Source organism: Quercus robur, chromosome 10 (genome assembly GCF_932294415.1).
Source record: "Quercus robur chromosome 10, dhQueRobu3.1, whole genome shotgun sequence".
Taxonomy (NCBI): Eukaryota; Viridiplantae; Streptophyta; class Magnoliopsida; order Fagales; family Fagaceae; genus Quercus; species Quercus robur.
The window spans coordinates 1,010,029-1,154,207 of NC_065543.1; the positions used below are offsets into that span (position 1 = coordinate 1,010,029).

The 144,179-nt window shown below is 36.9% G+C and overlaps 3 protein-coding genes across 31 annotated transcripts; all 3 read left to right on the forward strand.

Moving 5' to 3' along the window:
• Window positions 1–3,778: 3,778 nt before the first annotated feature.
• On the forward strand, window positions 3,779–96,660 carry LOC126701828 (inositol 1,3,4-trisphosphate 5/6-kinase 4-like). 13 transcript variants are annotated; one of them, XM_050400236.1, is made up of 14 exons: window positions 70,042–70,056; window positions 70,159–70,254; window positions 88,062–88,097; window positions 88,487–88,685; window positions 89,330–89,356; window positions 89,568–89,671; window positions 91,207–91,275; window positions 91,744–91,946; window positions 93,035–93,188; window positions 93,481–93,594; window positions 94,343–94,405; window positions 94,681–94,826; window positions 94,933–95,089; window positions 96,041–96,660. In XM_050400236.1, exons 4-14 carry the CDS (start codon window positions 88,577–88,579, stop codon window positions 96,176–96,178), a joined length of 1,284 nt encoding a protein of 427 aa, XP_050256193.1. In that variant the 5' UTR covers window positions 70,042–70,056; window positions 70,159–70,254; window positions 88,062–88,097; window positions 88,487–88,576; the 3' UTR covers window positions 96,179–96,660. The 13 variants fall into 13 exon arrangements, with proteins under 13 accessions (XP_050256186.1, XP_050256191.1, XP_050256190.1 ...); XM_050400229.1 differs by lacking the exons at window positions 70,042–70,056; window positions 70,159–70,254 and adding an exon at window positions 3,779–3,818; XM_050400231.1 differs by lacking the exon at window positions 70,042–70,056 and having other exon boundaries at window positions 88,557–88,685.
• Window positions 57,326–88,099, forward strand: LOC126701823 (putative disease resistance protein RGA3). 8 transcript variants are annotated; one of them, XM_050400209.1, is made up of 9 exons: window positions 57,326–57,429; window positions 64,418–64,728; window positions 65,098–68,303; window positions 69,193–69,303; window positions 71,145–71,180; window positions 71,568–71,749; window positions 72,251–72,277; window positions 72,486–72,580; window positions 74,100–74,126. In XM_050400209.1, exons 2-4 carry the CDS (start codon window positions 64,429–64,431, stop codon window positions 69,227–69,229), a joined length of 3,543 nt encoding a protein of 1,180 aa, XP_050256166.1. In that variant the 5' UTR covers window positions 57,326–57,429; window positions 64,418–64,428; the 3' UTR covers window positions 69,230–69,303; window positions 71,145–71,180; window positions 71,568–71,749; window positions 72,251–72,277; window positions 72,486–72,580; window positions 74,100–74,126. The 8 variants fall into 8 exon arrangements, with proteins under 8 accessions (XP_050256166.1, XP_050256165.1, XP_050256168.1 ...); XM_050400208.1 differs by having other exon boundaries at window positions 71,622–71,749; XM_050400211.1 differs by lacking the exon at window positions 72,486–72,580 and having other exon boundaries at window positions 71,622–71,749; window positions 74,100–74,149.
• Window positions 96,661–98,551: 1,891 nt separating the features above from the next.
• LOC126701842 (la-related protein 6B-like) lies at window positions 98,552–104,773 on the forward strand. 10 transcript variants are annotated; one of them, XR_007647511.1, is made up of 4 exons: window positions 98,552–99,358; window positions 101,789–101,992; window positions 103,840–103,947; window positions 104,491–104,773. XR_007647511.1 is itself a non-coding variant. In XM_050400248.1 (2 exons), the coding sequence occupies exons 1-2, from the start codon at window positions 98,756–98,758 to the stop codon at window positions 101,924–101,926; spliced, it is 741 nt and encodes a 246-aa protein (XP_050256205.1). In that variant the 5' UTR covers window positions 98,552–98,755; the 3' UTR covers window positions 101,927–102,267. The 10 variants fall into 10 exon arrangements, 5 of the variants coding, with proteins under 5 accessions (XP_050256205.1, XP_050256206.1, XP_050256207.1 ...); XR_007647510.1 differs by lacking the exons at window positions 103,840–103,947; window positions 104,491–104,773 and adding exons at window positions 102,395–102,515; window positions 102,712–103,598; XR_007647512.1 differs by having other exon boundaries at window positions 103,840–104,773.
• The last annotated feature ends 39,406 nt before the right edge of the window (window positions 104,774–144,179 follow it).

Sequence of the window (144,179 nt, forward strand, 5' to 3'; positions counted from 1 at the left end):
TCGGTACAAGGGGAGAAAGGGAATAACACAAGGATCTTTGGACAGCGTTCGAGGACAAAAGTCCTACAACCCATTCCAATGGAGGTCTTAGCTGGTCAAGCCAGGCCTGCCCGTACAAGAATTTCCATGGACGCCACGATCAAACCGTCCACCTGTGCCCAAGGTCATGCCATTCAAGCCCACTCTCTACAAATCATATTGTTGGGGCCCATTGCATACGAGCCCAACGTTACTCTTGGGCTGTTAAACAAATCGTGTCCCTACAGTTGTAATAACATAATTAATCACAATATTAATTTTTTTTTTTAAACTTAGCAAATGATTTAATCACAAGATACACTTACCCAAAAAAAAAAAAAAATTCTCAATATATTGTAATAAAATTAATCACAATATTTAGTACTAAATATTCCCAATAATTACTCATAATATTAATTTTTTAAAAAAAAAACTAGCAAATAATCACAATATACTAACAAATAAACTAATCACAATATACTAACAAATAAATTAATCACAATATTTACACTAAAAAAAAAAAAAACAAAAATTTTCCTAATATGTTCTAATTTTTTCTTTAAAAAAAAAAAAAAAAAAAAAAAAAACCTAGCAAATAACCACAATATTAACTAACAAAAAATATTCCCAATATTGTAAAAACATTACCTGTGAGAGAGTGTTGTGTTAAGATTATTGTGTGAGAGTTGAGGAAAGTTGTGAGTGAGAGTGAAGAGGGGTGTGAGCTGTAGAGAGGGTATGAGAGCTGAGCTGAAGAGACTGAGTGAGACGGAAAAGGGGCAAAAAAGGTCGCAGCTGGGACCCACATGCGACACGTGGAGGGGTGGTGGCCATTAATAGAAAATCGACTCCAGTAGAGTCGATTTCCTTTAGTAGAAATCGAGTCTAATTTACTTGGTTTACATCCACGTGCTACAATGTTGTAGTGGAACCACACAGGAAATCGAGTCCACTGGACTCAATTTCTATAAGCACAACTCGACTGGACTCGATTTTCATAAGTGGAACTCGAGTCCGGTAGACTCGATTTCCATACCCGTACACGTGGACAGTCCACGTCAGCTATTGGCGCAACAGGAAAAGCGGTTGTTAGATAGCAAAATCGACCCTAACGTGTGAAAGTTCAAATATGTGTAAAAACACCCTTGAATGTTTAGACCCCCAAATTACAACTTAACCAATTCAAGCATTATGTCAAACAACTAGTGTGCGGAAAATTAACATAAGCTATAAATAGAATTGGAAATCAATCTAAGCCAAATATAAAAGACATCCACAGCTGAAAATAAGGCAAAGATAAAAGGGAAGGAAGATGCAAACACAAAGACAACACGCGATGTGTTATCGAAGAGGAAACCGAAGCCCTCGGCGTAAAACCTCTCTGCCGCCCTCCAAGCGGTAATCAATCCACTAGAAAATACAGTTGGGATACATGGACAGCAAAAGACCCTCCAAGCCTAATCTACCTAGTGCACCTAAGCCCTCCAAGCTTCTTGCTCCAACGAGGTTGCGCCGAACCTTTTTCTTTTCTAGCTTCCTGGATTCCGCTACTAGACCATAGCATCAACCAATGTAGATTGGTTCCTTCCTAACTGCTTCCCAGAAATCCAAACAGCCCACTCACAATGATGAATATGGTGAGAACAAGGTTTGGTAAAATGCCTCTCAAGGATTTGACAATGGAGAGGAAGAGAGTTGAGGAATTTGACGAGACTCTAATGTATAGATTGTTGGTGAATCAATCTTGTTTTTCTTTAGGGTTTCTCTCTCAAAATTCTCTCTGGAAGCTCTCTTAAAATCGTGGGTAAAAGGGGTATTTATACTAGAGTGAAAGAGGAATGTGAAATGTCAGGTTTTACAAAACAGGGGTCGCTCGCGGCTTGACCTCGCGACTTGACTGAGTCGCGAGTTCCAGTCGCGAGATAACCGTATGGCCAGTTGTCCTGTTTTGTCCTATAGTGCTCCAACCGGCATGACTGTTCACCTTCCGGCATGCGTGGCACGTGTGCTGCGTTTGGCGGCTTGCAGCCGCGAGTCACCCGCGAGGCCAAGCCGCGAGTCTCTGTTTTCTTGCACACTCTTGAGCAAACTTCACTCTATCTCACTCACTACCCTTACAACAAACCCACCTAAATACAGGGTTACTAAAAGCTAAAATACAAGCAAATTTGGCACGGAATAAAGCCAATTAGATGGTTGAATAAATTCAACCTTACAACGTGCTCGAATTGTTAGATAGCAAAATTGTTTTAAAGGTTTGCTAACTAACAAAATAGTTTGATTTTTATGGTTATTTCTGAAAAAAAATGCCTTGGCTAACTAATAAAATAATTTGGCTTTTATAGTTATTTAAAAAAAAAATCCAATGTGCAAAGGTTTCAACTTTAAAAACTTAAAAAAAAGCGGATTTTTTTATAAAATAACTATAAAACCCAAACTATGTTATTAGTTAGGCAAGTTTTGAAACAAATTTGGTTTCTAACAAATCGAGTCCAGAGGACTCGATTTTGGGGAGTTGAGCTGGACAAGCTGTGCACGTAGGCCTGGAAATCGAGTTCATTGGACTCGGTTTTTGTACATAGAAATCGAGTCTGCTGGACTGGATTTTTATTCGTAGAAATCGAGTCTACTGGACTCGGTTTTTGTTCAAACACAGACACCATGCATGAAACTTAACCCTTGTTTTACTCTCCACAAAACAGAGCATACCGCTTAACCCCTGTTTTACTCTCCACAAAACAAAGCATACCGAATCACAAGCATCAGGATATTATCTATTGTAATCACTGTTAAAACTATTCAAATAGCTAGGAAGTCCCTCTAGTTTGGTGTAAAGTTTCATGTCATGTTCAGATAGCAAACAAAAGTCTAACATCATCACTGTACTTTGAAAGCTTTGTGTACTATAATATTTTCCAAAGTAATGTTTAGTCTTAGAGCTTTGTAACTGATTTTGTCTTTCTTGAAACTTTTGAGGATAAACTTTCTGTAGTTATGATTTTGTTCAAGTTTTGATGAATAGTGAACCAAATGAATAGTTACCATGTCAATTTTTTCTTCAAAAGAGCTGGCGGCTACTGGTGAGAAAGAGTGGTATTTCTACTGCCCATGGGACAGGAAATATAGGAATAGTGCACGACCAAACCGAGTGACTGGAGCTGGGTTCTGGAAGGCCACTGGGACTGACCGGCCTATGGCACAAAGAGGTTTGCTTTGTTTTGTGGAGAGCAAACAGGGGTTAAGTTATTTCATGGTGTTTGAACAATAACCGAGTCCAGCAGACTCGATTTCCATGAACAAAAACCGAGTCCAGAAAACTCAATTTCTATGAACAAAAATCGAGTCCAGCAGACTCGATTTCCATGTACAAAAACCGAGTCCAATGAACTCGATTTCCAGGCCTACGTGCACAGCTTGTCCAGCTCAGCTCCCCAAAATCGAGTCCTCTGGACTCGATTTGTTAGAAACCAAATTTGTTTCAAAACTTGCCTAACTAATAACATAGTTTGGGTTTTATAGTTATTTTATAAAAAAAATCCAAAAAAAGCTTCCAGAAAAGAGAAACCTGCAGTTGATTCCCTCTTTAGCATTACCTTTTCCTTTTTGTTTAAACGTTTCTCTTTCTCTGCAACAAAACCAAAACACAAACACATACACAGAGATAGATGGGCGTTGCAGGAGGAGTGATATTGGACAAGTCAGTAGTGTTAGCATCTAACTCTCCTCAACACGAAAACCCATCCTTGCAACCTGGTGCTGACTCTCTCCTCCGCATGCTCCGCCATTCCAAAATCCCTACGGTATTTCTCTCTTTCTCTCTCTCTTCTTCAACTTCATTGTTCTTTGCCCAATATTTTATTACAACCCCGTTCTGGGTTTTCTTTGATTTGAGGTGTACAAACTTTTTTTATGGTCAATTACTCAACCTTTATGTATTTATAATGAAAGTTCAAATATGTGTATAAACACCCCTTGAACGTTTAGACCCCCAATATACAAATTAACCAATTCAAGCTTTATGTCATACAACTAGTGTGCGTAAAATGAACATAAGCTATAATATAGAATTGGATAAACTATCTAAGCCAAATTAAAATCACAACCCACAGCAGATAATAAAAGGCAAAGATAAAAGGGAAGGAAGATGCAAACACAAAGACAACACGCGATGTGTTATCGAAGAGGAAACCGAAACCCTCGGCGTAAAACCTCTCCGCCGCCCTCCAAGCGATAAACAATTCACTAGAAAATGTAGTTGGGATACATGGACAGCAATAGACCCTCCAAGCCTAATTTACCCAGTGCACCTAAGCCCTCCAAGCTTCTTGGTCCAACGAGGTTGCGCCGAACCTTTTTCTTTTCTAGCTTCCCGGATTCCGCTACTAGACCATAGCATCAACCAATGTAGATTGGTTCCTTCCTAACTGCTTCCCAGCAAACCAAATAGCCCTCTCACAGTGATGAATATGGTGAGAACAAGGTTTTGGTAAAATGCCTCTCAAGGATTTGACAATGGAGAGGAAGAGAGTTGAGGAATTTGAAGAGACTCTAATGTATAGATTATTGGTGAATCAATCTTGTTTTTCTTTAGGGTTTCTCTCTCAAAATTCAATCTGGAAGCTCTCATACATTTGTGGGTATAAAGGGTATTTATACTGGAGTGAGAGAGGAAAGTGAAACGTTAGGTTTTACAAAACAGGGGTGGCTCGCGGCTTGGCCTCGCGACTTGACTAAGTCGCGAGATCCAGTCGCGAGATAATCGTATGCCCAGTTGTCCTGTTTTTTCCTGTAGTGCTCCAGCTAGCATGACTGTTCACCTTCTGGCACGCTTGGCACGTGTGCTGCGTTTGGCGGCTTGAAGCCGCGAGTCACCCGCGAGAGCAAGCCGCGAGTCTCTGTTTTCTTGCATACTCTTGAGCAATCAACACTCTATCTCACTCACTACCCTTACATCAAACCCACCTAAATATAGGGTTACTAAATGCTGAAATACAAGCAAATTTGGCACGGAATAAAGCCAATTAAATGGTTGATTAAATTCAACCTTACATATAACTACAAATTGTGTTCTGGGTATCTTTTATTTTGTCAATCAAATGGTTCTGATTATCCTCATGAATTGATTATAAGTGTTTTATTGCTTGCATGCTTACAATAACAACCACCACCACCACCACCCAGACTTAGTTCCAAATTTTAGGGTTGGCCATGGATCCTTTGTAGTTGATCCATTCATAATAAAGTGTCTAAATTTTCTGCTGGCTTTCAATCTCTCTCATTTTCTTGAATATTATACTCTTTTGATAAATTTGTTTAAATTCTATTGATGAGTTTTTTTTTTTTTTTTTTCCTTTGATTTCGTATTAATAAAAATTTAGTATAAACATATTTTTATTCTTAAAAGAAAAATAGTAGATCAATAAAGGGGAAAGTCTAAATCTTTTCATGTGTTTTTCCTGCCATTAATGCAACTTAAACTGTGTTCTTTTCCTCATAAGAGTTTGTTTTGAATCCTTGACTTAGAGAGGATAACATAGAAAATTTACTCTCTAAGAAATGGATGTCTTATATGCCATGCATTTCTAAAAGTATTAAGTCCTATTGACCAACATGCTTCGCCTTATTTTTGCGGGGGATTTCTTATGACTTGGGGCTCTCAGATGATAAGGTAGTTTTTCTTGTGCTACTCATATAACATCGAACTTTTTTTCCTGATAGATATAAATATATCAATATAATGTAAATTTATTGTCATTCTCATTTATTTGAGATCCATAACACACTCAAAAGTGAGTTTCTAATCTTATCATTGTTCAAAAAAATTTTAAAATTTTTATTTTGAATTACATGTTGAACTCTGTTCCCAATTTCATAAGTATCGTTATTTATTCGGTTACAAATTTTATTCCATTTTGTTAGCGTTAAGTATTAAGATGCTAATTACTTGTAATGTCCTTTTACTGGTTCAGGACACTACTGAAATTCGGACAGAATTTCTTTAATCCTGATCGAAAAGCTGTTAATGTATTTGTATTTTCTTCTTATAGGTGAGTCTTCTTAAAAGGCTGGCAACGCTTTACTCGTTTGATTGTTTTATCTTGAATACATCTTCTGTAGATGATGCTAAAAATGAGATTATGCTAGCTTGGGGTGACACTGGAGGCAGTATTTTGTACGTAGTTTCTGACAAGAAGAAGGAATTCTTTCCTAAACTAAGCAATTGCGGTTGGCTGATCGTTGTTCTCAGTGAGTACCACAAAACCTATTTTTCCCCAATGATGAAAGCCTCAGAGTTTTGTTTGGCTTGGGATATATAAGAGTATAAGACTGGATTTTCTGGAAAGTATTATCTTTTTATACTACTTTAGGTGTCTCAAACTGAATATTGAGCTCAGCTCTCTTTGGAATGTGTCTAGAGCTTTGTCTAACATAAAAGAATACAACCATCTAGTAAATTCCGATTACCTTGGTGTGAGATCTTTGGGATCTTATTTAGAAAAAAATATGCAATTTAGGAGAAGTTTTTGGTTTTATGATGGATGCATAAATTGGGTTAGAGACTGCAGTGGCCTTGATAGCTACAAATGACAATGGTACAGGAGTGTCCTATTCTGGAAATCAGTTATCTTGATGGGATGACAGTGACCTATAAATTTTTTAACTTCTTTGGACCTTGTAATATGTTTTTCTTGTGTCTACCAGAAAGAAAACTGCAAACATCTAATTGGCTTGATGTTCTATTGCAGGATCTCTTGGGCAAGAATCAGCAGATGGTGCGCACTTCCCTCTTCTGTGTTCATACTGCATAGGGTGCTATTTTTAGGCATAATTATATTTTGAGCCTAGTCATTTTCTGTCTTTCATATTCATCTTGCTATGTATGTGTGCTTTTTACTTGGTCAGAATTTGATAGTCTCTCTTGACTGCATAACCAATTAAAGTTAAACTCGTTGCTTAGTCTATTTGGTCATTTGCTTACAGTTACTGAAGGTGGCAGTGCATGTGAAAACTCAAGCATGATTTTTATGAACAAGCTAGAAGAGTTGCCTTCAACCATATGCCACATAAATAGAAAGGTTTCAAAAGTAACTTTGCCCCTTTATCACTGTTCCAATTATGGAAGATCTTATTTGTTTATTTATTAATTTTTATTTTTAATGTTTAAAAATAACTTGTAGAAACAGATAAGTCAGATTTTTTAAGAATAGGTGTTTATATCATTGTTCTTGAAGGGTGTAGGTTTTTGTTATTATAAATGTCTTGGGGCCTTAGCTTTATATTATTGTCCAAAGATACTTCTTGTAGGGAGAGATGGGCGATAAGTCTTAAGTTTTATTTAGTAGATTGGGTAAAAAATGTTCATCAATAAAGGAGGGAGGTTTGGGGGTCCATAAATTGAGTACTTTTAGTTTTAATAAAGCCTTATAGGACCATGGAGGTGGTCAGTGGTGAGCTTGGGAGAGAGTATTAGAGCAGGGCAGAACTCCTTTCCAATCATCTGAATTTTCTTGCTGGGGATGGTTCTCATGTTCATTTTGGTATCACCTATGGTGTAGAGATTCTCCTTTTAAAAAGACCTCTTTCCAGATCTGTTTGTTGAGATTGGCAGTGGGTAAGGAAGCTTCAATGGCTTCTTATTGGTCAATGAAGATTACAGAAGTATTCGGTGTTGGAATCCTCAGTTTTCTTAGTTGTTCTAGGACTGGGAACTAGAGTCTATGGACAATCTCTTTAATTTGTTGTATTCTATTTTTTGTCTAGTCAAGAATAGGAACAGTTAGTACAGAGATTGATTTAATATGGAAATTTTAAAATTCATTCGAATTATGATACTCTAAGAGGGTCTATCTAAGTGCAATTTCTGTGGAGACGCATATGGGTGTTAAGGTGCCTTGGGTAAAGTTGCTTACCTTGGGTAAAATTTAGACTTTGGACAATCTTCAGAAATGAAGTATTATGCTTGTTAGTTGGTGTTGTATGTGCAAGAATAGTGGGGAGTCAATTGAACATCTTTTACTCCATTATTCTTGGCATAAGATATTTGATATTTTGTATTTGCATTATTAGGAGTAATTTGTGTTTTACCAAAAACTGTGCAACAGATTTTGGAATGCTGGCAAGGAAGATGCATCATTGTAACGGATGTAAGATACAAAAGCAATTCTACTTATCAAAAAAAAAGAAACAAAAGAAATTCTTTTTTTTTGATAGGGAATAAGAATATTATTAAACAAACTTTAACACTAACGAAAGCAAATACAAGGTGTTTATGATGGTGAACACAAGGAAATGCAACAAACAAACAAACAACATCAAACAACAAGAAAAAACTTAAAGTGCACAACTAAGAGAAGAAATAAATTCCAAGATAGTAGCACAATCCGAGAAGCCCCAACACTTAGACCAATCAAATAAGGTTTTCTGGCATAGAGCTTGTAATTGAACCAAAGATTTCTCAGTATTCTCAAAAGAGTGCCAGTTTCTTTCCGTCCAAACAATCCACATCAAACAGCCAGGAACCATACATGTAAACCCACAGAGCTTGGCATGACTCATTGGATCCCAAAAATCTGATACATGTAAACCCACAGTGAGTGAGCTACAGGACAATGGAGGAGGAGATGATCCACAGTTTCCTCATTACGATGGCACATACAACACCGATTCACCAAAATGCGCCCCCTAAGCATAAGATTATCCAATGTAAGGATCTGCCCATGAACCGCTATCCAAACAAAAAATGCCACCCTCTTAGGAATCTTAACTTTCCAAACGCCCTTCCATGGAAAATTGGAGGCAGATGCACCCCGAATGTTATTGTAATAGGACCAAGTATCAAACTTGTCATTCCCATTGAGACACCAATGAGAAGTGTCACTCCCAACACCCCTAGGGATTCGAGATTGAATGAACTTAAGGAAAGAGAAGGCAGCCTCTAACTCCCTTTCATGAAAATCCCTGTAAAATCTCACATTCCAAAATCTATCATTTCCACCCTCCCGGTAGCATAATACATCAGAAATGCAAGCATCCTTGTCATTAGAACACATATACAACTGAGGATAGAGCATTTTAAGTGTGTTCTCTCCAACCCACTTATCATGCCAAAAAAGGATACGAGTGCCATCACCTACCACTAGGGCCACATGTTTGGAGAAACTCTCCCATCCATCATGAATACCACGCCACAGACCACATCCGTGGGCCCTTCTACATGCTTTAGTAGTCCACCCCCTTGACCCTCTCCATATTTAGTTGCAATAACCCTCCTCCAAAGGTGAGTGCCTTCTCTTCCAAACCTCCATAACCATTTCCTTAACAGGGCTTTATTAAAGTGCACTAACTTCCTGATCCCCAAACCACCTAGTTCTAATGGTAAACACACCTTCTCCCAAGCCACCAAAGGATACTTGAAACACTGCTATGTGTAATGTTACGGTGGCCACTTTGGAAAAAAAGAATTAAGAACTTTTAATAGTGCCAGGCACCCTAATCATGTTATTGAACAATTTTTTTAAAACCCCTGTATGATTGGATGACTAATCTAGGTAGTGTCCCTTCATCCTCTTTTCTAGACCTTATAGATCTTCTGAATCTTAGATCCTAATTTTTTTTAGGAGTATTTCATTGCACACATTGTATTCAAACATTCTCCTCTCTTGAATATAATTGTTTTACTTTAAAAAAAAATAACTTCAGAATTTGATTGCTACAAGTATCATTCACGTATGACTACCTTTTTTTATTAATAAGTACACCTGTGGGTACCTTCTTTTGTTACACACATTTATCACTCTTTTTATTTATTTATATGTTTTGCATTGCAAGCAGGCAATTGGTAACAGTGTCGTGATTGTTGGATATGTTATGAAACCTTCTCGTGAAGAAGATTTTGCTAAGGTGAGCCCTATATGAATAAATGTAGGTATTTTTAGTGGGGAAAAAAGACAAGAAATAAAACTTTGTGAGTTTTTTTCCCCTCATATGATACCATATACATGCACGAAGTTAACACAAAATTGCAAATGTCCCTGATCAAGGTGTCATGTTAAGGTGATATTGTAAACAAACAGAATTTGGTATGTGGTATTGTATGCTTCAAAGCGGTTGACTCCAGTCCATTGTTTTTTTTTTCCATGAAAGAAATGTATTGGATTCAGTAGTTTTAAGAAATATGATATATCGGAATGTATTATCATCTGATCACATGGCTTTGGCCCAAGGGATCTTGTTTGATTCGATTTAATGAATGTTACTGGCACTTTGGGCGGTCGTATATGCAGTTATGCACCTGATAAATTTTAGTTTTCTAGTTGTACTATTTGGATTCATGCAATTAGAAACTTATAAGTTGTCCTGGTTTTTGCAGAGGGGTGCATTTCCTTTGTATCCTACTCAGAATGGGTTGATATTCATGCCCCTCGCCTTTGAGCTTCCTTTATCACCTCAATTACAAGAGGTTGACATAGTTCTCCATAAAGCAACTGATGAAATTATATCCATTGAATTGAAGAGCAGTACAAACTTCTCTAATAGAATAGTTTGCACCTGCGGCATGCGGGACGTACAAAGGTGACTTTTCAGGTCCATAAAACTATATGTTTCGCGATCTGGTATGAACTGGGTAACCAAAGAAAAAATGAACATGCCAGTGCTAGTTTTTGTGTTTTATGTTTAGCCTCACATGAAGCTCTATCATTTATTTTTTTGATGGAATTGTTTTGTGATTATGCCAACATGAATCTTGTCAAGCTTTGGTCTTGGCCAAAGTCAAATGTTCGCCTTGTTAATGAACCCAATAAAAATACAAGGCAAAAATGCAAAACTGACCCTTTAACTTTCACATTTTTTCATTTCAGTCCTCTAACTTTCAGTTTTGTTAATTCAGTCCTCTAATTTTCAATTTTTGTCAATGCAGGATTCCGTTACAACTCAATTAGTGGCTGCCGTTAAAACTCCTAAAACGACGCCGTTTTGCCTTTTTTTTTTTTTTGGAATTAAAAAAAAAAGAAAAATTAAAAAAAAAGAAAAAAAAGAAAGAGAAACTTCCCCTGACCAAAAAGAAATCAAAACCAAAGTGCAAAAAACATTAAAATCAAGAAACTAAGGCAAACCCTAAAAGTTCAAATAGTGTATAAAACACCCTTGAACGTTTAGACCTCTAATTACAAAATAATCAATTCAAGCTTAATGACAAACAACTAGTGTGCGGAAAATGAACACAAGCTATAAACAGAATTGGTAAACAATCTAAGCCAATTAAAATCACATCCACAGCAGAAAATAAAAGGCAAAGATTAGGGGAAGGAAGAAGCAAACACAAGGACAACACAACGATGTGTTATCGAAGAGGAAACCGAAGCCCTCGGCCTAAAACCTCTTCGTCACCCTCCAAGCGGTAAGTAATCTACTAAAAAATGTAGTTGGGATACATGAACAGCAATAGACCCTCCAAGTCTAATCTACCCAGTGTACCTAAGCCCTCCAAGCTTCTTGCTCCAACGAGGTTGGCCGAACCTATTTCTTTTCTAGCTTCCCGGATTCCACTACTTGACCATAGCATCAACTAATGTAAATTGGTTCCTTCCTAACTGCTTCCCAGAACACCAAACAACCCTCTCACAGTAATGGATATGGTGAGAAAAGGTTTTGGTAAAAGGCCTCTCAAGGATTTAACAATGAAAAGGAAGAGAGTTGAGGAATTTGAAGAGTCTCTTATGTGAAGATTGTGGATGAATCAATCTTGTTTTACTCTAGGGTTTCTCTCTCAAAATTATCTCTGGAAGCTCTCTTTCTTTCGTGGGTATAAGGGGTATTTATACTGGGGTGAGAATGGAATGTGAAGAGTCAGGTTTTTCAAAACAGAGCTGGCTTGCGGCTTGGCCCCGCGGCTTGATTGAGTCACAAGATCCAGCCGCGAGATAACAGAACGACCAGTTGTCCTATGTAGTGCTCCAGCTAGCATGATGCTTCAACTTCTGGCATGTCTGGCACGTGTGCATCTTCTGGTGGCTTGAAGCCGTGAGTAACCCACGAGACCTAGTCGCGAGTCTCTGTTTTTCTTGCACAATCTTAAGCATTTCAACACACTATCTCACTCACGACCCTTACAACAATCCCACCTAAATACAGGATTACTAATTGTTGAAATACAAGCACATTTGGCATGGAATAAAGCCAACAAGATGGTTGATTAAATTCAACCTTACAATCTCCCCCTTTGGCTATTCCGTGACAAAACCCTAAAACAGACTCTAGACTTAATATGTGAGTTGGGAACAGTTGAGCACAACTCACTTACACCTAACTCTAGAAACTGTGATGCTCTTGAATCATATGAACATGAATCTCCTGAAACACAACAATACACCATAATCATTGTATGCAGAAAAGTATGAAATGCATATGAAGCAGGCAAGATGTGATCAAGCAAATATGGAGTTAAGAAACAGACCATGGCTTGATCAAACAAGCAATCATTACAAGGTAGTGACCACAATGCTCATTCACACTTAGAATGAACACTTGAACATACAAGCTAACAAGAACAATGCAAGTTACTTGTATGCCCAACACTCAACCAATGCATAATACACTAAGTATATGCATCTAGGAACAATCCTACAAGGGTACAAGAGTGACAGTACTTAATAAGAAAATGCATGACATTTAGTTAGAAGTACTGATTTAACAAAGTATAAAGGCTGCATAAAGCATGGTACAGACCATAAAGCCTACGGATAAAGAAAACAAACCTTAAAAGCTTACAAAAGCAACATGGGTACAAACCACATTATATACTTAAAAACATTAATAATATATATATATATATATATATATATATATATATAAAGTAAACCAAGTAAACAAGATAAACACAGTTTTTGACTGCTCCCCCTCAAATTAGTACTCCCCCTCAAGGGCTGCTCCAAAAGAAACTTCTCCCCCTTTTTTACAGGAATGGCCAAAGGGTCACTACCCATGATGTGTGGTGAAACTGTCAAATTTTGCTGATAGAACATCAAGCTGGTCCTGCATGGCTGCTATCTTCTCAGACTGCTCGGTCTGGACCTCTCTGATTCCATCAAGTCTTTTCAAAATGACCTGAAATGCATCTGGAGGTATATCTGAAGAAGTTGATGCTCTAGTCCTCTTGCCACTCCTTCTGGGTGTTGAAGTTGATGCCTGACTTACTGCCTCTGCCTCAGTCTCCATTGGGATACCCTCTCCTTCATCACCTTCATCTTCTTCACTTGGAAGACGAACACTTATCCTCTTGAAGGTTTGCTTGTTAATTGCTGAAGGTGTAGACATGGGACTGATGTCTCGAGGAATTGCAACACCCTTCTTTCTAAAAATCCTCATGAGTAGGCTAGGAAAGATCAGTTTAGGCCTAGAAGTGGTTCTAGTCTCATCCACAATAGTATCAAATATGTGGGAGCTGATATCAATGAATGCCTTTTCCTTGAGCTCCATCAGAAAAATAGCTTTGGCATTGTTAATTGTAGTCAACTTCTTTATAGGATACAGTTTAAACATCATGATAATAGTGAGACACCTCATGTCCACTGGAAAGGTTGTGGTATTAAGGCATTTCCCTTCTGTCTGTCCACCAATCCTCTGCTGTACAATTTCTATAGAAAGCATCCTATCCTTATAGTTGATGAACTCATGATCTTCTAACCCCTCAAGACCTAGCACATCATCAATGTGATGTGCATCTAAGGTAAATTCTGTTCCTCTAACCCAGCAGCTCAACTCTTCTTCCTTTATCACAATTGGAGTAAAACTCCCTAATCAGGGGTTCACACACAATTGGTAAATCACTCAGCAGCTTGTCCCATCCTCTCCCCTCAAAACAACTAGGGATAAAGGTGTTTCTCAAGTCCTCCAAATCCACAAACCTTTCTTGTATGACTCCTGCCTTTAAGAAAAAATTCTTATATCTCTCAAAATGGGAAACAGACCTAAACAGATTAGGGTCCATTTTCATTCTCTTATCTGCTTTCTTGGCAGGTGTTTTCTTCTTTGGGGATGAAGGAGTCATATGTAAACAAGCAGAAAAGGCCACAACAACAAAGTACAGTACATGTGTAAAACAAATCAGTACTTTGTTAGTGTCATAAAGAGATGAGTGTAGAGCAACAAGGCCAAAGATGGCTGTATAAAGGAAAAGCCTCAAAACTTAAACCAACAACTCAAAAGAGTGTACCCATTGGTAGATACTCAAGAACAACCAACAATCTGCAGAAGAGTTCTAATGCTACAGAGTATAATATCACCCAAATGACAAACATATGTCAATGAGACATATTTTGATGAGAATGAGATGACACAAAATACTTAAGACAGAAGCACACATACAATCTACAACCACAAAATCAAATCAACAAAACCTAACAAACAAAACCCAAACATTTTGAAACAACACACTAAAATAAGATCAAACAAGATGGGTATAAGTCAGTCAACAAACCCTAAGCTAAGAGAAAGACAATGATAAAGAACAAATCTAGCAACCTAAACAAGTTCATAAAAACCAAGAGTCTCAACTAGCTAAGCACAGATAGAGAACAATACCGAAACACTAACCCAATGCAAATCAGAATATCAACACATATAATCAAGAGGGAAAAGCTCAAAAACAAGAAATACAGAGTGTGAGAATGAAAACCCATACCTTTTTCTTGAGGATTTTGAGTTGAGATGAAGCAAAAATAGAGTTCGAAGAGGGTGACACGGAGTGTTTCGGAAAGAGACAGTTGAGAGAGAAAGTGAATAGTCACAAAATTTTGAGGGAAAACTAAATTTTTTTAAAAAAAAACTGCCCTCACTATGCAAAACACGCGTTTTTCGCGGCTGAGCTAAGTCGCCAGATAGTCGCCAGATACACCCGCCATAACACTTCAAGCCAAAAGTTTTGAAAAATTTGCTAAGTGTTTTTCGCAACTGAAAGTCTCACTCGCGAGGGAGTCGCGAGCTAAGCCTCGAAAATCTCTGTGTACCCCTCACGACTGGACCTTCCACTCGTGAACAAGTCGCCAAAACTGACTCGTGAGCTCGCGACTGTGGCATGCGACTTGACTTACCCGCGACTGAGGCGCCAAAACAGGGCAACACTGTTTTTGAAATTTTCAGTTTTTGAAGAACAAAATACTTTCCAAAAACAACTAAAACACTCAAAAATCTTTTTGAGTTTGAATCAACAAAGATTGAGCATGTGAAAACACATTTTATCAAGTACAATCACACAAATGAATATGGCATTCATTGAACATAAACTTGCGTGTTGTGTGTGGGTATCAACAATGAGATAGTCCTTAGTCTAATGTGAAACTTCAATGATCAATTCAACCAAGGCATACACAATTAGTACTAGATCATATGACCCATCTCAATTATAGAAGTATGCATATATGACCTCCCACAAGACTTGATTACATAATTTGGAGCTTTACATTTGACTCCACTTTCAATCATAACATTTGATCTTTTTTATCCTTTTGAGACAATCATCTCTCATTGTGAGAGTGATATTTGATATTTCACCTTGATGAGATAGCCTCTGGCTTTTTGAATAATCATTCACTTTTTTCTTTTTTTTTTGTCGCTTTCCTTTTTTCCTAGTCGAATACTAGTATGTGCGACAGGCTTTTGCAGCTCAATATCTCTTTTCATTTGGAGATTTACATTTGGTGAGCTCTTTTTGGCAAAAACAAAATTAAGGAGTGAGAAGATATATAGGCACAAGTTTATGCATGTCTCAAGATCAACATAACCATTCACTAATCATTCATGACAAGTTTGAAGATCTATTTACAACAGTCACATAGATTTCAAGATTTTTTCTACAGTGATAAGAGTGCAAAGGAACAAGCTACACTCGTAAATGCACAAAGCCATTAGCACAAAGGTACAAGACAAAACAAGTTTTGAGACAAAAACTCAACAATGTCGATCAAACTTTTTGACACAAAAGAAGGAAAAGATTGATCAAAAGCAACATTTAAAAAAAATTTAAATGATAGAACGCAAAAACAAACAAACAAATTTCAACCCACACAATAGATAAGCAAACAATCAAACAAAGTCACAAAGCATAGGAAGTATTGATGTATGGACATGTTGTAATTCTTATGCATGAGTACCATTTTTCACCCACACGTCACTTGCGTTTGGGGTGATTTCCTTATAGGATTGGGTACGAGAGTTAGGGCTTTCAAACCTTCGTGCGAAGCTTTCCAAGCAGTTTGTGAAAGCACCAATCATCTTTATCACGTCCATCATTTCGGGATCACCACTTTGATCTCTTAATGGTTCACCAGCCCAATTTCTCCTGTCATTTCTAGGTCCTCGTGACCTTGGAGCAGTTGCATTATTCATGGCTCTCAGCTTTTGACAATTTGGCCGAGTATGCCCTTGAAGTTCGCAGTGATGACACACATAGTTCGATCTAGGACCTCTTTGTGATTGTGGACGAGAGTTGGCTCGGGATTCAAACCTGCCCACAGATTGATTACGGGGGTTGTTCACCATCCGTTGGTTCTCCACATTCCTCTTCTCCTCTATCTTGGGCTTCTCAGCAGTAGGGCCAATTTCAACTGACTCTTTGGCCTTTATAAACTTCACTTCTTTAGTGATATTGTCAGATAAGCTACTCCCTCTGGTATATCCCAACCCGGATTTGTCTGAAAAGTTCTTTTGAGATGAAATAACATCATCTAGCTTCTTGGTGGTGACCCTCTCTATCTTAGCATTTGCTTGCACAACCTCTTACTCAAGAAATCTCACTTTTATGTAGGCTTCTGACAGCTCATCATTCAGTGTTTCTATCTCACATTTGGCCTCCTTATAGCGAATTAGGAGACTTTTATAGTCCTTCACTGCCTTCTTCATCTTTCTCACAGCTGCCTTAACCACCCTTGTGTACTCACCCGACTTCTCCAGGAGTGAGTTATAATTCTCTTGAAGATTGGCTGTGCTTTCATCTTCTTCAGCATCTGATTCTTTAACAACTCCCAATGATTCTTCATCACTATATTCTCCAAGTTCTCGTACAAGCAAATTCAACTCGTTTGAAGACTCAACATGGGCAATTGTCATAAATGCAGAATAATTTCCTTCTCCGTCACAACTTTCCTCAGAATCTGAGTTGGATGAATCCGAGTCACTCAGTGTCGTGGCATACACCTTGCCTTTCGATTTCAAATAATTCGGACATTCTTTCTTAAAGTGTCCATGTCCGTTGCATTCAAAACAAGTGACACCTTGTGTAGATTGGGATTCTTTTCCATCTTTCATTTTGAATTCCCTTTTCTCCCTTCTTGAACTTTGGAATTTCCCTTTATCACCAAATTTTCCATTATTCCTGAATTTCAAGAATTTTCGGAAATTTTTCACAAGGAATGCAACATTTTTGTCAACCACATCTTCATCCGATGAGTCATGGACTTCCAATTTTTCATTAATGGTCTTAAGAGCAAGAGATTTGCTCTTCCGTTGATTGGGCAACGACATTTCATAAGTCTGAAGAGAACCAATCAGCTCTTGGATTTTGATGTCATCAAGATCCTTGCTCTCTTCAATCGCTGTCACTTTGGCACGAAAACTTTCCGGCAATGATCGAAGGATCTTTCTTACTATTTTAGAATCCTCCGTTGTCTCTCCCAAATTGAACTTGCTGACAACCACCTCATTTAGCTTGCTATAGAAAGAGTCAAAGGACTCATCCTCACTCATTTTGAGCTCCTCAAACCGAGTGGTCAACATCTGCAGCTTGGTATCTTTCATTTTCTTCGTGCTTTCGTAGGTGGTCTCCAATATCTCCCATGCTTCTTTGGTAACGGTAATGTGAGAAATCCTATGAAACTCATCTGGAGACAGACCACAGAAAATTGCATTAAGTGCTTTACTGTTAGCATTAGATGCGGTGAGTGCTGCCTTATCCCATGTGGATTTGGCTTCCTCAGGCCTGGTCCAACCTATATCAACAGTATCCCAAATTGATTCATCAATGGAACACAAAAATGCTCTCATGCGAACCTTCCAAAAAGCATAATTACTACCATCAAAATATAGAGGTGCATTTAGGGATTGAGACCGATACATCTCAATAGGGGGTCAAGGATTACACTATGGTAATGAAACCACTAAAAGTGTACCCGCTCTGATACCAATTGAAAGTTCAAATAGTGTATAAAATACCCTTGAACGTTTAGACCCCCAATTACAAAATAACCAATTCAAGCTTAATGACAAACAACTAGTGTGCGGAAAATGAATACAAGCTATAAACAGAATTGGTAAACAATCTAAGCTAATTAAAATCACATCCACAATAGAAAATAAAAGGCAAAGATTAGGGGAAGGAAGAAGCAAATACAAGGACAACACAACGATGTGTTATCGAAGAGGAAACCAAAGCCCTCGGCGTAAAACCTCTCCGCCGCCCTCCAAGCAGTAAGTAATTCACTAGAAAATGTAGTTGAGATATATGAGCAGTAATAGACCCTCCAAGCTTAATCTACCCAGTGTACCTAAGCCCTCCAAGCTTCTTGCTCCAACAAGGTTGCGCCGAACCTATTTCTTTTCTAGCTTCCCGGATTCCGCTACTTGACCATTGCATCAACCAATGTAAATTGGTTCCTTCCTAACTGCTTCCCAGAATACCAAACAGCCATCTCACAGTAATGGATATGGTGAGAAAAGGTTTTGGTAAAAGGCCTCTCAAGAATTTAACAATGGAGAGGAAGAGAGTTGAGGAATTTGAAGAGTCTCTTATGTGAAGATTGTGGATGAATCAATCTTGTTTTACTCTAGGGTTTCTCTCTCAAAATTATCTCTGGAAGCTCTCTTTCTTTCGTGGGTATAAGAGGTATTTATACTGGGGTGAGAATGGAATGTGAAGAGTCAGGTTTTTCAAAACAGGGCTAGCTCACGGCTTGGCCTCGCGGCTTGACTGAGTCACGAGATCTAGCTACGAGATAACAGAACGGCCAGTTGTCCTATTTTGTCTTGTAGTGCTCCAACTAGTATGACGCTTCAACTTTTGGCATGCCTAGCATGTGTGTATCTTCTGGCGGCTTCAAGCCACGAGTAACCCGCGAGATCCAGTCGCGAGTCTCTATTTTTCTTGCACAATCTTGAGCATTTCAACACACTATCTCATTCACTACCCTTACAATAATCCCACCTAAATACAGGGTTACTAATTGCTGAAATACAAGCAAATTTGGCACGGAATAAAGCCAACAAGATGGTTGATTAAATTCAACCTTACAAACCCATATGAATTTATGGTGGGAGGAGAAGGAACTCGGTCAAATGTTGGCAAACCCAGATGAACGATATCATGCAACGGTGGCCATATCCACCAATCTTTGCAAGACAGAGAGAGCAACGTCAGAAACCCAAACCATCGCCCACCACTGTCCTCCATGCAAGAGAGGGGGGATGATCTGTGCAAGAGAGCTTTGGAGCAAGATTCAAATGAATAGTACACTTCGTACATTCATTTCTTTATGATTGTAGATTCTGAAAATAACATTTGTTTTTGTAATTTATCATTGTCTTTCAGTCTTCTGTTGAATATTGTTTTTGGTTTTCTACATCTTCTTTTAGATGGGTTTCTGCTGGAGTATTTAAGGATTTATATTGTGGGTTGGAAAATTAAAAACATTTAAGGCTTTCTTCTGGTATAAGTGCTTTTGTTTAAAAGAAACCTTGATCTGTTTTTCATTTTTTTTTTTTTTTAATATTATGCACTGTCACTGGAGTTCGGTGATGGGGTTCTGAATTGGTTTTTTTTTTTTACTTTAAATTCTGAAATTTATTATAAAAAATTTAAAAAAAAAAAAAAAACGACGTCGTTTTGGCTCATTTAACGGCAGCCCCTAACTGAGTTCTAACGGAGTCCTGCATTGACAAAAATTGAAAGTTAGAAGACTGAATTGACAAAACTTAAAGTTAAAGGACTGAAATGAAAAAAATATGAAAGTTAGATGGTCAGTTTTGCATTTTTGCCAAAATACAATGATAATTTGTAAGTCCATATATTCTTCTGACTCATCAAAATGCATCCAAAATGCGTGGAAACCTCACTTAATTTATGAACTATAAATATTCAAAACATTTTTCCCCGTAATTTGTTATAATAAAAATTCTCATACTATAAGTTGAATCAATATAGTTGATTTTAGTGTTAAAAACTAAAAATTCCTACAGATAGACATGCATGTAAATGTACAGTATACGTATGTAAGCAGGTATTAACAAGTGATAATCTTGTAACGATTTGTAGATCCATAGGTTAATTCTGAGTTTTTTAATTTATTTTATTTTATTTTATACTGCAGTGTATTTGTAGCCAATTAGACATGAGCTCATATGGTAAGAGATTGGGCGGGGTTGGAGGAAGTTATAGTTTTAAATCTTTCTAAGCAAAAAACAACAAACACCAAAAAGAAAAGGCTAAAAAAGGTTTAGCATTGCTTTAGTCTTCTGATTCTAGAATGCCTGAAATGTAGTTGACAACTTGTCCAATGTCATAGCTTAATTACTTGAAGTTTAGCCAAAAAGCAATCATGTTAATTGTCTTATGAGCCTCTAAGAAGAGGATTCTGAGAAGAAGATGGGATCTTTGGAGAGCTCACGTGTTTATTTTGGTATCAAATGGAAGGCGCATTTTATTAGAAATTTTGATAATTGAGGAAATCTTTGATATTTGATAAAAATAAAATTGAGGAAACTTTTGTTCTGATTTTAGCTGATAACATAATCCATAGTTTGTTTTTACATGTCTCTTTGTATTCATTTATTTTATCTGAAAGTCACAACAAAAATAATGAACAGTCTTTAAGTTTTCTTTAATAAAAAACTTGTTCTTGGACAGATAATTGGTGGATCACCCAGATTGCTGTGTGATTGATTCATTTAGCAACATCTCTATCATGGTGCGTACTTCACGCTCAGTTTGATCTTACATCTTTGAGGTCAATTTTGGACATTTCAGCATGTTCCCTCCTCAGTCCTGATTGTTTCTTTCTTTACTTGATGGTGGGCCCTGTAAATTCCAATTTGTTCTAGCAAATTGGTTTTGAATCTCAACTAACACTTTCTTTCTTCTTTTTTTTTTTTTTTTTTGTTGTTGTTGTTTGTACTGCTTAAGGAATTTTCTGAATTTTTTTGGACTCATAGTAAAAAGGATAAGTCTAGGATCATTAAAAATTTCACTGTAGTAAATTGTTATTGATAGATAAAAGAAATATATATCTTAATGGTGGACTTGATGAGAAATAAATACTAGAAAATACTATACTACAAGCAAGTATTAAATTTTAATATAATAATTAATGGTCAAAGAGAAATAGGCAGAACCTAAGCAACAAAGAAAACACAATTAGGGTTGTTTGATATTGATCAAAACAAGCATGGGTTTGTCAATGTTGTCATATTCAGTACCCTAAGTGACCCGTTCTGTTCCTATGTAAAGAAATCTAATCAGTTTTAGTCCTATACTCCTATCACAGTCACAGCTAGCTGTATTCTGCTGCTAATTGTGATGGGAATTTGGTACTTTCCAAAGTGGACCAAACCGGGTTACCTTGCTATGTAGGCTATTGGACTCAAAGGCCCAACAACACTTTTTTAAGTCCGCAGCTGCCCTCTCATTTGGATTTGGATGAGCCCAATTGTCCCTATCCCAGATTATTTGGTTCCCCCAGCCTAAGCCCAACTCAAGAAAAATTCCTAAGTTGGGCCAGAATTCTCCATCATGGTCTGTACCCACCAAAGAGGAAAACAGACCAGAGAAAGATTAAGGACTACATAGAGAATTCCTCTATGCTGTTTTGAGGTAACAATGAATAGATGTATTAGATAATTTTATTTAGATGATCAATTATCAATGCTAGCTTAATCTAATTTAATTCCTTCAATTTAAAGGCAAACAGTTACCTTAATGTTGTCTTTCCTTATTCTTGTAGGTCTGAAATTCAGGCTTCTTAGAAGATCATTCCATTGAAGCTCTTGAAGTGGATTTTGCAAACAAGTTTATTGGAGGTGGTCCTTTAGATAGGGGCTGTGTCAGTTTGAAGACACTTATGCTGAGGTTGTTTGTCAACTCAATAACTTGCATCAAAGTTCGCTATCCAGTATGTTAATACTTCTTTGAAATGAAAAAGAAGAAAAAAAAAAGGTAGGTCTAGCTAGGAAGTCTAGAGGTTGTGTATGATATGTGTTTGTCAATTCTACAGTTCCTTTTCATCAAAGATGAGTAGAGGAGAACTGGAGAAGGGTGGCAATCTTAATCATGAATATTTCTTATCCCTTCTTCATGCAATCAATTCCATTGCACTGCTTTGCACTTATAGAGTTGTATATTGTACTACCTTTGAAAAAGGGTAAAAGGTTTTTTTTTTTTTTTTTTTTTTTGCTTTAAAATTTTCCGGGTCATGCAAAATGTTCTATGCAATGTACATATAATATTTAAGTTATTTCATATTTCGTACTTCTATAAACCTCTCTATCTTGTAAATTAGTGTATGGTTTTCCTTTGTATTTTGGTTGTAGAGATTATATTTTCCACTGTTGGTTTAAAGCAGTGGCAAATATAATTTTTTCATATGCACTGCAGTAATTGATTTTCAGAACTTGTGAATCAGGTCCTGCACATGGTACATGGATAGGCATGACCATATCTTGTTCACGTCCTATAAAATCTGCTGTCATTTTGAGATTTGTTGAAGTCTGCAATTGTGTATTGCTTCTTTATTTGTTAGAATCCATCAGTTCTGGCACCCCTCCAGCTATTATCTTTCCCGCTGTTATCTCCTGTTTTAAAACGGATGCAATTCATCTGTCAAGACCGAATCTAAGGATCAATTATCAAGCAACGTCATATTTCACAAAGACACTTTTTTGTTCAATGGCAGTTAATTACCCACCAACAACACATTCACTGCTCTCCTTAAGTCCTTCCATTGTCTCCTTTCCACTAAAATCCTTTAGCATTGCTCTCTATCTCTTTCAGATTTCTGCTACAACTTCAACATCACTCTTGCATGGTATTTCCCTACTTTTTCCTTTCCTTAATTTTTGAAATGGGAAGATCTAAGATAGGCAACCAACCTATTGGAGAGAACGCTCATATCGTGCATTCTTTAGAAAGGGAGAAATTTGGTGTAGATGTGATTGAAGAAATTAACCTGCTTATCACTCCCAAAGAAGTCATTTCTTGCTAAAGCTGGAGCTCTTTTTTGAGTTTGTGTTAAATTATTAATGATTTCCATAGAAAATGAAAAGATAGTGGTGGAGTTGCAGCAAAAATTCCAGTGTACTTCCGACTTCCTTCATTTTGCGTTACTATGTAGCACAACAATTGTATTGAAAGCTTCCTTTCTCTGATTGAAATGTACTACAGTTGGGGACTAAGTTAAGCAACTTGTGAAGAGAAGCAATGATAACCCTTGAAAAGCTGTGAAGGTGTTTGTGAAAATGATTAGGCTGATGGTAGCTTGTTTTTTTTTATAAGTACCTCACCAAGGGCTTCATTTTGTCAGCAACCACTCATTTTTTGCATGGTACTTAAGCCATTGAAAGAAGAATCCAGTACTTGCATGCTTTGATGGACCTGGTCTTGTGCTTGCTATTTGCAACTTTTAGTTCTATGGTTGGGCTGTAGGGTCATTTTTTGTTGGGTGAATGCAAGGCTTGTTTCTGTATTTGCTGCTCATTGAACTGTTGTACATTATCTTGATTAATGAAATTTTTTTTCCATCAAAATTTTTTTGTTTGAATTTAGTATAAATGAGGTCTCTATATTTTTTTCTTCTTTGAGAAAATTATCCCAAGGCAGTATTTGTATCCTTGCGTGAGATATTACAGAATAGGTATAAAAATATTAATTGTAGGAAATTTTTGCTTCAAGAGTTGCAAATGCATCAGACTTTGTGTTTGAATCTTGCAATTTCTTCATAGTGCCTCTCTAGAGTCACCACTATGACAGTGATGTTGTATTTGCTTTCCTTTTTTAGTGCATGCCTTGGGAAATACGTAGAGTTGCCAATCAGAAGATGAAATGAAAACTTCAAAATTGTAATTTGATTATATTTTTTTTCCTCTTTCACTTTGATCTTTTGTTTTTGTTATTTTGATACATTATAGATGCTGATAGAGAGAAGTTGTCAAGGTTAGATGGAAAATTTGCTCAGTACTTTGCAAAATCTTAGACGTTTATTTATCATATCACCACGATGCATACAACATAAAAGGCAGTTTTTTTTTTTTTTTTTTTTTTTTAAAGACTTGAAGAAACTGAGTGAGTTGATAGGTAACTGTTTAACTTACTGATGCTAGTTTTTGCCTTGATGTTGGAGTTTATCTTCATGATTTAGCAACCATGCTGTTTTTTTTTTAATCAGTATAAGAATAATATAAAAAACCCTGTTTTATAAATAGCAACCATGCTTGCAGCTGTTGATCCTTCACCTATGACTTATACAGAGGGTGTGGTTAGAGTCCAGACATGTGGCATCACTAAGGGACTAACAACATTATACAACAAACAGAAGAGGTAGTACTTTTGGACACCTAAAATCAGCAAATGTAGCTGCTTGATAGTTGGTTCCTATGAAGACCACATAGCTGAAATGAGTTTTATGATCCCATTCCTGTATCAGGTAATGGGGCTCTAACCATAATCATGAATTTTATGATTAAAACAGCGTAGAGTTGAAGAGTGTTTCTCAGTATCCTGAAATTTTTGTATAGAAAAAATAACTTTAAAAAAAATGGTTAGAGTCATTAAATGAAAAAAGAAAAAGAGAGACAAAACTATTGTGCTCTGACTGACTCATTTGTACTTTCTTTGAAATGAACCAGGTTTGGGAAAGCCACTGAATGGACTGATAAACTCACAGTGAAGGTTGCAGTCACTGCTGATGCTCCCGCTCTATAGTCAAATTGGTCATGGAATGCGTTATGGACTCCTGAAGTATTTAACCTATTGATTGATAATTCAGGAGACTTTATGGTTAGAATTAGCGGTTCTCAAAGATGTTCATAGTTCCCATAAAAAAAAAAAAAGATGTTCATAGCTGTTGTGACGCAACTACTTGCCTATGATTTCAATTCAGATATATCCCACATAACTATGGTCCAGCATCTGATTTGGTCACTGCCTCAATCTTGATGCTGTATGGTACTACAGAAAATAACAAGATTGTACTTTTCTATTTCTTGAAAGAATAAACTCCCGGTGTACCAACTATTGAAATCCAATAAATATTTTTTGGGAAAGCTGAAATGATCCAAAACTGCAAAAAGATAATAATGCTGTACCAAGATGAAAGGGGGCTGTCTTTAGGTGGTTTTGGTATACCATGGATGAGGTTTTAGGTGAAAATTTTGTGTTTTAGCCATTTTTGGTATTTGCATTATTATGATAAACTTGAAAAAGATATTGCATTACCTTTATTTTGCGTCTTTTAAATTATTTAATAGGATGATTTCTATGTATTTGCTATGTGCAAATATACACATTCAAAAACATATGTATGCGGAAGCATAGATGCAGAGACACATGTATGGGTAACTATCAACCTGTAGGTCTTTTTTTTTTTTTTGTTGTTGTGTCAATGCGTAGCCATTCGGATTTTTTTTTTTTTAATATGTTCACTCTTTTCGACTCATCTGCAATTTTCAATTTTTATTTCTAATGAGGTACATAACATTCCCTCCCTTTTATTTTTTTTCCTTTTCTTTTTCGTTTTTTTTTTTTTTTTTTTTTTTTTTTTTTTTTTTTTTTTTACCACCTTCAAACTTGTCTTGATGCTAACTGGTACCAAAAGAACGTTCCTACTCCAAAATGATAACTAGTAAAGTGAATTTCCTCTTTATCTAGTTTTGAGCATTTGTGTTCAACGAAACGAACCACTTGGGTGTTGACTAGTTTGGCCTTTGAGGCATCCTAATTTGTTTAGATTATACAAATCTTCAACTTTTGATCACAATCTTGACCACCCGCAAGTTTATTAATATCAATTTCACAATTTCGGTAGTAAGACAATTTACGTTATCCATGAGTCGATCAAGGGAAGTATTCAATATGGAGAACATCCCTGGCATCTCTTTAAGAATGCATTGTTGCCAAAATCTAACACCACCTTTTGATGTCCAAAGAAAAACTCATATTTTGTAAATTTGGACTTGGAATGTCAAATCAAAGACAACTTTTGAGCCCTGAAAGCTAGCAATAAATTTAATAATAATTAATTGCCAAGAGAGAATACTCAGAAGCTAAAAAAAACAAAGACAACACAACTTAATAGTTACCGATAGAAATGTGTATGTGCCGGATTAGATCGGGTTAAAGAAATTTTTTGACCCAACCCACTATGGTGGGTTAAAAAAAATTCAACCCAACCTAACTCAACCAATCACATAAGTCCAACCCAACCCACATGGGTCAGGTTGAACCCCATGGATTGGACATTTTTTATTTATTACTATTATCATTAAATTGAGCAGAAAAAAAATATAAATATAAATATATTAAAAAAACCCAAAGATTAGTATCAATGTAACTCCTTAAAGGCAAACAACACTAATGACTAAACAACAAGAGTAATTTGCTAGGGTTTGTGTGAACTAATTGACTTTTATGTAGGATAGGAAGAGCTAGTTATTTTAAAAAAAATATTAATTATACAATATATTTTAAATATATATTAAATATATGGGTGGATCGGGTCGGGTTTGGTGGGTTTGGAATTTTATGACCCGTACCCAACCCGACCCGCTATTAAAAAAAAAAATTGTAACCCAACCCAACCCACCAAGCCTTAAAAACCGACCCAACCCGACGGGTTAGGTTGGTTTTGGCGGGTTGGTGGGTTGGCTACACACCACTTACATCCAGTCCCACGAGTATCTTCACCTACAAGTACGACCCATGATTTTGAAGCCTTCATTACATTCTCTTCTTTTTCTCTCATTTGCGTGTGGGTGTTTTCATTTAAGTCCTTACGCAAAACTTTTTCATTCAGAGAGAGAGAGAGACACAGAAGTTGCTCTTGCTCTTCTACTTGGACATTTATACTAGTTTCTCTCACCCATGAACGTTACTCTCACTATGAAGAAATTATATGATGCTCGTGGTGGACTACGTCACTTATCCACCATTCTAGTAAAAGGCTCCCACCTATTTAAAATTGTTGAGTCAGTATTCAGTTTTTATTTAAAACTTCACAATTTTAAACAGGTGGGAGTCTTTACTGGAATGGTGGACCATATCACTTTTCCATCATAAGGACCTTATAATTTCTCCTCACTATGCTCTTTATGTTACATACATATGCCTATGGACATGGTAGGTGTGATCATAAAGTGGACTAACAAACTTTGTGCCACCACAGTTATGTTAGTTTCATATTTACAGACTCTGGCTTATAGATATATAAAAGAGTAAACTAAATTTGGTCCCTAACCTTTAGGTTGAATGTTAATCTGGTCCCTGACCTTTTAAATGTGTCAATTTAGTCTCTAACTTTTTGATATTGTGTTAAAGTAGTTCCTCCCGTTAAGTGATAGATGAAAAATGCTGGCATAGCTAATGGACAAAATAAAATATAAATTTATTAACACATAAATTGCCACTTGGATTGACACGTGGCCTAAAAAAAAGAGAGCAAGTGCACGTGTAAACACATCTTAAATACCTTTTTTTTTTTTTTTTTTGCACTTTCTCATCTTTCTAGTAAACTTTCCTTGGAAACAAACACGTACTAAAAAAAATCAAAACCAAAGATTAAACCTTAGCCATTAAGAGAAAATTTCATTTTCTTGGCATCCAAACGGAAAACCTTCATAGTCAGAGTCATAGATGCAACCTTAAAGCATCAAGTAGGCATAGGAGGCCCTAATCCCCATTGTGTCTCACTCTCACATGCAAGATGATCTTTCATCTTCGGTAAAACCACTAAATAAATTAATGTTGAATCCATCGTCACTAGCCTTGAAAAATATACCAGCTGGTCGGGGCAAGCTATAAATCTTTCAAAATCCATTCATTTTACCACGGTGTAGGTAAACAATCTTGCATCCTTGATTTTAATCTCAATAAAATCTCTTTTCAGTAGGTGATGGCGAAGGAGTGGTTAGAGAGAGAGGGTGATGTGGCGGCCTTTGATTGGGCCTTCTTTGGGGGAGAGAGTGAAAAATATGGGTGTGTGGGATTGAGGGACATGGATGGTGAGAGAGTGGACCAATGTGGATGGTGAATGGTGGAGGATGGGAAGTTCAGGTAGAGAGAGAGAGGGAGATGTGGCTGGGTGGGTTGAGTCAGTGAAGAAGTGTGGTTGTGTGGGTCTATGGGTGCAATTGTGGGGAGTAGAGAGTATGGGTTTTGGATTTGAGGGAAGTGGTGAAGACTAAAGAGAATCTGGGTTTGAGTTTGGGTTTTGAAAATTTTTTTTTTATACGTTTGTTTCCGAGAAAAGTTTACAGAATAGATGAGAAAGTGCAAAAAAGAAAAAATTAATGAGATTGAAGTTTTATTTATTTATTTATTTATTATTATTATTTAGTTTAGGAAACGTGGTAGTCCAAGTGGCAATAAATTTATATTTTATTTTGTTCGTTAGCCATGTCATTATTTTTCATCCATCACTTAATGGCAAGGACCATTTTAACACAATATCAAAAAGTTAAGAACCAAATTGACACATTTAGAAGGCCAGAGATCAAATTAACATTTGGCCTAAAGGTTAGGAACAAATATGTAATTTACCCTATATAAAAATTCAACACAAGCAAATATAAAGATATAATTAATATTGAGTAGTTATACATTCAGTTTGTTTATTTTAATGTTTTACCATGAATCGGGTTTGGGTTGGATATACCCCAACCCAGCCTAAAACTTTAACTCATGGATACCCGGATTCTATTATCCATTAACTATCCATACCCAATTATTACCCGGATATTTATCTATAGATGCCAGACTCGATAAGAGTATGATTTTTTTTTCTATTTAAAAAGAATTAAAAACATGTTTTTCCATTCAAACCTTTTTTAAACTAAAAATCAGTCTTTCTAATGGATTTATGAAAGGTAGATTTTTTTCACCATGGAATGTGCATGCTTGCTTGACGATGAAATCAATGCTTAAATCTATGTCAAATGTGAGCATTCGCAGTAAAGCTCTTAAAAGCTTTATATAAATTTTTTTAAAAAAAAAAAAAAAAAAAAAAAAAAAAAAAATATTTTTAGCAAATCATTCCACAAAAACATACTACAACATTAATGGTGCTATTTTTAAAAATTTTGGCAAATGAGCTATAGTAAACTGTCATCTATAGCAATCTATTGTAACTTAAAAGTTATAAAAAAAAAAATAATAATAATACTTCTATATTTCTTACTTCTTCCTTTTTTTTTTCAATTAAAATAACCTCTCTCTCTCTCTCTCTTCTTCTTCTTTCTTTCGCCAGTTCTCTCTCTTTCTTCCTCTCCCCGACCCCATCTTTCTTCCTTGAGTAGTGTGATTGTTCAAATAGTGAAATCTCACATTGGATATTAGTGAGAAGAATGAGCAGTTAATATATTATAATTAAGCTCATATTCATAGGGTTTAAGCTTTTTGAGTTAAGTGATGTCTCTACATGTTATGTAACTATTTAAGAAGTCTCCTCAAGATGTTTCTCTCGCAACAAGTGATATCAATTATCAAAGCTAATGGTTTAAGGGCAAGTGTTAATTAGTGTGTCCACCAATCGAAGTGTCACAAGTGATTTGTTGGAATATAGTTAATATAACACAGTTTGTTGCCATGTACTAAGTTTGCTATGGGGCTATTATTTTCAGTTGATACATATGGACAAGCATCCCTTATTGAAACAACCCAAAGAATTTTGAACCCTGAGAATTTACTTGACATGGCAAGCAAATTTGACTTTCAAGAAGCACTATATATAGTTGGTGGTGTACTAGTATTACACAAAGAACTCTTAAAACCTCTTGAAACAACGCTTCTGGATACATCTCTAATGAATAGAATTATAGCACAACTTCTCAAATATGATTCCAACCTTTTCTTTTATCCTCACGACCCCGACTAGTTATTCTTAAATGCAATTACTGATCTTGACTTTACTTTTTTGGTTTTCTTCTTTAACGTGTCACATGGGATGAACTTAATTAGTGCTATACGCAAGTAATTTACTCCTCCATTAAGAAAATAGAAGAGAAGAAAGTGTAAATTCGTGGTAACCAATATAAAGTTTTGTTTACACTTTATTTAGCTTCTTTTAGAACTTTTTTACTTGTTTTAGAGGAAGCTTTTTATTTTTTTTGGGATAAGTACGTTAGTGGAATTTTTTTTTATGTTATTTTTTGACAAACTATAAAGTTCTATTCGTAATGCTTTCTTTCTTTCTATTCAGAATCAATACGCCATCATGATATGTCATGCATAAATACTTTAGTGGAATCTATAAACTTTATGATTAATAATACACCCACTTATTAATTTAGTATAAGCAATGTGTAAAGTAGCTGAAGAAAGGGTACGAGCACAGCTAATTATGCCCTTCAGATCATTGATAAGGACATAGCTGTAACTTTGTTTGCACTCGTTTACTGTTGTTATTGTTCTTTTTCTTCTTTTTTGTTTAAATTCATTTCATTTGGGGTTTCTTAGTATGGCTGACTTTTGTTTTTTGGGTCTCTATTTGATAAAGTAGGAATTTTTTTTTTTTTTTTTGGGGTCAAAAGTGGGGTGTGCAACCAAAGTGTAGAAGTATACAGATAGGGATACTTAGAAATTAAGAAACTGAAAATGAAGAGATCAAAAAATAACGAGGAAAAACAAATTGTAAGAGCTACGAGCAAGCAAAGTTTGTAATACTATAGAGATTTTCAGCCAAAACTTGGAGTTAGGGAAAATTGGGAGAGTCTTGATCAGATTCGAATATAAGAAATTAATTAGACTTTTAACCTTTAAAGTCTGAGATTGTTTTCATGATAGCCTTTATGTTTTAATAGTTTTATTTTAGCCTTTTATAGTTGATTTAGTTTTTTAGTTGACTCTTTACAGTTAAAAGTATTCATATTCATGAAGGACTAAACATAAAACTAAATAAAAAATAATAGTTAAAATGAAAATTTTGATATATAAAAGGCTAAAATGAAAATCAAAGAAATTCAGGTGAAGAAGATTTGAGAAAATTCCTACAAAATCAGGCAAATATATATTATAATATATAAAAAAATTTTAGCCAACAAGCATCAACACGACCAAAAAAAAAGAATTCGAATTTTTAGATATAAAATCAGTGAGAAATACATTTTGAATAACAAATGCTTTTCTTCTTAGTGTTTTTTAATTTAATTTAATTTATAATTTACTTATGGGGCTCATGGCACATGAAGTGTACACAAAGGAAATTAGTTTAACCATGGATAATACCTTGGTGAACGTAAATTTAGTTTTATCTTTTAAGAGGGCGGTAGATCTATTAATTTAAAATTTAATCAAAAGGCAAGGTGACAATTTTGACTAAAACAGATATTTTACTCTTTTTTATTAAGGGGATTGTAGGTTAGGAGGAAATATAAACTGTTTTGGGTGTACACTTCCTCTTACTCACAGCTGAGTGAGTCCCACCAATGTGAATGTGAGGAAATATACATCGAAACCAGGGTGTATTCTCTTGTTAGGTTAGGTGGATTAGAAGAGCTAAAAATAAATATATAACGTAGGTTCCATAAAAAAGAGTGCAACTCTAATTTTTTATCTTCACACTGTATCATGTTCATATTTATATTCATATATCCGACACTACACACTAACCAAGAAATTAAATAGTTACCTTTGAATAATCAATGCTTATCTTTAGAGAGTTGTCTTTATCTTTTGATACCAACGTGAACGTAAATCAAGATTTAAGAAAGGAGGTTTTATTTGCTAATTTATAAATTTGTCACAGTCAAGTTGGCAAATAAGACTAAAATGAATATTAGTGTTAAGAAATTGTAGATTTGGTGGATTAGGTAAGAAATAAGTATTGGAGTTTGTCCACCTGATGAGTCATGACCCATGAAAGAATTTTGCGCGTGCTTTATGTATGCGTATGTATACTTTGTGTATGCGCACATATACTAGTGCCTAGAAATGCAGATTTAGAGTTCTTGCTATTTTGTTTGTTTTGATTAGTTTTAATCACATATTTAGGTTTTGTTGAATCTAATTTTCACATGATTAGTATTAAGGTCAGTAGAATAATATGTTTCGCATGCTTGGATTGATAAATTGATGATTAGGGTTTATGCTTTGATGAACCACATGAACATTCACGAGAACTTGAACATGCATTGATGTATAGATGCTAAAGTGTTATGATGTAGCGAGGTAAGTAAGGTAAGTCATGCATGATTACATGAACATGCATTTGATTTGATTTAGTTGTTGAACATGGTGAACTTTCTTGATTGATGATACTACCTTGGATATACTTGCTGCTCTTAGATATATATGTGTTAGATGAATGGTAGGGTTTTTATGATATGGATGAGTGTAGGACATATGCCATGTTTTGAATGTTAGATACATGTTAGTGTGTGTGAGTATCAAATAACATAATAAAAGATCCTTTGATGGGATTAGGATTTGGAATACAATGAGTGGAGGCTGACCTGCGGGTCAGGTGGGCTTGGGTGCTTAACACCTTCCTATCTCCATACCTAAACTCCGGACATATGCTCTGGTAAAGATCAGTCCTTCTACAAGGGCGTTATATTTATAGTTTCTAGACCTAATCTAGGTTGCGACTCCATTTACACCCTCCATCATGGTCCACCCTAGGCCAAGACGTACTTTTCCACAGATTTGGGGAAACCTAAAAAACCATCGTGGGCACTTGCGCCCACATCAGCAATTTCTAGTCGAGTGAGAGAGAGACCAAACCAAAATACTTTTTTGTTCCCAAATCTGTCTTTGGTGAAGAAGACTTGCACTCCACCGCTCGTAGCCACCACTCAATAATGACTTCTCTTTGAACCAACCTGGTCTTTTGAATCTCTTCTTACCTTTTCTCTCTAACCCATCCTCTTAGATCGAAACCCCAAAACTAATGTTCTCAATGGTTTGAACCCTCAAGGCCAAAACCCAAACGAATTTACAGTAGTGATCCAATCTCGCTTTATCTCCTTTGTCAAATTGGATCTCAAACCTCTCTCATCAAGAGAGAGAGAGAGAGAAGTATGTTTGATTGTTCATGTTTTGGATTTGGGGAAGAACATAATGTTCTTCTTATGTTCTTCCTGAAAAGAAAAAATAATGAAAAGAAACTTTTATTTTAATTATTATTTAAATAATTATATAATAGCTAAGATTTTATTTTATTTTAAAATAATTGAAGAAAAGAAAAAATAATGATGTGGCTTTTTTAATATTTAAAATATTGACATCGCATTATTTAAATGCCAAATAATAATTTTATTATTATTTTAATCGCCACGTAGGCTTTCTATGTGTCAAATGAGTAGTATGTGACAGTTTTTAGACCCCTTAAACAATTGATTAAACCTAGGTAATTAGCCAAGTTGTTACTTAGTCCAATTAAACAAGTCTAGGTTATCACAATAATAAAGATCAAATCATGCAGAGCAGCGGAAAATAAATAACACACGATATGATCACCCAGGAAACCAACCCGGTAAAAACCTGGGGAGGATTTGACCTAGCTATCCTCAAGGTAAACCTGAATCCACTATCTTGAAAGAATCGAAGTTCATACAAAAGGACTTACAAGCACCCCCGCTTGACTTCCTAATGCTACCAACCAGTAGAACTTACTGACACGACCACGTGCAAGCTCCGAATCCACGGACTCTTTCTTTCTTGGATTCCCACCAGCTACAAGCACCCCCGCTTGTGTATTCTTTAAGCTTTAATGGCAGCAACTGTTTTGATCATCAAGGTGTAGAGAATATCTCCTCCTTGAAAACCCTAAGTTTGTGTAAAGGAAAGTTTCTCTAGATCTCACAAGAGATTTACACAAACCGCAATATGAGCAACACTAAAACGTGGCTAGGGTTTGCCTTTTATATTTAGGACAAATAAGAAACCCTAAAAACATTTTAAAACAACTAGGGCTGAGTTGGAAAATTCTGCAGAAAAGCAATCTGCCCGAGGTTCGATCGATCGAGCCTAAGCTTCGATCGATCGAGCCAGGCCGAAAGCCACAGTGCTTTCTGCTTTACACTCGATTCCAACTTTACATTGACTTACAACTTTGAGCTAGCTTTAAACACTTCTAAACACATTGTTTTGATCATGGTTTGCCAACAATACAAATTAGAGTTCTAAATACATAAAGTCCTACACTTTAGAACCTAACAAACTCCCCCTTTGGCAATCCGTGACAAAACACAACTTAGAAGTTCAAAGTTTACAAAATGAAAAGTCCTTTACAAAATAATGCTCATAAACAAAATTCAATCCTAACTACTATCCATCAGTTGCAAATGTAGACAGCAGCTCAATTGAATCAACCTGTATATTTCCTGAAACACTAAACAAAATGCATAACCGCATGTGTGGAAATAATACAAGTAAACAAAATAACTTCTTGATTTCAAACAACACACAAATAAAGGCATATCAATGAATAACTCATAAATATAAATCAATAAGCAGTTTGAAACAAGAAACAAATAAAGTACCAACAAAAACATAAAACTCCCCCTAACATGAATATCCCATAAAAAATAAGGTAAGAGCTAAAAATGTTAAGTACACAGTGAAGCACTTAGATACAATCTAAAACTCCACAAGCTCCAACCAAAATCAAAAAGTCTCCCCCTGAAAGCAAAAACTCTACAAGTACTCCCCCTTTTTGTGACGGAATGCCAAAGGGCAAACAACATATCCATCATCAAAAGGGAGGTGGTCTAAACTGTGCCAACTCCGCACATAAGGCACAGATCTCATCAAGAACGTCCACCAAAATCTGTCCTTGAGCCACCTGAACGGTCAAGACATGATCCAACGTGCGACAAATGTCTGAATCATCCGTAGTAGTCGGTGGAGGAATAGCAGCATCAGCATCAGCAGCAGCACCTGAAGTCTCAGCAGCAGCTGTACCTGTAGAAGAGGGAGGAGGGGGAACACTACTAGATGACGCACCTCTAGGACGAGAAGGAGGAACTCTCAATTGAGCAGCCCTCTGACGAAGAAAGGTGGCACTTATGGGAGCTATCACATGAACAGGCTCACCTGACGGAAAACCATCTAGACCTAAATAGAGCAGAATCCTATGAATGAAAATAGGATGAATCAGCGCATGCCCTATGGCAGAACTCCTATGAACCTCGTTCAAAGTACGAAGGAACAAGTGAGGAAAACTAATAGACGCTCCAGAAGCAAAGGCGTACAAAAACACACATCGCTCTAAAGGGATGGTGTGAAAGTGAGAGATAGGCCACAAGGAATGACATGCAATCCTAAAGAAGAAATAGGCAGTCTCGGTAAGCTCAGCGGACGTGATCCGAGGATCAGAACCCCACTGGATAGATGACCCAGTGATGTAAGACATGACAACATCTAAAGAGGGTGACTCATCATAGGGATAGTCAGCATCCCGAACTACCGGCACCCCAAGAGCCTCAGCCACTACCCGAGGGGTAATGGTGAACTCTACACCTCGTATCCAACTCCTAACAAGGGTGTTGGAATCATAGACGTGACAAGAGAGGTTCGAGTAGAACTCTCTAATCAGGGCGGTCGGAGGTGGATGATCTATCTCTACGAGAGGCAACCAACCCCTAGACTCAAAATTGGCCCTAATGGCCAGATCAAGCGCATCTAACACAACAGCTCGCTCAGACCAGATTTTACGCCTACAGTTCAAGGTGTCATAGGCTTCTCTACACTTATCATTCTTAAACAGCTCTACTCTAGGTGGAGACTCAGAGGAAGTGGAAGTGGTCCTATGAACTCTAGTTTTCCTAGGCATGGTGCTAAGATAAGGATCAAAACACAGAGCGAAAGAACAAAACCACAAAACAAAACCAAGGGCACACTGCAAGTTAGCACAAAAACAAAAAATAGAATCAAAATCTATATGATGCATGAACAAGTTTAAATGTCATGATGCATGTGCTAATGCAGTGAATTAAGTCAAAAAGGTTCCAATTACAAAATTGGCTTGCACATAAAGGTTTTTAACACAAAAACCCCAAAATAAAGAAACCACTTGATCAATTTTAAAAAATTGACGAATTGATCATTACACATGATATAATAACAAAAATAATGACCAATTACATCAATTGGAGAAGCCAATTTCATCAATTGAAGCCAATTTGACAAAATCCCCAATTCGGATCAAATTCAAAACCTTAGAATTTCCAATTTTTCAAAAACCACAAAATTGATCAAATTAAACTATAGGGAACATCAATATAACATCATGGCACAAAAACCCATTGATCAATTACACAAGAATTGGCTTGAATCATCAAAAACCCCAAAAATTTTGAAGATGCCGAAAATACCCATGAGAATGCATGAAAAATGCATGAAAACAAGAAAGAAACTTGAAAAAGAAGGGCAAAAGGGTCTTACCGGCTTCTAAGGACAAAAACCTTGCAAAAATCTTGAAGGAAAACGACAAAAATTTGATGGTGGAGCCAAGAGCCAACGCAGAGAAAGAGAAAAGCAAGAAAAAGTTTGAATAGTGACTTTGAAAAAGTCCAATTCTGCTTTTTAAAAAACCTGATACACGAGTTTCGATCGGTCGAAAATCAGTCTCGACCGGTCGAAACAGACAGAGACTCCCTCTCTCAAAAATTTTAAAATTTTAAGAATTTCGATCGGTCGAAAAACAAAATGGACCGATCGAATCAGGCAGAGGCTCACCAAATTTTTCTGGAAAAACACAATTTTTGAAAAACAAGTTGATTTAGCTCAAAGCATTAAAAATTAAGACCAAAAATGCATGAGTATGAGATGATATGATTTTCCAAACAAGAATTTTAAGCCCAATATTCCCAAAAACAAAATTTTGCATTCTCCACAAATTTTTAAGCAACAAATTTAGTTTGCACATAATTCAAAGTGATTGCAAAAACTTGGTTGGTCAGACCATAAACACACACAATAACATGTACAATGTTTGGCAAAGAGTAACTCGTGTAGTGTGTGCGACTAGCAAAGACATGAGATACATGTGAGGTGATATGTGAATAGCAATCAATCACAGAGTCTACAAAATTCATCACAAAGAATTTAAAAGAGACTATCACCTAAAGAGTTACATCATATAACTCCCACATCTCCTAGATCATAAGCTTGCAATCATGTAAGTTTCTTGTATTTATGCCTCATAATATACATTCCAATTTTAAGTTTATGTGAGTTTGGCATCAAGCCTAATAGTACACACCAATTAGATTTTAAGAATTAAGTACTTTTACCGAGACTTCACCTTATGTTCTTTTTGTGCATGTGCTACACTTTTTCGAGCACAAAATCTTATGATATGCACTAAGGTGTTCATGATTGGCTAGTGAACAGTGGTGAGGTGGTTATTTATGCCTTTCTCTAAAAGTTCAAGTCCAATATTTAAAAACAAGTGACTTCAAGATTAAGACATAGTAATCAAAAACCATACACATCTTTCCCACACAACATGCACTACAAATCTTCAACTAGTAGAGTGCAATAAATAAGCTCATCAAAGCTAAACAAGGTACAAAAACATGTTATGTGAAAATAAATTGACCAACCTTGTTCTCAAAAACCAAAAAGAATAATGCAAAAACAAAATGTGCTTCCTTTTCCTTTTTTTTTTTTTTTTTATTTTAATAAAAATAAAAACACCTAGAATGAAATGCATGAATGTTATGCAATGCAAATCCTAGAGACAAAAAAAACACAACCAAAGAACAATGGTCACAAAGGGTAGAGCAATGAAGCACAAGGACCATGTCAAAAAGACTCAGTTAGGTCGAGTCTTTTGCATCCAAAACTTTTTAGATGCACCACGAGCATTGGAATTCTTATTCACTTGAGAATGATTACCAACTCCAGAATTGGAATAAAGGTTTAAAGCCTTTACCAAATCACCAATAAGTACCATAGGATCAAGTGCTTGAGGCACAGGTACTTTTGGTTTGTTTGCTCTTTTTGCAGCTTGCAGCTTGTAGCAATTTGGACTTATGTGTCCAATCTTTCCACAAAAATGACAAACCCATGCAGGTTTATCATGTGTCTTGTCCTTAGATAGGGTAGGCTTCTTAGGCTTAGATTCTTTCAAATCAACCCTAATCTTCCTAGATGATGAACCTTCTAAGGGTTTAGCAACCTCACTCACAGGGGGTTTGACAGTTTCACTCACTATCTCACTCACTGAAGGTTCAGAAGAAGAAGATGAAGGAACAAACTTAGTGGAATGGGGAGCGAACACACAGATGCTATCAACATAACCTAAACCAGTTTTGTCAGAAGATGACTTTTGAACACTCAGCATTTGATCAAGTTTAGAACTAGCAGATCTAGCAACAAATAAATCAATTTCCAAAGATTTAACTTTATCAAGCAAGAGCATGTTTTCAGTTTTCACATTGTTCAAAAGGTCATTAGCATCAAACAATTTAACAAGCAAATTTTTCTTTTCAAGCTCAAGAGATTCAATTTTCTTTAGGCCAAGTTCAACATTCATAGCATCCTTTGCAGCAACTTTGCAAAGTTTGTTATAGGCCTCTTGAAGATCTGCATCTTCAGAGAGTTCCCCATCGAAGGGTTCCCTTCAACAGATATGCTCTCATCAACTACAGCAGTAGCAGTGAAAGCAATGAAGTTTCCATCCTCATCACAATCAGAATCATGATCAGAAACTTCACCATCACTAAGGGTTACAGCCATAGCCTTACCCATAGACTTCAAATAGGTTGGACATTCAGATTTCAAGTGTCCATACCCTTGACATCCAAAACATTGAGAGCCCAAAGAATTATTGGAAGTTTGACCTACTCTTTCCCTAGGTTTATCATTGTTATTAACCTTAGTGGGATCATACTTCCTAAAATTTCTAGGTTCAGCAGTGTTTGTGCCTCTTGCCTTTCTATTGTTATTCCTGAGAAAGTTTCTAAAGTTCTTGGCAAGATAGGCAATCTCTGTAGCAGAGAGCTCATCATCAAATCCACCACTTTCAACATCATCAACTGACTTAAGAGCCATTGATTTGGATTTGGTAGTTTTGGCTAGATCCAACTCATAGGATTGAAGAGATCCTACAAGCTCATCAACAGGGATGGAGTCCACATCCTTGCTTTCAGTAATGACAGTCACCTTGGGTCTAAAGTCTTCAGTCAAAGATCTAAGAATCTTCCTAACAATTTTAGGTTGATCATAGATTTCACCCAAGTTAAAGGCAGAATTAACAATATCATTCAGTTTTGCATAGAATTCATCAAAATATTAATCATCAGACATCCTAATGCATTCAAATTTAGAAGTCAATTGCTGCAATTTATTTATTTTGACAGCCTTCGTGCCTTCATGCACAGTCTGGAGGATATTCCAAGCAGTATGAGCGATCTCAACATTCGAGATTCTCTTAAATTCCTCCATAGAAACAGCATTAAAAATCGCATTCATAGCCTTGCTATTAAACGAAGCTACTTCTTTCTGAGAAGTTTGCCACTCACTAACAGGAGTAGTGGGCTTCTCCCATCCGTATTCAACGGAGTTCCACATCCTCTCATCAATGGATTTCAGGAAAGCTTTCATCCTTACTTTCCAGTAAGTATAATTATTCACATCAAAGTGAGGAGGAATAACTAGAGAGTGTCCGTGTTCCATGACAACAAGGGTCAAGGATCAGCTCAGTGATCAAAAGATCAACAACAAAAGAGTTACCCGCTCTAATACCACTTGACAGTTTTTAGACCCCTTAAACAATTGATTAAACCTAGGTAATTAGCCAAGTTGTTACTTAGTCCAATTAAACAAGTCTAGGTTATCACAATAATAAAGATCAAATCATGCAAAGCAGCGGAAAATAAATAACACACGATATGATCACCCAGGAAACCAAATCGGTAAAAACCTGGGGAGGACTTGACCTAGCTATCCTCAAGGTAAACCTGAATCCACTATCTTGAAAGAATCGAAGTTCATACAAAAGGACTTACAAGCACCCCCGCTTGACTTCCTAATGCTACCAACCAGTTGAACTTACTGACACGACCACGTGCAAGCTCCGAATCCAAGGACTCCTTCTTTCTTGGATTCCCACCAGCTACAAGCACCCTCGCTTGTGTATTCTTTAAGCTTTAATGGCAGCAACTGTTTTGATCATCAAGGTGTAGAGAATATCTCCTCCTTGAAAACCCTAAGTTTGTGTAAAGGAAAGCTCCTCTAGATCTCACAAGAGATTTACACAAACCGCAATATGAGCAACACTAAAACGTGGCTAGGATTTGCCTTTTATACTTAGGACAAATAAGAAACCCTAAAAACGTTTTAAAACAACTAGGGCTGAGTTGGAAAATTCTGCAGAAAAGCAATCTGCCCGAGGTTCGATCGGTCGAGCCTAAGCTTCGATCGATCGAGCCAGGCCGAAAACCACAATGCTTTCTGCTTTACACTCGATTCCAACTTTACATTGACTTACAACTTTGAGCTAGCTTTAAACACTTCTAAACACATTGTTTTGATCATGGTTTGCCAACAATACAAATTAGAGTTCTAAATACATAAAGTCATACACTTTAGAACCTAACAGTATGTTTGCCATATAACATATTTTCTGTTAGTGAGATGGCGGTACGGTCTAAAATAGAATGTGTTTTTCATTTTGGAACAAAAAAGGGTAAAATAAAAAAATATAAATCAAAATAGGAATGTGACCAAAATGTAGAAACCAAAAAAGTATTTCTACCTAAAATTTAATATTAATTGAGAGAGCAATCTTCAAGGGCAAGGAGAAAGCTAGAGTGGTGCTGATAATCAGAGATGCACCCTGGGGCTACTTATAGGTGTGATGATGAGTAAGAAAGAGAAGTGAACATTGGAGTGATTAAAAATCAATGCAATGATGTATATATACTAGTGGCCTAGTACCTTTCTAAGAACTTGTAAGGAAAGTGAACATTGGAGTTGAAACATATTGCTATTTAAATCCCCTCGAACAAATTGCTAATAGTGGTGCTCATCTATATTGTATATTTTATTGAGTACAAGGAATCCACCTGAGCACTGAGTTTTGTTTTTTTATATACAAGGAAAATTTTGATATGTAGAAGACTAAGAGCCCGTTTGGTTTAGAGGTGTCTCAGTTTTATACATCAGTTTTCAAAACCCATAACTCAAACTTAAAACTCATAACTCCCTAGTCAAACCTCACCTTCACTCAAAAATTGTAAAACACCTATTTGGACTCATAACTTAGTTACATATCTCTACAACTTTTTGCCAAAACTATGGACTGCACCCACTAACACTAACCAGTGTTGCTACTATTGCTACTTGCGTCTCATTAACAAAAAATCTTCCTCCTTTACTTCTCACACCATGGCATCCTCTCACCTTTCATTTCTTTGACTCTCCCTCTTTTCTATCCAATTTTTTTTTGTCTATCTCTATTTCTTTGTCTCTCCCATCTTCACTCTATATTTGATTTTTTTTTTTCACTCTTCTCCGTTTCTTTCTCAGCTTTCTCTGTCTCTCCCCTCTTCAATCTGTATTTGAATTATTTTTTTCTCTCTTCTCTATTTCTTTCTTAGTTGTTTTTGGTTGGTTTGAATCGATGGTTATTAGGTTTAAAGTGATGGGTTGTTTCAATGGGGATGGGTTAAATCAGTTGGGACTGGTTTTGTGTTTTGATGGTGTGGATCGGTGGTTGGTTTTGTGTTTTGATGGTGTGGATCGGCGGTTGGTTTTGTGGGTTGATTTTAGTGTTTTGGAGGAGGGTTGCTGTGGCGGTGCTGGGTGGGGCTAGGTTTGTGTTTCAGTAGTGTTTTGTTGTGGTGGTGCTGTGGTGGTGTTGGGTTTGTTGTGGTGGTGCTGTGGTTGTTTGCAACGATAATATCAAACAGGTCTGAGTTGACAAGACAACATAAAAGATGTGGGCTCCACAGAGGTCGAAAAATTACAATGGTGCCACTGAGTTATATATCTCAGTTTTTGGAAACACTGGATTCTTGTTTTGTGTTTCCATCACTCTAACTCAAAATTTGTGAGTTTTGAGTGATGGAAACACCATGTGAAAATAAAGCCAAACAAAAAAATTTGTTTGGGTCCCATGTGTTTTGATACAACTCAGTTATGAGTTTTGAGTGATATAATCCAAAACACCTCTAAACTAAACAAGCTCTAAATAACCATAAATTTTAAGGTTAAAGAATGTAAGGTTCAATTTAATCAACCATCTTGTTGGCTTTATTCCATGTCAAATTTGCTTGTATTTCAGCAATTGGTAACCCTATATTTAAGTGGGTTTGTTGTAAGGGTAGTGAGTGAGATAGAGTGCTGAATGCTCAAAAATGTGCAAGAAAACAGATTCTCGCGGCTGGATCTCGTGGGTGACTCGCAGTTGCAAGCCGCCAGAAGCAACACACGTGCCAAGCATGCCAGAAGTTGAAGCGTCATGCTAGCTGGAGCACTACAGGACAAAATAGGACAACTGGCCATTCTGTTATCTCGCGGCTGGATCTCGCGACTCAATCAAGTCGCGAGGTCAAGCCGCAAGCCAGCCCTGTTTTAAAAAACCTAACATTTCACATTCCATTCTCAACCTAGTATAAATACCCCTTATATCCACGAAAGAATGAGAGCTTCTAGAGAGAATTTTGACAGATAAACCCTAGAGTAAAATAAGATTAATTCATCAACAATCTTTACATAAGAGACTCTTCAAATTCCTCAACTCTCTTCCTCTCCATTGTTAAATCCTTGAGAGGCATTTTACCAAAACCTTTTCACACCATATTCATTACTGTGAGAGGGCTGTTTGGTGTTCTAGGAAGTAGTTAGGAAGGAACCAATTTACATTGGTTGATGCTATGGTCAAGTAGCGGAATCCGAGAAGTTAGAAAAGAAATAGGTTCGGCGCAACCTCATTGGAGCAAGAAGCTTGGAGGGCTTAGGTACACTGGGTAGATTAGGCTTTGAGAGTCTATTAATGTTCATGTATCCCAACTACATTTTCTAGTGGATTATTTACCGCTTGGAGGGCGGTGGACAGGTTTTACGCCGAGGGCTTCGGTTTCCTCTTCGACAACACATCGTGTGTTGTCCTTGTATTTGCATCTCTCTTCCCTTTATCTTTGCCTTTTATTTTCTGCTGTGGATGTGATTTTAATTGGCATAGATTGTTTGCCAATTCTGTATTAAGCTTTTGTTCATGTTCTACACATTAATTGTTTGATATAAAGCTTGAATTGGTAATTTGTAAATTGGGGGTCTAAACATTCAAGGGTGTTTTTACACTATTTGAACTTTCAATTGGTATCAGAACTTTCAATTGGTATCAGAGCGGGTATACTTTTATTGGTTTCATTACCATAGTGTGATCCTTGACCCTTTTTAATATGGACCGGTCTCAATCCCTAAATGTACCTCCATATTTTGATGGTAGTAATTATGTTTTTTGGAAGGTTCGTATGAGAGCATTTTTATGTTCCATTGAAGAATCTGTTTGGGATGCGGTTGAGATAGGTTGGACCAGACCTGAGGCAGCCAAATCCACATGGGATAAGGTAGCACTTGCCGCATCTAATGCTAACAGTAAAGCACTCAATGCTATTTTCTGTGGTGTGTCTCCAAATGAATTTCACAGGATCTCTTACATTACCGTTGTCAAAGAAGCATGGGAGATATTGAAGACCACTTACGAAGACACGAAGAAAGTCAAAGACACCAAGCTACAAATGCTGACCACTCGGTTTAAGGAGCTCAAAATGGGTGAGGATGAGTCCTTTGACTCTTTCTATAGCAAGCTGAATGAGGTGGTTGTCAGCAAGTTCAATTTGGGGGAGAAAACGGAGGATTCTAAAATAGTAAGGAAGATCCTTCGATCATTGCCGGAAAGCTTTCGTGCCAAAGTAACAGCAATTGAAGAGAGTAAGGACCTTGATGACATCAACGTCCAGGAGCTGGTTGGTTCTCTTCAGACTTATGAAATGTCGCTGCCAAATCAACGGAGGAGCAAATCTCTTGCTCTTAAGACCATTAATGAGAAGGTAGAAGTCCATGACTCATCAGATGAAGATGTGGTTGACAAGGATGTTGCATACCTTGTGAAAAATTTCTGAAAATTCTTTAAATTCAAGAATAATGGTAAATTTGGGGACAAAGGAAAATTTCAAAGTTCAGGAAGGGAGAAAAGGGAATTTAAAAAGAAAGATGGAAAAGAATCCCAATCTACACAAGGTGTCACTTGTTTTGAATGCAACGGGCATGGACATTTTAAGAAAGAATGTCCAAATTATTTGAAATCAAAAGGCAAGGTGTATGCCACGACACTGAGTGACTCAGATTCATCCAACTATGATTCTGAGGAAAGTTGTGATGGAGAAGGGAATTACTCCGCTTTTATGACTATTGCTCATGTTGATTCTTCAGATGAGTTGAATCTGCTTGTACAAGAGCTTGGAGTACATAGTGATGAAAAATCATTTGAAGCTGTTAAGGAATCAGATGTAGAAGAAGATGGAAAGCAGCCAATCTTCAAGACAATTATAACTCACTCCTGGAGAGGTTGGGTGAGTACACAAAGGTGGCAAAGGCAGCTGTGAGAAAGATGAAGAAGGCAGAGGAGGACTATAAAAGTCTCCTAATTCGCTATAAGGAGGCCAAGTGTGAGATAGAAACACTGAATAGTGAGCTATCAGAAGCCTACACAAAAGTGAGATTTCTTGAGCAAGAGGTTGTGCAAGCAAATGCCAAGATAGAAAGGGTCTCCACCAAGAAGCTAGATGATGTTATTTCATCTCAAAAACATTTTTCATACAAATCCGGGTTGGGATATACCGGAGGGAGTAGCTCATCTGGCAATGTCACAAAAGAAGTGAAATTTATAAAGGCCAAAGAGCCAGTTGAAGTTGGCCCTACTGCTGAGAAGCCTAAGATAGAGGAGAAGAGGAATATGGAGAACGAACGGTTGTTGAATCCCCGTAATCAATCCATGGGCAGGTCTGAATCCCGAGCCAAGTCTCGTCCAAGACCACAAATAGGTCCTAGATCAAATTATGTGTGTCATCACTACGGACTTCAAGGGCATACTCGACCAAATTGTCAAAAGCTGAGAGCAATGAATAGTGCAACTCCTCAAAGGTCACGAGGACCTAGAAATGATAGGAGAAATTGGGCTGGTGAACCATCAAGAGATCAAAATGGTGATCCCGGAATGATAGACGTGATGAAGATGATTGGTGCATTCACCAACTGCTTGGAAAGCTTCACACAAAGGTTGAAAGCACTAACTCCCGTACCCAATCCTATAAGGAAATCACCACAAACGCAAGTGACATGTAGGTGAAAAAGGGTACTCATGCATAAGCATTACAACATGTCCATGCATCAATACTTCCTATGCTTTGTGACTGTGTTTGGTTGTTTGCTTATTGATTATGTTGGTGGTTGTTTGTTTGTCTGTTTGTGCATACTTTTGTTCATTTTTGTTTTTGATCAATCTTTTTCTTTCTTATATGTCAAAAATCCAAAAACCACATAAAAAGTAGAAAATCAAAAAGTTTGATTGACATTGTTGAGTTTTGTCTCAAAGCTTGTTTTGCCTTGTACCTTTGTGCTAATGGCTTTGTGCATTTACGAGCGTAGCTTGTTCCATTGCACTCTTATCACTGTGGAAGAAATCTTGAAATCTATGTGACTGTTGTAAATAGATTTTCAAACTTGTCATGAATGATAAGTGAATAGTTATGTTGATCTTGAGACATGCATAGACTTGTGCCTATATATCTTCCCACTCTTTATTTTTGTTTTTGCTAAAAAGAGCTCACCAAATGTAAATCTCCAAATGAAAAGAGATATTGAGCTGCAAAAGCCTGTCACACATACTAGTATTCGATTAGAAAAAAGGAAAAGCGACCAAAAATTAAAGTGAATGATTATTCAAAAAGCCAAAGGCTATCTCATCAAGGTGAAATATCAAAAATCACTCTCACAATGAGAGGTGATTGTCTTAAAAGGATCTAAAAGATCAAATATTTTGATTGAAAGTGGAGTCAAATGTAAAGTTCCAAATTATGTAATCAAGTCTTGTGGGAGGTCATATATGCATACTTCTATAATTGAGATGGGTCACATGATCTAGTGCTAATTGTGTATGCCTTGGTTGAATTGATCATTGAAGCTTCACATTAGACTAAGGACTATCTCATTGTTGATATCCACAAACAACACACAAGTTTTTGTTCAATGAATGCTATATTTATTTGTGTGATTGTACTTAATAAAATGTGTTTTTTCATGCTCAATCTTTGTTAATTCAAACACAAAAAGATTTTTGAGTGTTTAAGTTATTTTTGGAAAAGTGTTTTGTTTTTACAAAAAATTGAAAATTTTCAAAAATGGTGTGTCCTGTTTTGGCAACTCAGTCGCGGGTCAGTCAAGTTGCATGCCACAGCGAGATCGCGGGTTTGTTTTGGCGACTTGTTCGCGATTGAAAGGTCCAGTCGCGAGGGGTACACAGAGATTTTCGCGGCTCAGCTCACGACTCATTCGCGAGTGAGACTTCCAGTCATGAAAAACACTTAGAAAATTTTTCAAAACTTTTGACTTGAACTGTTTTGGTGGGTGTATCTGACGACTTACCTAAGCCGCGAAAAATGCGTGTTTTGCACAATAAGGGTAGTTTTTAAAATCTTTTTCAGTGTTCTCTCTAACTTTTTGTGACTGTTCATCTTCTCTCTTAACTGTCTCCTTCCCAAACGCTCCGTGTAACCCACTTCGAACTCCATTGTTGCTTCATTTCTTCATAAAATCATCAAGAAAATGTATGGGACTTCTCTTCCTCACTTCATTGACAGTTATTTATAAATTTGTGTTTCTCTGTGTTCTCTTGCAATATCACCATTTTGATGCACCTGCCTCTTTCTGCACTTCAGTGTTGCTTATGGTTTTGTTTGGCACTGACCTGACTTATGTTTGTATTTGTGTATGATATCTCTGGTTTACACTCATATCTGAATCTAATCAAGTTGATATCTGTCCTTTGTGGTGCTGTTTTTGGTTCTTTGCTGTGTGCCTATTTTCTTGCAGATGTCTCGTCGATCCTCTAAGGGCAAAGACATTGTTGCTGATGAGCCATCAACCCCAATTGCTAAAAGGACATGACTCTCATCTCAGTCATCTCAAGACTCCAATTTGGAGAGGTTCAGAACCCCGCTTACCTCACACATCTACTCAAACATTTTTTATAGGCATCTCCCATAGTGGAACGGGTGGTTGAGTTTCACTCCTTAGGGACCACTTTTATCCCTCGAATCTTTGAGCCAAGAGATTGGGCAAACTTATTTGGGAATTTTGTCGATCCAATGGATGAACTAGTTAAGGAATGCTACTCTAATTCAAGTGATCTTGGAGTTGCGCTAGTTTGCTGGGTAAGAGGAAAGGAATTTATCATCACTCCAGACTCCATAGCCGAAATTCTCCACATCACTAGACCTACGGATGTGGACCTAACTCCATATGATGATCGAACGCAAGAGACTCAAGACATTCTACAAGTTCTAGGACCTAATCATGAAGTATCCAGTACAGGCACATCCATAAGCACCGCAAAGTTTGCACCAGAGTTGACCACACTAAAGCTGATCATGTTCTCTAATCTCTACCCACTGTCCAACACTACCTTCATAAATCTTGGAAGAGCTCAATTCTTTTGTGATCTTATTATAGGAGCCCCCATTGATATCTGTGCCCACATCTTTCAAACCATGAGGAAGACCGCGGCTCGATCTGCAGCTCGAGGATGTATTCCATTTTGCAGTCTCATCATGAAGTTCATTCTTCATGAAGGCATTGTTCCTCCCTCAGATGGAAAAATGATGACCCGTCTGCGTCCAATTTCCATGTTCACTCTACAAGCCAGCATAAGTCATTCCTCTAAAACACCAAAGAGTGCACGCATCTCTCCGGTTACTCCATCTGCTCCTAAATCAGAGACACCTGTACATACCACACCTACTTCACGTGTCATCCTTAAAGTTCAACAAACTAGCATTCCGCAAGCACAGTCTGATCCTCAAACTGATAGAGTGGGTAGTTTGCTTGAAAATATTTAGAAACGCATTGAGGAAATAGTGACACTTCTCTACTCCACCAACAACCATGTTCAAAGGCGACTCGAGACCATGGAGAATCAACTAGAAGCTATTCAACAAAAGTTAGACGACAGCCTTTAGCTATTAGTGCTAAAAAGGGGGAGAGCATTCAATAAGGGGGAGAAAGCTTAAAGGGAAGTGTGCATAGTAATAGGGGGAGTACACATACTTTTGTTTTAGTCTTATCCTTTAATTTATAGGTTTATGTTTTTGGATATTTATTGTTACTATGAGTTTGATACACTGTGGTTTTGGTGTATGTTTGTTTCTAACTCATAACACATGGATGTTTTTGAAACTTGGTTTACTTTATATATATATATATATATATATATATATATATATATATATATATATATATATTGTTGATGTCTTTCAGTGTATAATGTATTTTGTACCCATGCTGCTTGTGTAAGCTTTTAGGGTTACTTGTAGGCTTTATGATTTGTACCATGCTTTATGCAGCCTCTATGTTTTTGTTAAATCAGTACTTCTATTTAAATTTCATGCATTTTCTTGTTAAGTACTGTCACTCTTGTGCCCTTGTAGGATTGTTCCTAGATGCATATACTTAGTGTATTATGCATTGGTTGAATGTTGGGTATACAAGTAACTTGCATTGTTATTGTTAACTTGTATGTTCAAGTCTTCATTCCAAGTGTGAATAAGCATTGTGATCACTACCTTGTAGTGATTACTTGTTTGATCAAGTCATGGTTTGTTTCTTAACTTCATCTTTGCTTGATCACTTTATGCCTGTTTCATATGCATTTCATGTTTTCTGCATACAATGATCATGGTGTATTATTGTGTTTCAGGAGTTTCATGTTCATATGATTCAAGTGACTCACAGTTTTTAGAATTAGGTGTGAGTGAGTTTTGCTCAACTGTTCCCAACTCACATGTTAAGTCTAGAGTCTGTTTTAGGGTTTTGTCACGGAATAGCCAAAAGGGGAGATTGTAAGGTTGAATTTAATCAACCATCTTGTTGGCTTTATTCCGTGCCAAATTTACTTGTATTTCAGCAATTAGTAACCCTATATTTAGGTGGGTTTGTTGTAAGGGTAGTGAGTAAGATAGAGTGTTGAATGCTCAAAAGTGTGCAAAAAAACAGATTCTCGCAACTGGATCTCACAGGTGACTCGCAGCTGCAAGCCGCCAGAAGCAGCACACGTGCCAAGCATGCCAGAAGTTGAAGCATCATGCTAGCTGGAGCACTACAGGACAAAATAGGACAACTGGTCGTTCTGTTATCTCGCGGCTGGATCTCGCGACTCAGTCAAGTCGCGAGGCCAAGCCGCGAGCCAGCCCTGTTTTGAAAAACCAGACGTTTCACATTCCATTCTCACCCTAGTATAAATACCCCTTATACCCACGAAAGAATGAGAGTTTCCAGAGAGAATTTTAAGAGATAAACCCTAGAGTAAAACAAGATTGATTCATCAACAATCTTTACATAAGAGACTCTTCAACTTCCTCAACTCTCTTCCTCTCTATTGTTTAATCCTTGAGAGGCATTTTACCAAAACCTTTTCTCACCATATCCATTACTGTAAGAGGGCTGTTTGGTGTTCTGGGAAGCAGTTAGGAAGGAATCAATTTACATTGGTTGATGCTATGGTCAAGTAGCGGAATCCGGAAAGCTAGAAAAGAAATAGGTTCGGCGCAACCTCGTTGGAGCAAGAAGCTTGGAGGGCTTAGGTACACTAGATAGATTAGGCTTGGAGGGTCTATTGTTGTTCATGTATCCCAACTACATTTTCTATTGGATTATTTACCGCTTGGAGGGCGGCCGAGAGGTTTTACGCCGAGAGCTTCGGTTTCCTCTTCGATAACAGATCGTGTGTTGTCCTTGTGTTTGCATCTCTCTTCTCTTTATCTTTGCCTTTTATTTTCTGCTGTGGATGTGATTTTAATTGGCATAGATTGTTTACCAATTCTGTATTAAGCTTTTGTTTATGTTCCGCACATTAATTGTTTGATATAAAGCTTGAATTGGTAATTTGTAAATTAGGGGTCTAAACGTTCAAGGGTGTTTTTACACTATTTGAACTTTCAAAGAATATAAGAAATTCCGGTGAAAAAGATTTGAAAAAAATCCCATAAAATGAGGCAAATGTATATTAGATTTTTTTTTCTTTGGCTGACATTCATCAACAAGACAAAAAAAAAAAAAAGCATTAGAATTAATATTAGATATAAAATTACTGAGAAATACATTTTGAATAACAAATGCTTTTCATTTTAGTTTATTTATTTATTATTATTCGCTTATTTTCTTAACTTTGTCTTTTTCTTTCAGTCTTGGGCCTCATGGCACAAGATTATGAAGTGTATACAAATGAAAGTTGTTTAACCATCGATAATACGTTGGTGAACGTAAATTTAGTTTTAAGAGGGTTAATCAAATGCAAGGTGACAATTTTGAAAAAAAAAAAAAAAACAGATATTTTACTCTTTTTATTAAGGGGATTGTAGGTTAGATGGATTAAGAAGAGTTAAAAACAAATACTCCTGTGCAACTCTAATTTTTTTATCTTTTTTTTTTTTTTGGGATGAATCTAATATTTTATCTTCAGACCTTTATCATATTCATATCATATCCGACGCTACATACTAGCCGAGAAATTAAACAGTTACCTTTTTACGATGTCACCTAGTATTAATCTTTAGTTGATCATGGCTCATGAAAGATTCGTACGTGAACGTAAATTAAGATTTAATAAGAGGGAGGTTTTATTTTCTAATTTATAAATTTCTCACAGTCAAGCTGGCAAATAAGACTAAAACGAATATTTAGTTAGTGTAAAGAGATTGTAGATTTGATCGGTAAGAATTGGAGTTTGTCCATCTCGGTCATGGCGCCATGAAAGAGTTTTGTGGTGCCAGGAACAACAGAGAACTGAAAATACAAAAACTCTTCTCTCAGAGTGATTTCTCGTATGTGTAAAAAAGACGGGTAGACCGTCTCATCTCTTTCCTCTAAGTGGCGGATCAAACTTCGATCATGTTACGATTGCAAATCTGACGGCTATCATCACTTACTAGTTAATGAAAGTGGGTCAGTTTCACTCTTCACACCTATAACTTAAGTAAAATAACCTTTTGTATTTGCTTATGGAATTATTGCTTCAAAGAATCATCCACGCCCGACAAATTAATTTTTAAAAAAAATTTGGCCTTTACTGGCGACTGGCGTGATCCTAAGGCTCTGCTTTATAGCAATTATATACTATGTTTGGCATGAGTCGTGAGATAAATTCCAGGTTTTTTCAACGTCTCGAGAGAGATAACGTGCCCCTTTCATTCTTATTATAATAGCAAGTTGATGAAGATAATAAATGTAGGGAATTAACTCAAAATTCTCAACCTGTGAGAGACAAAAAAATAGAGAAAACAAACGTCAAAGAAAAATAATTACACACAAGACAATATTTACGTGGTTCAACAATTTGTCTACATCCATAGAGTTACAAGAATTTCACTATTATCAAAAAAAAAAAAAATAAATACAAAGTGCAGCAGTACATTGTTTCCATAAACTAAGCTTCAGAAAATCTCCCATTAAAAATTACGCAACATTATTCGGGTGCAGTCTAGTCATCAACCGGATCAAATAAAACTAGACTCTACAAAACCCAACAATGAACACTAGAGGAATGTATAAAATTTAATATTGAGAGAGAAATCTTCAAGGACAAGGAGGAAGCAGGAGTGCTGCTGATAATCACAGATGCACGCTGGGACTACTTATAGGTGTGATGATGAGTAAGAAAGAAAAGATCATTGATGACCCTTCAATAAACTTAGTTACCATATTATAAAATAAATTAAAATCAATGCAATGGTCGATGTATATGCTAATGGCCTAGGAACTTTCTAAGAACTTGCAAGGAAAGTTAGCATTGGAGTTGAAACATATTGCTATTTAAATCCCCTCGAACAAATTGCTGACAGTGATGCTCATCTATATGTATATATTTTATTGGGTACAAGGAATCCAACCGAGCATTATTGAGTTGTGTATTCTTATATACAAATAAACCCATCTTCTTTCGACTGAGTGGTATGGTCTTACTTGCTCTAATAAATTGGAGAATTTGGAGTCTTTCGGAGAGTGGTGGATTTCCTAGTCCTACTTTACAAATATACAAATAAATGCATCTTTCTTTCTGCAAGTGGTGCTTTTTCCAATAACTGTTGTTAATTAGCAAAGTTTCAGAAACGCGCTATACATTGCTAGACCATATATTACTTATATTCTCTCCTCTTCCTCTTATTCTTCTCAGACTATTTACCTTCTCTCTCTCTTACTTTTCCGGACGTCCATTGAAGGCATCATCTACCTATTTTTAACCTACTACAGTAAGTGCACTCTAACTTGACTTTCATGCTGTTCATTTTTTTTTTTTTTTTTTAAATTGGATGAATAAATAGTTCTATTAATTATTAATCATTTCAAATCCATATATAAATATGAAAAATAAAAATCTAATTTATTCAAGTCATTTAAACTATAAGTTTGAACTTCAAATCTTTATATTTTTGGGTAAATTCATCCGTGGTATTCCCTTGAAAATATGTTCATATCATGACACTTACCTTCTTTATGATTTTTTTTCTTTATGAGGTATACGGACCTTGTTAGAGTTTTATCCAAGTCAAGCTTTTTCTTATAATTTAAATTAGAAATCTCATTTGAATCCAAACTTTCTCTTTAGTGGCCAAGCCATGATTTGATTATAGGGAGGATAGAATTTAAAAGCGATTCACACATTCATAAACATATATACATATATACCACAGACAATAAATATCTTATGTTGTACTTCGTTTTCTAACATTTTTTGGTATTTATTATAATATTATGTTTTTCATACATTTTATACACAACTTTTTTCCATGTCACCTAGTATTAATCATTATTCATATCTATCGGAATATGAATTTGTTCATCTTGCCTTTGTATGTTTGTTTCTTTAATTCTTTCCTATCCTACCTTTTTTTTCTTTTTTTCTTTTCTAATTGGAAATGAGAAATCTCCTAAGCCCAAGAGCTAACCCAATCTGAGTGAGCCTAGGCCCTATGCCCATTATTTGACTATGGACTAGTGAGATTTTCGGGCCAAAACTTCAAGTTAGGAAAAATTGGGAGAGTCTTGATCATATTGTAATATAAGAAATTGAGTAAAGTAGACTATAAGGGTCTGTTTGGTAAGAGTATTTAAGTATGGTTTTTTGTTTTGTAATCCATAAAATGGAGGGTCCCATACTTGAATCTATTGTTTAGCTAATATTTTCTAAATACAGTTTACAAAAAATTGCATCCTATTTTCCTTGTTCAGAATAGAATTTTGAAAACGGCTGAGTTGGTGTTTTCAAGATACAATAACTATTTTTAATGACATAATTGTAAATAAATTGAAAATAGTAGACTTCACAGTTTTGTCCAAACTTTCCTATCTCTTAAATTAAGGAGCTTATCTTTATCACAAAAAAAGAAAAAAAAAAAAAAAAAAACTCACACTTCAAATTTGAAATTTATCAATTTTTTGAAAATTGATTTCATACTGTTTTGAAAACAAAAACAAAAATTCTGCTACCAAACAAGTCCTAAGCATTTAAAGTCTAGAGTTGTTTCCATAATGGCCCTTTATATTCTAATATTTTTATTTTAGCCTTTTATAGTTGATTCAGTTTTCTATTTGGCTTTTTAAATTTCAAAATATTCATATTCATTAAGGACTAAACATAAAATTAAAAAAAAAAAAAAAATGAATGGTACTCAAAATAAAAATTTTGATATATAAAAGGCTAAAATGAAAATAATCACAAACTTTAAGGGCTAAGAATCCAAGATATTCAGGTGAAGATAAGATTTGAGCAATCCTATAAAACGAGGCATATATATATATATCAGCTGACCGAAAAAAAAAAAATCGAATTTTTAGATATAAAATCATTGAGAGATAAATTTTGAATAATAAATGCTTTTCTTCTTATATTTTTTTTTTATTCGCTTATTTTCTTAATTTTGTCTTTTTCTTTCTGTCATGGGCCTCATGGCACATGAAGTACTGTACACGAAGGAAATTAGTTTAACCATGGATAATACCTTGGTGAATGTAAATTTAGTTTTATCTTTTTAGAGCACTAGCATTGAAAAATGCTATCCTATACTATTATACCATCTCAAAAAATCACTTTATTACTTATATCATCCCATTTTACAATACCTCCTACATCAAAAAACTCTATTTTTATTAAAATATTATTTTTTAATCTTTCTTTATTATATATTTCTAACCGTTTTTTTGTGATTGAATCACATTTTCCTGGGCTTTCCCAACCTTCATTTTTTTTTTCCTCTCTTTCTGTTCAACACACAAAGCCACACACACACACATAAACACAAACCACCAAACCATCAACCACACACACCGATCAGCAACGGCCACACACACCGAGCCATACACAAACCACACCGATCGGAACAATGGCCACACACACACAAACACAAACCATCAACAAAGCCACACACATAAACACAAACCACCAAACCATCAACCACACACACCGATCAGCAACGGCCACACACACCGAGCCATACACAAACCACACCGATCGGAACAATGGCCATACACCGATCGGAGCAAACCACACCGACATCGGAACAAACCCATCGAACCCATTAGAGCAAACAGCAATCAGAGAGAGGAAAGATCAACCCAAATCCAAAACCCATAAACCATAACCCACGACCCACCATGCCGATCCACCACTTAACCCATGATACACCGATTGGAGCAAACCAAACCCTCATCGGAACAAACCCATCGAACCCATCGGAGCAAACAGCAATCAGAGAGAGGAAAGATCAACCCAAATCCAAAACCCATAAACCATAACCCACGACCCACCATGCCGATCCACCACTTAACCCATGATTCACCGATCGGAGCAAACCAAACCCTCATTGGAACAAACCCATCGAACCCATCGGAGCAAACAGCAATCAGAGAAAGGAAAGATCAACCCAAATCCAAAACCCATAAACCATAACCCACGACCCACCATGCCGATCCACCACTTGACCCATGATTCACCGATCGGAGCAAACCAAACCCTCATCTGAACAAACCCATTGAACCCATCGGAGCAAACAGCAATCAGAGAGAGGAAAGGGAGAAGGAGAATGAGAGAGAGACGAGAAGGACAGTTCTTGAGAGAGTGGAGTTCAGGCTGTTCAGCAGAATAAAAAATGTATATATGTTTTACAATAGTGCTACAGTACTATTCTAACTTTAGAATAGTACTGTAGCACTATTGCAAAAAATTTTGCAATAGTGAGCTTTACCATTCTTTGATGCAACCGGTTTTAAGGCTTAAAATGCCAAATTGTCCTCAGATTTAGCATTAGCATTTTTCAATGCTAGTGCTCGAGGGCGGTAGATCTGCTAATTTGAAATTTTATGAAAAGGGTCTTCAAAAAAAAATTTATCAAAAGGCAAGGTCAAAATTTTGACTAAAACAGATATTTTACTCTTTTTTTTTTTTATTTAAGGGGATTCTAGGTTAGGTGGATTAGAAGAGTTAAAAACTTAAAATAGAGTGCAACTCTAATTTTTTTATCTTCAGACCTGCATCATATTCATATTTATATCATATTTGACACTACATACTAACCAAGAAATTAAATAGTTACCTTTGAATAAGCAATATGCTTGTCTTTGGAGTGTTGTCTTTATCTTATGATACCAACGTAATACAAAACTTTTGTAGAGAGAGAAAGAGATAACGTGCCTCTTTCTTTCTCATCACCGATGAGTTTCAATGACATACTGTAACTACTAACTGGATTTTTTTAGAAAATAACAATAAAATTCAAACAATATCATTAGTTAGGAAACGTTTGAAACTAATTTGGAATATAACAACTCGAGTTCAGAGGGGACGACTTGTATGCTATAAAATCGAGTATGGTTTACTCGATTTTCCTATTTTGCACTGTGGGTCTGATATGCCAGAAATCGAGTTCGTAGGAGTCGTTTTGTAAGACTAGAAAACGAGATTAATAAACTCGGTTTGTATGACTGGAAAACGAGTTCAATGAACTCAGTTTCCATTCTTGCAAACCGAGTTCATTGAACTCGGTTTGTTTTCAAAAAAAAGCACCCACGCCATCGCAAGCCTCACGCACTCAAAAAAACCAAACAGCACTTCAGCACACACCAAACACACAAAAAAAAAGCTAAGTTTTCATTCCCTCTCTCTCAGTCCTCTCACTCTCAGTCTCTCTCTCTCACGAGACGTCTCTCTCTCACTCTCACACGAGATTCCGAGCCTGTCGCTCCTTCGCCGGCACCGTCGCCGTCGCTGCCTTTCGCTTCCGTCGGTCTGTCTCCGCCTCGCATCTTTCTCCCTCAGTGGTTGGCGAAGTACCTCACAATAGAAAAATCAAATTTGTTGCAAGCAATTGAATGCCTATCTGAGTTCTGTTGTTGTAGAAATTCTGCTTTGCCTGTGGGATGGGAGTCATTGGACTGGTTTTGCATACAAAGAAACCGAGTTCGAAGGACTCGGTTTCTAAGCCTAGAAAACGAGTGTAGTGTACTCGGTTTCCAGGCTTTGAAACCGAGTGCAAGGGACTCGGTTTCCATGCTTTAAAACCGAGTCCTTTGGACTCGTTTTCCAGGCTTAGAAGTCGAGTTTTTTCAACTCGATTTCTCGCAATAATAAAATAAAAAACCCAGGAAATCGTCTCCTCTGAACTCGAGTTGTTATATTCCAAAATAGTTTCAAACGTTTCCTAACTAATGATATTGTTTGGGTTTTGTAGTTATTTTCTGAAAAATCCCCTACTAACTGGTTGCTTCTTTGTTCTTCCTATTTTTTTATTTTTGGTTTAGATATGAATATATTGTTCCTCTTTTCATTGTTGGTTTCAGATCTTCCTTTCACATCCATTGCTGGTAATCTACCGATTGAGATCTAGTTCTGTTTGTTTCTCTAATTCTTCCCAATGTTCACTGGATCTACCTATCTTCAAGCTATTTAAGTAAGTTCTCTTTGCCTCTTTGACATGTCTCTGTGCTATGTACTTTTTTTCTTTTTTTCGTTGAGGAAAAAATAGTTTATTAACGCAACCAAAGGAGATAGCATGGAATATTATTGCATTTATCAGGTTCAAAGTTCAAACCACAGCCAAAACAGATAATTAAAAAGTGAAATTAACGACACAAATTTTACAAGTTTTAAAATAAGTATAATACAAATGAACACTCATTTGAAGGAATCTTTTCTCAGCCACACAACCCAGTCTTTAGCTTGGTGGGTGAAAGTCAAGAGAGGAGTGAAGTATTTATGGGTAAGTTTGGAAAAAGATTTCCATTAGAAAGATTTGTCGAATTCTTACGAGAGTATCACAAGTTCATTGCTTGTTTGCCAACAATTATCAAGTTCCAGAAGAGGTGGGGTGGGACAAAAATCGTAAATATTTTTTTTCCAATAATTATCAATTTCAAATGATGTTATTTTTTTTCTTTTTGTTAAGATTATAAAGTGTGAGAAAGACTGAATAGTCTGTATATTGATGTATATAGAACAATGTACAATAGAGAGCCTTATATAGGCTAGATATGTGTGCAGTACAAGTAAAAAGAGTAAACTACAAGTACAGTATACTGGGCTAAGCCCAATGGGCTAAACTAGTCTAAGCTATACACTAACATCCCCCCTCAAACTCGAGGTGGCAAAGAGGAAGCCAACTGGAGTTTGGATATAAGATCTCGAAGACGACCAGGCGGGTGAGTCTTGGTAAAGATATCAGCAGGCTGGTCAGCAGAGGAGATGGAGAATAACTTGAGATTTCCTTTCTTAAGATGCTGGCGAGTGATGTGGCAGTCGATCTCAATATGCTTAGTGCGTTCATGAAAGACATCATTATGAGCAATGTAGATAGCACTACGATTGTCACAATAAAGAGGAGTGGCAGTGAGCTGTGGAGCATCCATGTCAGCCAAGAGCCAGCGAAGCCAAACAAGCTCACAAGTGGTGTCGGCAAGGGCACGATACTCAGCCTCAGTACTGGAACGGGAAACCACATCCTGCTTCTTGCTGCGCCACGAGACCAGAGAAGTACCTAACAGGAAACAAAAACCTGTGATAGAGCATCGATCAGTCGGATCACCTGCCCAGTCAGCATCTGAATAAGCATGAAGCTCGAGAGAAGATCGAGAGGAGTAATGCAAACCATGATAAAGTGTGCCTTTGACATATCGAAGAATCCGAAGAACAGCAGCATAGTGGACAGAACGAGGTGCATCCATGAACTTACTAACCATACCCACGGCATGTGAAATATCCGGACGAGTAACAGTGAGATAGATCAAACTGCCAACCAACTGATGATAGCGAGTAGCATCGGATATAGGTTCACCGTCCAAGGGTGTGAGTTTTGCATTGTATTCCAAAGGAGTGGAAACAGTCTTGTTATCAGTGACACCAGCTTTGAAGAGAAGATCAGAAGCATATTTAGCCTGGGAAAGATAGTATCCATCAGAGGATGAGGTAACCTCAAGCCCAAGAAAATAGCTGAGAGTGCCCAGATCTTTCATCTCAAAATGCTGACTAAGGAAGTTCTGAAGAGAGCGGATACCTGCAGAATCATCTCCAGTAATAATCATATCATCAACATAAAGAAGAATAAGAGTGATACCAGCAGAGGATCGTCGAACAAAGAGAGCAGTGTCATGAGGACTCGAAGTGAAACCCTGCTGAGCAACAACTGAGCTAAACTTCTCAAACCAAGCTCGAGGAGCCTGCTTGAGGCCATAAAGAGCACGGCGAAGGCGGCAAACTTGATTGCCTGAGTGTGGATAGCCAGGGGGTGGTTGCATGTACACTTCTTCATGGAGGTCTCCATTGAGGAAAGCATTCTTCACATCCATTTGATAAAGAGGCCAACGGCGAACAGCAGCCACAGCAATGAGACATCTAACAGATGTAAGACGAGCAACAGGAGCAAATGTTTCCTCATAGTCAATACCATACTCCTGAGTAAAGCCCTTGGCAACTAGGCGAGCCTTGTATCGTTCAACAGATCCATCAGCCTTGGTCTTGATCTTGTAAACCCACCTACAACCTACTACAGACTGACCAGGAGGCAAATCAACCATATCCCAAGTGTGATTCTTATGAAGGGCATCTAGTTCTTCATTCATAGCTTGCTGCCAAAGAGGGTCAGTATGAGCCTCACGATAGGTGTGAGGTTCATAGAGAGTGGCAAGAGCAAAAGAGCAATGATAATCAGTGAGATAAGGGGGAGGAATGCTTACCCGAGTGGAACGACGAAGTTCAGGACCAATAGGAGACTCAGGAGAGGGTGGTGCCACAGGATCCAAGACAGGCGAGTCATATGCCAGAGACAGAACCGGAGATGAGTCGTCTGGAGAGGCAGTCGATGCTGAAGAATCCTCCACAAGTTCAGGATAGAGAGGGAGGAAAAGATCAGTAAAAATGGGAGACTCTGAGGAAGAAGATGCAGGAAACTGCTGAAGACTCGTGAAAGGACGATGTTCCCAAAACTCAACATGACGGGAGACACGAAGGCGATGAGAAATGGGATCATAGCAGCGAAACCCTTTTTGAGACACACCATAACCAAGGAAACAACAGAGACGAGTACGAGGTTGGAGCTTTGTTCGTTCATGAGCAGGAAGAGAGACAAAACAAGCACAACCAAAAACCCGAAGAGAGGAGTAGTCAGGAGTTTGACTATAGAGAAGCTCAAATGGTGATTTGTTGTGTGTAGTTGGTGAAGGAATACGATTAATGGTGTGCACAGCAGTGAGTGCGGCCTCACCCCAAAAGCGCTCAGGAAGAGAGGCAGAAATGAGAAGGGTGCGGACAACATCAAGAATGTGACGATGTTTTCGTTTTGCACGACCATTTTGTTGAGAGGTGTAAGGACAAGACCGCTGAGGAAGAGTACCATGTCTGTCTAAAAAGGATAGGAAAGATTTATCATTATATTCTTGAGCATTATCTGATCGAAAGACTTTAATGGTGCGATTGAACTGTGTTTCAATCATTTTATGAAATGTTTGGTAAATAGACACAAGTTCAGACCTATGGTGAAGCAGATAAATCCAAGTATACCGAGAAAAATCATCTACAAATATGACAAAATATTTAGATCCCCCCTCAGTGGGAACAGGTGCAGGACCCCAAATATCAGAATGTATAAGATCAAAAGGGGCAGAAGAAAAGGAGTCACTTTTATTAAAGGGCAATTTTGTTTGTTTGCCAAAATGACAGGAAGTACAATCAAATTTTTGAAACTGAACTGAACCTAAATGACCTTGAGAAGCTAATAATTGAAGACGAGATAAGGATGGATGACCAAGACGAGCATGCCATAGATCAGGTGAGGAGGTGGCAGTGGTAGCAGCTGCAGAAACAACTTGTGAAGGAATCTTCAAGTCATGAACCTCAAACATGCGACCAACCTTACGGCCTGTCCCAAGCACTTGACCCGTCCGGGGATCCTGCACATCCACACCATGATTAGTAAATAGAAGATCTACGCCTAATTCGCAAAGTTGACCAACAGAAAGCAAATTGAGGGATAACTTTGGAATATGAAAAGTGTCACTAAGGGATAAACAAGGAGAAGAGATTGTTCCTTTATGACTAACAGGCATAGGAGTTCCATCAGCAGTGTAAATGGTGATTGGATGTTCTAAGGGTGCCTTATCAGAAAATTGGGATTCATCAGGAGTCATATGGTTACAACATGCAGTATCAAAAAACCAAGGTTGTTTACCTGAGGTGACAGAGAGGGCAGTGGAAGTGCGGGATAAAACCTGTTGAACAACTGCCTCAATATCAGCCGTAGTAAGTGAGGAAGCCAAAGATGGACCTGTAGGAACCGATGGATCTGAAGGACATACAGCAGCTGCCTGAGGAAGAGAAGCTTTATTCTACTCTTGCACAAATTTCTGTAGCTTACGACAAACAGAGATGTCATGGCCTTTGGCACGGCAAAACTTGCAGTGAATACCTTTGGAAGACTGAGAGGTGGGACGCCCGGAGTTTATTCGCGGAGGAGCAGTGAATGCAACAATGGGAGGCTGTGGTGAGGGTGTAGCCAATACATGATCAGATGATGTCATGTGATAAGTAGGCCGACGATTCTCCTCAGAAATGAGCTCCTTTACTGCAGCATCAAGAGAAGGAGTAGGAGACCGGCTAAGTAGAGAAGCCCTAGTAGGCTCAAAATCCTCACGTAAACCCATCATGAAGTGCATAAATCTACGGCGATCCCGGTATTTGACAAAGAGCTCAATGTCCTTAGAACACACCAGTGGAGGATCTGCAGCAGAGAGTTGTTCCCACATAGTAGAATAGAACACACCAGTGGAGGATCTGCAGCAGAGAGTTGTTCCCACATAGTAGAAGTTTGAGAATAAAAATCAGAAATAGACTGACCTGTCTCTTGGCGCATTTGATAAAGTTTTGATTCAATGTGAAACTCCAAGCTTGAATCATTAGTGCAGTTATAACGATCGGCCAAAAATTTCCAAGCAGCCTCAGCAGTTTCAAGACGAGGAAGAAGATTATGAATGGAGGGAATAGAGGTATTGATAAACCAAGATAAGATCTTACTCTGAATACTCTCCCATTCCTCTAGACGTTCTTCATAATCATCTGTTGTAACAGCAGTCTTGGAAGACTTTTCAGCAGCTGTGGCTTTGGACTTAGGGTCTGGTACTGGCTTAGGAATTGAACCAGTCACATATCTCCACAGTTTACGACCCTTGAGAAAGACGGTCATATTCTGAGACCATGCATGATAGCTAGTAGGACCATCCAACATGATGGTGATAGGACGTATGATATCTCGTTCACTTTGTTGAGCCATAATGAAGAAAATGACCAAAAAGTGAGATTTAGATACCTCAAATGCAGAAACGGAGCCCAAAATCAGAATCTACGCGAAAAACTGAGCAAGACAGGTCCTGTTGAAAAATTTTGACTTGGTCAACAGTCAAAGTCAACGGTCAAAGTCAAAGTTCAAAGTCAACGGGCGGCCTGGTCAAGTCAACTGATGACGTGTGCTGACGTGGCGGTGTGACGTCACGCTAGGGCTGACGTGGCAGTTCCAGAAACGAAGCTGGCGCGTGTGGCGCGTGTCAGCGCGTGGAGCGCGTGGGAGGACGTCTGATCTGGCGCGTGGGGCGCGTGAGTGAGAGTGGCAGCGCGTGGCGGCGCGTGGAGCGCGTGCTCGTGAGGTAGAAACTTCAGGCGGCGCGTGGAGGCGCGTGTGAAGTTGTTTCTGGCCGTTCTTTGTTGGGTTTTGCTCGGGATTGTCTGTTCTGTCACTCAATGCCTTTGCTTTGACAGTTGGATGAGCAGAACAATAAGATCCGAGAGTTGTTGGGACTGTGGGCGTGACGGCGGTGACTCGCTTCTGACAGTGGCTACTGGATGAAGGCGAGGGCAGCGGAAGAACGCCGGAGATGTCCACAGGAACCAGAAAGTCAGAGGAATGGCTCTGATACCATGTTAAGATTATAAAGTGTGAGAAAGACTGAATAGTCTGTATATTGATGTATATAGAACAATGTACAATAGAGAGCCTTATATAGGCTAGATATGTGTGCAGTACAAGTAAAAAGAGTAAACTACAAGTACAGTATACTGGGCTAAGCCCAATGGGCTAAACTAGTCTAAGCTATACACTAACACTTTTGTTTATTTTAAATCTAGTAAATAGATTATACTATATGGAAATCAAATCTAATAATTCAAATTATAGACAAATATCTAGCTACCAAATTAATTATAGTTGGAACTCTTCTAAAATTTTCAACATAGGTACGAATATAACCTATAGAATCCAAAAATGATAGGCATGTAACATGCTAGCCTCAATGACTATGGCATTCGCTAAGTTCTGATGTCCAGTTGTCCACATTCAAGCCTGGAACATCCCTATATGTTTAGGTCGTATTTGCAATCTAAACACTCAAAAAGTAACAAATGTACATTTGTAAAAAGTGTACAATATTTACCATATTTTGTAAATGTGTATAACATTTACCACTATTTGTGTGTTTATAATATAAATTTACATTATACTATACTACCGTACAATGTAAAAAAAGAAAATTTTAGTGAAGTTTCACACTTGTTAGCAATTATAGAAAGAGAGAGAGAATGAAGAAAATTAAAAGACATGGATCGGCCATTAGAAACTTCCATTTTCACATGAATAATTCTACGGGAAACAGTGGTTAAGTTAAATACATATATGCAATGTAATTTACCATTGTTATTTAATTAATTTAAAGAGTCAAACCAGTCTAGCCATCAAATTTGAATGCAACTTATATATATATATATATATATATAAATTACTGTGTGAACTGGGTTTACAAATTAATAATGGTCGAACATCTGATTTGGTCACTGCCTCATTCTTGATGCTGTATGGTACTACAGAAAATAACAAGATTGTACTCTTCTTTTTCTTGAATAAATAAACTCCTTGTGTACCTACTTATTGAAATCCAATAAATATTTTCTGGGAAAGCTGAAATGATCCCAAACTACTGCAAAAAGATAATAATACTGCACCAAGATGAAAGGAGGCTGTCTTTAGGTGGTTTTGATATATCATGGATGAGGTTTTTTGTGAAAAATTTGTGTTTTAGCCATTTTTGTTATTTGCATTATTATGATAAACATGAAAAATATATTGTATTACCTTTATTTTGCGTCTTTTAAATTATTTAATAGGATCATTCTATGTATTTGTTACGTGCAAATATACACAATCAAAAACATACCTATGCAGAAGCATAGGTGCAAATAGACACAGATATGGGTCGCTATCAACCTAGGCTTCGTTTCACTTCATGAAGGAACAGATAGTAACAATTGTTGAGAGTTTGCAAATAGAATTACTATATTATATCACTAATTTTTATCTGAATTAATTTATATCTGATTTTGATATTGTGTTATTTATTTATTGCAAGAGCAAAGAAATATGGGTAGACAGAGAGATCCATTTTGGGATCATGCTGAGAATGTAAATGGCCGTTTCAAATGTAATCATTGTAAACAAGATTTTCCTGGAGGTGCATCAAGGATTAAAGCACACTTGGCCGGAGTTCCAGGTCATGACATTAAGGCATGTAATGCCGTGCCTCAAGATGTTCAAGAAAAAGCTCAAGCAACTCAAAAAAAAAGAGAAGCTCAAGTAACTCACGGGAACAACAAAAAACCTAAAAGTGTACCAACCTCAGGTTCAAAATCAAAAACGAAGATGATTAAAATTGTCACACAGGTGATTTTCTAGTCCCAACTCTATACATAGTTATTTATTTCTAACAATTCCAATACTTTTTAGGATATATATTAGTACACACTGGTGGTTGCACACAACCCTGCACACACACTTTTTGCACTGAAATCTGAAGTATATATATTAGTACACACTGGTGGTTGCACACAACCCTGCACACACACTTTTTGCACTGAAATCTGACTTCAGATTTCAGTGCAAAAAGTATGTGTGTGCTGGTCATGTGCTACAAGTCAGATTTCAGTGCAAAAAGTATGTGTGTGCTGGTCATGTGCTACAACAGGTGTGAAATAAACATTGCTCTACTTTTTAACCATTTGCAAATATTTTAATACAATTTTCTCTTTGTAGGGTGAGGAAGAATATTGGGCTGAAATTATCCTCAATGATGTTGTGGACAGACTAAGAGCCAATGTGTCTTCACTTGCCATTGAGCATATCAATTTTGAGTTGAGTTTCAAGGTGGAGTTGATAAATCTTCTTGAAACATTATTCAAGATTAAATTTGTGTTAGCTGATGCTCAAAAGAGGCAATCAAGTGATGAGTCTATGAGGATATGGTTAACAAATCTTAGAGATGTAGCTTATGATGCTGATAATGTGCTAGACAAATTTAGCTATGAGAGTTTTTTGCAAAAGGCACAGATTCAAAATCAAATGATGGATCAGGTATGTAACTTTTCACCATGCAATCTTGATAAAGTTAAGACCATCAAACAATTGTTGGATGAAATTGTGAATGATGTAGCTGACTTTGGCCTTAGAATGGAGTTGGTGAATTCAATCCCCAAAATTAGCTTGGACATGAATATAGACTCCCTCCTCAATGATTCAGAAGTTGTAGGAAGAGAATACGATATCAAAAAAATAGTAAACATACTCAGTTCAAGCAATCAACAGGTTATCTTTGTTCTCCCTATAGTGGGTATGGCAGGTCTTGGAAAGACAACTTTAGCAAAACTTGTGTATAACAATGAACAGATAAAGAAACATTTTGATGTACTAGCATGGGTAAATGTTGGTAAAAAATTTGATGTTGAAGGGATTTTAAGAGAGATTCTTAATTCTCTTAGACAAGACTTGAGTGATTTAGAATTTGATGATTTAGAATATGATGAAGTACGTCAAATATGTGCAAAAATTTTGGTGGCGAAAAAATATCTTCTCATACTTGATGATGTGCAGAATGAAGATCCTAAGAAATGGGATACTTTAAAGGGTTACTTATTAGAACTTAATTCCAATATGGGAAATAGTATTGTTGTTACAACCCGTAATGAGAATGTGGGGCAAATCATGAAGATACATCCCCCACATCACTTAGAGAAGTTATCAAAAGATGATTGTTGGAGTATAATGAAAAAAAGAACATTTATAGATAGAAGAATTCCATTAACTTTAGATTTGGAGGTTATTGGCATGGAAATTGCTAAAAGATGTGGAGGGGTTCCATTGGTTGCTAGAGTTTTAGGGGGAACAATGTGCTTTCAATTTGATAAAAACAAATGGCTAGAGATTCAAAATAATAAAATTTGGGATTTTTTGGATGAAGATAACAGTGACATCTTTCCTGTGCTTAAGTTATGCTTTGATCATCTTCCAACACCATCTTTAAAACGATGTTTTGCATATTGTGCAATATTTCCCAAAGATTATGACTTGAAAAAGGATGAAGTAATTCAGTATTGGATGGCTGAAGGGTTCCTTGAACTCGCTAAAGAAGCAAATATAATGATGGAAGATATTGGTAGCATGTATTTCAATATTTTGTTGGCCACTTCCTTTTTCCAAAATGCTAGAAAGGATGCATACGGTAATATTATTAGCTGCAAAATGCATGATTTGGTGCATGACTTTGCACTCTCAATTTCAAAATTTGAAACTCTAATCTTGGAGGGAGATTCAGTGGACGATGGTAGTAGCATGCAACATTTATTTGCCCGACTTGATGGCAAAACAACACTGGGAAGTTCATTTAGTGGAGTTGATTTTACAAAATTGCGCACATTAATTTCAGAAAATTTCAACTTTGACATCATGTTATCAAATTTTAAATGCTTACGCGTTTTAAAATTATTCGGCGATAGTATAATGGAGTTGCCAGATTCAATTGACCAATTAATACATTTGAGGCTTCTTCACATTTCAAGCTCCTTAATTGGAGAATTACCAAAATCCATCACCAAACTATACAATTTGCAAACTTTAAGAATTAAAGGCTGTGTAGAAGAGCTTCCGGAAGACCTAAGCAATTTGATTAACTTAAGACATATTCATATTAATCATATCAATCATATTTGGGATCATTTTATACGAACACCTAACAATATGGGGCGGTTGACTTGCCTTCAAACATTGCAATCTTTTTGGGTGGGTGCAGATGAAGGTTATCGAATTAAAGAATTGGGATGTTTGAAGAATCTCAGAGGAGAAATAAACATACAGAGTCTAGAGAATGTGGAAGATGAGGAAGAAGCCAAAAGTGCAAAATTAAAAGAAAAGGAAATATTCAACTTGGGATTATTTTGGAGTCTTCTTCGTAGAGAATTGGGCTGGTATGATAAAGATGAAAAGGTGTTGGAAGGCCTCCAGCCTCACCCAAATTTGAAAAGCTTAACAATCAAAAGGTATCTTGGAAAGAAATTCCCATCATGGGTTGGTTTGTCTTCGCTATATCACAATTTGATTGAGATCAATTTGAGATATTGTATGGAATGTGAAGAAGTTCCCACTCTGGGGCAATTACCCTGTCTTAGGGTTCTTGAAATAATAGGAATGGGGAAGGTAAGATGTATAGGAAGTGAGTTTTACTTTTACAGTGATGGAAGTTACAGAAATACTACTACATTATTTCCGGCATTGAGAATACTCAAATTGGAGGGGATGAAAGCCCTAGAAGAGTGGAAGGATGCAAAGGAGTTGACAACCGCAGATGAGGTGTTGTTTGTGTTTCCTTGTCTTGAGGAGTTGACCTTAATTGAATGTGAGAAACTGACAGATTTGCCAGACTCACTGCATGTTTCCCGTCAGAAGTTAGTAGTACAGTGTTGTCCTATGCTGAGGTCATTGCCAGGTGTCTGGTCCCTTCAGAAGTTGGTAGTACAGGATTGTCGTAAGATAAGGTCATTGCCAGGTGTCCCGTCCATAATAAGGGGTGGTAATGAAGACCCACCCAATGGGTTACAGCGTGTTGAATATTTGGAGAATGGGGATTGTCATCTGCCTTCTTCTTCCTCCATTCACGCCTCCCTCCAAAAGCTAAAGCTAACATGGTGTGACTATCTCCTGGACCAAATTCAATACTTCGTTGCCCTTAAAATTCTGTGGATAGAGGGATTTATGGAGATGGTAGCTTTGCCAGAGTGGTTGGGCAATCTTTCCTCTCTTCAACGGCTGTATATTGTGAATTGCTGGACACTGCTGTATCTACCCGCGGAGGAAGCCATGCGACGCCTCACCCAATTGAAAAAGCTGATCATTTATAATTGCCCCAAATTTGAAGACAATGAGCGGATCAAGATTAGCCACGTTCCATGGGTTAAAATCAATGCTTATCCGTAAGTCTACTCATGCTACCCTACTATTTCCTCTTTCTTTTATTCTCTTATGTTCGTAATGGGTGAGAGTATTCCGGTATAAATACTTAATTGGACCCGATTAAGAAAATATATATAAATACTACAATTTGGGTTAATGGTTCTTCAATTAAATAGTACAAATTAATCTCACTAATCCTTCTGCTTACACTAAATAAATCCAATTCTTTTTTTTTCTTTTTTTTCCTATTTATGAAAATATTTGCAATCATTTGAGAAAAGCTTTTAAAACAAGAGTTTAATTAGAAATTTTGTGATGGCTACTATTCAAATTGGCTTGCCGCTATTCAAATTTTTGTTGCTGCAAATTACCAAAATAATTAGAAGCATAATCTATTTAACAATTTTTTGATTGTTACCTATTGTCTTGCTACTATCGAATTTCTGATTGCTAGCCTATTTTCTTTCTACAAATTTTTCAATACTGAATTTTTTTGGACATTGGGAAATTTGGAATATTGAATCAATCACTGTTAGAGCTGTCCACATACTCATTATTTCGATCAGCATTTTGATACTGTAAGAGTTCATGGATCAATTCTTTTACTTACAGCTATCTAAAACTTGACAGTAGATTTTATTGATTTGCACTGGATCATAATTGCTCTGTTTATGAGGGTGGATTTATTGTGGAAAATGGAGCTTAGTTGCATAAGAATGAGAAATTGGGTTGGTGAAGGTCTTGCTGAATTTTCATTTCTTGTTTGGGTTGGGGGGTCAGTTTTACAGGGGACCATGAAATTATGTGATCCCCATTCCTGTAGTGCAAGTAAAATTAAAATTAAAATTTCAGGCAGCACAAGGAGTTGATGGTTCTAATATGTCTATATATGGTTTTTACCTTTTGAAGGGAGCCCCTGCCACGTTGCAAAGATTTTGAAGACTAACTCAAAAAGATGGCAAGAAGTTTGCATTTGGAAAAATAATTAACTTGATGACAACTGATGCCCAGGCACTTCAGGTTTTCTCTCTTACCATTTGCATTATGTGTACATAATTTACTTCATAATTGGTCATTTACAAAACCTAATTCAGTTCAATGCTGACTAAGTCTATTCATACTACCCTATATCCTCTTCTATTCTCTTATATTTGTAATGGGTGGTAGTATTCCTAGTATGAAGACTTAATTGGATGCCATTGAAGAAATATATAAATGCTACAATTTGGTTTTATAGCTTTTGAAATTAATAGTAGAAATCAATCTCACAAACCACCGTGGCCACACTTGAAAAACTCTACTAAAAGCATAATATAATTAAAAAGTTTGTGCTAGCTGTCATTTGGCTTGGTTCTACTTAAATTTTTGTCTCTGCAAATTATCACGAACACTGAAAAAGTTTTTAAAAGTATAGTAATTAATTTTTTTTTCTGATTGTTAGCAATTGTCTTGTTTCTTTCCAAATTTCTATTTACCAGCCTATTTTCTTTCATCAAATTATTACCTTATTATTTTTCAAAATTGAAAATTTCTGTAAATTTGGAAATTGGATTCATCACTATTAGAGCCTGAAGTCCACATGCTAATTCTTGGCCTCTGTTTCTTGAAACCTTCACTTATTGTTGTCAAATAGCTACACCTGCTTTCTTGAACTGATACTGTGATAGTTCATGAATCAGTCCTTGGCGAATTTATTGATTTTTGTTTTCATGTTTGGATTGGGAGGTCAGTTTTATTGGTTCATGAAGTTATGTGATTCCCTGTTCTACTAGTGTAAGCAAAGTTTAACTCACTTTCTTATAAAGTTTCAGACAGCACTGAAGGTGTTTTATTATTCTAATAAATTTCTATTTACGTTCTCTTTACCTTTTAAAGGGACCTGCCAAAATTAGAATTTTAAGGCAAACTCATGAAGCTCAGAAATGTTTGTGTCTGGGAAAAATAGCCAACTTGATTAGAACTAATGCCAAGGTACTTAAATATGTTTTCTCTTTTACCATTTGGGATTTGTATATATAATTTAATTCAAACTGGTGTGTGAGTGTGAGCGTGTGTTATAGAGTCATTGTGTTTTGTAGCCAATGTGCATATCTATATAAGCAAAACTTTTAGTCTATTTAAAGGCATGCATGCAATGTCAACTCGAAATGTGTGTCCTCCGCAAGCTTCGCCATTCCAAAATCCCTTCAGTATCTCTCTCTCTCTTTTCTTCAACTTCATTGTTCTTTGCCCAATATATTATTACAACCGTTCTGGGTTTTCATTGATTTGAGGTGTACAAACTTTTTTTAAGATCAATTACTCAATCTTTATGTATTTATAACTATAAATTGTGTTCTGGGTATCTTTTATTTTGTCAATCAAATGCTTCTGATTATCCTAATGAATTAATTATCAGTGTTTTATTGCTTGCATGCTTACAATAACAACCACCACCACCACCCACACCTAGACTTAGTTCCAAAATTTGGGGTTGGCCATGGATCCTTTTCTGCTGGCTGTCAATCTCTCTCATTTTGTTGAATAATATACTCTTTTGATAAATTTGTTCAAATTCTATTGATGAGTTTTTTTTTTTCCTTTGATTTCGTATTAATAAATATTTAGTATAAACATTTTTTTATTCTTAAAAGAAAAGTAGTAGTTTAATAAAGGGGAAAGTCTAAATCTTTTCATGTGTTTTTCCTGCCATTAATGCAACTTAAACTGTGTTCTTTTTCTCATAAGATTTTGTTTTGAATCCTTGACTTAGTGAGGATAACATAGAAAATTTACTCTCTAAGAAATGGATGTCTTATATGGCATGCATTTCTAAAAGTATTAAATCCTATTGACCAACATGCTTCGCCTTATTTTTGCAGGGGATTTCTTATGACTCGGGGCTCTCAGGTGATAAGGTAGTTTTTCTTGTGCTACTCATATAACATTGATTTCTTTTTCTTTCTTTTTTTGACAGATATAAATATATCAATATGATGTAAATTTATTGTCATTCTCATTTATTTGAGATCCATAACACTCTCAAAAGTGAGTTTCTAATCTTATCATTGTTCAAAAAATTTTAAAATTTTTATTTGGAATCACATGTTGAACTCTGTCCCCGATTTTATTAGTATCGTTATTTATTTGGTTACAAATTTTATTCCATTTTATTAGCGTTAAGTATTAAGCTGCTAATTACTTGTAATGTCCTTTTACTGGTTCAAGACACTACTGAAATTTGGACAGAATTTCTTTAATCCTGATCAAAAAGCTGTTAACGTATTTGTATTTTCTTGTTATAGGTGAGTCTTTTTAAAAGTCTGGCAATGCTTTACTCTTGAACGCATCTTCTGCAGATGATGCTAAAAATGAGATTATATAGCTTGGGGGGACACTGGAGGCAGTATTTTGTACGTAGTTTCTGACAAGAAGAAGGAATTCTTTCCTAAACTAAGCAATTGCGGTTGGCTGATCGTTGTTTTCAGTGAGTACCACAACACCTATTTTTCCCCAATGACGAAAGCCTCAGAGTTTTGTTTGGCTTGGGATATATAAGAGTATAAGACTGGATTTTCTGGAAAGTATTATCTTTTTATACTACTTTGGGTGTCTCAAACTGTATATTGAGCTGAGCTCTCTTTGGAATGTGTCTAGAGCTTTGTCTAACATAAAAGAATCTATACACCCATCTAGTTAATTCTGATTACCTTGGTGTGAGATCTTTAGGATCTTATGTAGAAAAATATGCGATTTAGGAGAAGTTTTTGGTTTTATGATGGAAGCATAAATTGGGTTAGAGACTGCAGTGGCCTTGATAGCTACAAATGACAATGGTACAGGAGTGTCCTATTCTGGAAATCAGTTATCTTGATGGGATGTCAGTGACCTATAATTTTTTAACTTCTTTGGACCTTGTAATCTGTTTTTCTTGTGTCTACCAGAAAGAAAACTGCAAACATCTAATTGGCTTGATGTTCTGTTGCAGGATCTCTTGGGCAAGAACCAGCAGATGGTGCGCACTTCCCTCTTCTGTGTTCATACTGCATAGGGTGTTATTTTTAGGCATAATTATATTTTGAGCCTAGTCATTTTCTGTCTTTCATATTCATCTTTCTATTTATATGTGCTTTTTACTTGGCCAGAATTTGATAGTCTCTCTTGACTGCATAACCAATTAAAGTTAAACTCGTTGCTTAGTCTATTTGGTCATTTGCTTACAGCTACTGAAGGTGGCAGTGCATGTGAGAACTCAAGCATGATTTTTATCAACAATCTAGTAGAGTTGCCTTCAACCATGTGCTACATAAATAGAAAGGTTTCAACAGTAACTTTTGTCCCTATATCACTGTTCCAATTGTGGAAGATCTTTTTTATTATTATTAATTTTTAGTTTTAATGTTTATAAATAACTTGGAGAAACAGATAAGTCTAGATTTTTTAAGAATTGGTTTTTATATCATTGTTCTTGAAGGGTGTAGGTTTTTGTTATTATAAATGTCTTGGGGCTACCTTAGCTTTATATTATTGTTAAAAGATACTTCTTGTAGGGAGAGATGGGTGATAAGTCTAAGTTTTAGTAGATTGGGCAAAAAAATGTTCTTCAATAAAGGAGGGAGGTTTGGGAATTCATAAATTGAGTACTTTTAAATAAAGCCTTATTGGACCATGGAGTTGGTCAGTGGTGAGCTTGTGGGAGAGTATTAGAGCAGGGCAGAACTCCTTTTTAATCCTCTGAATTTTCTTGGGGATGGTAGAATGTTCATTTTGGTATGACCTATGGTGTGGAGATTCTCCTTTTAAAAAGACCTCTTTCCAGATTTGTTTGTTGTGATTGGCAGTGGATAAGAAGCTTCAATGGCTTCTTATTGGTCAATGAAGATGACAGAAGTATTCAGTGTTGGAATCCTCAGTTAGAAATTAGTTGTTCTAGGACTAGGAACTAGAGTCTGTGGACATTTAATTTGTTGTATTCTATTTTTTGTCTAGTCAAGAATAGGAACAATTAGTATGGAGGTTAATTTGATATGGAACTTTTAAAATTCATTCGAATTATGATACTTTGAGAGAGTCTATCTAAGTGCAATTCCCGTGGAGAAGCATATGGGTGCTAAGGTGCCTTGGGTAAAGTTGCTTACCTTGGGTAAAATTTAGATTTTGGATATGAAGTATTATGCTTGTTAATTGGTGTTGTATGTGCAAGAATAGTGGGGAGTTAATTGAACATCTTTTACTCCATTATTCTTGGCATGAGATATTTGATCTTTTGTGTTTGCATTATTTGGAGTAATTTGTGGTTTGCCAAAAAATTTGCAACAGATTTTGAAATGCTGGCAAGGAAGATGCATCACTATAATGGACCTTATATACAAAAGCAATTCTACTTATCAAAAAAAAAGATACAAAAGAAATTTTGCTATGTGTTTGGTGGCCACTTTCGAAAAAAAGGAATTAAAAGCTTTTGCTAGTGTCAGGCACCCTAATCATGTTATTGAACAATTTTTTTAAAACCCTTGTATGATTGGATGACTAACCTAGGTAGCATCCCTTCATCCTCTTTTCTAGACCTTATAGGTCTTTTGAATCTTAGATCCTAATTTTTTATAGGAGTGTTTCATTGCACACATTGTATTTGAACATTATCCTCTCTTGAATATAATTGTTTTACTTATAAAAAAAAAATAACTTCAGAATTTGATTGCTACATATGCAGCTTATGAATGTCCCTTATCATTCACGTATGACTACCTTTTTTTTTAATAAGTACACCTTTGGGTACCTTCTTTTGTTGCAAATATTCATGACTCTTTTTTTTATATGTTTTGCATTGCAAGCAGGCAACTGGTAACAGTGTTGTGACTGTTGGATACATTATGAAACCTTCTCGTGAAGAAGAATTTGCTAAGGTGAGCCCTATATGAATAAATGTATTCATTTTTAGTGGGGAAAAAAGACAAGAAGTAAAACTTTGTGAGTTTATTTCCCCCTCATATGATACCATATACATACATGAAGTTAACACAAAATTGCAAATGTCCCTGATCAAGGTGTCATGTTAAGGTGATATTGTAAACTAACAGAATTTGGTATGTGGAATTGTATGCTTCAAAGTGGTTTTGACTCCATTTCATTGCCTTTTGTTTTTCCTTGAAAGAAAAGTATTGGATTCAGTAATTATAAGAAATATGATGGATTAGAATGTATTATCATCTGATCACATGGCTTTTGGCCCAAGGGATCTTGTTGGATTTGATTTTGATGAATGTTACTGGCACTTTGGTTGGTCGAGTATGCAGTTATGCTCATGATAAATTTTAGTTTTCTAGTTGTACTATTTGGGTTCATGCAATATGAAAGTTGTCCTGGTTTTCGCAGAGCGGTGCATTTCCTTTGTTGCCTACTCAGAATGGGTTGATATTCATGCCCCTCACGTTTGAGCTTCCTTTATCACCTCAATTACAAGAGGTTGACATAGATCTCCATAAGCAACTGATGAAATTATATCCATTGAATTGAAGAGTCATACAAACTTCTCTAACAAAATAGTTTACACCAGCGGCATGCAGGACTTACAAAGGTGACTTTTCAGATCCATAAAACCATATGTTTCACGATCTGGTCTGAACTTGGTAATCAGGGAAAAAATGAACATGCCAATGCTGGTTATTATATATAGCCTCACATGAAGCTCTTATCATTTATTTTTTTGGTGGAATTGTTTTGTGATTATGCCAATATGAATCTTGTCAAGCTTTGGTCTTGGCCAAAGTCAAATGCTCACCTTGTTAATGAACCCAATAACAATACAGTGATAATTTGTAAGTCCATAATCATCAGACTCATCGAAATTCATTCAAAATGCATGGAAACCGCACTTATTTTTTGAACTATAAATATTCAAAACATTTTTCCCTGTAATTTGTAATAATAAAAATTCTCATCCTACAAATTCCTACACATAGATATGCATGTAATTTGCAATATATGTATGTAAGCAGGTATTGACAAGTGTAATCTTGTAATGATTTGTAGATCCATAGGTTAATTTTAAGTTTTTTATTTATTTTTATGCTGCAGTGTCTCTGTAGCCAATTAGACATGAGCTCATGTGGTGAGAGATTGGGTGGGGTTGGAGGAATTTAGTTTTAAATCTTTCTAAGCAGAACACAAAACAAACACTAAAAAGAAAAGGCTAAAAAAGGTTTAGCATTGCATTAGTCTTCTTATTCTACAATCTCTTAAATGGAGTTGATAACTTCTCCAATGTCATAGCTTAATTACTTGAAGTTTAGCCAAAAAGCAATCATGTTAATTGTCTCATGAGCCTGTAAGAAGAGGGTTCTGAGAAGAAGATGGGATCTTTAGAGAGTTCATGTGCTTATTTTGGTATCAAATGGAAGGGGCATTTTATTAGAAATTCTGATAATTGAGGAAATCTTTGATATTTGATAAAAATAAATTTGAGGAAATTTTTGTTCTGATTTTAGCTGATAACATAATCAGTAGTTTGTTTTTACATGTCTCTTTGTTTTCATTTATTCCATCTGGAAGTCACGACAAAAATAATGATCATTCTTTAAGTTTTCTTTAATAAAAAACTTGTTCTTGCACAGATATTTGGAGGATCACCCGGATTGCTGTGTGATTGATTCATTGAACAACATCTACCCTGTGCTAGATCGGCTGGAAATTCAAGAAATTCTACTTCGCTTGGAGGATCTCAAAACTGAAGGCCGCTCTACAATCAGGGGCCCCCATTTTCTGAAGGTGTTATGTCTTGATGGTTTTTTGGTTATGGTATTGCCATATCAAGTTTTTTTTCCCCTTTCAATTCAACCATGGTATTCTTTTAAGTGAAAGATTAATTGGGATTTATCTGTGTTTTTTGCTATATGCAAAGATAAATCTCAATTATTTAATCCTTGGGTGATTTGAATGTTTGAAGTAATTCTGATCATGTTTAACACATTCGACTTAAGGTTTAAGTTGGAATAGTGACCCATTTTAAAATTGATCAAATTTCTCCCCAAATTGTAAGTCTTGATCTTTTATGTGCAGGTTGATAGTTTCAAAGAACCTGATTTGTTGCGAAGGCTGTCTGAAAGCTAAATTATCTCTTCCAAGTATAGTGAAGCCTCAAGTTGCATGTGGTGTAGCTAATGCTCACAAGATGGTACTGACTTTATCTAGTTTCATTCTGGATTTATGTATTATTAATTAAAATTTCAAATTCTCTCCCTTTATCACTTATATGAAGAGGAAGAAGAAGAAGCCACCGTTTATCTAGGCCATTCTAGAAGGTACAAATGACTGAAATTGATAGACATATTAAGGACAGATGGGGTACAGCCAAATTAAAGCAGTATGGACTGGCTAGAGATGAGTCCATACCATTTTGTATGGTATTAATGTATGCTTCAGTAAAGCAGTATGGTACTATTACCCGGCAGCTGGTTAGAAAATTTAAAAATACTAGCTTTGATTGAGGTTTTCCATCTATTCTGGGCTTTTTTTTCCCCCATTAACCTTTACATTATTGTCTTTCTCAACAGGTGACATTCTGGTGGTTTCTCTAGATCAAGCAAATGGTCTGAGGATAGTTCTCAGTATCTTAAGCATAAGGTGATGGATCTTTCTATATTAACTAACACAAACTGGATATTATTCACTAGTTTTAATACAATATGGTTTTGTGACTATACGAAGGAGTGATAAATTAAAGTACTCTATGTTTAGCTACTTATGGTGAATATGGATATAAGTAGTTTAAGCTACCACGGTGTTGATACATTCTGATGACTTCCATTAACGGTTTAGAAAAGGCACCAATATCATTGTTTCTGGTTTCTTTTAACACAATAGTTTAGTGAGAAACTTTCTCTAGAAACTAGATAAATGCATGAATCTACTAGTTTCTTAATATATATTAGATTTTAACAAATAGGTAAGTTGTAAACTCTTGTGAATGAGTTGGATGTCTTTGGTTGTTGAGGATACTAACCAAAAAGATTGCATAGGTTCTACTTGGTGTAACGCTTTTGAAACATTAGACAATTAATGACCAACCATGTCCTCATATGACCAGAAACTTTAGTTTTGCTAATTACAGATTCATCTTTTTGTCAATTGTAGTTATAGTTCTTTGCATGAGATAAAATGAGATGAAAGAGCCTTGGAGATTAAGGCCTCTATTTGGATCTTCTCAAGCTTGCTTTGAGCATACTTTTTTCCCCCTTATAATTATATTGTTGTCATGCGTTGGCTTTTGAGACAATATCTATTGTTTCCAACTGTAGGAACAATTTATTGTAATTGCAAGCCAACAAAAGTTTATTAAAGTTGCAATTTCTCTTAAATTTTCCCCTGGTTTCCTCTTTTATTGAATTCACTCTTTTTTTACCTTTTTTTTTTTTTTTTTTTTAACATAGGATACCTTTCTGAAGAAGAGCACTTAGGACTCGCCTCTAGCCAATAAAGCACACAGGCAACTAAACTCACCTACCAAATTCAATTGTTGGGAAATCCAGGGGCATTCACCCCTAATGGGCTAAATAGTTTATACTCAGATGCATCTTCAACAGTTCAACCTCTTCATCACACTTGAGTTTCTTACCAACAACACCCAATTAAAATCTCTCACTTAGGATTCTTTTGTAATATAAAAGGAAAAGTAAAAGAAACAATCTTCTCTCTAGTCAATTACATGTCAATAATGAAAAATAGGCTATTATATATGTGGATGGCCTAATCTTTTGTCTCCTCTTCATCTATTTGAACACACTACACTAACATATTTGAAAATCATAGAACCAAATAGTTAGAATATCTTCTACAGTAACTAGAGAACTTATCGTTTATACATGAGCTATACATTTGCAAGAAGCCACAATATCTACTTATGGTGTAACAAGCTCCATTGCGTGAAAAAATACCAATGATCTTTCATTGTCCCAATCCAGAGGTCATGTAGTTTAGTTCAAAAGGGTCAATTTCCATGTTCCTTTGATTAAGATAAACCTTTGATACATCTTGTTCTAAGGTTAAAATCATTTAAAACCGGTATGCTCTCTCAAACCTTTTGTTTGCCGTTTCACCTTGAAATTGACTAACTATTCATGATTTGTTCTCTACTCTGCTTATTCTTGGGTTAATGATATCCAAAGAGTTTTATGTCAAACCATTAATTCATATTTATTTAACATATTTTGCTGCATAGCTTTTGTGTATCTTTAAATTTTAGCTCTATTTTATTGTGGTTCTTCCATTATGGTTGGATTTCTTTTTGCATACCAAATATCTCTCAGAAGCTAAGTTTTTAGGATTTCATTTGAATTATTGCATTTACTTATGCTTTCATATTCTTTGTTAATATTCAACTCTGATCTGTATGTTACAGTTGCACTGCCATCATTGAAAATTTTGCAATACAAAAGTTGCTGTGTATGGGAGAGGAGGATTCTAGAAAAAATTTCTACAAAACCAGATACGTTCAAGCCAAAATTGGAAGGTTGTTTCAACTCCAATTTTGATGAAATTTCCTAATGAAGAGAGCTTCATGCTGACTGGTGACTGGTGTTGTTACTTGAAATTCCTCTCCATTTGCTCAAATGCTAAAGCCCACGTGGTGGGATCTTTTCTTCTTTTTATTGTCGGTATCTTAGTGTGATGAATATTTGTTGTAATCCAAGTATGACATGTTTTTGTTGTCTTTGTAGCTGATAGCATTTGTTTTAGAGAAGATTGTTGTAAACTCATATTCTATAGTGGAAGATTTTACTGGACTAGGTCCCGTGGTTTTTTCCTTCTCATTGAAGGGTTTTCCACGTAAAAATTTGGTGTCTTGATTATGGGTTGTTGCTGAATTTTTTATTTATATTTGTTATTGTGCTTTGCTAATTTATTTGAAATATCCATTAAATTTACACAAAGAAAGAAAAAGGAAATAATTCTGTGTTGAATTAATTGAATATCATTATCCATATGCGGTATAGGAAATATTTTTCAACCAAATGCAGGAGGAAATTTTTTTTTTTAAATTTCTTACTGCCATCATTTCAATGTCAGCCCTCCATGCCTTCATTTGGATTTTGAGTTACCAATTTTTTTGCATTTGAAAGATAAACTTATAATAGCCATTATGTAGGCAACTGAACAAGGACTCGTGTTATCATAATGCATGCTTCTTGGTGAAGTGAACCTAGTGAGAATCATCATAGTTTGTGACTTTGTTCCATTTCCATCTGAATAAGGACACAAACTTTGCCCCTGTTTCATTCTTTCTTTCTTTCTTTATCAGTTCAACGTCGCCAAACTGATGGCAATCAAGCCAAAGAGGTTTGCTAGGGGGTGTTTTATTTTTTTGCTGTATAACATTTAAAACGGGCCAAAGCCCACCAGCCCATTCTCATCGAGAAATTCAGGCTTGATAGAAGATCAATCCATTGAAGCTCTTGAAGTGGATCTTGAAAACAAGTTTATTGGAGGTGGTCCTTAGAGGCTGTGTCAGTTGGAACTTGGAAGACACTAGTGCTGAGGTTGTCAACACAATAACTTGCATCAAAGTTGGCTATCCAGGATGTTACTTAATACTTCTTTGAAATGAAGAAGAAAAAAAAAAAAGGACTAGCTAGGAAGTCTAGAGGAGGTTGTGTATGAGATGTGTTTGTCAATTCCACAGTTCCTTTTCATCATAGATGAGTAGAGGAGAAGGGCGGCAATCTTAATCCTGAATATTTCTTATCCCTTCATGCTATCAATTTCATTGCACTGCACTGCACTTATAGAGTTGCACATTAGAAACTTTGAAAAAGAGTACAAGGGTTTTTTTTTTTTTTTTTTCTTTAAAATTTTTTGGGTCATGCGAAATGTCCTATGCAATGTACATATAATATTTAAGTTACTTCATATTTCGTACTTCTATAAACCTCTCTAGCTATCTTGTGCATTAATGTATGGTTTTCCCTTTGAATTTTGGTTGTAGAGATTATATATTTTCCACTGTTGGTTTAAAGCAGTTGCAAATATAATTTTGTCATATGCACTGCAGTAATTGATTTTCATAACTTGTGATACAGGTCCTGCACATGGATAGGCATGAGTATATGTCGTTCAGTTCCTATTTCTGCTGTCATTTGAGATTTGTTGAAGTCTGCAATTGTGTGTAGCTTCTTTATTTGTTAAAATCCATCTATATCTTCACTCCTTTAATTATTTTTATTTCAAGCTCTGGAAGAGGTTCATAGGAAATGATAAACCTCAAGCACATTTGGGCTCTAGTAGGAATAATAACGTGGACATAATACCTAAATTGTGTGTTCACTTTCTTTTTTCTTTTCTTTCTCTCATATTGTTTAGTACACCACCAGTGGCCATAATTCTTCTCTGTTTCAACTTTCAATTCTTCTAATATATTGACTAATTCTCATTTGGCTAGTTTATGATGGCAAATGGCACTCTTGTTCGTGTCATTATTCATAAAGATTACAGATGTTACTAAGTATTTTTGCTTCAAAGCTGTTGATGGCAGTGTAGTTAGATGTGGCAAAACAGGCAGGGCGGGGCAATCAATCAGGTTGGGTAAGTCAACCCGTATTTTTCACATGATTCTTTTTTAAAACATGTTTTTACCATTTAATAAGTCATGTAGTAAATTATTTAGTGTGAAATGTATTTCTTTAAATTCATCACCCATATTAAGAAAGAGCTCAACTCAACATATTGATATTTGTTTAGTAATTTTAAAAATCCTAACATTGCTAATCAAAATAAAATAGCACAAATACAAAGAAGTCTAGTCTACCCGTTGAAAACTACTTAAAACAAACACACAAGTTTCAATTTTACATAATATCAACGTCTCAAAGTATAAAAAAACAATATATTACAAATGCCTTATTGGATAGCTAATTTGTGACAAAGAATAAAAGCATATAAGAAATTTATAATCTTGAAAACTAATTTCATAATCTAATGTTTTGTAAAATAATTTAATAGTTGTGTTTAATTTTAAATGCATTGTGGTTCACAGTTTGTTTCTTTTTTTTTTTCTTTTTTTTTTTGGTGAAAGACAATTCATTAAAACAAACTAAAAGGGAACAACAGGTTCAGGACAAAGCCTGCTAACATACACCCCATTGAGATCATCCTCAAAAACATCCAACAAGTCCACAGGCGGACTATGAAAAGAAGAAAAAACACTATCTAGACTAAAACTCATTCTAGCAAGGCTATCCGCACATCTATTCGCCTGACGGAAACAATGCTTCACATGAATTTGAGAAAACCGGCCAATCAACAGCCTACAATCATCCAAAATAGGAGAAATAATGCTGTTTTCAAGAGCTGGCTTGTTCAAAATATCCACAATAGCTTTGGCATCAATCTCAATCTCAAGAGAAGAAATATTTAGGTTGCAACACAAGATAAGACCCTCCCTAAGCCCCCATAATTCGGCAGCAAAACTACTAGTGATGTTGATACACTTGCTAAAACCAACAATCCATTGCCCTTCATCATTTCTTATCACACCCCCACACCCTGCCAACCCAGAAGTCCCATTGACCGACCCATCAGTGTTTAGCTTCACCCATCCTTACGGTGGTCTCTCCCAACGAATTTCCTTCAGCACTTTGCGAGTTTGTAGCCTTGGGGAAGCAACACAGTGATAATACTCTAAAGCTTGCTTCACAATCTCCAAAGCAAGACTCAGGTTTCTGTTCTTATTGTTGAAAACCAAATTGTTCCTGCTCTTCCAAATATTCCACAAGGCTATCGGAAAAACAATTTTCCAAGGGGGTTGAGAAGCACAAAGATTGCTCATCATCCTACCATTCCAAGACAGCCAACTCTGAAGATCACTCCTCCAAAATTCGTGATTCAAAGAGGATATTCCAAGCTGATTCCACACACACTTCAGCTGGTTGCAGTCCCTTAAAGCATGCAGAATGGTTTCAAATCCTCCCTGACAAATTGGACAAACAATATCTTGAGTTATACCCCTTCTCTCCAAGCAAACTTTGACTCCAATACTATTATGAGCACATCTCCAAAGGAAGGTTTTAATTTTTGGGAGAGTTTCCGCTTTCCAAATCCAACTTGCCGGGAAAGTAGTAGTTGTATCAAAACCCATTGCAAACCTATAAGCACTTCTTAAATCAGAGGTGCCTTTACGAGTCCCAGCCCAAACCAACTTATCAGTTCCCCTATTTAGGATTGTCACCGGAGTAGCTTGAATCATCCTTTTAATTTCAAGAGGAATCTCAAAAGGGATTTTCCCCCAATCCCAACCCGTGTCTAGCATAAAATCCTTAATTTCAAGGAGGCTGGCTTCTTGGGTAATGGGTCCATGAATAAGCTCTCTAAGAGAACCCCCATTTGTCCAATTACTATGCCACACATTTAAAGCACTATCCTTCCCCACTAGCCACCTACTCCCTTTGTTAAAAGTATCTATACCTCTCTTCATAGCCGACCAAATGGAAGAGCAAGGGAGCTTATTAGCACTAGCAGCAGCCCTCCTCCTATGATTACAATATTTCATTTCCAACACCTTAACCCAAGGAGCCTCAAATTCAGTTTGGAACCTCCAATTCAGCTTAGCCAAAAGAGCAACATTCCTACCCTTAGCTGAATGCAACCCAAGACCCCCTTCCTCCTTTGACTTCGTTACCTTATCCCAACCAACCCAATGAACTTTCTTGGCTGTATCTGAAGATCCCCAAAGGAAATTCCGATTAACTCTATCTACTCCATCCAAAATTCTACCCGGAAGATAAGTACATTGCATGACATATGATGGAATGGCCGCCGAGGAAGCTTGAATAAGAATTGACCGTCCCGCCAAAGATAACATATTTGCCTTCTACCCGGAGAGTTTTTGCTTAACTCTATCTAAAATAAAATTGTAATCTTGCGAAGAGGAACCCGGTTGCTTTAGGGGGAACCCAAGGTACTTCCCCAAGAACGGGGTGGAAGCAAAACCAAAAATATCACAAAGCGACTCCCTAGTATCTCTATCAACATTAGGAGAAAAATAAACTCTCGATTTTGCTTCGCTTACTGTTTGACCAGATATGCTACAGAAACCATCCAGAACGTCTCTTATGGCTGAACAGTTAACCCAATCAGCTTTTGCAAAGAAAATGAGATCATCTGCAAAAAATAGATGAGAAAAGCTCGGACCACTTTGAGAAGCTTTGACTGGCTGCCACATCTTCATATTACATTTCTCTTCTATAAGTTGCCCAAGGAAGTCCATACAAATAATGAAGAGATACGGAGACAAAGGATCACCCTACCTTATTCCCCTCGAAGGGAAAATCGGGTCTAGAACTTCACCATTGAATAAAATGGATGTAGAAACAGTTGTAACACAGCTCATTATGATTTCAATAAGATCATTTGGGAGATTAATTCTTATGAGCATATCCCAGATAAAGCTCCATTCTAACTTGTCATACGCCTTCTCCAAATCTATCTTCAAAGCCATATACCCCGTTCTCCCTCTCTTCTTCCCTAAGGAGTGGATAATCTCTTGAGCAATGATAACATTATCCACCCCTTTTCTACCTGGCACAAAGGCCGTTTGCATAGGAGAAATGAGCTTGTCCAAGTAAGGCCTCAACCTAGCCACAATAATCTTGGTCACCACTTTGTACACCGTGTTGCACAGACTTATAGGCCTATAATTACCTAAAGTCTCCGGTCCTTGAATCTTAGGAATCAAAGCAATAAGGGTTTTATTCAAAAAGTCCGGAACTTTCCTGCTAACAAAAACCTCCTTAACCTCTTCAATCACTGAGTCCCCCACCACTGGCCAAAATTTTTGGAAGAACCCCGCATGTAAGCCATCCGGGCCCGGGGCTTTAAAGAGTTTCAAGGACCATTGGGCTGCCTTAATTTCTTCCTCATTAACCCCCCCACTTATGTTATCTCTCTCCACTTTAGAAAGACTAGCTTGCCATCGAGAGGTGATAGGATTAGCCCTAGCCACAGCCACATGAGAGGTTGAATATATACCACTAAAACCACTTCTAATAAAATCTTTGATGTCCCCTTCCTCATAAATCCAATCCTCCACAGCATTTTTTATAGCAATAATCTGATTTCTCTTCCTTCTCACCAAAGTCGAAACATGATAAAAAGCCGTATTCCGGTCCCCTTGGATCATCCAATTCACCTGAGACTTTAAAGCCCAAAGCTTCTCCTCTTGATTAAGCACCGAGTCTAACTCCCTTAAAAGCTCATCTTCTAAATTAAGAAGAATCCTAGAAGGTTTAGTAGCAATAGCTTTTTGAATACCATTTATCCTAGCCATAAGGTTCTTCTTCTTTTTAAAGATATTTCCAAAATGATTCTTATTCCAAACCATCGCTTTCTTGGTGAAATTATCAATGGCATCCACAAGGTAATATGCACCTCCCCAAGCCTGAGAAACAATTTCCGGGAAAGTAGCATACAACAGCCAACAAGATTGAAATCTAAAAGGTTCACAGTATGTTTCAATTTGAGAATATACATCAAAGTTTGATTATTTACTTATTTTATATATGATTTTTTTTTATAATTTTTTTATGAATATCATATCATTGTTAAGTAATACAAACTCTAGAAAATCATATTTTATCTTCAAGAGCCTTTTATTTTGACTATGGATTATTAAAAATAGTTTTTTTTTTAATAGAAATAAAAAGGAACTTTCGAGTTAGGAACTATTATTTTTTAATTTAAAAAAATATTTTTTTAATTAGCTCACATGGCATACATGTAACATGAAAAATAATATTTTAATATCACCAATAACTACAATAACTACATTAGGGATTAAATTGACATATAATGTAAACTAATGGATCAAGTATGTAGTTTATCACCTATAAAAAAAAAATTAAAAAAAAAGAATGTAGTTTATCTTTCTCAAAAAAAAAGTATGTAATTTATCCAAAAATATTCTAATAACCCAAATTTGGATCTCTAAAAATAGGAATTTTAATCAGAGCTGTAAAACCTTGCAGATTACTATGCATACATTTCAGTGATTTCACACAGCAGAATGAGAGTGAAAGAAAAACAAAGAGAGGAAAAAAAAAAAAAAAACTGTACCCACGCTTGTTGATGTTCATTGATTGAGCGTGCAAAGGTTTCAACTTTAAACTTTAAAAAGCTTCCAGAAAGGTCAAAATGGCCAACTGGCCCTAAAATCGTAAGTATATAGTTAGTTGGCTTTGTTTAGAAACATTATAGCTAACTAGCATCTCGAGTCTTAAAGACTCGATTTTGGCGTTCAAAATCGAGTCTTTCAGACTCGGTTTGTAGCTTGGATCAACTCTGATGACATAGAAATCGAGTCTTAGAGACTCGATTTCCAATCCAAAATTTTTTTAAAAAATTCTAAGTCTGTACATGCCAGAAATACCCAAAACAAATTTAACAAACTTTACCGCTACGCAGATCAGATCAGATCAGAGGGAGAGAAAGAGAAACTCACCGCTACTCAGATCAGATCAGAGGGAGAGAAAGAGAGAACCTCACCAGCGCGGCCTGGGGCTCGCGCCGGCCAGCGTCGCGCGCGGCCAAGGGCTCGCGCGAGCCACAGGCCGCGCGCGCGACCCAGGCTCGCGCGAGCCCCAGGCCGCGCGCGAGCCCCAGGCCGGCGCGAGCCCCTGGCCGCGCGCGACCCAGGCTCGCGCGAGACCCAGGCGGTTTCTGTTTCTGATCATGCCGCACGCCTGGGTCTCCGATCTCGATCTTCTCTCCCTTTCTGTTTCTGGTTTTCTTTTCTTTTTTTTCTTTTCTCTAGTTTTTCCTCTGATGCTCTTCTTTTTTTCTTTTTCTTTTTTTTTTCTCTGGGTTTTTCCTCTGATGCGCGTTAGAAATCGAGTCTTAGAGACTCGATTTCCATGTGGATGCCAAGTCGCACCTCTGCCACATCAGAGCTGATCCAAGCTACAAACCGAGTCTGAAAGACTTGATTTTGAACGCCAAAATCGAGTCTTTCAGACTCGAGATGCTAGTAAGCTATTATGTTTCTAAACAAAGCCAACTAACTATATACTTACGATTTTAGGGCTAGTTGGCCATTTTGGCCGAAAGAAAGGTGAAACCTGCGGTTGATTCCCGGCGAAAATGGGTAATTACCCATAAAAACGTAACTATTCAGTTAGTTGGCCGGGTTTTGAAAGAAATTGGGAAACTAGCAACTCGAGCCTCAGAGGCTCGATTTTGGGCCTTTAAATTGAGCCTTTGAGGCTCGATTTTCATGGGTTATTTCTCTCTGACGTGGCAATTTATCCAGGTGGCGTCTACATGGAAATCGAGTCTCTAAAACTCGATTTCCAACCCAAAAATAAAATATTAATAACCCAAATGCAGAATTAGCGGAAAAAACGTAGAAAGAAAGAAAAAAAAAAAGAAAGAGAAGAAGAAGAAGACGCGACCCAGGCCGCGCGCGACCCAGGTCGCCCCGCGCGACCCAGGTCGCACCGCGACCCAGGTCGCTGACTGTTTCTGGGTTTTTCTTTTTTCTTTCTTCTCTGGTTTTTTTTTTTTTTTTTTCCTTCCTTCTCTGATGAACAAGTTGATGAACAAGTTGTAGTGGTTTTTGTTTTCTTCTCATATGTAAATCGAGTCTCAGAGACTCGATTTCCATTCAGACGCCACCTGGAAAATTTGCCAGATCAGATGCGAACGACTCATGAAAATCGAGCCTTAAAAACTCAATTTAGAGCCCAAAATCGAGCCTCTGAGGCTCGAGTTGCTAGTTTCCCAATTTCTTTCAAAACCCGGCCAACTAACTGAATAGTTACGTTTTGATGGGTAATTACCCATTTTCGCCTTGATTCCCTCTTTAGCATTACCTTTTCCTTTTGTTTTTTCATTTCTCTTTCTCTGCAACAAAACCAAAACACAAACACAAACACATACAGAGAGAGAGAGAGAGAGAGAGAGATGGGTGTTGGAGTAGGAGGAGTGATATTGGACGAGTCAGTAGTGTTAGCATCTGACTCTCCTCAACATGAAAACCCATCCTTGCAACCCGTTGCTGACTCTCTCCTCCGCAAGCTCCGCCATTCCAAAATCCCTACGGTATTTTTCTCTCTCTCTTCTTCAACTTCATTGTTCTTTGCCCAATATATTATTACAACCGTTCTGGGTTTTCTCTGATTTTAGGTGTACAAACTTTTTTTATGGTCAATTACTCAATCTTTATGTATTTATAACTATAAATTGTGTTCTGGGTATCTTTTATTTTGTCAATCAAATGGTTCTGATTATCCTAATGAATTAATTATCAGTGTTTTATTGCTTGCATGCTTACAATAACAACCACCACCACCACCCACACCCACACCCACACCCAGACTTAGTTCCAAAATTTGGGGTTGGCCATGGATCCTTTGTAGTTAATCCATTCATAATAAAGTGTCTAAATTTTCTGCTGGCTGTCAATCTCTCTCATTTTGTTGAATAATATACTCTTTTGATAAATTTGTTTGAATTCTATTGATTAGTTTTTTTTTTTTTTTTTCGTATTAATAAAAATTTAGTATAAACATTTTTTTTATTCTTAAAAGAAAAGTAGTAGATTTATAAAGGGGAAAGTCTAAATCTTTTCATGTGGTTTTCCTGCCATTAATGCAACTTAAACTGTGTTCTTTTTCTCATAAGATTTTGTTTTGAATTATTGACTTAGAGAGGATAACATAGAAAACTTACTCTCTAAGAAATGGATGTCTTATATGCCATGCATTTCTAAAAGTATTAAATCCTATTGACCAGCATGCTTCGCCTTATTTTTGCAGGGAATTTCTTATGACTTGGGGCTCTCAGATGATAAGGTAGTTTTTCTTGTGCTACTCATATAACATTGATTTCTTTCTTTCTTTCTTTTTTGACAGATATAAATATATCAATATGATGTAAATTTATTGTCATTCTCATTTATTTGAGATCCATAACACACTCAAAAGTGAGTTTCTAATCTTATCATTGTTCAAAATTTTTTTAAAATTTTTATTTTGAATCACATGTTGAACTCTGTTCCCAATTTCATAAGTATCGTTATTTATTCAGTTACAAATTTTGTTCCATTTTGTTAGCATTAAGTATTAAGATGCTAATTACTTGTAATGTCCTTTTACTGGTTCAGGACACTACTGAAATTCGGACAGAATTTCTTTAATCCTGATCGAAAAGCTGTTAACGTATTTGTATTTTCTTGTTATAGGTGAGTCTTCTGAAAAGGCTGGCAACCCTTTACTCGTTTGATTGTTTTATCTTGAATGCATCTTCTGTAGATGATGCTAAAAATGAGATTATGCTAGCTTGGGGGGACACTGGAGGCGGTATTTTGTACGTAGTTTCTGACAAGAAGAAGGAATTCTTTCCAAAACTAAGCAATTGCAGTTGGCTGATCGTTGTTCTCAGTGAGTACCACAAATCCTATGTTTCCCTAATGATGAAGGCCTCATAGTTTTGTTTGTCTTGGGATATATAAGAGTATAAGACTGGGTTTTCTGGAAAGTATTATCGGTGTTGGGGTCTTTCGGATTGTTCTACTATTACTGATTTTCTTTTGTCTCTTAGAATAGGCTGTTGATTCCTTTATTTCTTTTTGTCATTGTGGTTTTTGTTCACTACCGTGAACTCTTTGTATCTTTTTTCTCTTCTAGTAATAATATTACTTTCTTACCTATCAAAAAAAAAAAAAAATCTTTTTATTCTACTTTAGGTGTCTCAAACTGAACATTGAGCTGAGCTCTCTTTGGAATGTGTCTAGAGCTTTGTCTAACATAAAAGAATCTATACAACCATCTAGTTAATTCTGATTACCTTGGTGTGAGAAATTTTAGGTTTTATGATGGATGCATAAATTGGGTTAGGGACTGCAGTGGCCTTGATAGCTACGAATGACAATGGTACAGGGGTGTCCTATTCTGGAAATCAGTTGTCTTGATGGGATGACAGTGGCCTATAAATTTTTAACTTCTTTGGACCTTGTAATTTGGTTTTCTTGTGTCTACCAGAAAGAAAACTGCAAACATCTAATTGGCTTGATGTTCTGTTGCAGGATCTCTTGGGCAAGAATCAGCAGATGGTGTGCACTTCCCTCTTCTCTTCTGTGTTCCTACTGCATAGGGTGCTATTTTAGGCATATTTATATTTTGAGCCTAGTCATTTTCTGTCTTTCATATTCATCTGCTATTTATATGTGCTTTTTACTTGGCCAGAATTTGATATGCTCCCTTGACTGCATAACCAATTAAAGTTAAACTAGTTGCTTAGTCTATTTGGTCATTTGCTTACAGTTACTGAAGGTGGCAGTTCATGTGAGAACTCAAGCATGATTTTTATTAACAAGCTAGAAGAGTTGCCTTCAACTGTATGCCACATAAATAGAAAGGTTTCAAAGGTAACTTTTGTCCCTATACCACTGTTCCAATTGTGGAAGATCTAATTTGTTTATTTATTAATTTTTAGTTTTAATGTTTAAAAATAATTGGAGAAACAGATAAGTCTAGATTTTTTAAGAATAGGTTTTTATATCATTGTTCTTGAAGGGTGTAGGTTTTTGTTATTATAAATGTCTTTGGGCTACCTTAGCTTTATATTATTGTCCAAAGATACTTCTTGTAGGGAGAGATGGGTGATAAGTCTAAGTTTTATTTAGTAGTTTGGGTAAAAAAAATGTTCTTCAATAAAGGAGGGAGGTTTGGGGATCCGTAAATTGAGTACTTTTAATAAAGCCTTAATGGACCATGAAGGTGGTCAGTGGTGAGCTTGTGGGAGAAATTTAGAGCAGGGCAGAACTCCTTTTCAATCATCTGAATTTTCTTGGGGGGTGGTTCTCATGTTCATTTTGATATGACCTATGGTGTGGAGATTCTCCTTTTAAAAAGACCTCTTTCCAGATTTGTTTGTTGAGATTGGCAGTGGATAAGAAGCTTCAATGGCTTGTTATTGGTCAATGAAGATGACAGAAGTATTCGGTGTTGGAATCCTCAGTTTTCTAATTAGTTGTTCTAGGACTGGGAACTAGAGTCTATGGACATTTAATCTGTTGTATTCTATTTTTTGTCTAGTCAAGAATACAAACAGTTAGTACGGAGGTTGATTTAATATGGAACTTTTAAAATTCATTCGAATTATGATACTCTGAGAGGGTCTATCTAAGTGCGATTCCCGTGGAGAATTATATGGGTGCTAAGGTGCCTTGGGTAAAGTTGCTTACCTTGGGTAAAATTTAGATTTTGGACAATCTTCAGAATGAATTATTATGCTTGTTAATTGGTGTTGTATGTGCAAGAATTGTGGGGAGTCAATTGAACATCTTTTACTCCATTATTCTTGGCATGAGATATTTGATCTTTTGTGTTTGCATTATTTGGAGTAATTTGTGTTTTGCCAAAAACTGTGCAACAGATTTTGAAATGCTGGCAAGGAAGATGCATCGCTGTAACGGACCTAAGATACAAAAGAAATTCTACTTATTAAAAAAAAGATACAAAAGAAATTCTGCTACGTGTTTGGTGGCCACTCTGGAAAAAAAGGAGTTAAAACTTTTGATAGTGTCAGGCACCCTAATCATGTTATTGAACAATTTTTTTAAAACCCTTGTATGATTGGATGACTAACCTAGGTAGCGTCACTTCATCCTCTTTTCTAGACCTTACTAATCTTTTGAATCTTAGATCCTAATTTTTTTAGGAGTGTTTCATTGCACACATTGTATTCGAACATTCTCCTCTCTTGAATATAATTGTTTTACTTATAAAAAAAAATAACTTCAAAATTTGATTGCTACAAATGGCATTACTATGCAGCTTATGAATGTACCTTATCATTCACGTATGACTACCTTTTTTTTTTAATAAGTACACCTTTGGGTACCTTTTTTTGTTGCAAATATTCATGAATCTTTTTTTATATGTTTTGCATTGCAAGCAGGAAACTGGTAACAGTGTCGTGACTGTTGGATATGTTATGAAACCTTCACGTGAAGAAGATTTTGCTAAGGTGAGTCCTATATGAATAAATGTAAGTATGTTTAGTGGGGAAAAAAGGCAAGTAAAACTTTGTGAGTTTTTTCCCCTTCATATGATACCATATACATACATGAAGTTAACTCGAAATAGCAAATGTCCCTGATCAAGGTGTCATGTTAAGGTAATATTGTAAACAAACAGAATTTGGTATGTGGAATTGTATGCTTCAAAGTGGTTTTGACTCCATTCCATTGCTTTTTTTTTTTCCCTTGAAATAAAAGTATTGGATTCAGTAGTTATAAGAAATATGATGGGTCAGAATGTTTTATCATCTGATCACATGGCTTTTGGCCCAAGGGATCTTGTTTGATTTGATTTAATGAATGTTTCTGGCACTTTTGGTGGTCATGTATGCAGTTTTGCTCATGATAAATTTTAGTTTTCTAGCTGTACTACTTGGATTCATGCAATTAGTTATAAGTTGTCCTGGTTTTTGCAGAGGGGTGCATTTCCTTTGTATCCTACTCAAAATGGGTTGATATTCATGCCCCTCACCTTTGAGCTTCCTTTATCACCTCAATTACAAGAGGTTGACATAGTTCTCCATAAAGCAACTGATGAAATTATATCCATTGAATTGAAGAGCCGTACAAACTTCTCTAACAGAATAGTTTACACCAGCGGCATGCAGGACTTACAAAGGTGACTATTCAGGTCCATAAAACCTTATATTTCACGATCTGGTATAAACTGGGTAATCAGGGAAAAAATGAACATGCCAATGCCAGTTTTTATATTTAACCTCACATGAAGCTCTATTATTTATTTTTTTGGTGGATTTTTTTGAGATTATGCCAACATGAATCTTGTCAAGCTTTGGTCTTGGCCAAAGTCAAATGCTCGCCTTGTTAATGAACCCAATAAAAATACAGTGATAATTTGTAAGTCCATACATTCATCAGACTCATCGAAATGCATCCAAAATGCGTGGAAACCTCACTTATTTTTTGAAATACAAATATTCAAAACATTTTTCCCTGTAATTTGTTATAATAAAAATTCTCATACTATAAATTGAATCAATATAGTTAATTTTAGTGTTAAAAACTAAAAATTCCTACACATAGATATGCATGTAAATTTACAGTATATGTATGTAAGTAGATATTGACAAGTGATAATATTGTAATGATTTGTAGATCCGTAGGTTAATTTTGAGTTTTTATTTTTATTTTTTATGCTGCAGTGTATCTGTAGCCAATTAGACATGAGCTCATGTGGTAAGAGATTGGGTGGGGTTGGAGTAAGTCATAGTTTTAAATCTTTCTAAGCGAAAAACAAAACAAACACCAAAAAGAAAAGGCTAAAAAAGGTTTAGCATTGCTTTAGTCTTCTGATTCTAGAAAGCCTGAAATGGAGTTGACAACTTGTCCAATGTCATTGTCATAGCTTAATTACTTGAAGTTTAGTCAAAAAGCAATCATATTAATTGTCTCATTAGCCTGTAAGAAGAGGGTTCTGAGGTGAAGATGAGATCTTTGGAGAGTTCTCGTTTTTATTTTGGTATCAAATGGAAGGGGCATTTTATTAGAGATTCTGATAATTGAGGAAATCTTTGATTTTTGATAAAAATAAAATTGAGGAAATTTTTGTTCTGATTTTAGCTGATAACATAATCAGTAGTTTGTTTTTACATGTCTCTTTGTATTCATTTATTCTATCCGGAAGTCACAACAAAAATAATGAACAGTCCTTAAGTTTTCTTTAATAAAAAACTTGTTCATGCACAGATATTTGGAGGATCACCCAGATTGCTGTGTGATTGATTCATTTAACAACATCTACCCTGTGTTAGATCGGCTGGAAATTCAAGAAATTCTACTTCGCTTGGAGGATCTCAAAACTGAAGGCCGCTCTACAATCAGGGGCCCCCATTTCTTGAAGGTCTTATGTCTTGATGGTTTTTTTGTTATGGTATTGCTGTATCAAGTTTCTTTTCCTTTCAATTCAACCATGGTATTCTTTTGAGTGAATGATTAATTAGGATTTATCTGTGTTTGTTGCTATACACAAAGATAAATCTCAATTATTTAATCCTTGGGTCATTTGAATGTTTGAAGTGATTCTGATCATGTCTAACGACACTCGACTTAAGGTTTAGGTTGGAATAGTGATCCATTTTTAAATTGATCAAATTTCTCCCCAAATTTAGTAAGTCTGGATCTTCTTTGTGCAGGTTGATAGTTTCAAAGAACCTGATTTGCTGCAAAGGCTGTCTGAAGCTAAATTATCTCTTCCAAGTATAGTGAAGCCTCAAGTTGCATGTGGTGTAGCTAATGCTCACAATATGGTACTGACTTTATCTAGTTTCATTCTGGATTTATGCATTATTAATTAAAATTTCGAATTCTCTCCCTTTGTCACTTATATGAAGAGGAAGAAGGAGAAGCCACCGTTTATATAGGCCAATTACCTTGGACTTTCATATTTCTTGAAGGTACAAATGACTGAAATTATACACATATTAAGGACAGATGAGGTAAAGCCAAAGTAAAGCAGTATGGACTGGATAGAGACAAATCCATACCATTCTGTATGGTATTACAAAGCATCATGTATGCTTCAGTAAAGCAGTAAAGTATTACCCGGCAACTGGTTATGGTGGGTGCGGTTAGTTGCCTGTAGGTTTTATTAGCTAGAGACGATTTCAAAGGGCTCTTCTTTAGAAAGTTTCCTTGCATTATCAAAAAGGAAAGAAAGAAGTAAAGCAGTATAGTATTACAAAATTTCATGTATTAGCTGCACATCTTCTAGTAATTTTCTGAATTTTTGAACAAATTGACATTTCTTAAAAAATATATTTGGCCAGGGCACAAATATGGGCATTGATGTTTAATGCAGATATAGTGTCACCATTTAATTTTTATTCTTTTTTGGGTTTCATCTTTACCATGAAAATATATGGTGGCAATATGAAAACAGTTTTTTAGAAATTGTCCTTGGTCTATATGATGTTAAGCTATAATGATCTGAATTCCTTTTTTTTTTTTTTTTTTTTCATTTATTTGAATTAAATAGCTTATGTTTTATATAAACAGGCGATCATATTCAGAAATGAAGATTTTGAGGACTTGAGTGTTCCTCTTCCAGCTGTTGTGCAGGTGAGCAAGAAACAACTTTCATTATGAAGACTTTGGAGTACTTCTCTTATACTTATTGTGGAATTAGTACTCTCGAATTTCTCTCTTTAAAAAATTTCAATATGGAAAGTTGGAAACTGGATTAACTACAACTATATGTCACATAGTTATGGAAGTGAGTGTCTGTCAAGTGCGTGCATGTGTGGGTTAATATCTTATATGGCAGGGTTATGTTGATTCTTGGGTATAATGGATTACTCCTTGGGAATGAGACTTTGAAGTTATTGGAACTGCAGGAATATGTGGATCATTCATCTACTTTGTACAAATTTTATGTCTTGGGTGAAAAAGTTTTCTATGCAGTTAAGAAGTCTACACCAAATGCTGATATCTTGATGAAATTATCTGAAAGTAATGGACTCAAACCTCTAGTCTTTGACAGGTATGTGTTTATTGCTTCTGTTTTGCTTCTTCCTTTTTGATAATGGTTTTTTGGACCAATAGAGCATATATTTGATAACCCATAATTTGATCATTTCTCTCTGCAGCTTAAAATCTCTTCCCACTGCCAAAGAAGACCAGCATTATGGCGATGGTAATTGTTCCAAGGCCACTAATAGTTGTGTTGATCTTGATCTAGTTACAGATGCAGCAAATTGGCTTAGGGAAGTGCTTGATCTTACCATCTTTGGCTTTGATGTTGTTGTAAGTAGCCAAGTCGAGTTTTCTTGAATACATATTCTACAGTAGTTTGCACTCATTTCTCCTTATGATGATTGTATTTTCCATGAATATGTTATAATTGATTTTCTTTATTGCTGAACCATGTAGATTAACACAAAATATAAAACTAAATGTTTCCATAATTAGTAATGATGACCAATCCTGCACAATATAATCCAAAACTGGAATCCCTAGATTTTCTTATATTCCTCAAAAACCTCCTAGTTGAAAGCAGGTCATCTCAGACACTATGTTCCATCTTGACTGACTTTGCCTTTGAGTTTTCTTGTATCCATTGTAGTATATTGGTTAATTTAGCAGGAGCCATCACTTAAAAGTTGTCTATAATCAATTTATATACATTGAGTGAAACTGAAATTGCCTTAACTTATGCTTGAACAATCCATGAAATCTTGAAAAGCTGGTCAAAAGCTAATCAATATATATATATATATATATATATATATATAAAGAAAAAACAAGGAAAAGGAAAAATTAGTGGATAAGAAGGTGGCTTACAATCTATGGAGAAGCTTTACATGTGATTGTTGTGAATACCTTGGCCTTTCAAATAGGTGAGTTTGGCTTCCTAGACTTAGCTCTCTGATGGCCAATGGGTCTCTTTCCTTCGTATTTTTTGCACCAACCAAATTACTATTTAAAGAAGAAAAAAAAAAAAAAAAAAAAACCCACCTGCATCAACCAGATCTAGTTGGAACAAACAAAAGTGAATTATGTATTATTTTAGATGTATGTTTAATGGGTTAACCATTCACTTGAGATTTCACTTAATAATGAAGTATGATATGTTAACTAGTATTCCATTCTTAAGATTTGTTCCAAGCATGTGATTGATATATATCTTGCTACTTAAGGCAAACTTGTCCGTTGCTTACCATAAAAGTAATCTTCTTTGTTGTGTGGAAATTTCAGATTCAGGAAGGCACTTGTGATCATGTCATTGTGGATGTAAATTATCTCCCGTCTTTTAAGGAAGTTCCTGATGATATTGCAATACCTGCCTTTTGGGAGGCTATTAAGAAGAAATTTGAATTGAAAAGGTCAAAATAAGCAACAAAAGCTCCTCTTTGACAAGACGATCAGTGAAGACGGGGTTGATCATCACATCTGTGTTAAAGAGACCAACCTTGATCTGTTCATTTTGGAAGTGAGATATAAGATGTATATTCCTGTGATTATATGTCGTAGCACCTTGGGAGGAAATTTGAGCAACAAAAATATCATGTAATCTTTCTCTTAGCACAAGTCCTTTCACTGCACCTTATGTCTAGAATCTTGTGTTATTATCAATGGTCCACGCTTCGCAATTTGAACTTGCCATGCATGATCTTTCTTTCTTTCTTTTTTTTCCCTGTAATATTCCTTTTGGATATGAAGTACCTTTTTTTTGTTTGTTTGGGGGAGGTAACATATATTTAGCTTTCTTCACTTTACCCCCCTTATGTGATGTTCATAACTATGATTTTATTAATGGAACATCTTATGTAAAGATTGGACATTTTTTATGTAGTTGATCATGATTTTTAACGTTTGTTCCTATATGTCTTATCACTTATGTAAATTTGGAAAGAATTGACAATAGATAGATGTCAAAGTTTTGGAAATGCATTGCATATTATATACTTATTTACAATTGCCTACTGCTATGCCAACATGTGCCCGAGCACACCTCTTTGGAGAGCCATTGGTTGTATGATTTTTGTAGCACGAGGTAACACATACCTTAGTTTTCTACTCCTTGTTGATTCATTGAATGGGAGCAAATTATTGGATTGGTTAGGTCATCAATCATCATCACTTTTATTTTTTTGGTTTTTGTTTTTAAGGTACAAACTACAAAGTGAAAAAGCAAGCTAAAAACCAAACTAGGTAACACCTGCGATCATCCATGTTTGAAGTGTTTGTCTGCCTGTCGGGCCCCTGCTTGAATGAGCTCCTGCAGTAGAATGGTTTATATAATTATAATGGTGTCTGTATTTTACCAACCCTGTTATGTATTGTTAACCTCTCTTGAGGTTTACCCTCACTTTTGCAATAAATAACATCTGAGAGACTTTTGGCTTTCATGGGATCTCCAATAAGATGTGATTTAGACTGACAACTTTTCTCTAATAAGCTTTTATTCATATTGTTTTTTTTTCATTGAAAAACTTCTATGAAAAAAAAAATATTTTTGTCTCCCAAGTTAAAGGATGGCCTTCAACTAGTGTATAAGATATCATCCTTTCCCATTTTTCTTAATAATTACATTATCATTATCTTAATAATTCATATGGGTGAACGAAAGAGAGCTGGTTCCAAAAAAAAAAATGTCAGTGTGAAGTCCATGAATTCATAGACATTAGACGAACAAGTAAGCCCATGAATTCAATGAAAAAAAAATTCCAAAAAGTAGGCGTTTGCTAAAAATACGTCCTTGAAAATCGTTTCTAATAAAAAAGAGAAGATATTGAGCTCTGTTTCCTCAGACTGGGACTGACAATGCAGGCACTGGGCTTAAGAAAAATCCACCACCTTACCTCATAGAATTGCCATGACCAAACCCACATCATATAAATCCTTAATAGAGGGAGAAAAAAAACCAAATCAAAAGTGATGAGAGAGAGAGAGAGATAGGCAAATCCATCACAAGGTGGGTTTGGAGGGTAAAACGTGAGCTTCAATTTTAAATTATTGGTTTATAAGATATAAAATTATTATATGTAGTTTATTAATTCATAATATAAATAATTCATTTGTAGTAAAAATTCATAGATTTGTGAAGAGGTATAACGTTTTTGTCATGATTTTACTACACGTAGAAAAATAATAAATTAATCAAGTAGCTCATGAACAATCTTAAACTTGCTTGATAAGTAAACGAACCAAGATTGAACATGTAATCTTATTTGGTGATGATCTCAAGATAAAATTAAATGAATATACTTGAACTTTTAATACTTAACTTGGCTTGTTTATAGTCCTAGTAAAGGACCGTTATGATAAGAGTCAGAAGATACTTGTCCCATTATGTGTCTCTTCCCTCCAATTTAAATGTGGCTCGTGCCAAGTGGGAACACCTAATTAATGTGAAAGTGACAATTGTCTAATTTAGGAGCTACCTCTCGTGGTTCCTCGTATACTTCTCATGTGTTTGCTAGACGCCCTTGGTTGACATTGTCCGATGGGTTATCTTTCATCGGCTCTCCTCTTCTTTTAGAAGATATGGGCTGGGCCTGGTCCATCAAATCATCTCATTCTTAATGAGATGAGAAACACAGTAGGAAGGTGGGATAGCAGGCAGTGGAGTATAGACAAAATAAATAGTGGCTCCACTTGGAGAGTAGTACAAGTAGAAAGTGTAAGTAATAAATGGGGGCCCACAAAACATTACAAAAAAAGAAAAGAAAAGAAAAGAAAAAAGAGATGATATGAGTGGGCGTTTGTATGAAGTATGAATGTATGATCTATCTATGATGTCTATAAATAGTTGAGTCCCAACCCATCCCTGAAATCCCGAGAACCCCTTCTCCACTGTCTTCCCCCAGACTCTCTCTTCCGCCCCTTTTTACAGGGCCAAAAATAACACCCCACCCCACATCTATCTATCTATATATATCTAAACCCCTCAATCTTTTTTTTACCCAAATGGCCCAAGAAGATTCCTCTCCAGATCCATCTCCTTCTCCCCCAAACCTCTCGGATCCTTCCAAACCCGATCCACCTCCTCCATCTTCGTCGTCGTCGTCTTCGTCTTCGTTATCGCGAAACGTTTCGTTTAGCAGGCTCAACGCGCAGGCTCCCGAGTTCGTTCCGACTCAGCAGCAAGCACCGCGACTCGCTGCTGCTGCTTCTGCTTCTGCTGCTGTTGTTCCTCCTCCTCCGCCTCCGCCGCCGCCTATGCACTCGTTTCCTCCTCCTCCGCCGCCGCCTCCGTTCCACGTTGCGGCGGCGATCCAGGGTCACGTGGCGGTTCCTCCTCACGTGATCCCCGTTCAGCATCCTCATCATGTTCCGGTTCAGTACCATCCTCATCACCCGCATCATCCGCATCCGCATCCTCATCATCATCATCAGCAGTACTACGGCGGCGGAGGCGGTGGTGGTGGGGGAGGGTTTAGAGAGCAAGAGGTTGGGGCGCAAGCGCAAAATCAAGCTCCGGTGGAGTCTGATCATGTTGTTGCTGCCGCTTCTTCGTCCTCGGCGAAAAACAAGATCTCCGAGGAGGCTACTCAGAAGATTTTGAATCAGGTGTGAAGCCTATTGCTCACTATTCAAACACTAGCTCATTTTTTATATATATTTATTTTCAATTAGTTCTTAATTAATTAATTAATGAATTTATTTCATTTCGATTTGTATGGATTAATGTACATACTATAAGAATGGGTTCAAATTTGGTTGAATTTTGATTCTAGTGTATTTTCATGAGTTCAGATAGTTGTTAAATAGTGGTGAAATGTGCTTCTACCAGCTACTCAACACTGGTATATGTTGATGGCGAGACTCTAAAAGATGAAGGGGATTTGGGGTATTTCCACAGCATTCTCAGGTTCCAATCGGATTTTTTTATTTTGTCGAATAGTTAAATCTTAAGCGAGGAATGAAGCATGTGCGATAACTTGGTTTAGCTACAAGATGTGAGGCGATTCAGCATTTATTTATTAAGTTTTCGAACACAGAATCCCGACCGGAAAGATTTTATGGTGCAAGATATAAGGTGGTTCATGATGTACATAGAAACTTTTAAGATATGGGATCACCAACTTTAGACCTCACTGGATTTGGCATTGTCAAATTAAAATGCGGAATGAAGCTCGTATGCTAACTTGGTTTAGCTACAAGATTTTAATGTGATTCAGCATATATATAGCAAGTTTTGCCACACCTTCTTTGTATCAAAGCATGTGTGCAAACTTGGTTTGGATACTAGATTTAATGTCTAGAAAGCTTTACAAAATGGGATTGGGGAATTCAGACCCCTTGGGATTTTATTGTATGGTCAATTTTAAAATGATTAACAAAGCACATGTGAAAACTTGGTTTAAGTACAAGATTTAAGGTGATACAGCACATACGTAGAATGTTTTACAATATAGGATAACAGAATTCATAAGTCATTGGATTTTGTTGTATCCTCACATTTAAAATGAGGAATACAGTGCATGTGCAAACTTGGTTTAGCTACAAGATTTAAGGCAATGATGCACATATATGGTCTTACAAAATGTCCGCAATGGACAATCAAATTGTATTGTTTACTGGCTTTGTAATGTCGACATTATCTAACATACATTTACGTCATGAACTGTAAAGAAAATGGTGTTGAGTCTTGATTTCTATGTACAGAGTGTCAGAGTCGATTAATATTTGGTGTCAAGAGCCTTGTTGTTTCCAAAGGAGACACCTAGAGTTTAAATCCCCCCACCCAAAAAAAAAACTATCAAATTATCATCCCAAAAAAAAAAAAAAAAAAAAAAAAAAAAAACAACTTTAGTATCAAGTCAAGACCAATAATAGTTAGTTTTCTGTAAATACTGTTTTGGAATCCCACTTAGCCAGGATGTGTCTTTTCGTAGGCAGCAAGTTGTTAGCAAATGGGTTTGAATCATAGCGGGCTGCTCACACTTATAAAAGCCATGATGTAGGCAACTGAACAAGGACTCGTGTTATCATAATGCATGCTTCTTGGTAAAGGGTTTTGAGAAGGATCTATAGTTCACTCAAATGTGCGAAGGAAGGCGTTAATTATGAAAAATGGATTTGAATCATAGCGGGCTGCTCACACTTATAAAAGCCATGATGTAGGCAACTGAACAAGGACTCGTGTTATCAAAATGCATGCTTCTTGGTAGAGGGTTTTGAGAAGGATTTATAGTTCACTCAAATGTGCAAAGGAAGGCGTTAACTAATTGCAAAGTACAAAGGCAGTAATTGAGAAAATGTGAACCTAGAGTAGTTGGAATCGTCGTTGTTTATGACTTTGTTCCATTTCCATCTGAATAAGGACATACTTTGCCTTCATTTCATTCCTTCTTTCTTTCTTTATCAGTCAAGGCAAAGAGGTTTGCTAAGGGGTGCTAAGGGGTGTTTTATTTTTTGGCTATATAACATTTAAAACGGGCCAAAGCCCACCAGCCCATTCTACAACAATAACTCAGACCCACGACCAAGTTGGCATACACACAGATATGTTGTCATATTCAGTACCAAAAGTGAACCGTTCTGTTCCTAGGTAAAAGAAATCCAATCGGTTTTGGTCCTATACTCCTCCTATCACAGTCTCACGTAGCTGTGTTCTGCTGCTAATTGCGATGGGAATTTGGTACTTTCCAAAGTGGACTCAAAGACCCAACAAAACTTTTTTAAGTCCGCAGCTGCCCTCTCATTTGGATTTGGTTGAGCCCAATTTTCCATGTCCCAGATTATTAGGTTCCTTCCATCCTTAACCCAACTCAACAAAAATTCCAAAGTTGGGCCAGAATTCTCCATCATGGTCTGGTACCCATTTCAAGGACTACATAGAGAATTCGTCTATGCTGTTTTGAGGTAACAGTGAATAGATGTATTAGACAATTTTATTTAGATGATCAATTATCAATGCTAACTTAATCTAATTCCCTCAATTTAAGGCAAACACAGATTACCTTAACTTAAAGTTGTCTTTCCTTATTCTTGTAGGTCCGAAATTCAGGCTTGATAGAAGATCAATCCATTGAAGCTCTTGAAGTGGATTTTACAAACAAGTTTATTGGAGGTGGTCCTTTAGATAGAGGTTGTGTCAGTTGGAAGACAGGGCTGAGGTTGTCAACTCAATAACTTGCATCAAAGTTGGCTATCCAGGATGTTACTCAATACTTCTTTGAAATGAAGAAGAAAAAAAAGGTAGGGGTTGTCAATTCCACAGTTCCTTTTCATCATAGATGAGTAGAGGAGAAGGGTGGCAATCTTAATCCTTAATATTTCTTATCCCTTCATGCCACTGCTCTGCACTTATAGAGTTGTACATTGTTCTACATTTGAAAAAGAGGACAAGGTTTTTTTTTTTTTTTTTCCTTTAAAATTTCTCGGGTCATGCAAAATGTTCTATGCAATGTACATATAATATTTAAGTTATTTCATATTTCGTACTTCTATAAACCTCTCTATCTTGAACAGAAGTGTATGGTTTTCCCTTTGAATTCTGGTTGAAGAGATTATATATTTTCCCCTGTTGGTTTAAAGCAGTGGCAAATATAATTTTGTCATATGCACTGCAGTAATTGATTTTCAGAACTTGTGAATCAGGTCCTGCACATGTTACATGGATAGGCATGACCATATCTTGTTCAGGTCCTACAAAATCTGCTGTCATTTGATATTTGTTGAAGTCTGCAATTGTGTAAAAAAAACGGATGCAATTCATCAGGTCCGGCTCCTCTGCAGTTATTATTTCTCCCATTATCTCCAGTTTCAAAACGGATGCAATTCATCTGGCAAGACCAAATCTAAGGATCATTCATATTTCACAAAGACTCTATTTTGTTCAATGGCTGCTCTCCTTGAGTCCTTCCATCATCTCCTTCCCACTAAAATCCTTTAACATCGCTCTCTGTCTCTTTCAGATTTTTGCTACAGCTTCAACATCAGCCTTGCATGGTATTTCTCTAAGATAGGCGACCAACCTATTGGAGAGAACGCTCGCATTGTGTATTCTTCCGAGAGGGAGAAATTTGGTGCAGATGTGATTGAAGAAATTAATCTGCTTATCACTCCCAAAGAAGTCATTTCTTGCTAAAGCTGGAGCTCTTTTTTGAGTTTGTGTTAAATTGTTAATGATTTCCATAGAAAATGAAAAGATAGTGGTGGAGCTGTAGCACAGCAATTGTATTGAAAGCTTCCTTTCTCTGATTAAAATGTACTACCCTTGGGGACTAAGTTGAGCAACTTGTGAAGAGAAGCAACGATAACCCTTGAAAAGCTGAGAGGGTGTTTGTGAAAATGATTAGGCTGGTGGTAGCTTGTTTTTTTGTAAAAGTACCTCACCAAGGGCATCATTTTGTCTGCAACCACTCATTTTTTGCATGCCACTTAAGCCATTGAAAGAAGAATTCAGTACTTTCTATAGAGTGGTCAAGCAAGTTACAAAATGCTTTGATGGACCTGGTCTTGTGCTTGCTATTTTGCAACTTTTAGTTCTATGGTTGGGCTGTAGGGTCATTTTTGTTGGGTGAATGCAAGGCATGTTTCTGTATTTTCTGCTCATGTAACCATTGAACATTATCTTGATTAATGAATTTTTTTTGTTCATCAAAATTTTTTTGTTGGAATTTAGTACGAATGGGGTCTCTATATTTTTTTCTTCTTTGAGAAAATTTTCCCTAGGCAGTATTTGTGTCCTTGCATGAGATATTACAGAATAGGTATAAAAATATTAATTGCAGGAAATTTTCGTGGAGTAATTTGACAAAATTTGTTTGCTTCTAGAGTTGCAAATGCATCAGACTTTGTGTTTGAATCTTGCAATTTCTTCATAGTGCCTCTCTAGAGTCACTGCTATGACAGTGATTTTGTATTTGCTTTCTTTTTTGAGTGCAAGTGTTGGGAAATACGTAGAGTTGCCAATCAGAATATGAAATGAAGACTTCAAAATTGTAATTTGATTATATTTGTTTTCCTCTTGCACTTTGATCTTTTGTTTTTGTTATTTGGATTTGCTTTCAATTTGATTCATCAATTTTGATACATTATAGATGCTGATAGAGAGAAGTTGTCAAGGTCAGATGGAAAATTTTCTCAGTACTTGAGCAAAATCTTAGACGTTTATTTCTCATATCACCACGATGCATACAACATAAAAGGTTGGTTTATTATTAAAAGAGTTGATAGGTAATTGTATAATTTACTGATGCTAGTTTTTGTCTTGATGATGGAGTTTATCTTCATGATCCAGCAACCATGCTTGCAGCTATTGATCCTTCACGTATGACTTACACAGGGGGTGTAGTTAGAGTCCAGACATGTGGCATCATTAAGGGACTAACAATATTATACAACAAACAGAAGAGATAGGACTTTTGGAAACCTAAAATCAACAGATGCAACTGCTTGATTTTTGGTTCCTTACTTCCTTTGCAGACCACATAGGCTGAAATGAGTTGGTTTTTTTTATTTGTTTTGCAGGATCCCATTCCTGTATCAGATAATGGGGTTCTAACCATAATCATGAATTTTATGATTAAAACAGTATAGAGTTACAGAGTGTTTCTCAGTATTCTGAAATTTTTGTATAGAAAAAGTAACTTTAAAAAAATGGTTTAGAGTCATTAAAAGAAAAAAGAAAAAGAGAGACAAAGCTATTGCGCTCTGACTGACTCATTTGTACTTTCTTTGAAATGAACCAGGTTCGGCGAAGTCACTGAATGGACTGATAAACCCACAGTGAAGGTTGCAGTCACTGCTGATGCTCCCGCTCTAGTCAAATTGCTCCCACATAACAAGGGTCGAGCACTTGATGTTTTTCTGTTAATGTACTTCGTATTGGGGAATCTGATTTGGTCACTGCCTCAGTCTTGATGCTGTATGGTACTATAGAAAATAACAAGATTGTAGTTTTCTTTTTCTTGAATAAATAAACTCCTGGTGTAACTAGTAACAACTATTGAAATCCAATAAATATTTTCTGGGTTTGTTAAATGTGATGAATTTTGGTGTTTAGTTTGAAAGAAAATCATGATTTTCTGGGGAAAATGTTGATGATTGGAGAGAGGACTCAAGGGCATCGATGCGTTATTTTAAATCTTCGATATTTTAAATTTCTGGGCAATTAAACATGTTTAGGGAAGAACATGAAGAATATGAACAGTCATGTTCTTCCCAAAAACTAATGATTTTTTTTTTAATGTTTGTTCTTAATTTAATTAATTCATGTGTATGATTATATTATTTTGGCGTAAATGCACTTTTAGTCCCTACATTTTGCACATTTTTCTATTTTGGTCTCTAAATTTTATTTTTACCACTTTTAGTCTCTAAAACAATTAACATCCCACATTTAAGTCCTTACCGTTAGCCAACTAACGGGGAAAGCTAATGTGGCTGACGGAGAGAACTATAAATCATTTAAAAACATTAAAAATCCACTGTGGCCAAGTCTGCCTTGCCACGTGGCCTTCCCGCCCAACTTACTTCGTACGTGTCCCTTACGTGAGTCAACCACCCACTGTTCATGGCGCGTATACACTGAAAAGCCCTAAATCAGCTCTGTCACTTGAAATTAGCTACTTTATCTTTGATCATTAATCCCTAGATTAGCTCAGAGTTCCTCATCACGACCTCTACTAGTTACTTTATCTTTGATCTTCTTAGACTTTTGCTTGGTTGCCTCATAGTTAGAGGCAATGGTGTCCTTAGCAAACTCTATAGTCTCTTCTACTTTGTTTTCAGCCTCTCTCTGAAACCACCATTATCAACCATCATCCAGCTTTGTCACTTGAAACCACCATTATCAACCATCATCAACCATCATCAACCAGCTCTGTCACTTTAAGCCACCATCACCATCAAAACCCATCTCTGCCACTTAAAGGTAGTGTTTCTCTCTCTTTCTCTCTCTCTCTCTCTCTCTCGTGTGTGTGTGTGTGTGTGTGTGTGTGTGTGTGTGTGTGTGTGTGTGTGTGTGTGTGTGTGTGTGTGTGTGTGTGAAAAGGTATTTGCTCTCTCTGTCTATGGCCTTATTTATAACTTGACAATATGCTTGTTGGTTGGTTCTAGTAGTAAGGGCCACAATGTTTTTGTTTGCTTTTTGTATGCTTTTGTATTTTACTTTTGATTGTGGTCCATATGTTCCCTATGTTCTCTGTGTTCCCTATGTGCCCTTGTTGAAGAGAGTTAAGTAAGCGTAACAATATTGTATGAGGACTTTTTGTGTAATTTGATAACTATGCATGTCTATTTTAGTATGACAGAACGATTGAAGTCAGTGCTGTGTTGTGAAAAATTATTTGATTAGTGTTGTGTTGGTAAATACTTTATTGAGTGTTGTGTTGTGTGCATGCAGAATGAAATATTTTATTAGGTGCTGTGTTGGTAAATGAGTGTTGTATTGTTCTTGCATTGTTTAATTGGTATTAAGGGTAGGTTGCATTGAAATATAACTTGCATTATTTAATTGGTATTGAGGGTGTATGTTGCATGCAGAGTGAACTACTTCATTTAGTGTTGTGTTGGTAAATGAGCAGTGTTTTCTTAAATAAGAGTTGTTTTGTTCTTTTTCTTTAACTAGCATTGTTTAATTGGTTTTGAGGTTGTTTTGGCATGCAGAATGGATGACCTATTCAGTATATCCTGTGCATCATGGTGGCTATTTTACTGAGAACCCAAAAACATATGTGGGAGATGAAGTAGATGTAGTTGATAATTGTGACCCTGATAAGTGGTCCAAGGTTGAGATAGAGGGTATATGTAGAGACTTTAAGTACACATCTGTTAGCAGGCTGTGGTATACAATGCCTGGTATGGGCCAAGAAAGGGCAAACTCCATTTGGTTGTTGATGATCATGTACATGACAGAATTAGTGAAGGGTCATGAAGAGATTCATATATATGTGGAGCACCCAATAGATGATCCTATACTAGTTGATGAAGGAGAGGATATTAGTGAGGGTGTACAGCCATTGGCAGTGGAGCAAGGCCCTATGGGTTATTATAGTGATGGCAGTGATGATGATGACCATGATGGGGGTGAATTTTGCAGTTTTTATGATAGTGATGACATGTATGCTAATGATCAAACTTTTAACAATGAGGATGAGCTAACTGAGGTGGATGCTAATGATCAAACTTTTACACATTGAGGATGAGCCAACTGATGTGGATGAGCCAACCAGTATGCCCCAATCCAATCCATTTGAAGCAAGTAGAGCTATACTCATCCACTCTTATAAACAGCAGCATAGCTCCACCCCAAATGCATCACACCAGTCAGGTGCACATCACAACTCTAACAGCAGCAACCCAACCTCAAGGCAGAAAAAGAAACAGGTGGTCACATCAGAGACTTTGAAGGATTCTAAGAATGTATCCAGATACATGGAAGCAATCAAACATGCTAGAAGTCAATCATTTGTGCAGGGTCCAAGGAAATGAAGAGAGCAAGAAGTAGATTTTTCCTTTTGTTGATGAGGGCCACTTGTATTGTGTAGTTATGTCAACTATTTTGTGTATTTATGGTGATAGGGTTAACTATGGAACAATGCCCTATTTTGGCTTAGCTATGTAATTATGGTGATCGTGTATTGTACGGCACTGTGATATCCAGACCCATTTGGGCCTTGGATTCTAACTCAACAGTGTGGCCGATGACACCAGCCCCTTTCTACCTAACGCCCAAGCCCGAGCCCAAAATAACTACAAGCCCAAGTCTCACGCTGCCTCAAAGCTCAATGAGTAAATAACCTTAATTAGCACACACCTAGCAACGCCACTTGGGCCTTGCTCGATGAACCACTTCCCGGGCAAGAAGACAATTTCTCGGGAGGTGTTGTCTTTCGGATACCTGGCAGTGTCTTGGGAAATATCGCTGCCAAGCATCCATACTGAAGTGGGAATCAGTTCCAATGCCACTCCTACCACACCCCACTCCCAACTAAACACCCACTTTGAATTAATGACATTGGACCTCCTTTCCACTAACTACAAGAGTAATCATAACCCCCCACTAGCTCTTGACTATAAATATGATAAGCAGAGGAAGAAAGGGGGGTTGAAAAAAGGGGAGAAGAAAAGGGAAGAGGGTGTGCTTGAAAATGCAAGAGAGAGCAGAAGTGATAAAAAGGGTGAGAAGGAGAAGCAAGTCTGTTGGGTCTTAGTGCTAAGAACAACCCAAAGTAGGAAATCCTTAGCCTACCTTACAAGTAAATTGTGAGCCCAAGTGAGGCCCAACCCTTATAGCCTCACATCCGGCACGCACATGTACCAACTAGTGTTTTGGGTTGACTGTGGTTGTTAGTGTTGTAGTTGAACAATGTCAGTGTGTTTTGTGCCATTCTGGTGATGATAACAGGTGTTATTTTGTTTAAAAATGAATCGTTTGTCCTGTTTTAATACTCATACCAATGAGTAGCAATCAATGATAAGTTGAAAATGTATTTCTATTCAATTTGTGTTGTTTAGTTTAATATTGAATCTTGTATCATGTTTTGGAATACACAGCAATAGTATAGTTGATAGTGATAGCAGTAAGGTAGTTATGGCAGTGAGGCAGTTATTGTAAGTGATGGCAGTGATAGCAGGTGTTGAACATATATATCTTGGCATACTTTTGGTACTCACATCAATGAGAGGCAGTTAATGTATTTGTATTCAAAACAATACAACCAGCTGGTTAATATTTAGTCTGTTATTTTCAGCAGTTAATGAATTTGTAATGCAGTTATTTTCTGCAATAGGTGTATTCATTTCATTTACATTGTGGAATCCATAGGTAGATGCATTCAAATTAGAATTTACATTTACATGGGCACAAAAAGTGTATTCATTTCATAGGAAAGTGGGTTACATTACTAACAACTGGCAGGAGCACAAAATTACCAGGAGGTAATACATGGCTAAACACATCTCATACAAAAATTGTACACACTGCCAACGCAACATAAACTAACACTGCCCTAATAATTCCCATAACAATCACTACCCTACATACATCTAAACAACCAACCTTGTTAACAATATTGATAACAATAGCAGCATCAACAGCAGCAGCAACACACAACATCAGCAGTAGCAGCACACAGCATCAGTAGTAGCAGTACACACCAGCAACAACACACAGTATCAGTCGTAGCAGTACACACCAGCAGAAGCACTTGTTGCTTGCACACAACAGGTGGTGCTCAAACACAGCAATAGTTTACTCACCCCTACACTACATACATTACCTAACCAAACACTACATACATTACCTAACCAAACACAAAACTACACACATCACCACTAACAATGCCATAGCCACAACTAAAAACTTCTCCCTTTTCTTGCAACTTGCAACCTTAGCCTCAAGTGTGATGATCCTTTGCCTTTGCTGTGGGATAAGCACCTTACCACGAGCACATATCTCATCATCACGCCATTGGAAAAACCTACACTTACGCCCCACCTGAAATGCAAATAATGCTCAGAAAATGAAAACCCATAAACTAATGCAACAACAAATTGAAACAAAATACTGAAATTAATTAACGTAGTAATCAATAATTCTCTACTAATTTTACTAAATCAAGTGGCTGCAATGTAGATAAATGGGGTGCAAGGTGGTCTATTAGTACACTTTCTGAAATTTCTTTTCATGAATTAGAAAATTTTTTATATAATAAAAAATAATAATAATAGTAATTGGCTTTTATGATCATCCTGAGAACAAATGATCCCATTCTCATAAAATTGCAATTTCAAATGGTATTTTAGAATGCATGAAATATAGATATATTGAATTTAGTTGTTTGTTTCCTGAATTTAGCTTGGTAGCATTAATTTAATTTCAAAAGCACATAACACAAACTTAGGGGAATAATAACCTAAGGTCATTCGGGTGCTTTTTTTTGCTACTCATGAACTTCAACTTTACTAAGTGCCCTTATGGCACATGATAGGACTTTTTTCGCTAGACCTACTTCGCAAATTGAAATGGCAAATCTTGGTTGAAGGAGAGGGCAAAACTGAATTAAAATTTGACCCATGGGATCTGTATTTGCTTTTCCATTGTACTTCAAACTAGAACTCAATATACAATGAAAATGTAATAGGCATGTAACATTTCGACTAAATTCTTGAGTCTTGACTCTTCGCTTAAATTCATGCCAGCTCTTTTCACAAAATATAATACTACACTGTAACACCCCAACCTAATTGCCTAATTAATTTTATGAGTTTATATGCATGTCATTATTTTAATTACTTTTAAGTGCATGAAATTTTGATTTTGTTATATTATAGAACATATATGCCATTTTAATGTGTTGGATATAACTTTATAAAGGTAAGGATATATATATGTGTGTGTGTGCGTAATGTGATATTTGTTCTTTGTAGTTAGGTGTGAATGCAAAAAAAAAAAAAAAAAAGTTAGTGTGAATGCAAATATTATATATATATATATATATATATATATATATATTGTAGGGGTAAAGTCCGCCAGTCAACGTTGGGCCATAGTACTTGTACTAAGCCCAACCACAATAAGAAGCAAAGGCACGGGCATAGGATCCCCCAGCCCAACCGTGTTGGGCCGGGCCTGCTTAGGGGCGTCCGAGGAGGAGTACCTCCTCGGACTCACCAAGTGGGAGTCCGATTCGCACCCTTTACATGACGAAAGGTCATCCAATATCAAGGAAGAGTGCATGACGTTCGGGGAGGGGGGCAACCACAACTGTCGCATTAAATGCCAAGAAGCTACTTTTCCAGCCGCATTAATGTGGAAAGGACAGGAGAACAGAATTATCTTGACCAGTGCAACTCACAGAAAAGAAAGAGGATGTATTATGGGACAGGCACTCAAGTAGAGGCCCAGATGATTAACAAGTGTAGGGTCATGATCTTAGGAAGGATGCTATATAAGAGAAGAAAATCCCCATGGCCAGGGGATCGCAAGCAAGAGAAAGAAAAACAGAGAAAAAGAGAAAGGAGTTGGAGGAAAAAAGCAGAAGATACAGCCCCACAGACTGTTATCCCAAAAGCTTAGAGGAATATCCCTACGTCCAACTGGTTGCATGGCTTGTTTGTAACTACGTTCACGCTGTCAAGACCTAGTTCTGTAACCTACTCTCTACAAATTCATTGTTGAGGGACTTTTGGGCTAGAATCGCTCGCCTGTTGGGCCTGAGCCCCAAAAACCGCCCCTACAATTGGCGCCGTCTGTGGGGAGAACTTGTGTCTCGACAAGTGAAACAGTAAGGGATGGAAGGATCAGGTCCGCGCCAAACCAGACGTGCAGAATCTCAACGACAGGACAACTTTGTATACCTCGAACGAACGAAGGACCAAGATAATCAACGAGAGGGCAGTGTGAACACCTCTCACACGAGTAGAAGCCGCTCAAAAGGGAAGGATCACGCGTCCCACCAGCACAACGAGCGGAAGGCTCTACAGCAAGAGATTGATGATTTGAAGAAGAAGCTGCGTCGAGCCCAGCGAAAACGTCCTTCGCCCGTTTCGGACACTAGCAGTGGTGAGGATGGTGAATACAGATGAAGGTCGAGAACCCCTCCTAGCGAGACGTTCTCCTATGAGGAAGAACGGCCTCACAAACGCGGTCGCAAAAGCCCGCCTTACCAAGGCCTGGTCAATGACGCCATGAGCAAGGCCCTGGACCGAATCTCCCAGTCGCCATTTACCCGTAGAATAGAGAGGGCGGTGCTTCCTCGGCGGTTTAATCAGCCAACGTTTGCCCTATACAATGGTCGAACTGACCCAGTGGAGCACGTGAGCCAATTCAACCAAAGGATGGCCGTCCACTCCAGGGACGAGGCGTTAATGTGTAAGGTGTTTCCATCCAGCTTGGGACCCCTGGCAATGAGATGGTTTGATGCCCTCCCACCGAATTCCATAGATTCCTTTAAACAGCTGATGCAGGCTTTTGGTTCCCGTTTCATCACCAGCACTAGAGCCCCTCGGCCCCTCGATTCCCTCTTATCCTTATCCATGCGAGAAGGAGAAACGCTGAAGGCCTACTCGGACAGATATTGGGAAACGTACAACGAGATAGAAGGAAACTACGATGACGTCGCCATCAGTACATTCAAAAGAGGCCTGCCGACAGAGCATGGCTTGAGAAAGTCTCTCACTGGGAAACTAGTCACCACCGTGCGACAACTCATGGACAGGATAGACAAGTACAAAAGGGTCGAGGAGGACCAGTAGATTGGGAAGGGAAAGGCGAAGGTTGTCCCTCAGGAGAGGAGGGACTTCAGGTCGGACCGCTTCAGCAGCAGCAACAAGCCGAGAAGAGATTATATGGAACAATCCGGATCTACTGGGGCTCAGGTAGTCCACGCTGTGTTCCGAGAACCATTGCACGAGATCTTGGAGAAAGTAAAGCGCGAACCCTTCTTTCAGTGGCCGAATAGGATGGCAGGCGACCCCTCACAACGCAATCAGAATCTATACTGTGCGTATCATCAAGAGCCCGGTCACGCCACTGACGAATGTAGCAACCTGAAAAACTATTTGGATCGGCTTGTCCGAGAAGTAAAGCTAAGGCATCTGTTGCACCGCCCAGAGCAGTCGAACGTCGAAACCAGACAAGGCGCATTGAGGCCACCTATAGGCACGATAAATGTCATTCTTGCCGCACCTGGGAGAACCGGTTCCGGCCCGTTCAGAGTGATGTCAGTGGGTAGGTTCCTGACAGAGCCAGACGAAATAGGGTCCAAGAGAGCCAGAGCGAGGGCCCCACCGTTAATCGGGTTCACGGAGGAGGATAAGGAAGGAACTATTCAACCCCATGAAGATGCCCTAGTCGTGACGCACAGAATAAGAGGTTATGACGTGAAGAGGTTATGACGTGAAGAGGGTGTTAGTTGATCAGGGTAGCGCCGTGGAGATAATGTACCCAGACTTGTATAAGGGGCTGAACTTGAAGCAGGAAGACCTGTCGCCATACGATTCATCCTCTCACATTTACCCTAAGTCTATAGAGTACACAAAAGGAAGGAAGTCATTTTCTTTAAACCTTTACCTTAAACTCATCTTCCTTACCATTTGAGTGGAATTCTATGAGGAAACCAACTACTTGGATGAGAAAACTGAGTTTTAGACAGAACCAAGGTATTGCATGGTCCTCGGACTCAAACCTATGGGGAAACCAACTACTTGGATGAGAAAACTGAGTTTTGGACAGAACCAAGGTATTGTATGGTCCTCGGACTTGAAATCACGACTTCCAACTTGGAAATCATTTGAGTTATTTTTTGGGTTGTGTGTATTAACGATTTCCAAATGAAATTGTGATTTTGGATTATTGTATTCACCTTTCTAAAGAGTTAAATTTGCTTGCTATAGTGATAGCAATTGGGATAGAGATATGGAAGATAAAAAGATTACTATTGGTTTTGTTCCAAAAGCCCCCTGTAAAAAACACATAATCAAATTATCATTATGTGCTAATTTCGGATGAAAATAATAATAATTATCAACCAAATCACTCAAGCAAGGGAAAATAACATCAATCCTTGGGAAAACCGGACGAACCGTAGGCCAGTTCAACCGGTCGTTTCGGCCATACCGAAGTTTATATCGGATTTCAGCCGAAATATTAGTACCGGACCGAAACAGAAAAAACTCAAGTTTCAGATCCTCACACAAACAAAGGCTGAAGCTCAACACGCCTAACAGGTAAGTGTTCTCTAGCAAAGGAAATGTCAACAACAGAGAAGTATGGTGGCTCAAAGCAACAAGGATGAAGCTGAAGGAGAAACAATGGCTATGAGTTTAGAAACATTTCCAACAACAAACCCACCCTTGGACCCACCACTGGACCCAACTAACCACTGCTTCACAATCATCGACCACCACCACCGATTTTTGTTTCACAACTACCACCACACCGATCTTAGCGTCTCTCTAAACCCATATCAAAGATTCCTTTAGCATTTGTGAAATTATAATTGTTTTTATCTTACTGACGACATTAATATTCCCCACTAGAAGACAATGGAAAATTCTATTTAGGAGTTGCATACAGCAATTTTGATTGGGCATAGCTGATGCATGTGTTCCCACATTATGGGTTACAACAATTGAGGAGGGAGAATGTAAACCATGACCATTCCATAACGCTGAGGTACAAAACTCTTAGCCATCTTTTTAATAAAATTGGTAGCAACTTTGGTGTTATTTTCATAAATGTAGACACATGGGAGGAAGACCATGAGTATTATACAAAAAGTTATATACCTTATTGAAAGTTGTTCCAATTTAATCAAGAAGTTTTTATAATCTCTATTCAAAAAAAATTATTCAAAGCTCATAGCATCAACATTAATAACACCAATATAAAAATTCATTTAAATATTACATACTAAGAAAACAAATATCAATAATTATATCATTAATCAATTGTTTAAATTTCATGTTTTTATAGTCTAAATTATACATAAAAAATAAGTTTATAAATTGAATAATAAATAATATTTGATTCGACAAAATTTATCATGAAGCCTTGGTTTCACAACGATAAATTATGCTTTGTTTGAACAAGCCAATGATAGTGCAGAAGATGGGAAGAAATTTCTTGTTCTTCTTTATGAAGCCGAAGATTGTTCGAAAGTACAATTTCAAAGGTCATGTGAAGGTCACCAAAGGACTATCGAAGGATGAGAAAATATATACTGCAACTTGTATGTTCTTGAATCTTGACTTGAATCACCTTGAGCATTGTCTAATAATACATATAGATTCTAAGATCTATATCTAGACAAGTTTGTGTTCACGATACACTTTCAAAAGTAAAAACTTATATCAATTACAATTTTTTTTTTCTTGATTTCATGTTTATTCACAATCCAATTCCCAAGTGTGTTACTATTCTTATTTATCATACAATTTTATTTAATTGATAATACATATGAATATAATAAGTTATTATTAGTTTGACAAAACTGTATGATTAGTTATTTAATTCTATTTGTTCATGCATTCAATGATTGTTGTCATATCGATCTTTAAACTATTAATAATTTTTTAGGCTATTGTACAATATAGTTGTATTGTATACTAAATTGTAAATGAAAAAACAAAAAAAAATACACAAAACCTATTCGATTTAATAAAAAAAATTAGAGCAAACAAATATATAACTGAAGGTTGTACAGTAAAGTACAAATGTTTCCTTTACCTTTCTACTTTCTCTATTTCTTATTGTGTTGATTATAGGGTTTAATCAAGATCATTAAAATTCCTTAAGAGAGAGAGAGAGAGTGAGAGAGAGATCTAAGGAAATTTACCACTATTATCTTTGAGTGCAGGCAAATGAAGGGTGGTGTGGACTTTTTATAAAGGATGAGGCAACCTGTGGTGAAGATAGAGCCAAAACTCACAATAAATTCAAATGAAATGGCATAAATGCCCCACTTATAACTCCAAAAAGAGATATGGATTCAGCATGTGTTAGTCATTTTGGTAGAAAATTAACATTTGAGTAAGAAATCAGTAAGAATTCTGTAATGTAGATGAAATTTGTAAACAAGTTCATCATAGTTTGTGCGGTTCTTCATCTTGTCAATATAATTGACCTATGAAAGTCCCAATAATCTTTTCTTTCGATCTATAAACAATTTGATTCTGAGTATATAGGACGCTTCACCAAGATCTTTCATTGAAAAGTGACTAGATAACCATCTTTGCAAACATACTTTTAGGCCTTTTTGATCTCTATTTAGCTCAAACAATGTGTTTTTGGAAAGCTTGTAACATCTTCTTTCTAAAGATACAAACTTTGTAGCCTTTCTTTTCAAATTTTATAAGCTAGAAGTTTGGGAAAGTAAATCTGAGAAGTTTAGTCACAGTTTGCTTGGTTGTTGGATTTTGACATAGTATTGAGCCATGGTGGCTGCGAGATACCATGGAGTCTAGATTCAACAGGCAAGCATGTGTGACTTTAGATGGTCATGTGCATGTGATAATTTTCTTTGCTTGTTAGAGATGTTTGTTTGATGCCAAGAACGAAGTTTGGTTTTGATACCATGTTAAATACTGAATGAATAGTATTGTATTTCCCTTGACGTTTTTGTGCAGGAAATCCAAGAGGTATTTATGGCCGAAGAGTGGGTGAAAGATGCTCAGTCTGAGGCTAGACTCGCGGACTATATTTACATAGAGACCAACAAGTCTTTGGCCACTGTCAAGCAGAAGAATAAGGAGTTTACGAAATTTAACAGAAATTAAATCACATTCAGCTGTAAATGAAGGGAAAAAAAAATTCGTTCATTAATGCCAGAGTCTCTTCGTTTGCCTGAGGCGCGTTTCTAGCTGTGAGACATTCTTTTAGCCTATCCAAGCAGCGTTCCTGTCATTTGGTACATGAGGTGCGCTTTAATTAGGGCCCTTTCACGAGATGACATAAATCCGCACAATTGGTTAGTCACATACTGGGAGTCGTGCATTACAAGAAGAGATTGTCACTACAGAAAAAGTCAAATTGGGTAATGGGGTAAGGGTTTAACTGTAGGTTGGTATAAGGTACTAGGATTTCTTTAGGGTATTACCATTTAAAATTTAGAGACTAAAAATACAATTACTTATTTTTGAAACATCAGCCACTAAAAAGTAAAAACATAAGACGAAAATTTGGAAGACCAACCGTATATGAAGATAACATAAGACAGAAAAGAATGCATCTATATATACAAAAGACGAAACGGGTCAGGACAGGCCGAAAAATAGTGAACATTGGGAATCACACGGCCTATACACAATTTGTGTTTCACTTGGATGCTCTTTCAGCAATACATCGTGACTGCACAGATAGAACCAGACCTTCTTTGTGCTTCGCATGCTATGTTGACAGAAGTGGCAAATGATGCCACTGAGATTCAGCCCTGTGTCGCTTCGATTCGTCCCTCCCCCCTCTCCTCTCCCAATCCCCCCCTCAAAAAAAATCAACTCTTTGCCCCGTGCCCTCCGGAGGCTAGCCCTCATAGGCCAGGTAAAGGGGGAATTGGAAGCCCAGGATGCTAGAATGTAGGAATATTTGGGTCAGGCTAGGCACATACAAACAGAATTTGAATCTTTTAATTTATCGCATGTCCCTAGTAAGCTTAACATTTATTGTTACTATTTACTATGCTCCATTTTGGTCCAATTAGGCCAAATTCGATCCACCTCCTTCCATTTGGTCCAATTCGTCCTGACCCGTTTCGTCTTGAAATGAAGCCTGGATGATGTTTTTTAATTTTTCTAATTTTTATGCATTAATTTTTGAATTTTCTAACTCGGGTCGGGTTCGAACGGATAGGAAGGAAATTTTTTTTGTGCTCTATTTTTCGACCTGTCCTGACCCGTTTTGTCTTGAAATGAAGCCTGGAGTCAGGAGTGCATATGGTATTGGACAATCTTAAACATCATAGAACGTGTCAAGACTTACCTTGACAATTTTGGCACCAGAATCATATGCAGACAATATCTGAAAATCACAATCAGGTTTTAAGTTTCTGACTCAAAAGTTTCAAATCTCAAAAAGAACAGTAGAAAAGAAAAACTCTGAAATAGAAGTGTCCAACAAGATAAACATTATAAGAAGTCAAGTGCGTTAAGAAGTAAAATTCTACTCTCATAAATTTTTTTTTTGGGTGGGGATCTAGTTAACAAAGTCTAACCTAATTGCCTAAACCCCACCTCATGGGTCCTGAACAGTGAACGCAAGCTCATGGATGCCTCCAAGGACCAAGCCCTCATAGCAGGAGGAGCACTTCGCCCAACGTGGACAATAGTTTTCTTTTCTCTTTATTTATTATTTATTTGCCAAAAATATTATTTATTATTTAAACAAGCTTCGAACTCCTCAAATATCTTTTATTGGATGTGAAATTTGAAAATCTAACCGTAGGATTGCATGTTTTTTATATTTTTAATATGCATGTTAAATTTTGTTTAAATCGGATGTTATTTACTATTTGATTAAAAACTTATTTTTTTATGCATAATTTTAGACCACAAAAACTTGAAATTTAAATATTTGATTGATAATATATCTATTAACCTTTGATCCTTTTGAAAATTTTCAAACATTGAGGATATAATAAGAACATGAAATTCAATTGTCAACTCATGCATCATGCAGCTTCAAGACTTCAGGGCCGTCCAGCTTACACACATTCAATGAAATGGAAACAAGCCAGCCCATCTCTTGTCATAACATGCCAAAGGTTCAGAAACTTTTGTAACATGGATTGAGAATATCCCCACACCTATTGAGTCCGCTTTGACTCAAGATGTATTGTTTTAAGTAGTCTGAAATTTAAGAAATTTCTATATTATTTTATTAAGATTAGGTTAAGTACCATAGTTAAAAGTGAATACAATGGGGTGGAGCCAAATTCTCCTCTCACATAGTAAACATTGCCATAAGAGATTTAAGCACTAACGTTTTTGTCTATTTTACCACCCTATTTTACAAAACACCCAACATCAGTAGTTTTATTTTAGCATTCAACACAATAAAATAATATATCTACTACAATAAACAACAATCACCACCACCAATGCAATAAAATAATAAGATGACTTTGCACTGTAGCTCAACAACAAAAAAGAAATATGACTTTTGCTCCATTGATGCATTAGCTTTTTGTTCCACTTTTCCCAGAGGCTTGAGTCCGAGGACCACACAAGGCCTTGGTTCTGTCCAAAACTTGTAATTTTCTTCTAAGTAGTTGGTTTCCCCAGAGGCTTGAGTCCGAGGACCACACAAGGCCTTGGTTCTGTGCAAAACTTGTAATTTCTTCTAAGATGCCAAGGATGGTGGATTCTATGGATTATAGCGGAATCTGGTAAGTTAGAAAAGAAAAAGGTTCGGCATAACCTCGTTGGAGCAAGAAACTTGGAGGGCTTAGGTACATCGGGTAGATGGAATATTCTCTTGAATTTATGCGTCTTTTGCCCGTACTTCACTATTTTTAGTCTCAGGAGGACACGGCGCCTCTGTGGCGGAGAGAGTTCCTTACAACATGGGGAGCTACAGCGATGTATGCAAACAACACCTCGTCTGCCTCAGGACTGGACATGATGGGGGGTCGTGACAGATATTCCTTAAGCTGCTGGAAAGCCCGAACGCACTCCTCTGACCACTCAGAACTTTTACCTTTGTCTAACCTAGCAAAGTAAGTCTTTTCTTTATTATTCCTCTTGAAATGAGGGATATAAACTTTTTCAGCTTTAGGTTTAAGAGAAATAGAAACACTTTTGTTATCAACAGCAGGCTTAGTACTAGTCATGCTTGGAAAAGGTTGCATTTTTTTATAAACTGACAATATTATCCATTCCTCTTTACCATTTAATCAATAGAGATAAAATAATAATAATTATTATTATAACACGACAATTTAAATAATTATTTTTGTATTATACATGTCATTTAGAAAATGTTGTACTCAAATTTTATTCAATTTTTCATGGATTATAATTTATATTTTGTTTCATATAATTTATGTAGAGGGGAAAAAATACTTGATATGAATCAAATGTTATTGCGGAGAAAATAAATAATTTTTATAAGATTCCTAACTCTCTATTTTTCTAATCTTCCTTCCCTCACCTCTCCTCTTCTCTCTGCAAATTACCGCCATCACTTGAGCATGAGAGACCCATCAATTAAATCTTTATTCAACACAAGATTCCAAAGGAAATCAAATCCAACAAATCATATCCAGTACCTCTCTTCTCTAGCCATATCCATTAATGTGACCAATATTTAATGGAAGCATTGGCAACAATCGAAGAGTCGTGCAATTCTCCACTCATAAATATATCAAAAAGGATAGTTAAGCAATGCTTTCCGGACAAAATGGGCTTCTGCCCTTTTCAGGCAAACTAATTAGTCTTTTGCCCTTCTTCCCAAACTAAATAGGGAAATGCCCCTCTTTTGAAACTCGACTTTTTCAAAATCGAGTTAAGTCCTATTTCTAAGGTCTTCTGGGTTGAAGTTGTGAATATGGTGTTCTTTGTTCTTAAAGGAAAATTCTTAATTTACATTGAGAGAAAGAAGTAGCCACAAAATAGACTTTAGCAAATACAATAGGGTGTTCTTTATTCTTCGTGAAAGAAAGCCAAGTATATATTTGGTGTTTGAGACTTGGGAATAAAAAAAAATAATGGTTCTAAAAGCCCATCTTTCACAAATCTTGAATATCATTTAGATTAATAAAATCTAGACATAAGTGCCAAAACATACAATACCAAAGGATGGAAACTTTCTCTTTAAAAAGTAAAACATGTAAAAAAAATTTTGTATTTAATTTTTCTTTAATAATTTGATAGCATAATAATAGGATGAGAGATTTAAACTTTAGCTAATAAATAGAAGAGAGCATGTTATGTAGGGATGGGAAAAAGACCCTCCAAAGAGGTGACAGAGAAGGGACAAGTTTTTCTCCCCCTCAAATATGTGTTTGTGTGTATATATATAACGTAATGGCCTTTGTTCTTGTCCATGTGTACCTTTATCCCATGTAAAGACTCTGTCTAACTTATCTAAACCCAGTTCTTTAACCCATACTCTACAAAATTCATTGTGTTGGGCCTTTTTGGATCTTCTCGGGGATCCACATGGCGGGAGAGAAGGCAGAAAGGGCGCGAGGATAGGGAGTGCTTGCGAGGAGAGGAAGATTCTGGCCTGGGAGAAAAGTCAAATCAGATCCGTCGAACTTGAATTTGAATTGCAGTGAGGACAGAGTTATATAGATGATCAGTTTTGACTGCAAGTGTGTTTTCTTGAATTTGTTTATTACACAACTAGTGGTATTGAGCTCTTTTATCACATTCAATTATCCCTAAACTACCCTTATTTTTATTTTGGAATCCAAATTTTACCAAGATCTCTATAAAAAAAAATTACCGTGATTCTTCTTCTACTGTTGCAGGCTTCTTCTTCAATTCCAACATGCTACCTCGGTGTCCTATTTTGTGTCCACCTGTCCCACAAGTGGGTGCTCTTCTAGTGCGCTGTGGTCTACCTCGTGGAGGTGAGGGCTGATGAGGGGGATGCTCGTTTGGTACATCAGTATGTGGCTATACAGTGTCAATCCCAACCGGAGGTCCTAGAGGGTCAGATGAGGATGCGGTAGGTGGGTAATGATGCTCTAAGTAGAGGCCAAGAGTGGGTGCAGTAGAGCTGGTGGAGGAAAAGAAGAATTAGGAGAGGAAGAGTGAATCTTACTCAATACCTTGAGTCTTAAGAAGACCAAGATATGACAAGACTACTCAACTTCCTAGAATTCAAGAGAGGAGAAGAGAGGGGGTCTTTGTGTGCTTTGAAATGGAGGAGATGAGGGGCGGTGCAGACTTGGCGCCACTCGATGCTTCCTCATGCACGACACGCCGCAAGGTAGGTTTGGGTGTTGAAGTTCGAGACAACCAAGGGTTAGTTCATGCATCCCTCTTGAAGAAAGCCCCTCTCCCTCCCATGTCCGATGATATTGAAGCTATGGCGGTAACCTACCTAGATTTAGACCATCGATAGTGATTTTCCGCAGTCATGGAGAGTGTGCAAGGTCACCCATCACCTTACTTAAACCATTTGATGAAATCACCGTTGTAATAGTGTTTTGTTGCTATAAACTTGTTGCGATAAAACGTTTTTAATATTATTAAAAATATTTATTGCAATGAAATATATTGTATATAACCTTAGAATTGTGACATATTGTCACAGTATCTCCTAACCAATGTGTCAAATTTTATATGTTGATTTTTCTTTTCAAAAAAAAAAAAAAAAAAAAAAAAAACCTAAAGTAAAATCTTTTTACAAATTTCTCCCTTGTATATACTTCTTTTGCTCAACCTATTATGAACCAATACCATCTTGTGTGAGATATTGATGGATTTTGGTCTTTCCCCTTTTAAGGTTGAGTTGGAGGTCCTTGAATTTCTTAGCAATTTTCATAGATTTTAATAATTCCTTACGAAGAGTTTCACAGGCATCAATAAAATCAACAGAAGCATGAGCAAAAACATGATCAGAAAGACACTTCAAATTATCCATGACAACAGGGGTCAGTGGTAGGGTTATCAGAGATGATGTGGGTAACTGGATCAGGGATTTTCTACAAATACTGGGTTGACTTCTAACTTCCTCACTAAGTTCTGGGCTCTTAGAAACAACAATTGATGGTGGACCCCGAGAGACTGCGTCCTTTTGAGTCCCCTCTCGTCAACTTCAGTAGAGATAGGGTGTATCCTAAAGGCATAGTGACACTAACGGTTACAGTGGGGTCCTACCCGCGGCAATTGACTTGCATTTATTTTTGAATTTTCTAACTCGGGTCGGGTTCGAACGGATAGGAAGAAAATTATTTTTGTTCTCTATTTTTCGGCCTGTCCTGGCCCGTTTCGCGACTGGAAGGTCTACCCGCGAGTGAGTCGCGAGCTGAGCCGCGAAAATCTCTGAGTAAACCACGCGACTGGACTTTCCACTCGCGAATAAGTCGCCAAAAATTACTTGCGAAGACGCGACTGATTTCAAGATTATGTATCTCGCGATATTGGAAAAATATTTCCAAGCCCAATTCATGTGCGAATCGTTAGATTTCCTGTTTTACTCCCATCCATCGGAAATTAATTGGAATACGTATTTCGCGTCCGTAAATAGTGCTCGGGGCCCACTAGTTATTCAGAAACATGCTTCAAAAGGAAAAAAAAAAGGCAGACGCAGGAAACGCATACTAAATTTTACTAATTGGTTGAATATTAGTAATTAATGTTAAATTTTACCACCTAATCTTGTGATTAGTGCAAGTTAGGGTTTTCCAGATGTTTTCCTAACCGCCCTATGTTTCCTTTTTACTATTTAAAAGCATTGTAGCCTCTAAGACAATTTAGTTTTTCAAATTTATGAAATTACATATTTTGTTTATTATTTCTCTATCGTGTGCCAAGTTTTAAATTAGTTTTAAGACAGTTTCCTTTTCACTACCCTATAGTTTCTTTATTTTCGATTTAAACCCCTTCACATTTTTTTTTGTTAGAAAATTATACTCTCTCTCTCTCTCTTGTCATGTAACCAGCTTGTGTCAATTATAACACTTTTAGGGATCGTTTGAGAACAATTTATTTAGTTGAAATTAAAATTTTTTTTGCTAAAAATACTAGAGGTAAAGCTAAAAGTTTATTTCAAAAGAGAATCCCAATCATTATCTGTCAAGTAAAATATGGTATTGACCAAAAAAAGAAAGTTGAATAATAACAGTAAAATAACAAGACAATTCTTAGTTACCATTATTTCTGTTTTGGATTGGCCCAAACCAACCTAGCAAGTGTTGATTAGGAAACCCAACCCAAAATAAAGAAAAACTAATTCAACAATTTAAAATTTGGCCAAAAACAAAGGAAAAAAATCAGTTTTGGGCTGGACAGGAAAAACTAAAAATTTGAAAAATATACCGGTTTCAAACCGTTCAATTTTATATTTCACTTTGATTTGCTAAGTGTGTTAAGTGTACTGGTTGTGAATTTTTATTTATTTATTTATTTTTATTTGAGCTAAGTGTACTGTTTGTGAATTCCATGTATGACAGGTAATTTTGGCACTGTAATAGTTCATGGGGAAGATGAGGTAGATACAACGGCCACTCAGACGCTAATTTCCAGTGCTAAAGAACACTCACCTGCTCTTGAACATGGCGATGGCGGTAATCCTGTACGGCCCTTCCCATGTTTGAGCAAGCTTCCCGGCAGCTACGTCTCGTATGTTTCCCACGACCCTCCTTAGAACCAGTTCCCCGGCGCTGAATTCCCTCCCCTTTACATATTGGTTATATCTCTGGGACAGTTCCTGCTGGTACTCCGTGAGCCGTAGTACACGGGCCTTTGTACTTTTTCCTCTTCTCTAACTAAGGCAGCACTTACAGCTGCAGGGGAGACGGCTAGATAGAGAAAAAGCTCCTCTCCTGACTGCGATGGGCTCAACAGCGGTGGGGAGGAGAGGTAAGCCTTCAATTCTTCGAATGCTTGCTGGCATTCGACCGTCCACTCGAAGGATTTCTTTAGCGTTCGAAAGAAGGGTAAACACTTTTCTGTTGCCCTCAATGCAACTCAAATAAACAACACAATAAACAATGGCAAATCACAAAACAACCCAACACCCATTCAATTTCCACATCTCACCTTTCAAGATCCATTTTTCAACCAAACCCAAACGGGCCAAACCACAATCTGGCCGACACACTTTCATTATGGACTCCTTTTTCATACAATATTAACATCCCAAAATAGAGAAAAATTACAAATATCCTATTGGATATTGCTAATTTGATAAAGAATTTTTTTTTTTTTTTTAAATTACAATGTTGAAAACTTATTTCATGAGGACCTAAAAAAAAACATTTAGTTTCATTCAACTATGCCCAATAAATTCAAAGAGTAAGGGCATGTTTGGTAAACTGTAATAAACACTTTAATGTAATAGTTATTCTTATAATTTAGTTATTCTTTATTTATTTATTTTTCCTTCTGAATGATAACTTCATGGAATTCGGACTTTTATTTGAGTGGGAAAAACATACAGAAGACATGTTGAAAAGTTGATCAAGTCCAAAAATGATTGGGGCAAAAGTAAGAATAGAGAAGGCTCCTCTGGACACCGCACCCTCTTTGCCAAGTAGAGTGCCATTAAGCCCGCCCCTTCGAAGGGTGGGGTAATCTTCGAAGCAATGATGGCAGTAGCTTCCAAATTGAAGAAGCAGGAAGGGGCTGGCCGGCCCAAGGAGTATTATAAATATATGATTTGTCTTTGGTGACGATTCAGAAGATATAAGGAATTATTACACACACAAACAAAAAAAAATGTAATAAAATAAAATAAATTAGAGGGCTAAAACAAAACAACCAGCCTACTAGGTTGCGTCCCCAGAGGAGAGGAAAGGTCCGGATTGGGAGAAGGGTCGGCCCAGACACATCGAACGGTTTCAGGCGTCTCGGCGCATCGGCAGTATGATGATAGAGATCGAGAACTGGAGCGGTTGCGCAGATTGGTAATGGATTTGGAGCTGGAAGCAAGGGGTCGGCGCTAAGAAAGGAATCGCAACCCCCAGCAAAGGAGAAATCGAAGCGAGGAGGGCTCCAGCCGATCTGGTACGCAACGATTCCAAGACCGATCACGCTCTCAAGAGTCACACCAGCACTCCCGGGAGCCACTAATGTGTTTTTTACAAAAGTTTGATTTCGAGATTATCGATCTCGCGATATAGGAAAAATATTTCCAATCCAAATTCGTGTGCGAATCGTTAGACTTCCGTTTTTAGGCCCCCCCATCGGCACATAATTGAAATCCATATTTCGGGTAACTCGGTGGGACATATTCAAATGACAATAACTCTCTCGATTTCCGTCGAAAAAATACAAAATTTCTGTCCAAATTCAAGCTTCGAATGTGTACTTTCTAAAACTTTCGTAAAGGTGGAATGTTAAATGAATAATTTGTTAAAACCTTTGCTAAGGTGGAAGATTCAATTAATAGTACATATTTTATTTTCAAGGAAGAGTGAGATATGACAAAGGGGTTGTTGGATTGAAATAAAAATATGAGATGGAAGGCAAGGCAAAACCTACATCTAGCAGGTCATATCGACAGAGTGAGAGACTGATCACATATCACTGCATAAAGAATTTAGAAGAAATCTAATCATTTAGCAACACAAAAGCTGTGGGCTCCACAGAGTTCGAAAATTTACAATGGTGCCACTAAGTTATGTATCTTAGTTTTTTGAAAACACCATATTCTTGTTTTGTGTTTCCATCACTCTAACTCATTTTTCGGCATGTCCTGACCCGTTTCGTCTTGAAATGAAGCCTAGACGATGTTTTTTAATTTTTAGAATTTTTTTGCTTTTATTTTTGAATTTTCTAACTCGGGTCGGGTTCGCATGGATAGGAAAGAAATTTTTTTTGTTCTCTATTTTTCGGCTTGTCCTGACCCGTTTCGTTTAGAAATGAAGCCTATTTTGTCTTACTCTGTTGTATATTTTCTGTCTATCTTTTGATTTGGTAGTCTTTGTCAATACGTGACAAAAAGGGGGAGACATAGATGACCTGTTTGTTTTGTTTAAGGGGAAATAAAATTGTTTTTCAAAGGGGGAGAATATAAAAACTTTTTGATGTATCTAACTTAGGGGGAGAGTTAGAATTTACTTGAACAGAGTTTACTCAATACTTGTGCAACTTGTGAACACTTTGGCGGCCCTTAAACTGATCCTTTTATATGTCTAGGTTTAGGAGAAAAGAAGGCCCAAAGACATATTCACGGATCCCAAGAAAATCAGATTGAAATTCTGAATAGTAACAGATGAAAATAATGTATTACTACAAAAAGAGGACAAGAAAAGTTGAATAAAAAGGAGACTGAAAATGATAACATTGGAGGTAGTGTTCTAACAGGCACTCCAGAAGTCAAGCCGCGAGATCCAATCGCGAGATAACCGTATGGCCAGTTGTCCTGTTTTGTCCTGTAGTGCTCCAGCTAGCATGACTGTTTACCTTCCGACATGCTTGGCACGTGTGCTGCGTTTGGCGGCTTGCAGCCGCGAGTCACCCGCGAGGCCAAGCCGCGAGTCTCTGTTTTCTTGCACACTCTTGAGCAAACTTCACTCTATCTCACTCACTACCCTTACATCAAACCCACCTAAATACAGGGTTACTAAATGCTGAAATACAAGCAAATTTGGCACGGAATAAAGCCAATTAGATGGTTGAATTTAGATTAAACCCTTTCTTGCTTGATAAAATGGCACATATTTCTAGCGAAAGGAGAGGTTTTTGTTGGTGAGGATCTCTCTTGCTGAATCGCTTGAAAATGATGAATAATCCAACCATAGAAGGGTTGAACAAATTTGAACTTCGATAAACTCTCGGTTATTCTGTTATGACCACAGATTTTTGTACTATAAATAGTGAGCAAGGCTTAGTTATATTGTTAAGCAAGAAATCAGTTTTAATTCCAGAAGTTTTTCCTCTCAAAATTTTCGCGGCTTTAAATCAGTTTATTTCCCGATCTGCGGACCGATGCCGACCCTTCTACCTCCTAATGAACAAATGGAAAGGATTTGAGTGGTCCGAGGAATGTGCCTTAGCCTTCCAGCAACTTAAAGAGTACCTGTCACGGCCACCCATAATGTCTAGCCAACACCAATTGATGAGTAAGTCAACAAAAAAAAAGTGTTTTTTGTTTTTTTGAATCAAGATGGAGACTGGAGAGAGTCAGAGAGTGGGCGGTTTTTTTCTTCTTTCTGCCTTTTGTAATATTTTCTTCTACAATCTAAATATTATTGCTTTTTGTAATCTTTTCTTCTGCAAGTTAAAGATTTGATGATGGGATTTCATGTCATTTCAAATAATCTTGGAAGGAAAACTCCGGAATTTAGGATTGTAAAGTTATGATTTACAACTATGTTTTATATTGGCTTTATTCCATGACAAAAAGTGTTGTATTTGCTTTAATTTGTTCCTTGTATTTTGTCGGTTTTAGTGTGTAGCTATTGACCTTATACCATGTGGTAATAGGTAATAACACATGTACAATTGGGGTTTTGACGAGGCTATTATTATGAGTCTTGTTGTACTTTTTGATATTATTTATGAGTCTCATTGTATTATTCAATTAATTTTTGAGAAAATTGGGAATTCACTAATGTTGCAAGAAGACAAGTTCAAACTGCTAAGTTTGGGCAGGATAAAGGTGACATTATTGTTGATGCTAACTAAGTTATTATTTGAAAAATCAAGTAACTCGAGATTTTTGAGCTTTGAAAACATTTCTGACTCCAACATAATACTCAAGTTATTTGATGGGAGAGATAGATAAGAGAAACATACCTTAAAAGAAGCAACCACAGCTCAGCCACAAGAATGCAGAGGCTCAAAGAAAATCGCAAGAGCAAGGTGGAGAAGAAGAAACACAGAACAATGATTAAGAGATTGGGAAAAGTGAAGGGGAAGTGAAAAGAAGCGTTCAATCCCCATCGTCATTGTAGTTGTTGAGCTAGGACAGCTCCCACAAGCTCCTGCATATTAGTTCAAAGCCACAGAAATATCAGCTGGGTTTAACAGAGTTACATGTTTGCAACACATACTTAAAAAAGACCTAAAATTTATAATTTTTTTCCTTTACATTCAAAAAAGAAATTATAATTAATGCTTATTTTTAAAAATTATCATTTTTATTTAAGAAGTTGTAATTTAACCGTAAAAAATTGTACTTCCAAGAATTATTAAAAAATTGTAACTGACTACATTTGCAAGCCTATTGTGTGAGATTTGTTTCCTATAAACTCACTGTAATTTGTCCTCCATTCTTAATGATTAAACCTTCAAATGAACTCTTCTATAAATATAACTTCAAATAAGGGATTCCTAATAACTTTTTTTTTTTTTTTTTTTAAATTTCTTTTAGCAGGATTCCTTAATAAGTTGTTTAGTCTTTGTCTATTTTTCGGCCTGTCCTGTCCCCTTTCAAGTTGAAATGAAGCCTGGATGATGCTTTTTAATTTTTAGAATTTTTTTGCATTTACTTTTGAATTTTCTAACTCGGGTCGGGATCGAACGGATGGGAAGGAAATTTTTTTTTTTCTCTATTTTTCGGCCTGTACACAAAGTAACAATCTTCTGTAGATTTGAAGCCCATGATATAGTTGTACCACCCAGAATAAAAACAAACCCAGTAGTACTCTTTCTACTATCAATATCACAAACAAAATCAGCATCTATATAACCCTGCAGTTTCAAACTTGCACTTGTGAACCAAAGACATGTATCTGATGAACCCTTCAGATATCTCAGAATCTTTTGGAAGCAAAAAAATTGATTCAGATATGTGGGACTTCCCGCAAATAAACCTGTTGATCAATTCGAGGGAACAACCTTTGGGGATTCTGGAGCATGCGGTATGCATTTGGAAGAATATGGAGATATCGAAGTCCAAGCTGAGGGAGCTAAGTTGGAACTATAAATCCTTAAAAACGTCACTATAGAGCTCCATAATTTTTTTTTTTTTTTTAACTCGATTTTGAGAAACTTGATTTTCAAAAGAGGGGCATTTCCCTATTTAGTTTGGGAAGAAGGGAAAAAGGCTAATTAATTTGCCCAAAAAGGGCAGAAGCCCATTTTGTCCTAATATATAGGTAGCACACAAATTCAAGGTCACTCATAAGTCATCTAATAAATATGCCCTTTTCTCAGTTGTGAGGAATAACTAAATCATTTTCATGATTTCAGCTAAGTCATAATTTGAATTTTTTTTTTCAACCTTTTTCTTTTCTTTCTTTCTTTTCCCTTTTTTTAATCGATATTGTTCAACCTTTTTCATTGGGTACATGATACTTTAATATGTCAATGATTCAATCATTTATGCTCTTACCATATAATATGTGCCATGATTGCAATTATTTAGTAATATTGTTAATAATTTATTAGATCAATAGATCTATGTTTTGTGACTCAAACTTTTATATATTTCATTAGATTGATAAACTAAACTAAAGCAACTCAATTTGCCTGGTTGTATTTATTTATTTGTTTCTCCTTTTGAAGATGTCTTTGGTAATCATGGCAACTCTTCACAAAGTCTACACAATTAATCTCCAGCATGTTTCAGTGTTACCCTATCCTTAAGATCTTCTTGGCTAACATTATCCCATTATGAGGACTACAAATCCCTTGATGAATTTCTTCCATAACTTTCTTGACTTCTTCTTTCTTTAGACAACAAAGATGTATACCATCATAGGATCTCCTATAGAGCTGACCTCCATATAAGATGTATTGCATTGCCATCATCCTAATTGAATGGCGCTCTCTCTGACATTTTTTTTTTTAAGTACAAACTTCATGCCGGCCAAATCTTGAATTTCGGCCGGTATTTCCCGAAACAACCGAAATAGACCGAAATGACCCGAAACTTTTTAAAAGTAGAATAGGAACACCTTGCTGTCTATGTCCATGCGAGAGGGTGAGACTCTCAAAACTTATTCAGATAGATACTGGGAAATGTTTAATGAAATAGAGGGAGAGCATGATGATGTGGCCATAAGTACTTTCAAGGTTGGCCTTCCAACTGAGCATGATTTCATTTGACTTCCGCCAAGGGTTTTGTTCAAACTTCCGCTAAACCCAAAATAAACTCTTTTCCCTCCACCACCAAACCACACCCTGTGAATCCCTTGACTGTGGGCCACCTCTCTTGTATTGGCTGGGTACAAGTGGGTGGTGCTCCGGTCCTTGTGTGCTCGTTCCATTATCCTCTACGTTTGTTTTCTTTCGTTCCTATGCCCCTTCATCTTCCTTTATTTTTGTCTCTTCTTATTTACACCCTCTTACTATAAATTTGTCACTATCTCTTCTATTCTATTCATAGTTTTCCCTTACCAAAAAAAAAAAAAAAAGGTTCTCTCTCTCTCTCTCTAAATTTTTTGGTGGATTTTTATTTTTTATTTTTCTTGCATCTCTACTTTAAGTTGATAATTTTTTATATTCTTTAAAACTCTATTTCGGGTTAATGCGATTTAGTCCATCATGGTGGGGTTCCCAGATCAGCCACATTACCAGCTATGTTGACATCAATTCTAGTGGGGAAATCTTTTTTTCACCCAAAACAATGACATATTTGATCATCTTGCCTAATGAGCATCAAACAACGAGAAGACAAGACGCTGAGGTCCTACATAGCACGTTTCAACAAAAAAGCCCTTTCGATAGATGAAGCTGATGACAAGATACTTGTTGCTACATTCACCAATGGTCTGCGGAAGGGGAAGTTTTCGTTCTCCTTATACAAGAACAACCCACTCATGGTCATATAAAACCCCTCAGAAGAAAATCCAGGAAGTTAAATTGTGAAGCAAATGAAAACCCATAGCAATGAACCCATATACAAATTTCCGTTCCGTACTTGGTTCTGTAAACTTTCAGTGTCAACGGACAATGAAGAAGAAGCAAAGTTTTGGATAATTCTTTATTAATCGAATAAATGATAGGAGTAAACAAATAGTAGAAGTGGCCGCAGATATAAGGAAGAGACCCCAGAAGCTCTGGATGCTCAAAGGATCTGTATTATTGGATGTTTTGTCTGTTGAACACTCGGATGAGGGTTTGAGTCCGAGGACCATACAATACCTTGGTTCTGTCCAAAACTCAGTTTTCTCATCTAAGTAGTTGGTTTCCCCATAGGCAGCCAAGGCCAAGGCATGCAGCCAAGGCCAAGGCAGCCGCAGCCAAAGGACAAGAAGGCATGCTGCCAAGGCCAAGGCAGCCCCCCCATGGCACGCGTCCCAAGGCAGCCGCAGCCAAAGGACAAGAAGGCATGCTGCCAAGGCCAAGGCAGCCCCCCCATGGCACGCATCCAAGGCCAAGGCAGCCCCCCTCACTCTCTAGTTTACGTTAGTGCGTCATGGCACCAAAACGTAAGCCTGTTTCGTCCCGGAACCCTCTTCGTTCCGGGGCATCCACTTCTTCTGATCCTACCCCCTCACACATCCGGTTCTGTGATGAGAAGACCAAAATGAACTTCTTTGAGAATGAAATTGAGAATTGTAAATTTATAGTAAGAGGGGAATAAGAAAAGTCAAAAATAAAGGAAGATAAAGAGATTGAGGAAAAGTGATATTAAGATAGATAGTAGTGGAGGGATGAAAAAATAAAAGGGAGGGGGAAAGTTGGTGTAAGTATACACACAAAAAAAAAAAAAAAATGAATACACATTCATTTATTAGGTTTTTGAAGTCCATGATCATATTCTTTGTCATGTCAGTTTACTAAAATTTGTATATATTTAGCATTATTCATAAATAAATAAAAAATCACATATTGGAATTAATTGAGTCATAATCTTAATGTTGTAGAAACAACATACCGTCGGGTGGTTGATCATGGCAAGACCTATCTTCTTCGTCTAGTCAACTCAGTTGTGGCAGCAGATATGTTCTTACTTTTTGTTAACCATAAAATAAAAGGTTTGAAGTTTAATTTACATATTGTATGATATCAAAGAATATGAACAATTTTTTTGATTTTGTGCGTATCAGTTATTATCACCCATATATAGGATGATGGCATGACGCTGCTCTATTATATAATATTTCAATCTGTAATCGACTCCTAAAGCACTTGAATTATTTATAATAAATTATATTATACTGGACATGGTATCGATTGTCCTCAGAATAGTCTTTTTTTTCTTTTTTGTGTGTGTTATCAAATATGCCTTATTTTACATAAAAATTCTCTACTCAGATCGGCCGATCATAATTATAACTACTCATAAGTGAAATTGACTGTTATTAAATTGGTAATTTTAACCATTTTTCCTTATCATTTAAGCAATTGAGATAAAATATAAAACAAATTATCAATATCTTTTCCTTTACCTTTATCTCTTCCCACCAAAACAACATTATCTCTTCCCGCTAAAACAACATAAATAAAATAGACAACTCTGTTGATATATTTATTAATAAAGTTGTCAAAACGGCCACCGCCAATGTAGACCAAGGTGGCAACAAATCCAACAATGGCTGCGGACTCCATTCTGGATTTCTAAAGTTTCTGACAAGATTTCACAAAGAAATCAACCCACATAAATCTTCTAAAGACTTTGGTGTACAAAACCCAGAAAAATCTTCAGCAACGGAGCCGCCATGCACCGCCACGAGCGGCCACAAACTCCTAAACGTTCCGCGAAGTTCCTCGTTCAAATTTGCACAAATCTGAGAAAATTTTCACAAAATGGGTACCACCACTAGATCCATCGGCCCACGATCTACAGAACCCAAAAATTTCAAACCCAGAAAAAGCCTTGTTTTATCTGATAAAACAGATCTGATTTTTCTTCACCAAAACTAATTTTTTACCTATACCAAAACAAATCTGTTTTTTCTTTTTTCTTTTTTTTTAATGAATCAAATCATTTTTTTTAATTATTTACAAAAACATATCTAAATTTTTTTTGAAAGAAAATGACACATTCATAAATAGATTTATATGACTTAGTTTAGAGTTAAGTCTATCATGTATGCAACATATTACTATTTGATCAACAAACTTATTTTTTATGCATAATTTAGACCATATAAACTTGAAATTATACGTTTGATTGATGACATAGCAATTGATCTTTCATCTTTTTAAAATTTTGTAAACATGAAGGATATAATAAGAATATGCAATCTAATAATTAAATTTTCAAAATTTAGGTGTGGACCCCATCATTAGTGCTCTCTTCATGCAAGTAAAGAGGTACAGTTCAAGAAATCAGAGTTTGACATATGTTTGAGCGCTTGCTGTTTGCAATACAGATTTCATAATACACACAACTTGTATAAACACATAATCGAAGCAAAGTACAGGGAATTCTGAAGATAAAATTGTCCCCGTTTTGGCTAAAAATAATGCCGGGAAGAGGTTTTATAATTTTTTGAATTTATTTATGAAAGTTCAAAAACGTGTACAAAACACCTTTGAACGTTTAGACCCCCAAATTACAACTTAACCAATACAAGCAATATGTCAAACAACTAGTGTGCGGAAACTTAACATATGCTATATAACGAAATTGGTTAAAAAAACTATCTAAGCCATAACATAATAAAACACAGCAGATAATAAAAAGGCAAAGATAGAGAGGAAGGAAGATGCAAACACAAAGACAACACGCGATGTGTTATCGAAGAGGAAACCGAAGTCCTCGGCGAAAAACCTCTCCGCCGCCCTCCAAGCGGTAATCAATCCACTAGAAAATACAGTTGGGATACAAGGACAGCAATAGACCCTCCAAGCCTAATCTACCCAGTGCACCTAAGCCCTCCAAGCTTCTTGCTCCAACGAGGTTGCGCCAAACCTTTTTCTTTTCTAGCTTCTCGGATTCCGCTACTAGACCATAGCATCAACCAATGAAGATTGGTTCCTTCCTAACTGCTTCCCAGAAATCCAAACAACTGTCTCACAGTGATGATGATGGTGAGAACCAGGTTTGGTATAATGCCTCTCAAGGATTTGACAATGGGGAGGAAGAGAGTAGAGGAATTTGAAGAGACTCTAAGGTATAGATTGTGGGTGAAACAATCTTGTTTTTCTTTAGGGTTTCTCTCTCAAAATTCTCTCTGGAAGCTCTCTTTCAATCGTGGGTAAAAGGGGTATTTATACTGGAGTGGGAGAGGAATGTGAAACGTCAGGTTTTACAAAACAGGGGTGGCTCGCGGCTTGACTAAGTTGCGAGATCCAGTCGCGAGTTAACCGTATGGCCAGTTGTCCTGTTTTGTCCTGTAGTGCTCCAGCTAGCATGACTGTTCATCTTCCAGCATGCTTGGCACGTGTGCTGCTTCTGGCGGCTTGCAGCAGCGAGACACCCGCGAGTCCCAGCCGCGACACTCTGTTTTCTTGCACACTCTTGAGCAATCTTCACTCTATCTCACTCACTACCCTTACAACAAACCCACCTAAATACAGGGTTACTAAATGCTGAATTACAAGCAAATTTGGCATGGAATAAAGCCAATTAGATGGTTGAATAAATTCAACCTTACAATCTCCCCCTTTGGCTATTCCGTGACAAAACCCTAAAACAGACTCTAGACTTAACATGTGAGTTGGGAACAGTTGAACAAAACTCACTCACACCTAACTCTAGAAGCTGTGAAGCACTTGAATCATATGAACATAATACTCCTGAAACACAACAATACACCATGATCATTGTAAGCAGAAAATTATAAATGCATATGAAACAGGTAGTATGTGATCAAGCAAAGATGGAGTAAGATACAAACCATGGCTTGATCAACCAAGTGAACACCACAAGGTAGTGATCACAGTGCTCATTCACACTTGGAATGAACACAAGGATATACAAGTTAACAAGCACAAGGCAAGACACTTGTATGCTCAACACTCAACCAATGCATAACACACAAGGCAAATGCATCTAGGAACAATCCTACAAGGGCACAAGAGTGACAGTACATAAACCAAAATGCAGAACATTTAGATTAAAGTACTGATTTCAACATAGTATAAAGGCTGCAAAAAGCAAGGTACATACCATAAAGCCTACAAACTATGCATAAAACATTAACCCTAACAGCTTACAAAAGTAAATGGGTACAAACACAAAAACATCCTGAATAACAGTTTACAAAACACAATATATCAACTTAAAGAGAAAATTGAAACTGAAGAAGAATGTAAAGACACTCCCCCTTAGGTAATGACACTCCCCCTCTGATCATGCCTATCACTCCCCCTTTTTGTCATGGAATAGGCTAGTCATCCTCTTCCAGCTTTCTATGAATTTGATCCAATTGAGTTTGAAGAGAAGTAAACTTCATATCCCATCGAGTGCTTTGATGGTGTAGAGAAGCAGTGAGTCCAGACATCTTTGTATTCAACTCGTGGACAGAGGAGACAATGCGATCAAGTTTCTCATCTAGGGAGAGAGTGCTGAACTGAGAGTCACCGTGAGATGCAAAAGTGTCTGGTTTGGCTCTCTTTCGACTATGTCCAATGCTTGCATTGAATGTACGCATGTTGATTGGACTTGGTTTGGGGATAGGAGACTCATTAGCCGTTGGATAAATTCCCTTGAGCTTCAAGATCCGTGAAATGAGACTGCAGAAAGGAATGCATATCCGAGACTCATTTCGAAGAACCGTTTTGCGCAGAACATGAAAGATATGAGCACAAATGTCTATTTCCACATCAGAGATTAGATCATGAAGAAACAAAGCACGTCCGAGGTTCATATACCCAGTGGTTGATAAGGGGTACAAATTGTGAAACATCACAATTGTAAGCACTCTCAGTTTTGGAGAAAGAGAGGAAACACTGATGGATTTGCCATTGGGTGAGAACTCCAAGTCTTGACCAAGACTTTCTTTGAGAAGCTCCTCATCAGGACAGAGATCATCATAAACCGGTGAATGTCAGAAAATGGGTCTGTTGATGTGAAGAATTTCTGCCAGATATGTAGGAGAGACAGAAAAGCTCTTTTGCCGAACCCAGCACTTAAGTTCATCTCCTTCCACAATTGCGTTAGCATAAAATTCTTTTACCAACTTTTCATACACATCATCCGGATCAGAGAGAAGGTAATTCCAATCCTTGTGAGCAAACCATTTCGGAATATCAGTGTTATACAGTAAGGATTGATCCAAAGCTCTTTCTAGTAATGGTGTGGCATGTAGAAAGAAATTCTCATAAGACTGATAGGCTGCATATGATCTGAACTTGTTGGGATCGAATCTCTTTGATGAAGAGCGAGTCACTTTTGGGTGAGGTGTGTCTTCATCAACATCAATTACTGGTTCCTTCCCTTTGGAAGTACCTCCTTTCACAGCAGCTTTCTTGAATGGTGACATGACCGGTCTGCATTATGAACAAGGGAAATGACAGAACACAATCCAACAGACCATATTAGCAGTGGGTTAGGGGAAATTTAGGGACAATGAAGAAACCCTAATAGCTGGATGAAAATGGTCAGAAAATAGCAATGAGGGACACAAATGGCCCAAATTGAACTACACAGTAGAGGGAGTCCAAATAGAACCACATAATCAGCTGAAAAAGGACCCACATTCAACAATACATCAATGGATTACCACACAGGATCATAGTGAAACACGACATCAAACAGCAGATCAGACAAAAATAGCTAACCCTAGCTAAGCACATGATGAAGAACACAACCACCAAAATAAACTAGCTCAAAAACAGAAGCACAAGCTACCATAAGCTAAGCAAGGACAAAGAGAAACAGTTGAGCTAAAAACCCATCACAGAACCACACTCAAAAGTGAATAAACCAGATGGAAAACCATGACAACAAGTAAAATAGAGGTCAAGACAGAAAATCATACCTGTTAGTCGACGATTTTGAGCTGAGAAGAAGCAAACAATGGAGATCGACAATGGAGGTACGGTGTGAACGGGTAAGAGCAGATGAAAAAGACAATGAACAGTCACAAAAAGATCGAGGGAAAAACAAAAAGTTTAAAAACTGCCCCTGTATGTTCAGAACACGCGATTTTCGCGACTGAAACGAGTCGCTACACAGTCGCCAGATCAAGCCGCCAAATCACTCAAGAGAAAAAATTTGAAAAATTTTTCTAAGTGTTTTTCGCGACTGGAAGGTCTACGCGCGAGTGAGTCGCGAGCTGAGCCGCGAAAATCTCTGAGTGAACCTCGCGACTGGACCTTCCACTCGCGAACAAGTCGCCAAAAATGACCAGCGAAGATGCGACTGAGGCTCGCGACTTGACATACCCGCGATTGAGCCGCCAAAACAGGGCAAAACTGGATTTTTGAAATTTTCAGATTTTTCAAACAAAATACTTTCCAAAAATGCCTAAAACATTCAAAAATCTTTTTGTGCTTGAATAAACAGAGATTGAGCATGTGAAAACACATTTCATCAAGTACAATCACACAAATGAATATGGCATTTATTGAACATAAACTTGTGTGTTGTGTGTGGATATCAACAATGAGATAGTCCTTCGTCTAATGTGAAGCTTCAATGATCAATTCAACCAAGGCATACACAATTAGCACTAGATCATGTGACCCATCTCAATTATAGAAATATGTATATATGACCTCCCACACAACTTGATAACATAACTTGGAGTTTATCATTTGACTCCACTTTTAATCATAACATTTGATCTTTTGATCTTTTGAGGCAATCACCTCTCATTGTGAGAGTGATATTTGACATTTCACTTTAATGTACAAGCCTTTGGCTTTTTGAATAAACATTCACTTTCACATAAGGTCGCTTACCCTTTTCCTAGTCGAATACTAGAATGTGCGATAGGCTTTTGCAGCTCAATATCTCTTTTCATTTGGAGATTTACATTTGGTGAGTTCTTTTTATCAAAACAAAAAATAAAGAGTGGGAAGATATATAGACACAAGTCTATGCATGTCTCAAGATCAACATAACCATTCACTAATCATTCATGACAAGTTTGAAGATCTATTTACAACAATCACATAGATTTCAAGATTTTTCCCACAGTGATATAAGTGCATGAAAAACAAGCAATGCTCGAAAATGCACAAAGCCATTAGCACAAAGGTACAAGACAAAACAAGATTTGAGACAAAACTCAACAACGTCAATCAAGCTTTTTGATTTTCTAATTTTTATGTGATTTTTGGATTTTTGACACAAAAGAAGAAAATGATTGAACACACATAAAAAGAAACAACAGTAAACACAAAAGAACAAACAAACAATAAACATGTTGCACAAATAGCTAATCAAAGAGGTGTGTGCCCCAACACATACAAACTTATCATATTATAAATATGTGAAGCACACAACACACAAGAGAGTCAAGGAATTGTACCAACACCAATGGTCTTACGGAGTGATTCAAACCGTGGACCATCGAGAGGCTTGGTGAAGATATCCGCCTTTTGATTGTCGGTGTGTATGAACTCAAGACACACAACTCTTTCCTCTACCAAATCCTGAATGAAATGGTAACGTATCTCTATGTGTTTTGATTTTGAATGCTGGACAGGATTCTTGGAAAGATTGATGGCACTGGTGTTGTCACAGAAGACACACATCGTTTCTTGAGGAATTCCATGTGATTGTTGTAAATAGATCTTCAAACTTGTCATGAATGATTAGTAAATGGTTATGTTGATCTTGAAACATGCATAGACTTGTGTCTATATCTCTTCCCACTTTTTATTTTTTTGCTAAAAAGAGCTCACTAAATGTAAATCTCCAAATGAAAAGAGATATTGAGCTGCAAAAGCCTGTCGCACATTCTAGTATTTGACTAGGAAAAAGGGTAAGCGACCTTATATTAAAAGTGAAATTTCTTTCAAAAGGGGCCAAAGGCCTGTTCTTCAAAAGTGAACTGTTATATATCCCTCTCACTATGAGAGATGATTGCCTCAAAAGATACAATGTTAAGGCTGAAAATGGAGTCAAATGAAAAACTCCAAGTTATGTTATCAAGTTGTGTGGGAGGTCATATATTCATATTTCTATAATTGAGATTGGTCACATGATCTAGTGCTAATTGTGTATGCCTTGGTTGAATTGATCATTGAAGCTTCACATTAGACAAAGGACTATTTCATTGTTGATATCCACACACAACACACAAGTTTATGTTCGATAAATGCCTTATTCATTTGTGTGATTGTACTTGATAAAATGTGTTTTCACATGCTCAATCTTTGTTAATTCAAACACAAAAAGATTTTTGAGTGTTTTAGGTGTTTTTGGAAAGTGTTTTGTTGGAAAAATCTGAAAATTTCAAAAATACAGTTTTGCCCTGTTTTGGCGGCTCAGTCGCGGGTGTGTCAAGTCGCGAGCCTCAGTCGCATCTTCGCTGGTCTGTTTTGGCGACTTGTTCGCGAGTAGAAGGTCCAGTCGCGAGATTCACTCAGAGATTTTCGCGGCTTAGCTCGCGACTTACTCGCGGGTAGACCTTCCAGTCGCGAAAAACACTTAGAAAAATTTTTCAAAATTTTCTCCTTGAGTGCTTTGGCGGCTTGAGCTGGCGACTGTGTGGCGACTTGAACCAGTCGCGAAAATCGCGTGTTTTGCAGAAACAGGAGCAGTTTTTAAACTTTTTCAGTTTTTCCCTCGAATTTTTGTGACTGTTCATCTTCTCTCTAAACACTCTCCCTCCCAAACACTCCGTGCTCCCTTTTCCAATCTCTTGTGTTACACTCTTACAGCCCAAAATCGTCAAGTTACAGGTATGGGTAATCTGATTTTCACTCTTTTCCACTTGATTTTGTGCTTTTACCCTTGATTTTTCGCATTTGATTGTGTTTTTGAAATGGGTTTGTGGTTCGGTCTCTGCTCTTTGTTCTTGCTTAGCTTGTGGATGCTGTTAACATAGGTTGTGTTAATGATAGTTATATTCCTATTGTTCTTATGCTTAGCTAAGTATTCCTTTCATTTCAATCTGAACTTTGAGCTGTTGAAGATGTTACTATTGGTCTGTTTGAGGTTGTGTGTTTTCCTTTGCTAGATTTGCATGTCTTAGATTGTTAATCTGTGGGAAGATTCTGTTAGGCTCAACATATTGTTTGAATGTCATATCATTTTTCTATGATCTGCCTCAATGTCATTTATTTGCCTTCAGGATAGCTTCACCATGGTGTTCATGTGTTTCCTATCCTAGGCTTGGTTTATCCATATGATTGAACTATATAGCTGGCTGTTTAAGTGTTTGAAGTTCATTTGTTTGGTTGATATCTCTCTCTGTTTACTACATGGTACTGACTGGTTCTGGACATATATTGCTATATGTTGTTGTGGCCTTTTCTGATTGTTCACAGATGGCTCCCTCACCTCAGAAGAAGAAATCTACTGCCAAGAAGGCTGACAAGAGATTAAAAATGGATTCCAAACTGTTTAGGTCTGTCCATCACTTTGAGAGATATAAGGATAACTTCCTGAATGCAGGAATTATTCAAGAAAGGTTTGTAGATTTGGAGGATTTAAGACAAACTTTTATTCCCAGTTGTTTTGAAGGAAGAGGATGGGACAAACTTTTGAGTGATTTCCCTTTGGTGTGTGAACCCCTGATTAGGGAATTTTATTCAAATGCTGTGATTAAGGAGAATGAGTTAAATTGCTGGGTTAGAGGGAAAGAATTCATTTTGGATGCACATGTCATAGATGATGTACTAGGGCTTGCGGGTTTGGATGATGAGGAGTTTATCAATTTCAAGGATAGGAGTGTCTCCATTGAAACAGTTCAACAGAGGATAGGTGGGCAGAGAGAAGGGAAGTGTTTGAATACCACTGCCTTTCCAGTGGACATGAGGGTTCTAACCATAATCATGATGTTTAACCTTTATCCTATTAAGAAGTTGACCACAATCAATTGTGCTAGAGCAATTTTTCTGATGGATCTCAAAGAGAAGAACTTCATAGATATAAGTTCCCACATCTTTGACATCATTGTGGATGAGACAAGAACAACATCTAGACCAAAACTGATCTTTCCCAGTCTCCTAATGAGGATATTTCGAAGGAAGGGTGTTCCAATTCCTCAAGACATCAGTCACATGTCCACACCCTCTGCAATCAACAAACTTACCTGCAAAAGGATCAGTGTTAGGCTTCCAGGAGAAGAAGATGAAGGTGATGAAGGAGAGGAAGTCCCAATGGAGACTGATGCAGAGGCAGCAGGGCATGCATCCACCTCAACACCAAGGAGGAGTGACAAGAGGTCCAGAGCTTCAACTTCTGCAGATGCACCTCCAGATGCTTTCCAGATCATTCTGGAAAGGCTTGATGGGATCAGGGCAGTCCAGACTGAGCATTCTGACAGGATGAGAGCCATGCAAGACCAGATTGATGTCTTGGCTGCTACACTTGACAGCTTCACAACTCAGCATGACAAGTGACCCTTTGGCCATTCCATGTCAAAAAGGGGGAGAAAGTTCATTGATAATTGAGAAGCAGAAAAGCAGCTCTTAAGGGGGAGTAATTTGTTGAGGGGGAGTAATTAGTGTTTTTAGTGTTTTTTTTTTTCGTTTTGATACACTGTGTTTTGGTGTATAACTGTTTCTAACTCTTTTCATATACTCTTGGTTTAATTCTAACTTTAATATATGTTGATGATGTTATTCAGGTATTTGTTGATTTGTACCCATATGCTTTTGTAAGCTTTTAGGGTTTATGTTTTATGCATAGTTTGTAGGCCTTGTGGTATGTACCATGCTTAAGTGCAGCCTTTATGCTATGTTGAAATCAGTACCTTAATCTAAATGTTCTGCATTGTGATTGTTGTACTGTCACTCTTGTGCCCTTGTAGGATTGTTCCTAGATGCATATGCCGTGTGTGCTATGCATTGGTTGAGTGTTGAACATACAAGTATCCTGCCTTGTGCTTGTTAACTTGTATGTCCGTGTGTTCATTCCAAGTGTGAATGAGCACTGTGATCACTACCTTGTGGTGTTCACTTGGTTGATCAAGCCATGGTTTGTTTATTAACTCCATCTTTGCTTGATCTCATATTGCCTGTTTCATATGCATTTATAATTTTCTGCTTACAATGATCATGGTGTATTGTTGTGTTTCAGGAGTTTATGTTCATATGATTCAAGTGCTTAACAGCTTCTAGAGTTAGGTGTGAGTGAGTTTTGATCAACTGTTCCCAACTCACATGTTAAGTCTAGAGTCTGTTTTAGGGTTTTGTCACGGAATAGCCAAAGGGGGAGATTGTAAGGTTGAATTTATTCAACCATCTAATTGGCTTTATTCCGTGCCAAATTTGCTTGTAATTCAGCATTTAGTAACCCTGTATTTAGGTGGGATTGTTGTAAGGGTAGTGAGTGAGATAGTGTGAAGATTGCTCAAGAGTGTGCAAGAAAACAGAGTGTCGCGGCTGGGACTCGCGGGTGGACTTGCGGCTTCAACCCGCCAGAAGATGCACACGTGCCAAGCATGCTGGAAGATGAACAGTCATGCTAGCTGGAGCACTACAGGACAAAACAGGACAACTGGCCATACGGTTAACTCGCGACTGGAACTCGCGACTTAGTCAAGCCGCGAGGTCAAGCCGCGAGCCACCCCTGTTTTGGAAAAACCTGACGTTTCGCATTCCACTCCACTTCAGTATAAATACCCTTTTAACCCACGATTGAAAGAGAGCTTCCAGAGAGAATTTTGAGAGAGAAACCCTAAAGAAAAACCAGATTGTTTTACTCACAATCTCTACCTTAGAGTCTCATCAAAATCCCTCACTCTCTTCCTCTCCATTGTCAAATCCTTGAGAGGCCATTATACCAAACCTGGTTCTCACCATTATCATCTCTGTGAGACAGTCGTTTGGAGTTCTGGGAAGCAGTTAGGAAGGAGCCAATATTCATTGGTTGATGCTACGGTGTAGTAGCGGAATCCGGAAAGCTAGAAAAGAAAAAGGTTCGGCGCAACCTCGTTGGAGCAAGAAGCTTGGAGGGCTTAGGTGCATTGGGTAGATTAGGCTTGGAGGGTCTATTGCTGTCCTTGTATCCCAACTGTATTTTCTAGTGGATTGATTACCGTTTGGAGGGCGGCGGAGAGGTTTTTCGCCGAGGTCTTCGGTTTCCTCTTCGATAACATATCTGGTGTTATCGCTGTGTTTGCATCTTCCTTCCTCTCTATCTCTGCCTTTACATTATCTGCTGTGGTTTATTTTGTTGTGGCTTAGATAGTTGTTTAATCAATTCCATGTTATAGCATATGTTAAGTTTCCGCACACTAGTTGTTTAACATATTGCATGTGTTGATTAAATTGGTTTTTGGGGGGTCTAAACGTTCAAAAGTGTTTTTGTACACGTTTTTGAACTTTCACTTGGTACCTGGCACAAACGCCCACACTGAAAGCAATGTCCGGTCTACTGGCTGTAAGGTATAGCAAACTCCCTATGATGCTCCTATACAATGTAGGACTTACTTTAACTCCCGACGAATCCACATTCAGTTTAGTGGAAGAGCTCATGGGAGTGGAGGCATGTTTTTTGGAGTCTAGTCCAAACTTCTTGACAATGTTTCTGGCATACTTCTCTTGAGATACAAATATACCCTCCTTCTGTTGTTTGACTTGAAGACCCAAGAAGAATGTGAGCTCCCCCACCATACTCATCTCAAACTCCTTCTTCATTTCCTCAGAAAATTCAGTAGCACGATCTTCGATAGTTGCCCCAAACACTATGTCATCAACATAGACTTGTGCCACAAGGAGATAATCTTCATCATTTTTGACAAACAGAGTGCGATCAGCATACCCTCTCTTGAAACCTCTATCTAGAAGATAGTGTGTAAGACGATCGTACCAGGCTCTAGGCGCTTGTTTTAAGCCATAAAGGGCTTTCTTCAATCTTAATACATGATCTGGAAAGTGAGGATCTTCGAATCCTTTTGGTTGCTCAACAAATACTTCTTCATTTAGATATCTATTCAGAAATGCGCACTTTACATCCATTTGATAAAGTTTGAAATTCAAAGTGCACGCAATGGACATGAGGATTCGAATGGATTCGAGTCTTGCCACCGGAGCGAATGATTCATCAAAATCCACTCCTTCTACTTGAGTGTATCCTTGAGCTACTAATTGAGATTTGTTTCGAATTATCTCTCCATCTTCATCAGTTTTGTTTTTAAAAATCCACTTTGTGCCTATAACATGAACGTTCTCAGGCCGTGGAGCAAGTTCCCACACATCATTCCTCACAAACTGATTCAGCTCTTCATGCATTGACTCAACCCAATTCTCATCTTGAAGAGCCTCTTCAACCCTTTTTGGTTCAAACTGTGCTAGATAACAGTGATATGTTACATGATTGGCTAGCAGAATGTTTCCTTTCCTGAGGCGAAGA

What these genes read in the sequence shown, in the direction of transcription:
- LOC126701842 (XM_050400248.1), top strand. Translation starts at nt 98,756, where the DNA reads ATGGCCCAAGAAGATTCCTCTCCAGATCCATCTCCTTCTCCCCCAAAC. An exon ending in CTCAGAAGATTTTGAATCAG is followed by an intron (nt 99,359 to 101,788) that starts GTGTGAAGCCTA and finishes TTATTCTTGTAG; the next exon opens with GTCCGAAATTCAGGCTTGAT.
- LOC126701823 (XM_050400215.1), top strand. Translation starts at nt 64,429, where the DNA reads ATGGGTAGACAGAGAGATCCATTTTGGGATCATGCTGAGAATGTAAAT. An exon ending in TGATTAAAATTGTCACACAG is followed by an intron (nt 64,729 to 65,097) that starts GTGATTTTCTAG and finishes TTCTCTTTGTAG; the next exon opens with GGTGAGGAAGAATATTGGGC. An exon ending in GTTAAAATCAATGCTTATCC is followed by an intron (nt 68,304 to 69,192) that starts GTAAGTCTACTC and finishes TACCTTTTGAAG; the next exon opens with GGAGCCCCTGCCACGTTGCA.
- LOC126701828 (XM_050400224.1), top strand. Translation starts at nt 87,208, where the DNA reads ATGGGTGTTGGAGTAGGAGGAGTGATATTGGACGAGTCAGTAGTGTTA. An exon ending in GCCATTCCAAAATCCCTACG is followed by an intron (nt 87,346 to 88,061) that starts GTATTTTTCTCT and finishes TTATTTTTGCAG; the next exon opens with GGAATTTCTTATGACTTGGG. An exon ending in GTGAAGAAGATTTTGCTAAG is followed by an intron (nt 91,276 to 91,743) that starts GTGAGTCCTATA and finishes TGGTTTTTGCAG; the next exon opens with AGGGGTGCATTTCCTTTGTA.